The sequence below is a fragment of the Apodemus sylvaticus genome, chromosome 10, assembly GCF_947179515.1.
Source record: "Apodemus sylvaticus chromosome 10, mApoSyl1.1, whole genome shotgun sequence".
In the NCBI taxonomy this organism is placed as follows: Eukaryota; Metazoa; Chordata; class Mammalia; order Rodentia; family Muridae; genus Apodemus; species Apodemus sylvaticus.
Window position 1 is genome coordinate 5,980,469 of NC_067481.1, and position 113,027 is coordinate 6,093,495.

At 50.6% G+C, this 113,027-nt stretch overlaps 3 protein-coding genes and 1 pseudogene across 4 annotated transcripts; 2 read left to right on the plus strand and 2 right to left on the minus strand.

The window, feature by feature from the left end:
- Positions 1-23,001: 23,001 nt before the first annotated feature.
- On the minus strand, positions 23,002-23,294 carry LOC127695068 (60S ribosomal protein L36-like; annotated as a pseudogene).
- Positions 23,295-38,648: 15,354 nt separating this feature from the next.
- Prpsap1 (phosphoribosyl pyrophosphate synthetase associated protein 1) lies at positions 38,649-62,395 on the plus strand. Its single transcript, XM_052195115.1, has 10 exons — positions 38,649-39,001; positions 41,107-41,159; positions 45,665-45,731; positions 54,766-54,938; positions 55,851-55,966; positions 56,383-56,438; positions 57,199-57,344; positions 60,210-60,280; positions 60,973-61,119; positions 61,675-62,395. Exons 1-10 carry the CDS (start codon positions 38,832-38,834, stop codon positions 61,831-61,833), a joined length of 1,158 nt encoding a protein of 385 aa, XP_052051075.1. The 5' UTR covers positions 38,649-38,831; the 3' UTR covers positions 61,834-62,395.
- A 2,817-nt stretch (positions 62,396-65,212) lies between these two features.
- On the plus strand, positions 65,213-92,178 carry Qrich2 (glutamine rich 2). The gene is made up of 25 exons (XM_052194442.1): positions 65,213-65,803; positions 65,939-66,004; positions 69,703-69,762; positions 70,413-70,523; positions 73,339-73,752; positions 73,963-74,131; positions 74,276-74,403; positions 74,617-76,522; positions 77,051-77,320; positions 77,874-77,959; positions 78,155-78,246; positions 78,684-78,798; positions 85,035-85,289; positions 86,244-86,366; positions 86,496-86,570; positions 86,759-86,923; positions 87,080-87,201; positions 87,621-87,686; positions 87,930-88,031; positions 88,510-88,710; positions 88,925-89,060; positions 89,733-89,820; positions 90,304-90,314; positions 90,564-90,672; positions 91,993-92,178. Exons 1-25 carry the CDS (start codon positions 65,213-65,215, stop codon positions 92,175-92,177), a joined length of 5,646 nt encoding a protein of 1,881 aa, XP_052050402.1. The 3' UTR covers position 92,178.
- A 1,618-nt stretch (positions 92,179-93,796) lies between these two features.
- Positions 93,797-98,621, minus strand: Ubald2 (UBA like domain containing 2). 2 transcript variants are annotated; one of them, XM_052195535.1, is made up of 3 exons: positions 98,273-98,617; positions 98,079-98,141; positions 93,797-94,885 (listed from the first exon to the last, which is right to left on the minus strand). In XM_052195535.1, the coding sequence occupies exons 1-3, from the start codon at positions 98,390-98,392 to the stop codon at positions 94,580-94,582; spliced, it is 489 nt and encodes a 162-aa protein (XP_052051495.1). In that variant the 5' UTR covers positions 98,393-98,617; the 3' UTR covers positions 93,797-94,579. The 2 variants fall into 2 exon arrangements, with proteins under 2 accessions (XP_052051495.1, XP_052051496.1); XM_052195536.1 differs by lacking the exon at positions 98,079-98,141 and having other exon boundaries at positions 98,273-98,621.
- Between the last annotated feature and the right edge of the window lie 14,406 nt (positions 98,622-113,027).

Sequence of the window (113,027 nt, forward strand, 5' to 3'; positions counted from 1 at the left end):
TACACCTGGCTTCCCCGGTAAGCTCAACTGCCCCAGTGCGGGAACAAAATTCCTTGTTTTACAGTAAATCACAGCCTGGGGAGTGGTAAGAGAAAGGAAATGTTTACATCTGCAAAATGTTACAATTCACATTACAAGCCAGGGCAGGGTTGTGCTGCCTCTAATCCCAGTACTCAGGAGGCAGAGACAGGCAAATCTCCGAGTTCAAGGCCAGTTTGGTCTAGAAAGCAAGTTCCAGAACAACCAGTATTAACACAGAGAAACCAACCATGGAGGCGGATGGGGGGGGCGGACAGTGGGGGGGGGGAGTGCTCCCTGATCCGGTGCTTCCAGCCACCCACCCAGGAACTCTTTGGATCCACACATACATTAGCTTGTTTTTGAAATGCCTTGGCTACTCAAAGGCTGCACACTTCTCCCTCTCTCTCCCACTCTCTCTCTCTCTCTCTCTCTCTCTCTCTCAGATTTATTTATTTAATGTATGAAAGCATACTGTTGCTCTCTTCAGACACACCAGAAGAGAGCATCGGATCCCATTACAGATGGTTGTGAGCCACCACGTGGTTGCTGGGAATTGAACTCAGGATCTCTGGAAGAGCAGAGGAGCTCTTAACCACTAAGCCATCTCTCCAACCTGGCTGGGCACTTCTAACCCTTCCCCTGCTACCCCAGGCCTGATAGGGGAAGTGGCCACCCACCCAAATTCTCCCATGGCTGGTTAGCTTTCTCTCCTGCAGCCTCTTTAACTCATCCTCCTCCCCTGAGCCTCAGAGCGATTCTCTTTCTCCTTTTGCCCAGTTCCTAGTCCACAAGAAAATCTAAATGCCCTGCCCTGTCTCCCAGGGGATCAATCAAAACCAATTGGGGACAGGGACTTTAACATTTGGACATTCAGATTCCTGATTAGATCAACTCATTAGAACCAGTCCCCAACAGAGACCCTCCTGTTCCCAGACTGTCCAAGATGTGGGTTTCAATGCAACATAAATGCAAGCTGGGCAGTGGTGGTGCACGCCTTTAATCCCAGCACTTGGGAGGCAGAGGCAGGCAGATTTCTGAGTTTGAGGCCAGCCTGGTCTACAGAGTGAGTTCCAGGACAGCCAGGGCTACACAGAGAAACCCTGTCTCAAAAAAAAAAAAAAAAGGAGGTGTGGCCTTGTTGGGGTGGTGGGCTTTGAGGTTTCAAAAGCACAAGCCAAGGCCAGGCGGTGGTGGCGCACGCCTGTAATCCCAGCACTCTGGGAGGCAGAGGCAGGTGGATTTCTGAGTTCGAGGCCAGCCTGGTCTACAGAGTGAGCTCCAGGGTCAGTTCTGGTGTTCTCTCTTCCTGCTGCCTGAGAATCCAGAGATAGCATTCTCTCCAGCACCATGCCTGTCTGTGCCACAGTGCTTCCCCCCATGCTGCCGATGGACTAAGCCTCCGGAACTGTCAGTCTGGCCCAGTTAAATGCTTCTGTTTATTTATTTTTTGAAGATTTATTTATTATTACATGTAAGTACACTGTAGCTGTCTTTAGACACCAGAAGAGGGCATCAGATCCCATTAGGGATGGTTGTGAGCTACCATGTGGTCGCTGGGATTTGAACTCAGGACCTTCAGAAGAGCAGTCAGTGCTCTTACCCGTTGAGCCATCTCTCCAGTCCAATGCCCAATGCTTCTCTTTTTAAGAGTTGCTTTGGTCATGGCGTCTCTTCATGGCCATAGAACACTAAGACAATCTCTTAGGTACTTTGCTTGTTCTCCTGGGCCACTTTACTGAGGCCACAGTCTCTGTCTCCACACAACTCTTACCTTTGGGTCTTTTGACCTTGACTACAGCCCAGGATCTTTAGGATTCCAGAGTGCTGACTATGAACACCCACAGCCGTGCGGCTTTGCTGATCCCAGCCACTTCTCTGACATCCTGCATTAGTTTCCAGGTGTGTTCTGAGGGGGGGAGGAGAGCTCTGAGGACTCCTGGCTTCCATTGCTTGGCCTACAGTCTTTGGTGTTCCTTGACCTGTTTGTGATCACGGCAACCTCTTCTTTTCACCAGGTGTCATCTCTGTTGTGTGGCGTTTGTTCACATCTCTGTACCCATGAACCATAGGTTCGAGAACAATGCTTTTGAGGTTAGACGTGCTCACCTAGCCTGGCGGTGGTGGTGGCACACGCCTGTAATCCCAGCACCCTGGGAAGCAGAGGCAGGCGGATTTCTGAGTTTGAGGCCAGCCTGGAGTGAGTTCCAAGACAGACAGCCAGGGCTATACAGAGAAACCCTGTCTTGAAAAAACCAAATCCAAAAAAAAAAAAAAGAAAAAGAAAAAGAAAAGAAAAGAAGAAGTGTTCACCTGTGCACTGTATGTGAAGGCCAGAGGTCAACTCTGGTGCCATCTACCGATATCCATTTGTTTTGTTTTTGAGACAGTCTCGCTGTGTAGCCCTGACTGGCTTAGAACTTGCTATGTAGACCAGGCTGGCCTTGAACTCATAGATATTCACCTTTCCCTGCTCTCTAAGCACTGGAGTTTAGGATACGCACTGCCACTGTATCTTGCCTTACTTATTTTTGAGACATCTCTCCTTGACCCTAGAGCTTGCTGTTTTAGCTAGATGGCGGGCCAGCACGCCTCCACTCCAGTGCTGGGGCCTCAGGCATGTGCCCTCATCCCCAATTTTTAACGTGGATGCTGAGGACTGAATGCAGGACTCCGTGCATACACAGCCAGCAATGAACCCACTGAGCCCAACACCCAAATAATATCTTATGAAATAAAATGTCTTCATGTGGTATTGGGGCTTAAATTCTGCCCCTGTGAATACCTCTGAGCTATGCTTCCAGCTCACTGCACCCAACACCCGAATAATATCCTATACAATAAAGTATATATGTGGTACTAGAGCTTCAGTGTTGGCTCCTGTGAATACTCTGCCTCGGAGCTACACTCCTATACATAGTGTGTTGGTTACACGTGGATGCATCCTCCTCCCTGTATAGAAATGTTTCTCAAGCTTCAAGGATTGAAAGGGGGAACCAATAAGCTATTAGGACTGTTATGAAGTGACATTTTACACCTTCAGTGTAAAGTTATAACAACACCGGGCATCTTGAACAAGGGAACCAGTATGAATAATTCCTGCAGGTTCAGGAGAAAGGACGTTTCTGGGAGGCTAGCACTGCCCAGCACAGTCTCTTCCTTGTATCTGTGGACAGCCAGGCTCCCTTGCTATTTTGGTTACCTGACCTTCAGATCCTGGCTTTGACCTTGGTTTATGGCATCTTCCGCTTCCTGAGCAGATGGGTTTGTTCCCAGCGCCTGGAGGAGCAAGGCAGAGTGTCCTGGGGTGTTTCATTTAAGTGTCTTCACTTCTGATCAGATTTCACACAAACTCATCCTCATGGTTCTGGAAGCCAAAGCCCAGAGTGGGCTAGGGTAGGTGCCACTGGGCCTTTTAGCTTTTAGAAATCACCTGCATTCCTTGGTCTGAGGACTCTTCACGTCCAAAACCACCAATCCAATCAATGCATCTTCAGATTTGATTTCAATAGTCATGGCTCCCGCTTCCTTCTTCCTCTCCAAAGGTCCCTGAGACCATTGGCGCCAGCCAGGTGCCCCTAGATAAATTTCCATCTCTAGGATCTTCTCCTCTCTCTCTTCTTCTTCCTTCTCCTTCTCTTCTTCCTCCTCTTCCTTCTCCTTCTTTTCTATCCCAAACCAGTCTCAAGGATGTCCCTGCATTCTAGATGCTCCTGCACCCATCCACTCTTCTCAAGTTCAGGGGCACAGGCATGTGACATCACACCCAGTTTGTGGAATATTAGGGATAGAACCCAGGGTTTCTCTCAACTCAACTACATCCTTAGATTCTTTTTGTTGTTGTTTTTTTCTTTTTATTTATTTATTTATTTATTTATTTATTTATTTTCTGAGACAGGGTTTCGCTGTGTAGCCCTGGCTGTCCTGGAACTCACTCTGTAGACCAGGCTGGCCTTGAACTCAGAGATCCGCCTGCCTCTGCCTCCCAAGTGCTGGGATTAAAGGCGTGCGCCACCACCGCCCGGCTTGTTGTTGTTTTATTTTTGTGACACAGGGTGTATCTTTATCTGTCCTAGAATTTGCTGTGTAGACCAGACTGGCCTTGAACTCACTCACAAAGATACTCTTTTTTTTTGTAAAAGATTATTTATTTGTTATATGTAAGTACACTTGTATCTGTCTTCAGACACCCCAGAAGAGGGCATCAGATATCATTAAAGATGGTTGTGAGCCACCATGTGGTTGCTGGGATTTGAACTCAGGACCTTTGGAAGAGCAGTCAGTGCTCCCAACCGCTCAGCCATCTCTCCAGCCCCATGGAGATACTCTTGTTTCTACCTCCCAAGTGCTGATCTTCACTTCCTAGAGAGAGGCATGGAAGAGAAATTCTCCTGGCATCCCTGCTGGCCTTGGTCACTCCTGCTGACTTGTGCAGAAGCCTTGGCTGTTTCCTCTGGGTTGTACCACTGTGGCTGAATTGTGTTCGCTATCCTGACACTACTGAACTGGACTGCTGGTGTCCTGACAATGGGAGACTGAAAGCGCTCCAAAGAACAATCTCTAAACAGGTCCACTTCCCCGTATCCTAATAACCTTTCTTTTCCACTGCCTCAGGTGGGTGGTGGGCTAGCAGGGAGGCTAAAGCACCTAGGAACCATCAGTAAAGGTGGGTTTTGAAAAAAATCAAAACAACCAGGGCTCCTTCTAATCTGTTCACCCATTCACAAGTCTCTGACTGGGGCCACCAAGAGCTCCTTAGTGAGAGCCGCCCACAGTAATCTCCCCTGTCTCAGACCTCCAGCACGTACTGATGGCATCCCGTACTGATAGGAGCATCCCGTACTGATGGGAGCATCCCGTACTGATGGGAGCATCCCGTACTGATGGGAGCATCCCGTACTGATGGGAGCATCCCGTACTGATGGGAGCATCCCGTACTGATAGGAGCATCCCGTACTGATGGGAGCATCCCATACTGATGGGAGCATCCCATACTGATGGGAGCATCCCGTACTGATGGGAGCATCCCGTACTGATGGGAGCATCCCGTACTGATGGGAGCATCCCATACTCATGGGAGCATTTCATACTGATGGGAGAATCCCGTACTGATGGGAGCATTTCATACTGATGGGAGCATCCCGTACTGATGGGAGCATCCCATACTCATGGGAGCATCCCGTACTGATGGGAGCATCCCGTACTGATGGGAGCATCCCGTACTGATAGGAGCATCCCGTACTGATGGGAGCATCCCATACTGATGGGAGCATCCCGTACTGATGGGAGCATCCCGTACTGATGGGAGCATCCTGTACTGATGGGAGCATCCCGTACTGATGGGAGCATCCCATACTCATGGGAGCATTTCATACTGATGGGAGAATCCCGTACTGATGGGAGCATTTCATACTGATGGGAGCATCCCGTACTGATGGGAGCATCCCATACTCATGGGAGCATCCCGTACTGATGGGAGCATCCCATACTGATGGGAGCATCCCGTACTGATGGGAGCATTTCATACTGATGGGAGCATCCCGTACTGATGGGAGCATCCCATACTCATGGGAGCATCCAGTAAGTAATTAGTTCTGTAGGCCTCTGTGTCTTCCTCTTCCTTCTCCTCCTCCTCCTTCCTCAAGGGAGGGGGGGAGTTGAGAGTGGCCTATGTGACTGAGGATGATCTTGAACTCTGATCCTCCTGCCTCTGTATCCCAAGTGCTGCGACTGCAGGCCTGCATCACCACACCCAGGGTATGCTAGGCTGAGGATCGACTCCAGGGCTTGGTGTGTACCAAGCAAACACTCTCACTTCCCAGTCACATCTGCAAGGACCCTTCTGGACACAGTGTTCATTCACAGGCTCCAGAGACTGGGGTGAGGCCATTGTTTTGCTAACCACAGAGGGAAATAATGTCAATCTGCCATCACTTGGCTCCGGAACCTTCTTTCCCAAGTTCTCCCTTCTCTGGTTTTACCCAGGCAAACACACCAGGCCCTTGCTTTTCCACAGAATAAGCATTTGTAGTGAGTGGGGCTGGAATCAGGCTTGCTGGGCCTGAGGCGTGAGCCTACAGACTGTGTGTGTCTTCGGGCTCATCCAGCACCTAAAGAAAAATTGGTTTCCATTTCTGAAAATTACCTAAGAGGGGGAAACTAGCATCGTTGCTAACTATAGTACTGACAGGCTTGCAAAACCCCATCCTTTCGCCTGAGGAAGGGATTGGAAGCAGCCCAGCCCGTCCATTCTTAGCCTGGCACAATTTCTGCTCTGCAGAAAGGGCTCACCCATGGGCGCTGTCACTCCCTTCCCTCCCCGGACACCAGTGGAGCTCTGTGGCTTTGCCTGGAAGCCCAGTTGCTTTTATTCTTTTGTGACAAGGCTAGACCAGGCTAACCATGCCGCTAGCCACAGACACGGGAAAGAGTCACTCAGTGGAAACATTCCTTAGGCTGCCTCTGAAGTCATCTTCCATTTGGGCCTGCAGTGGGCTGTGGCCTGGCCTTTGCCCAGCCCTACATCCTGGATACTAGCAGGATAGATGTTTCCTGGTTTGCTCAGGAATCCTAGTCTGACGACTTTACCTCCTGATCGGCAGGTCCTAGAGAGAAGAGGGGCTGCAGGAAGCAGGAGCGGCACCCCTGCAATCGGGAGCAGGAAAGCAAGGCTCCCTCTGCGTCTCAGGAAAGCGTGGTTTTCCCCGTGCTTTTTTGTTTTGAAGTGTTTTCTACTTTCACGGTTCTCAAAATGTGTGTCCTTAGGTGTTTCCCAAAGCAGACAGACAGACAGACAGACAGTGGGTTGGCCCTGGTCCTGAGCCAAACAGCGACTTCGAACTAATGATCTGGGCCCGCGTCCGCCTACCTGCGGGTGTCCCTGGACAAGCACAGGAGACTTCCGGAATGCTGCCCTTAGGGGCGTGCGTCTCTTTTGTGCAAATGTGCACCTATCAGGCTGCTGCAGTTGTAGCCAAATTATTGAGGGCTCGGGGCAATAGAGGGAGAGGGAGGCAGATGCCCTGATTGACCAAGCTGGAAAAGACACCACAAAGCCAGGAGCGAGGCTCGCCTGCTCCGCTCTCTCATTATCCACATCCCAAAAATAGAACTTCCCCTTCCCTGGAGGCTCGGTCCTGAAGGTCAAAGCCTTGAATTCTTTGCAGACACGAGCCTAGTCATTTAAGTAATGATTACACGGGGTGCACCGGACAGCGGGGCCTCGGGACAAGGGCTTCGGCCCACGGAGGCTGGATGAGGAGGCTTCGTGCAGCAGAGCGTGCGCTGCACCTATGAGTCGAGAAAGCCAGTTTCCAGAAGTGGCATGTCCCTCCGTGCCTCCTCTCAGTGCCCTGAAGTCCTGACCACAGCAACCGTGACTGGCATCTGAGCGTGAGTTGCGATGTCATATCTCCTTCAAGGCACTGTCAGAAGATCCCAGCTGCTTCCTCTTCCGGTTCAGAATGGAGTGCGGTCACCAAGGGATCACCTGTCAAGGTGCTGGGCTGTGTGGCTTTCTTCTTCCTGCTTTTTCTCATCTCTCCTCTCCCCTCCCCTCCCCTCCTCTCCCCTCCCCCTCCCCTCCCTTCCCTTCCCCTCCCTTCCCCTCCCCTCCCCTCCCCTCCCTTCCCCTCCCCTCCCTTCCCCTCCCTTCCCCTCTGCTCCTCCTCCCTTCTCCTCTCCTCCCCTCCTCTCCCCTCCCCTCCTCTCTCCTCCCCTCCCCTCCTCTCTCCTCCCCTCCCTTCCCCTCCTCTCTCCTCCCCTCTCCTCTCCCCTCCCCTCCCCTCCTCTCCCCTCCTCTCCCCTCCCCTCCTCTCTCCTCTCCTCTCCTCTCCTCTCCTCTACTCCTCTCCTCTCCTCTCCTTTCTTTGTTTTTCTTTATTTTGCTTTCTTTCTTTTTGTTTCTCCCTCCTTTAAAAGCAGTATCTTTTCTTTTTAAGACAAGGTCACAGCCGGACACACGCCTGTAATCCCAGCACTCTGGGAGGCAGAGGCAGGTGGATTTCTGAGTTCGAGGCCAGCCTAGTCTACAGAGTGAGTTCCAGGACAGCCAGGGCTACACAGAGAAACTCTGTCTCGAAAAAAAAAAATCCAAAAAAACAAACACACACAAAAAACCAACAACAAAAAAACAAAACAAAAACAAAAAGACAAGGTCACATATAGCCCAGGATGACCTTGAATTCCTGAACCTCCTCAACCTTTACCTCCTTCTGCTAGGACCCCAAGCATGTGACCCCCATGGCTGGTCCTTGTTTTATCGTGTGTGTGTGTGTGTGTGTGTGTGTGTGTGTGTGTGTGTTATGCATGGGATGTCTATTGTTTATGGCTAGATGCGATTATGAGGCAATGAGCCAGAGGTTGATACCTTATTTTCTGAGACAGGGTCCACACCTGATCCTGGAATTCACTATTTTTGGTTAAACTGGCTGGCTGGTGATGCTCTGCCTGGCTCTGGGTTGGAGGCATGCCGCTGCACCCAGCCTTTCTGTGGTATCCAAACTCAGGTGCTCGTGTTTGCAAAGCAAGCACTCTACCCACTGACTCATCCCTCCAGCCCGTGGTTTTGAAGCAAGGTATAATGTAGCTCAGTCTGGCCTCAAATTCACTAAGGATGACTTACCTTCCTTACCTTCCTATCTCTACCCCCGAGTGCTGGGGTCGAGAATGTACCACCACAGCCAACTGGAATATTCATTTATGCATTTATTTATTTATTTAGAAAGGATCCCGCTAAGTAGCCTTGGCTTGCTAGAACTCACTATGTAAACCAGACTGACCTCAAATTCATAGCTGTCTGCCTGGCTGTGTCTTCTGAGTGCTAAGATTAAAGACATGTGACATCATACCTGGCTGGGATTTTGATTTTTGCTGTCTCTTATTTCAAGGCTTGTAGATTGATTGGTTAGCGACATCTCTTTAAAAGAAAAATACGAGTTTGTTTGTTTGTTTGTTTTTTCTCCCCATGCTGGGGATTGGTCTCAGAGCTTAGTGAGTGCTAGGTAAGCGCTCTACCACTGAATATAAAATATGTATATTTTAAATATACATATATATAAATGTAGAGGGTGCTTGGAAAAGCAGAGGAGCTTAGAGGCTGTGTTAATTGTCAACTTGACAAAATCTAGAATTACCAGAGAGATGAGCCTCTGAATATGCCTGTGTGGATTATCAGAATAGCCTCATTTCAAGTAGGAAGGCCAGCTGCCCACTGTGGGTGGAGTCCATGTCCTGGACTGTGTGAGGAGCTGGAGGAGCTGAGACGCATACATTCCGACCTCTGCTCTCTGTCCCTTCACTGTGCACTGTATGAGGTAGCTGACTGGAGCTCTGGCCACAGCAGCTTCTCTCTGGGTGACAGTCTGGAACCTTGAACTGTGAACTGAAAACCCAGTTCTCCTACAGTTGCTTTTAGCAAAGGGTTTTATCACAGCAACAGGAAACAAGACCTAGGCAGGCAGACCGAGACTGCCTAGTTTCTCTTGGATCCCTCCTCACACACACCCCAGCCCCATTTCATGCATGTATGTCTGTGTGAGGGTGTCTGATCCTCTAGAATTGGAGTTACAGACAGTTGTGAGCTGCCATGTGGGTGCTGGGAATTGAACCTGGTTCCTCTGGAAGAGCAGCCCATGAGTTTAACAACTGAGACATCTCTCCAGCACACCTCCGAATCTTTATTTATTTATTTATTTATTTATTTTGGTTTTTTTCGAGACAGGATTTCTCTGTGTAGCCCTGGCTGTCCTGGAACTCACTCTGTAGACCAGGCTGGCCTTGAACTCAGAAATCTGCCTGCCTCTGCCTCCCCAGTGCTGGGATCAAAGGTGTGTGCTACCGGATTTAGTTTTTTCCTTTTTGTTTCTTCCTTAAAACTCCTCGGCAAGGTTGTTCAAACAGCAAACAAGAGGACTGACACATCTGGAATCCAAGTTCCCTGTAGATATGTGGGCACTCGGGAGTGACAGTTTCCCACCTGATGCCTCCCTCTGCCTGGGCTTCTCAGGCTGAGGTCCCAGAGGGGCAGATGATCCTGGTGCACACTTAAAAAGACAAACCAGGGGCTGGAGAGATGTTTCAGCGGTCAGGAGCACTGACTGCTCTTCCAGAGGCCCTGAGTTCAAATCCCAACAACCACATGGTGGCTTACAACCATCCATAATGAGATCTGACACCTTCTTCTGGGGTGCCTAAAGACAGCTACAGTGTACTTACAAATAATAAATAAATAAGTCTACAAACCAGTCTTCCTGACTTCATGGCTAGAAAAATCCCCACATCAGAACTTGGCACTTGCAAATAAGCACTTTAGGCTGAGTTCCAAATGTAGTGGCATTGCAGATTGAGAATTAAGCTCTAAACTCTAGGTATCATGGCTCACACCTTTAATCCCAGCACTTGAAAGGCAGAGGTCGGCACATCCAGGACTACACAAAAAAATGCCGGGCGGTGGTGGCGCACACCTGTAATCCCAGCACTTGGGAGGCAGAGGCAGGCAGATTTCTGAGTTCGAGACCAGCCTGGTCTACAGAGTGAGTTCCAGGACAGCCAGGGCTACACAGAGAAACCCTGTCTCGAAAAAACTAAAAACAAAAAACAAACAAAGAAAAGAAAACCCAAGAGGAATGGAGGTAAGGAGAGAGGGAGAAGAGGGGGTGGAGAATGACGGGATGCTTCCTGACCACCACAGAGCAGGATGCTCCTGGCCCTGGCGGGCATCAACATTATTTTTTGGGGGGAGGGCATGCTGAGCCCTCACCAGGAAATCTGTCTGCCCCCTTCAAAACCTGCAAAGCCCTGGGAAAAGATGGAGCAGAGTCAGGAGCCTCGGCAAAGTGAACCTCGGATGTTGAGGGTGCCTGGTCTCGCTTTCTAGAATGTTTACTGCACGCCCTTGGGTAAGTAAGTGAGGAGCAGGGGTCTCTGCCCCAGTGCTCACTGGGACCCTGCATTTGTGTGCCCGACAAAGGCTGGCATCCACCATAACAATGCTGAGAACCTGGCTCAGAGAGTAAGCCATGTTACAGGGCAGATCCTGGAGCTCGCTGGTCAGCCTAGCCAAGACTGAGAGGTCAGCTTCAGTCAGAAATCCTGCTTCAAGGGACATCCACCCGATGTCCCCAACCCCAGCCTATGTGGACAAGTACATCCCTGCACATGCATACCAACAATAAAAGGAAAAAAAAATGGGTGTGGAGGTAACACCTACTTGAGGAAAGGTTTTTTTTTTCTGTTTTATTTTGCCTCGCTTACCCTCCTTCCCCAGCAGCCCCAGCAGCCCACCACTGTGCTAAATCCCCAGTCCCTTGCCTTGCGTTAGGACAAAGTCACACCCAGGCTGGTCCGGAGCTCTTCCCTCAACTTCCTAAGAGCCAGAGTTACAAACACTTCCTGTCATGTCCCACTTGAGAAAAAAAAGATGTTCGAGGGAATCCATCCTCTGTGAGTTCAAGGCCCTCCTGGGCTGTATGAAAAATTCTTAAGGCAGCCAGAGTTCCACAAAGAGACCTGTCTCAAAAAAAAAAATGCAGGGTTCCTGGAAACAGTTGGTTGGAAAGGAACAGGGTGGGGAACATAGGATGGACTTGGCAAGATTCTGGTAATTACCTTTCAAGCTAAAATATTAGGAAAGCAAAACTTTCCATATTAGGTGGGTTGTGGCTAGTCAATAAAAGCAGGAGATGAAGCAATCAGAAAAAGACAGACAGACAGACAAACAGACAAACAGACAGAAGGAAAGGAAGGAAGGAAGGAAGGAAGGAAGGAAGGAAGGAAGGAAGACCCGAGGCGCCTTTAGAGTTCACCAGAGGGCTGGAGAATGGCTGTGTGGTAATAGTTGCCTAACACACCACATCGATGGTAAATCCCAGAACTGTGCTCCGCCGCTGCCGCCGGCACCAGTGATTTGACCTGACTAAGGGCACTGTAGGGATGAAGAAACCACAGCCACGCATTGGCACACGCTGCCGCTCTGATTGGGGTGGGAAGTCCCCTGACTTCTCCAGCTGCTTTTCCTCTTACTAATTCCTCAGAGGCCAGCGGCTTGCTTCCCGCAGCACTTAGCACAACCGTATCCTTCACGTCAGTGGTGGGAGGCTGCGGCAGGCCCTGTGGCAAGCACAGTTAGGAAGGCCTTAGCTTTGTCTACGAGGTAGTGTAGCCTGATGTGTTTATAAGAAGATAAATTCAGGAGGGGTATGTTCTATGGATGTGTGGTGAGGCGTGGGGGAAGGGGGTGCCTCAGCCAGCCCGTGCTGAGGGACTGGCCACAGGACGGTATAGTATGGAATAGAATGTATTCAGGGCATGGGGAGGGTAGCTGAGAGGGTAGGAGAGGACAGAGAAAGGCAGGGAGAGACAGAGATAACAGAGAGAGACAGAGACAGAGAAGAAAAGAGAAGAGAAATGGAGGCCAGTCATGAACACGTGGCGGGGGGTGGGGGGGTGGGGGGGTGGGGGGGTGTGAGGGAAACAGGGAGGGAGCAGGAGCAAGAAAGAGCAAGAGAGCGAGGAGGGGGAGCAGCCCCTTTTATAGTGAGTCAGGTATATCTGGCTGTTGCCAGGTAATCGTGCAACAGAGCTTAGACAGGATGCTAACAGAGCCCATGCTGGCCTCAAATTTGCTATGTAGCTGAAGATGACCTTGAACCACGGTCTTCCTGTGTCCATGTCCCAGGGCTTACATGTGTGTGTCCACCGTGCTTGGTTTCCATAGTGTTGGTAATGGAACCCCAAGTTCCGTACGTGCCAGGTAAGCTCGCTGCCAAGGAACAAGAGCCCCGCCCCCAGTCATAAACTTGACAAACTTATTTATATTTCATTTTATGAGACAAAATTTCACACTGTAGCCCAGGACAGCCTCATATCTTTCCCGCCTCTGTCTCTCAAATACTGGGATTAGGGCATGGGGCTCCACATCTGTCTCTTTCTCTCTCTCTCCCCCCCTCTCTCTCTGTCTTTTTGAGACAGGGTTTCTTTGTGTGCTCTTGGTTATCCTGGAACAACTTGCTCTATAGACAAGGGCTGGGCTTGACTCACAGAGATCTGGACTGAAGGCTTGTGACACCAAAGTCTGGCCTTAATTTTTTATTCTTTAAAAATGTATTAGCAGGGCCGGAGAGATGGTTCAGCATTTAAGAGCACTGGCCGTTCTTCTGGGGACCAGGGTTTGATTCCCAGCACCTGCATGTCGGTGCACAGTCACACTCTGGTTCTTAGTAACCGGAGCCCAATTCCCAGGATTCACAGGGCAGGAGAGGGCAGCTCCCAGAGGTTGTCCTCTGACCTCCACACATGTGCTGTGTGCTGTGGTACGCACATGCCCCCCACACACACACCCAGAATACTTAAGTAAAAATACAATTTAAGTAAATAACTACTGTATCATCATCAGCGAGCATACATGACCTGGTATGGAGGGCAGCGTCTATGTCGTGCCTCAGGAGGAAGTCAGGGACCACTCTCTGGAGTTGGTGTCCTTCCCCCTGTGTCTGGGTTCTGTTAACAGCTCCGGTTGCCAAACTTGTGTGGCAATTCAGTCACTGGATGGCATTGCTAGTTCCCATGTCCATCTTTTAGCTTTAGGGATTTATAAATAAACTCTAGTAGTAACAAAATAACACTTTCTAGAAACTCCCTGTGCTCTCGGCTTGCTATCCTTGTTGCCTCTACCAGTAGCCATACACTTGAGGAGAAACTTTTATTTATGTATTTTTATTTATTTATTTGAGACAGGGCTTCTCTGTGTGCTGTTAGACTAGGCTAGCCCACATCAGACAGCTTATGTATAACACCAACTGGAGGGGAGGCAACGGTAAATTAAAATAAATAATAAGCCGGGCGGTGGTGGCACACGCCTTTAATCCCAGCACTTGGGAGGGATTCTGAGTTCGAGGCCAGCCTGATCTACAAAGTGAGAGTTCCAGGACAGCCAGGGCTGCACAGAGAAACCCCCGTCTCAAAAAAACCAACCAACCAAATAAATAAAATAAAATAAATAATAATAAGATTAATTCTAAAAAAGGGGGGACTATGAATCTAATCTTGGGCTGGGCAGTAGCGCGACGGCAGAGCAGGTGCCTAGACGGCCCAATGCTGGCTTCTGTCTCCGTGTTTTGTCCTTCCGTGCCTGCTACTAATAGTGGCGGGAGTCCGGTGAAGGGGAAGGGAAGATGGTGGGTGAGTCAGGGCTTCTTTATTTGAGGAGGTCTTACCCAAAGGCTCAGTCATCCAAGCACAGGAGTGTTTGGCCTGTGCCACGCCCTCAGGGAAGAGCTGTTCCGGGAGAGGCGGTGGGAGGCTCGGTCCGCCCAGATGGCCGCTGAGGACCCTGCACCTGGCTCCTGCAGGAGGCAAACAAACAAACTAACCAGAGCTGTCCTAAATGTAACGGTGGGGGATGGGAGGATGAGTGAGCCGGTGGGACCACCAGTCACGTGTGAGGCCGGTCCGAGCCCACTGCCCGCCTGGGGCGGCTGCTGATCTGGCTGTGGCCCTTGGATCACAGGAGCTAATCCGCCTTCTCCTCCCGGTCTCTCCTGCCTCAAGGCGCTCGCACTTGGCCTAATCCCCTCTTCATTGCCAGCACAAAGGCAAGGAGACAAGGCTCTCCACTCCCTGGTTCTTGTGAAAGTGCCCTCAGCTCTCAGCCAGCAGGCAGCGGTGTCCCCGCTAGCCCTGCTTGCAGGAACTGGGCGAGGCCTGATCCTTTTACCCTTTTACCGGCTACCATTTTTAACTAGCTGATTGTAGTTATGCACGATGACAGATTTCATTATGTTGTTTTCATGCAGGAATATAATGTATGTGGGTTAGAGTCACCCCTATTATCCCTTCATATCCCTTCCTTCCTCTTCCCAACTGGTTCCCTAAGTTCTCTTTCTACCCTCCACACCTATCCCACTGTGTGAGTGTGTGTGTGTGTGTGTGTGTGTGTTTCCGTGCTTGTGAAAGTCAGAAGACAATTTCAGAGTGTTAGTTCTCTTCTCCAACTACGTGGGTCCTGAGGCTTGAACCAGGTTGCCAGACTTAGCAGCAAGCACCACTAAGCCATCTTGCTGGACCCTGGATCTCTGTTCATTTCTTTTAAACTTTACTTTCTATTTTATCTTATGTATGTGGGTGTTTTGCCTGTGTGTCCATGGGTACCACATTTATGTCTAGTGCTTATGGAGTCCAGAGGGTGCCAGATCCTCTGGACCCGGCTATGGGCCACCACATGAGTCCTGGGAGTTGAACCTCAGTCCTCTGGAAGAACAGCCAGTGTTTTTAACCACTGAGCTGTCTGTCTAGCCCTGGCTAGCAATTTGGTTTTGTTTTTATTTCTTTATCTTTTTTTTAAGACAGTGTTTCTTTGTGTAGCCCTCACTCGCCTGCAATTTGACCAGGCTAGTTTTGAACTCAGAGATCCACCTGCCTCTGCCTCCCAAGTGCTGGGATTAAAGGCGTGCGCCACCACCGCCTGGCTACTGGCTAGCTAGCACTTTTAACAACACCATAAGTCATTTTCCTTCAGTGGTCCCTCAGTCTCAAGAGCAGGGTTTTCATGCTAGATTCCAGCGTGAACACCGGCACAGCACCAACGCAGTTACATACCATACCGTAACCCTCTCATGTACGTACCGTAAGTGTATCTAAGTGTATCGTAACTGTACCCAGCCCTGGAAGGGAACCAGGCCCAGGACAGAAAGGACACATGCTATTACAGTCCCTCCCGCTTCTTCCCAGACACCAGCACGGGAACACAGCCACGGTGACAGAGCTGGCTGTCACCCATGCTCCAAGAAAAGGGTGTGTGTGCCTGCCCTGCCCCAAGAAAATAGGGCGCTGCCACCCACACTCTAGGGAAAGGGACAGCCCGGTCCTGGTTCTGAAATCCTTAACATTCCCTCATTCTGACTAGATGCTGTCAGCCCCAGAAGCTTTCGTCAATTAATAAAGCTAAATTACCCCTATTTCCCTGTTGAACAGTGAGATGATTTGGAACGGGCTTTTTCTTAATGTCTAATTGGTATTTAATTACTAGGGGATCCAGCTTGCCCTTGTGTGTGAAATGAAACTGCCTTCCACCGTGAAGCCCTTACCCCGCCGGCTGGCTAAGATGCCAGCCTTGCATGATCTGTTTTGTTTCTCTTCATCAGCACGCTGTGTTTGCAATAGGGTCAGATTTCCTCAAGTGCCCACATAACGGGCGCGGGTATGTGGAGATTTTTTTTTTTTTCGAGACAGGGTTTCTCTGCATAGCCCTAGCTTTTCTGGAACTCGCTCTGTAGACCAGGCTGGCCTCAAACTCAGAAATCCGCCGGCCTCTGCCTCCCAGAGTGCTGGGATTACAGGTGTGCGCCACCACCGCCCGGCTAGATTGTTTTTTATTTGAGACAGACTCACTGGCCTGGAATTTTACTACCGGAGCCAGCTGCAAGCTTCCAAGGGTTTGCCTGGCTCCACCTCCCATCTCGCCATCTCGCCATCACTGGGATTACAAGCGCCTGCCATCACATTTGGCTTTTTAATTGAGTTCTGGATACTCAAAGGCAGGTCCTCATCTTGTGAAACAAACACTTTTCCCTGGGGTCTTATGTAGCTCAGGCTGCCCTGAAACTCATGGTGTACCTGAGGATAACCTTGGATTTTCTGTTCTGATCCTCCTGCCTCCATATCCTGAGTTCGGGAGTCACAGTCATGCTAAGTAAGCACCTGGGCTAGGCCACCGCCCTCTGTCAGACCTTTAAGAATCTGGCTGTACTTCCCACACAGGTTACTTTGATAGCAGAGAGGAGTTGCAGGAAGAGGAGGGTGGGGAGGAAGAAGCAACGGGCAGGCAGGGAAGTGGAGGACTCACAGGGTGCTCTTATGTGAGCCAATGAGAGTCGGTACTGTGCTCACATTAGAATTTTTTTAAATATTTATTTATTATTATATGTAAGTACACTATAGCTGTCTCCAGAAGAGGGTGTCAGACCTCATTAAGGATGGTTGTGAGCCACCATGTGGTTGCTGGGATTTGAACTCAGGACCTCTGGAAGAACAGACGGTGCTCTTAACCGCTGAGCCATCTCTCCAGCCCCTCACATTAGAATTTGAACCGAGAGCCAGGTGTGGCACATGCCTTTAATCCTAGCTCTCTGGAGGCAGAGGCAGGTGGATCTCAGAATTCAAGGCCAACCTGGTCTACAGAGCGAGTTCCAGGACAACCAGGCTATACAGAGAAACCCTGTCTTGAAAAAAAAAAAAGTCAAAACACAAAACAATTTGAACCTGTATTGGTGCTTGATTTGACCTTCGCCCAGCAGCCTCGATAGCTCACGGCGGGGACCTGTAACAGCTAATCTGGGCTGTCCGGTTGACACACCCGTGATAAGGGGCTTGCCTCTGAGACATTGCCTCCATCAGATTGGCCTGTGGGGCATCTCCTTGATTGCTAATTGACTTAGGAGGGCCTAGCCCGCTGGGGGCACACCATCTGGAGGCAGGTGGGCCTGGGCTGTACAAGAAGACTAAACCTATGTTGGGGAGCAAGCCAGTAAGCTCTGTACCGGGTTGCTGCCTTGGAGATGGACTATTAAGTACAATTGTGTACTGGCTAGTTTTGTGTGTCAACTTGACACAGGCTGGAGTTATCACAGAGAAAGGAGCTTCAGTTGGGGAAGTGCCTCCATGAGATCCAGCTGTGGGGCATTTTCTCAATTAGTGATCAAGGAGGGAGGGCCCCTTGTGGGTGGTTCCACCTTTGGCTGGTGCTCTTGGGTTCTATAAGAGAGCAGGCTGAGTAAGCCAAGGGAAGCAAGCCAGTAAGAAACATCCCTCCATGGCCTCTGCATCAGCTCCTGCTTCCTGACCTGCCTGAGTTCCAGTCCTGACTTCCTTTACTGATGAACTGCAACGTGGAAATGTAAGCTCAATAAACCCTTTCCTCCCCAGCTTGCTTCTTGGTCATGATGTTTGTGCAGAAATAGAAACCCTGACTAAGACAAATTGTACGCTGAAATAAACCCTTTCCTCCCCAAGCTGCTTTTGGACAAGATGTTCCAGAAAGAACACTACAAGGGTGACTGCCCACAGCAGAGAGGAGCACGTGCTTCTGAAGGTGCTTGGCTCCCCAGGGGACTGTTCCGATGATCTGTAAGAAACCACCCTAAGTGTGGTTAAAGCAATGGCGATTGGTCATCTCTCTGTGGGCTGTGAGTCGGCAGGGCACAGCTGGGTGCTCCTACTTCCAGGTGTCCTGTGATTGCCCTGTCACTAGGACTGAACATCTCGTATGGCTCCTGACATTTTCATAGCAGACTCTGACTGTTAGTTGGGGTTTCAGGCAGTGTGGTCCTTCCAGGGGATGCTGGGTCCTGGGACAGAATGCTGAGTGACCCAGTCGGAAGTGACGTGACTTCCATTTCAGCCTCACCTCCCAGAATGTCACTTCTTAGTCAAGGAACTAAGGTCATCAGCCCAGGTTCTAGTGGGGACAGAACAATGGGCTCTCCTATTCCTGAGGAGCTGAGTGGGAGGCAGGGAAAGAAGGGATTGGTGGTGGCCATCTTTGGAGACCGTCCAAAGAACTGGGGATCTGTAGGGATGGGTTTGTAGATCATGAATTGATTCCTGCCAGTGTATACACCGCCAGTGTATCCCGGCCCTCTTGGTTTTGATGCTACAGCTGTGATCCTCCTCACAGGGCAGTGTTTATCTATAACCCTAGATCTGTTTACCTATAGCCTTATCTCTCCACTGGACGTGGCCCATTTTCCATTTACCTGTTTGCTTTGTTTGAGACAGGTCTTACTGTGCAGCTGGTTAGTTAGTTTTTCTATGCAAGCTGTAGTCATCATGGAAGAAGGAACTGCTGGGTTTTGTGTGTGTGTGTGTGTTGTGTATGTTTTTTGTTTTTTCAGACAGGGTCTTTCTGTGTCCTGGCTGTCCTGGAACTCACTCCATAGATCAGGATGGCCTCAAACTCAGAAATCCGCCTGCCTCTACCTCCCAAATGCTGGGATTAAAAGAGTGCTCCTGCCATCAGATTGGCCTGTAAACTCACTTGTGGGAGTCCCCGCCCACTGTGGGCATTGCCCTCCCTTTTGCACCTCCATTTTGCACCTCCCCTCCGAGGTGTAAAAAAAAGGTAGCCTGACAGCAAGCCAGTAAGCAGCCTAATGGTTAGTTAGCAGGCAGTAAGGAACCTGTCTGGTTCCCTCTGGGTGCCAGCTCTGAGATCCTTTCAGTGATGGACTGTGGTGTGGAAATGTAAGTCAAATAAAACCTCAGGAAGCAAATTAAAACTCCCAGCATGCACCTCTCCTCTCCCTTACCTGTGTGTGTGTGTTTGTGTGTGTGTGTGTGTGTATATGTGTGTGCTGAGGGCAACATTGATCATCTTGCTCAGTCACTCTCCACCCTAGCTTTGAGGCAGGGTCCCTCACTGAACCCAGAGACCCAGAGCTCTCTGCTCTGGCTGAGGTGGGCTCACTGGCCAAGCAGGTTCCCAGGATCCTCCCCTCTGCCTCCCCAGCACTGAGATAGGGATTATAGACCAGCTCAGTCTCTCTGTCTCCCTGTGTCTCTCTGCCTGTCTCTCTGTCTCTGTCTCTCTCAAACATGAGTTGTAAGAGAATCAGGTTCAGGTCTTCACACTGGCCTGAGAAGCACTACAGTGACTGAGTGTCTCTCCCAGGCCTCATTCCCCTCTCATTATTAATAACGGCAGGGTTTTTTTTTTTTTTTAAAGAGTTACTTATTTATTATATCTAAGTACACTGTATCTGTCTTCAGACACACCAGAAGAAGGCGCCAGATCTCATTGCGGATGGTTGTGAGTCACCATGTGGTTGCTGGGATTTGAACTCAGGACCTTTGGAAGAGCAGTCTGTGCTCTTAACCGCTGAGTGGTCTCTCCAGCCCCATATAATGGCGTGTTTTTGAGCTCTGGTTTTGTGCCTGACTCTGTGCTCACACACACACACACACACACACACACACACACACAGAGATGCTTTCTTTCTTTCCTTTTCTTTCTTGATTCTTATACTCTTCCTTCCTTCTTCCCTCCATCCCCCCTCTTCTTTTTTTCTTTTCTTTTCTTTTCTTTCTTCCTTTCTCTTCCCAGTAACTCCCACCAGATGTGCTTGCTCAAAACCGCTTTCCCAGCAGGCCCAGGCCTCCTTGGATGCCCCTCAAGTCTGAGTCAACACTTTAGGCCTGTTTCAAATTTCACAGGCATTGTGAGACCCAGAGCCCAGAGCAGGGAACTCCTGCCGTTCACTCTTTTCCCTTGCCCTGCCCCCACCCCATCCCCACCCTGATCTCTACTCCCCCTTCTACAGGATTGAGGCAGGAAGAAGAGAAATGGAACCACATAGCTTCCGGTGGGTGGCGCTTGGTTGGTGGTCAACACATTGCTGTTCCCATGTGGGTGAGGTAAAGACTCTTTGCTGAACTAATTCATTCCGGTCGGACACGTGCTTTGTGCTAAGAACATCACTCTTGGAGTATTCAGCAATGTCCTTGACCTCTACAACTAGACACTGGGAGCTGTCACCCAGTGTGACAATCAAAACTATCTCCAGGTTATTTCCAGTGTCCTGTTTGAGACCCTACTCTATAGACTTGTCGGGAGCAAGTGTGGGTCTTCACAGTCCTCCTAAGGGCCACCTCCCATTCCTCCTAATTCTAGGAGGCGACCTTGCACCCTGTTGCTCTGGGAAGGACTCCAACCCCCAATCCTGGAAGCCACACTTCTATTCAGTACTAGACCCTAACCCTGGGGCCTGCGGACATCCATCCCCTGAGGGGCTGGATTGTCCCTGCACTTAAGTCCCTCTGCTCAGTACTCACTATGTTATCTTTGGGCACTTTGCAAACATGCTTTAGCCTCAGGAAGGATCAGCTAGTATTTGACCATGATGACGGCCAACTGGAACACAAGGACTTCCTTCTTCTCTCATATTTCTTACAATGATTGCCCTGTATCCCCAACTCTTCAAACCCCTCACCTGGTTTCAAGAAAAAAAAAAAAAAAAGAAAGAGCCAAGAAGTCCTCATGAAGGAGGAGACCTTTTCTCTTCCCAAAAGTTACCTCGCCTTAGGAACACGGGCTCCCTCAGGTCAGGCCAAAAAGAATGACCAAAGACATCCATGGTAAAGACTGAAGTTATTTGTGTCTGACAACTGTGCTGTCCTTCCCCTACAGGACTTGAAGGATTTAAATGATCGACAATTTATTATTAATAATAAACTCACTCACGTGGCTTCCCTGCAGCTTGTATTAAAACTCTTTTCTATAGCATAGTCGAGGATCAAGCATTCACTGGATGAATGATTGTCCTCAGGGGATGGGGCCTCCTCAGGCTGCTGCTGGCTATCTGGGTTTATAAGGTCCTGGTCCTGCCCTGGGGCCACCACCAGATGGCTCAGAGATCATTGACATTTGTGGTGTTTGGAGGTTTTCACTGCCATGGGCCTGTAGCTCCTTGAACCTGACCCATTTGGCACCCTTGCCCCAGGAGCCTTGTGACTTCCTGTATTGCTTGCTTTGGGGTTTATCTCAGCTAATCTCCTGTATCTTTGTCTATATCCTGTATCCAGGCCTTGGCGAGCCTGGACCCTCCTTCCTCTGTGGCACACTTTTATCTAACCGGTGGTGCCCCATGTGTAGCCATATGTTATGGAAACTGGTCTTGTTTGACAGGAGTGTCCCCAAGCACAGAGAAGGCACTAAACCGTGTCTACTGAACCAGATCTTCAAGGGTGCACAGGTACTTGGAGCCCACTGGAACGCCTGCAAAGCCCCCCACTAGGAGCCATCAAAACCTCGCCCGCACCAGAAGTCTCTGTCCACCCAAGGGCCCTGGACTCTCAAGTCCATCTCAGCTTTTCCAGCGGCTGCTGCAGCAGCATCTGCTCCCTACCACTGTCCTTGCTGAGCTGGGAGGGTCACCCCTAGCGTGCTTGGCTCTGCCGCCCAGTGTTCGGCCCTCATCCCCGGCAGGGTTCTTGGAATCCTATAGAGAGAATCAGCTTAGAGATCCAAGTTAGTGTTATTTTTAGAAATAAAGATCATCAGACCTCAGCTTTCAGAGACATGTTCAGAGGATGAATAGGGGCAAGGCATCCTGTTTTTCTAACGTTCAAGTTGGAGCGAGGCAAAAAAAATCCTGAATGTTTTGGGCTGGTGAGATGGCGCAGAGGCTTGGACCCAGCATGTGTGAGGCCCTGGGCACCAGCCCAGCACTGCAGTGCAGTGCAGTGTGATCGCAGCCTGAAAGGGTCTCCTTTGTTACAGGCAGATCTTGTCTTCCCAGCAGCCCCCTCGGCGGCCGGATGAGACCCAAGCACACCTTCTTTGCTCCCTCTATCAGGTCCTGGCTGGTATCGCAGGCCGCTTGGAATGCATCCATCTTTTATCTTCTGGCTATTAAAACAGAAAAACAACGGCTTCCCATAATCAACCTGCTGCCTAGTTCACAACAGGACCAATTTTTTTTCCTCTTAAAACTGCAAAAAAGCTGTCGGTGGAAAATGTCACCTTGTGGTGGGCAGAGCTGTGGGAGAAAGCCAGCAAGTCTGGAGCCCTGAGGAACAGTATTTACTTGCTATGCTTTGTATGCACGTGTGGGTGTGTGTTTACAGGGGTGCACATGTGGGTGTGTGTTTACAGGGGTGCACGTGTTGGGCACAGATGTGTGAGTGTGTACACCAAGGTTAACCTTGGGTGTCATTGCTCAGGTATCAATCACTTTGTCTTGTTTTCTTGTATGTGTGTCTGTGTGGAGGCATTCCTGCATGGATGTCTGTGTAACACATCTATGCCTAGTGCCCACAGAGGCCAGAAGAAGGGTTACCATATCCCCTAGATCTAGAATTAAAGATGGCTATGAGCCACCATGTAGGTGCTGGGAATTGAACCTGGGTCCTCTGGAAGGGCAGCCAGTGTTTCCCCCTCCCAACTCCCTTCCCCCCCCACACACACTTATTGGGGGAGGCTGCATCAGTCCTTCAGGCCTTCCTCATGGCTGACAGCACACTGCTCAGCTCCTCCCACTTTCTCTTGGCGCTGATGCGCATGCCCACCCTCTTCCTGATGGACTTCAGTGTGCGCATGTCCTTGGACACTGAGCAACTCCGTGACGCTCGCTCATAGGGCACGAAGCCACACACCTCCCGGGTCGTGTCCCGCACGAACTTGGTGTGCTTGGTGAGGTGCCCGCAGCTGTGTCTCAGCTTGCTGACATTCTTGGTCACCTGTGGCCCTTGTTGAGTCCCACGGCCATTGGCTAAGGCAGGGCCATGGCGGCAGCCCTTGATGGCGGCCGGGACCCATCCAGTGCGCTTAAGCAAGGAGCCATGTCTTCAGCCCATCTTGTGTTTTGAGACTGGATCTCCCATTGACTTAGAACTTGCTGAGGAGGTTAAACAGGCTGGCTAGTGAGCCCTTATCTCTGCTCCTCCAGTGCTGGAGTTACAGTCACAGGGCACCACATGTGGGCTCCGGGGATCCAGCTAAGGTCTTCATATTTGCACCACAAGCACTTTACTGACTGAACCACTTGTCTGTCCTCAACCTGGTTTTGTAAAGACCATTAAAATCCAAACAGGAGCTGGGCTGTGGTGGTGCACGCTTTTAATCCCAGCACTTGGGAGGCAGAGGCAGGCGGATTCCTGAGTTCGAGGCCAGCCTGGTCTACAGAGTGAGTTCTAGGACAGCCAGGGCTACACAGAGAAACCCTGTCTTGAAAAACAGAAAATGGGGCGGGGTGCGGGGGGAGACAAAAACAACAACAAAAAACAGGAGCTGGAGAGATGGCTCATTGGCTAAGAGAGCTAGCTGTTCTTCCAGAGGACCCAGGTTCAATTCCCACACGCATACGGCAGTTCACAACTGTCTGTAATTCCCAGTTCCAGAGACACCCTCATATAGACAGACTTGCAGGCAAAACACCAATGCTCATAAAATAGACATAATCATTAAAAATAAACAAAAACAGCCCGGGTAGTGGTGGTGAACACCTTTAATCCCAGCTCTCTGGAGGCAGAGAGAGGCAGAGTTCTAAGAGTTCAACCGGCAGTGGTGGTGCAAGCCTTTAATCCCAGCATTTGAGAGGCAGGCGGATTTCTGAGTTCGAGGCCAGCCTGGTCTACAGAGTGAGCTCCAAGTCAGCCAGGGCTACACAGAGAAACCCTGTCTCGAAAAACAAATTGAAACAAAACAAAAAAAAGTGTTCAAAGTCAGCCTGATCTACAAAACAAGTTCCAGGACAGCCAGGACTGTTACACAGAGAACCCCAGTCTCAAAAAACCAAAACAAAAATCAAATAAACAAAAACAAAAAAACCCCAAAAATTTAACTGGGAAATTAAAATCTCAAAAAAAAGTTTGTTGTTGTTTCAAAACAGACAGAAGTATCTTTCTAAAGGTTCCAGACAAACCCTGTATTGAAGGTCAGACAAAAACCAGAAAGGATTTCAGGGAAGGGGCTCCGCACTTGACTGTTGCAGAATTCCTTGTGCTCCCCAGGACCTGCAGTTTCTTCTATTCAGATGCTTAACCAGCTAGGTGAGGCCCAACCACATTATGGCTTTATTTAAAGTACACTGGTTTAAATGTTAAAATATTCAAGAAAGCACCACCACAGAAACATCTAGAATAATGTTTAACCAAATATCTGAACAACATGACCCAACTAATTTGACATATAAAATTAACCCTCAAAGACCCTAGTAAGTTACACAAGGAAGACCAGGTGTGGTGCCACATGCCTGTGACTCTCACACCCGGGAGGCTAAGGCTTAAACTCACTCATGAGCTACCCAGTAAGTTCAAAGTCAACCAGGCTGACCTAATGAAACCTTGTCTTAAAAAAAGAAAGAAAAAGCTGGGAGGTGGCAGCATATGCCCTTAATCCCAGCACTCGGGAGGCAGAGGCAGGCAGATCTCTGTGAGTTTGAGACCAACCTGGTCTACACAGTTCCAGGACAGCCAAGGATGTTACACAGAGAAGCTCTATCTTGAAAAACGGAAGGAAGGAAGGAAGGAAGGAAGGAAGGAAGGAAGGAAGGAAGGAAGGAAGGAAGGAAAGGAAGGAAGGAAAGGAAGGAAGGAAGGAACCATACCTGACAGTGCAGGCCTGTAATCCTAGTTACTCAGGAAACTGAAGCAGGAGAATGATAAAGCCAGGGTCTACACACACACACTTGCAGGCTGTGGTCCACGTAGTCTAATAATTGCTGTCTCCTAAAGGAAAGGTCCAGGAGCTGAAGTTGTTCCGTCCATGTGACTGATGTCTCTGGTGCTCAAGTCCTAGAGAGCCGCTAGTCTTTAGCCTTTGTTGGAATTCTGAAGAAGTAGGTCGGTCCTAATCCCTCACAGGTGTACCCAGACACTTGGTTTTTAGTTGATTCCAGACACAGCTGGCAATCAATGAGTCACTACACTGGCTTGAAATTAAAAGTTAAAAGGAACAGGGTGGTGGTGGTGCACCCCTTTAATCCCAGCACTTGGGAGGCAGAGGCAGGCAGATTTCTGAGTTGGAGGCCAGCCTGGTCTACAGAGTGAGTTCCAGGACAGCCAGGACTATACAGAGAAACCCTGTCTCGAAAACAACAACAACAACAAAAAAAACAACAACAAAACAAAACAAAAGTTAAAAGGATACTAAAAGATATAGCTCGGTACCTCACATACATGAAGCCATAGGGGTGTGTGTGTGTGTGTGTGTGTGTGTGTGTGTGTGTGTGAGAGAGAGAGAGAGAGAGAGAGAGAGAGAGAGAGATTATGTTAGGAATGCTAAATCAGCAAAAACCATCCAGGCAAAGCCTCCTCTCTGACTGCATCCCCCCAGAAGCAGACGCCCTGGCAAAATGTTGTAGTCATTTATTTAGGAAGTGAAACTGGGTCTGCTGAGAGTGCTCGCTGCTGTTTCAGAGAACCCGGGTTCAGTCCCCAGTACTCCATGGCGGCTCCCAACCATCTGTAACTCCAGCCCAGGGGATAAGACACCCTCTTTTGGATTCTGAGGCACTGCAAGCATGAGATACACACATGTGGACAGAACGCCTTGCCCAGAGCACTGCAGCCAAGATGTCCCCTTTTGGGTGCCAACCAGACTGTCCTGATGCCAGTTCCAGTTGCCTTTAATGCTCCACAGGAGCCTGGAGGAAGCTGCGCTGAAACCACAGCTGTTTGCAGCTGAAGCACAATCTGGCGAAGGCACTGCAGCCACTGCTGGTTCTAAGCCTGGGCTGCCCCTTTTGCAATCAGGAACCTTAGTGAGCGCTGTGCAGGAGCTCTCTTCTGCTGACTCAGCACTTCCCCGAAAGCCCCTCCCCCCAACATAAATCCTTTGTCCGTGCAGGCACACCCTTTACTTGCTGGAGGGACTTTATTGTGAATGCTGCGGTTACACTCTCTAAAAAACGCCTTCTAGCTACACAAGCAGAAGTTCGATTCATTTCCTGAGCCAGGCAGAGATTCGTCCTGTACTGCCCCCTAGTGTTGCAACATTTTAAGATATCATTTAGTTATCTTTATTTATGTAGAAACAGTGTCACACTATTAGTGATGGCATAGGAGGAGGAGCATTAGGCAAAGGTTGTTTAGCCCAGGCTGGCCTCAAAGTCACAGCATTCCTACTGCGGCAGCCTCCCGAGTGCAGGAGTTACAGGCATAAGCTACCACACCTGTATTTTGTTACCCACTTCTCATGTCTACCGACACAGGCTGAACTGGTAACACGGAGGCCGAGAAGGGATGCCAGTGGTAGCAGAGGCAGCAACAGTGGGTGAAGGAGAGCTGGTGGGCTGGAGAACGGCCTGGGGAGAAATGGCAGGCAGCAAATGTATCAGAGGAGAGAGACCAGGCTGGGAAGATGGCTCGGTAGATAAGAGAATATACCATATGCTGCACTGTGTGCTTCAGACCTGGTTCCCAGTCCACAGGATCCATTTAAAATGCTGGATGTGCGGGCTGGTGAGATGGCTCAGCGGGTTAAGAGCACTGACTGCTCTTCCAAAGGTCCTGAGTTCAAATCCCAGCAACCACATGGTGGCTCACAACCATCCTAACAAGATCTGATGCCCTCTTCTGGAGTGTCTGAAGACAGCAACAGTGTACTTACATATAATAATAAATAAATCTTTAAAAAAAAAATGCTGGATGTGGCCACACACTCACCTGTAGCCCCATTTCTGCGGGAGAGGTGGAGGCAGGAGGATTGCCCACGTGAGCCTCCAGACTGCACTCGGAGCCGTCAAACATCTGGAACCTTGTGCCCAGCGGCGGAGTTTGGGCTCTAGCCTCGGAGCTTGCCCCATGGGCATTCAAGGGTCTGGGAAGGGCCACAAAGGAAGAGCTCTGCCTAGGCCACTTGTAATGTCTATCCAGAAGGACCCCAGCCAGGGCTCTGGTAATTCGAGTAACAGAATGAAACTGTGAGCAGCCAGACTCTAGGGGACGCATGCACAGCTGTTTACTAAAGGTTCCTCTGCCTTTGGGTTTGCTGATGCTGATGGCAGAGTTGTGGAAGAAGAAATTGGAATTGGGGCCAGGTGTGTTGATGGATGGACCAGGTGTGTTGGTGGATTGACCAGGTGTGTTGGTGGATGGACCAGGTGTGTTGGTAGATGGGTAGAGGTGGAGGCAGGAGGATTGCCCACGTGAGCCTCCAGACTGCACTCGGAGCCGCCAAACATCTGGATGGTTGGTGGATTGTTGGTGGATGGGCCAGGCGTGTTGGTGGATTGACCAGGTGTGTTGGTGGATTGACTAGGTGTGTTGGTGGATTGACCAGGTGTGTTGATAGATGGACTGGGTGTGATGATGGATATAGGCCAGGTGTGTTGGTAGATGGGCCAGGTGTGTTGGTAGATGGGCCAGGTGTGTTGGTGGATGGGCCAGGTGTGTTAGTGGATGGGCCAGGTGTGTTAGTGGATGGGCCAGGTGTATTAGTGGATGGGTCAGCTGTGTTGGTAGATGGGCCAGGTGTGTTGGTGGATGGGCCAGATGTGTTAGTGGATGGGCCAGATGTGTTAGTGGATAGGCCAGGCATGTTGATAGATGGGCCAGGCATGTTGATAGATGGGCCAGGTGTGTTAGTGGATGGGCCAGGTGTGTTGTGGATGGGTCAGATGTGTTAGTGGATGGGTCAGATGTGTTAGTGGATGGGTCAGGTGTGTTGGTAGATGGGCCAGGTGTGTTAGTGGATGGGCCAGGTGTGTTAGTGGATGGGCCAGATGTGTTAGTAGATAGGCCAGGCGTGTTGGTAGATGGGCCAGGCGTGTTGGTAGATGGGCCAGGTGTGTTAGTGGATGGGCCAGGTGTGTTAGTGGATGGGCCAGGTGTGTTGGTGGATGGGCCAGATGTGTTAGTGGATGGGTCAGATGTGTTAGTGGATAGGTCAGGTGTGTTGGTAGATGGGCCAGGTGTGTTAGTGGATGGGTCAGCTGTGTTGGTAGATGGGCTAGGTGTGTTGGTAGATGGGCCAAGTGTGTTAGTGGATGGGCCAGGTGTGTTGGTGGATGGGCCAGATGTGTTGGTGGATGGGCCAGATGTGTTGGTGGATGGGCCAGGTGTGTTAGTGGATGGGCCAGGTGTGTTAGTGGATGGGTCAGCTGTGTTGGTAGATGGGCCAGGTGTGTTGGTAGATGGGCGAGGTGTGTTAGTGGATGGGGCAGCTGTGTTGATGGATGGACCAGGTGTGCTGGTAGGCACTGTAATTTAAGTACTTGGGGAGGGAGATGGAAAGAGGAGGAGGATCAGGAGTTTAAAGTCATTCTCTGACACAGAGTGAGTTTGAGGCCATCTGAAGCTACATGAGACCCCCCCCCACACACACACACAGAGAGAGAGAGAGAGAGAGAGAGGAGGTAGGGAGACTCACATACCTGCCACAGCATCTAAAGAACTGGGATCTGCTCCCAGCACCACTGGGCCAAGGAACAGTCTTTTGCTCCAGGGTCCAACATCCCTGCTGAGACTTAAATGCCAGAATCAGGACCGTTGCATATATAACTGAATAGCTGTGCTGTGTGGCAAACCAAACTGCTCACAAGACTGGGGAAGAGATGGGGAGTCAGCCAGTGGGAGGAGGGCAATGAGCACATGGTCCCTAGAGAAAATAGAAAGGGGTGGAGGGTGGAGGTGGGGTGGGGGGAAGGTATCACGGCTTCCTGAGAGATGGCTCAGTCCTTAAGAAGGACCTGGACTCAGTTACCAGCACCCACATGATGGCTTACAACTACCTGTTAACTCCAGTTCCAGGGGATCTGATGCCCCTACTTGGGCTTTAGTGGGCACCAGGCCTATACACAGTACACAGGCACACACGAACAACTTTTATTTTGTTTTTGTTTTTTTAGACAGGGCTTCTCTGTGTGATCCTGGCTGTCCTGGAACTCGCTCTGTAGAACGGGCTGGCCTCGAACTCGGAGATCGGCCCCGTCTCTGCCTCATGAGTGCTGGAATTAAAGGTGTGCACCACCACTGCCCGGCTCTAACTTTTTTTTTTTTAACCCCAGAAACCGAAAAGACTAATTCTGCGTGGAGATAAGCTGTCACACTGTCCTAGTTTCTTTCCCTCCTGTTTTGCTACAATTTATTTCAGCTCAGCATTCAAGGTTCTTCCCCTTGTTGCAGAAGCCTGAGGTGGCTTTGTGTGACTAGACTTCGGCTACTTTGTGGGTTCTTTTTGCTTCCACCCTCTGCACCCCTAACACTAGGTAGAGGAAAAAAAAGGATAAGGGGGCAGCGTTAACATTAGACTACTTCGTGCTGATCAGGGGCGTTGAGTTCCTTGGTGCGGTGCGAGTTTGATCTTTGCAGTTTTGTTTCTTCTTGTCTCTTCTCTGCACTCAGACACTTGACAAACTCCGATCAACAGCAACCAACCCCCAACCCATCTCCCAGGGTCCCTAGCATCAATACACCCTCTAAAAAGAGGCCAGAAGCCGGCGGCGGTGGCACACCCTGTCTCGAAAAAAACAAACAAAAATTCCCAGAATTCCTAATGTTGCGCAATCGCAGAATCTGCCGCTAACAAAATCCCGCCCTCGAGCACAGGACAGATGGAGTGGCTGCCGAGGACAGTCTGAAGCGGCCTCATATCCTACACCTGGGATCAAAACAATAACCGTATTCTTATATTTATGTGTTTTTAAAAGAAACCAAAATTCCCAAATTGTCGCTACAGCTTTATATTGCATCTGCAGTAAAGAAGCGCTGTCAACGGAGGAACTCGAACCCAGTTAACTCTTCACTTTTTTTGGTCCAGCGTCCCCTGCCTAGGGAATGGCCCCGCCCACAGTTTAACCGGATATTCTGACCTATGTCATGGCTCAGTGAATAAAGCTACTCCTCTGGGAGTGGAGAGGGCTTGGAGGTTAAGAAAATTGGCTCAGCCGGGTGGTGGTGGCTCACGCCTTTAATCCTAGCACTTGGGAGGCAGAGGCAGGCAGATTTCTGACTTCGAGGCTTACAGAGTGAGTTCCAGAACAGCCATGGCTACACAGAGAAATCCTGTCTTGAAAAACCAAAACAAAAACAAACAAACAAAAAAAAAAAAAAAAAAAAAAAAAAAAAAAGAAAAGAAAGAAAAGAAAGAAAGGGGGAGTCTTAACAGAGGAGTAGGGTTCAATTCCTGGGGCGTCTGGCACCCTCTTCCAGTTTCCTCGGGCATCAGGTATGTGGTGCACAGACATACATGGGTGCAAAACACCCACATACGTACAAAGTATAAAATAATTTTTAAAATGAAAGTTGTCCTCTGATACCTTCCCCCCACCCTGCCATGTACCATGGCACATGGGTACAACACACACTCACTTAAAAAGAAAGGTGAGCCTTTCTACATTAATTAATGTAATCAAGACAATGTGCCCCGGGCCTGCTCAGGAGCACATCTCTTGGCAATATAACAATTAACACTAACTGTTGCAAGGTAGTTCCTATCCATTCACACTGAGGCAGTAAGAGGCCAGTGATTGGAGGGGAGAGAGGAGGAGGAGCTAAGGAGGGAGGGACCTCACGAGCAGAGCAGAGAGGGAGACACGGATATCCAGAAGGCTTCAGACGTATTTCTGGTGTTTTGGAGAGGTTAGAAATATTGGGATAAGACTTTATCATTGTAAATTGGCATTATGAAATTGGGAGTTTCTTATATATAAATATATTTGGTTAACTATTCAAGTTTAAGAGTCATGCTTTACCGGAGTGGGTGCTGGGCGGAAGTGTGGGACTCGCACCGTTTACATAGCCGATGATGGAGAGGAAACACAGCTGGGAAGCTGTGCGCGCTGGCTCCAAGAGATTGGCTCTTGGTGACAGTGAGAGCCGTCCTGAGCGAGACCCGCCGGGACTTGGTGCAGAGGCCTGGCGCGGTGGTACTCTTTCTTAATTATTATCCACTACAACTAACCATATACAGACTTTGTATATTTGAGACTGACTGTCTAAATCAGGAGTCAACAAAGCTTTTCTATAGAGAATCAGAAAGAAGCGGGTGTTGTATTGCCGATCCTGGCACTTGGGAGGCAAAGGGAGAAAGATTTCTATGAGTTGGAGGCCAGCCTGGTCTACATAAAATTTCCAGGCTAGTCAGAGCTACATAGGGAAACCATGTCTCAAAAACAAAGAAAAGCACTGGATTACTAGGAACTGGAGAAATGGCCCAGTGATTAAGGCTGCTCTTCCAGAGGACCAAGGTTCAATTCCCAGCAGCCCCTGGAGGGTCACAACTGTTGCAAGTTTAGTTTCAGGAGCCCAGCGAATGCCCCCTTCTGTGAATGGGTGAAGGATGACCCTAGAGGCCGCAGGTGGGAGGCAGGGCGCTTGTGTGAACTGTTCTGGGGCCTGGGTTCCATACCCCACACGGTCCCTTGCTTCACAGAAAACGATCTTGTAACCGTCAGTCATACTATTCCCCCAGGACATGTCATTGGAGGACATAACTTATTAGCCCATGTGTTGAATTCAAATTGCCAAAGAACAGCATTTCTCTCTATGTTCTGTTCAAAGCCGAACTGGCTGTAATCAGTGACTCACAATTTGGGAGCATTCCGTCTATGAAATAGAAAGTTCTTGTCTGGATGGGATAACTGCCCACTGCCCACCTGCCTGTAATCGGCATTTATGGAGGATGAGAAGGAGGACTGCTGTGATTTCAGCCAGGATTCTCTCAGAAAAACAAGAACGAGAGAGAGAGAGAGAGAGAGAGAGAGAGAGAGAGAGAACAGATTATACTGAGCAGCGAGTGTTTTATGGACAGAAAAAGACCATAGGAGGGCTGGAGAGATGCTCAGTGGTTAAGAGCACTGACTGCTCTTCTGAAGGTCCTGAGTTCAAATCCCAGCAACCACATGGTGGCTCACAACCATCCGTAATGAGATCTGACTCCTTCTTCTGGAGTGTCTGAAGACAGCTACAGTGTACTTAGATATAACAATAAATAAATCTTAAAAAAAAAAAGAAAAAAGAAAAGAAAAAAGACCAAAGGAGGCAGACCAAGTCGCGTTTTGTTTGTTTCAAGGCAGGGTTTCTCTGTGTAGCCCAGGCTGTCCCAGAACTCATTCTGTAGACCAGGCTGGCCTTGAACTCAGAAATCCGCCTGCCTCTGCCTCTAGGCCTGGGCCATCCTGCCTTTAAAACGAGTCATTTCAAAGCTGCTGATCTTATAGATTCAAAGCAGGCGAGGCTGAACAGCACCTCCTCCTGTTCATTGCCCGGTTATATTTTAATCTGGCCTCTTTCGAAGCTCCTTTTCCTACCAAGGTCCCTAGCACCTTTTCCTACCAAGGTCCCTAGCACCATTTCTCCAGCAGGAGGTGGAGGTGGGTGGGGTGGGCTTGGAGGGTGGGGTTGGGGGGTGTTCCGATGCAGCAGCTCAGGTCAGACAGTGACTCCCATACATGTTACTGAAGATAAAATCGGACTTTAAGTCCCCACAAGCCAGGATTTGTGCATAAATTCTGCGGGAGAGATGGCTCAGCCGTGAACAGCCAGACTCACAACCAAAGAGATTCCCAAGGCTTCCCTATTTCCGGAGCCTCAGGCACTGTCTCTGGGCCTCTGTGTATTTGAGAGGCCCCAGGCCCTGAGTGGCTGTACAACTCACTTGCCAGATTGCATCATCCTTACAGCTAGAAAAGACTCCCCCTCGCCAGAGCTGGGCACTCAGGGACATTCCAGTTTCTCGTCTTTGTGAAGTTAGGCCTTGATTCAATAACAAAAACCTCTTAAGGGATTCTCAGGTCCCCAGGACGTGTCCCCATGTGCCCTCTCTGTCTTGAGACGACATGCAGGAAAGTAAGACTCAGCTTCCTTCTAAATAAGGTCATTTCGCCCTCTGTTTCTGCTGCATTATACTACACTCAAGTCTTCCAGTCTCCCATGATACTTTAAAAAGGAAATGTTGATGGCTGCCAAGTGTCCCGGGGGCTGAGCTGATCATTATTTATTTATGTAGCCAATCCTGTTCTCTTGGGGCGTTCAGGGATGCGGCTAAATTCTTCAATGGCTGAACCGAGCAGCTGTCCCCTGGCCCGAGAGCCTATCTGGAGATTACCACACAAGCTGTTCAGTTACTTCTCTTCCCAGGGAAGACCTTGTAATGGCGCCAAGTGAGTGGGTGGTGCGTGGTGCTGGGGGAACGGCAGGGCACGACTATCAAAGAGTTGAGATGACACAGCTGCTCAAACCGCTCTCTGCCAAGCCACACTACCAGAGTTCAGTCCCCGGGACTCACAGGGCAGAAGAAAAGAATGGACTCTTGTAAGTTTTCCTCTGACCTCCATTTTTGGGGGGGAGGGAGGGGAGGTCTCACTGTGTTGTCCAGGGTAGCCTCGAACTCCTAGAGATCTGTCTGCCTATGTCTCCTGAGCCTGGGATTAAAGATGTGCACCACTACCATTCACAGCCATCTTACCTGGTTTTTGAAGTGGTTGGTTCTGGTGAAGGGGTTTCTCCTTCTCAGCGGCAGGCAGCTGCCTAGTTACCAAGTCCTCACATTGGGAAGAAATAGGACATTCTGGCCAGGCGTCTTTTCCTCTTTTCAGTGACACGCCCTTGTTGGGACTCCTCTTTCATCTGTTCTCAGCTCCTCCTCAAAGCCTAAAGCTTCAACCCTGAACTTGAAGCCCATCCTGGTGCTTAGAGACCCCTAGGGCGCGTTCCTAGGTGACTGGCTTCAGGGGATTGAGCAGCTAACCAGAGACCTGGTATTTCCTCCTTTGAGTCTAGGCTGACCCTGGGATGGAGTTTTGTGTTTTGTGTTTTGGTTTTGGTTTGCTTGGTTTAGTTTTTCGAGACAGTGTTTCTGTGTGTACCTCTGGCTGTCCTGGAACGTGCTCTGTGGAGTGGGCTGGTCACTAACTCAGAGATCCTCCTGCCTCTGCTGGGATTAAAGGAGTTTCTTGCCGCCGCCCATCGAGACGGAGTTTGGTTAAGGGGATGTCAAGGGTCTCGTCTCCCCTTTCTCCTTGTGGAAGGGGAAGGGAGAATGGTAAGGGTACTTTCCAGTCAGGAGCTGAAATGATGAGGCATCTACTCACTGGGAGTAGACTCACCTGGGAGTCTGCTTCCCTGCTCCCCAAGTCAAAAAAAAAAAAAAAGGCCGTTCATACACTCTGAAACCCTCTCTTGTATTATGGGCCTTTCTGCTGCAGTTTGTCCTTGGCCTTCTTTGATAAGACTCAGGTTTCCAAATTACTTTATTACAACGGGGTAAGAGGAGAGTGGGTGGGGAGATCCGGGACTTGGCTCTGCTGGTAGAATGTTTGTAGATACACGCCAAGCCCTGGAGTCAATCCTCAGCCTAGCATACCCTGGGTGTGGCGATGCAGGCCTGCAGTCGCAGCACTTGGGATAAAGAGGCAGGAGGATCAGAGTTCAAGATCATCCTCAGTCACATAGGCTACTCTCAACCCCCCCCCCCTTGAGGAAGGAGGAGGAGGAGGAGGAGCACGGAGACCTATAGAACTAATTACTTCCTGGTGAGTAGAGAGCCTCACACCCTTTGAGGTCACAGAAATCTATACAGATTTTTGGCATGAGACTAAAGGCAAATTGGTTTACTTTTTCTGTAGGAAAGTTAGTTTTTATTTCAAAAGTAGTGGAGAGCCACAGGGTTATTGGGGAGGGGGCGACCTGGGAGGGTCTGATGAGTCCTGAATAGGCAGAGCTCAGGCTGGCTGATGTGTGGAGACTGGATGGCATGGTTCACACCTGCTTATGTGTCACAGTCAGCAGCACAGATTTGAGTCCCCATGGGATGCTCCCATTAGTACAGGATGCCCCTATCAGTACAGGATGCTCCCATCAGTACAGGATGCTCCCATCAGTACGGGATGCTCCCATCAGTACGGGATGCTCCCATCAGTATGGGATGCTCCCATCAGTACGGGATGCTCCCATCAGTACAGGATGCTCCCATCAGTACCGGATGCTCCCATCAGTACGGGATGCTCCCATCAGTACGGGATTCTCCCATCAGTACGTGCTGGAGGTCTGAGACGGGAGATTACTGTGGGCGGCTCTCACTAAGGAGCTCTTGGTGGCCCTAGTCAGAGACTTGTGAATGGGTGAACAGATTGGAAGGAGCCCTCAGTTTTTTTTTCTCCAAAACCTACCTTTAATGATGGTTCCTAAGTGCTTTAGCCTCCCTTGAAAGGTTATAGGGGCAGGGCAGTGGTGGCGCACGCCTGTAATCCCAGCACTCTGGGAGGCAGAGGCAGGCGAATTTCTGAGTTCAAGGCCAGCCTGGTCTACAGGGTGAGTTCCAGGATAGCCAGGGCTATACAGAGAAACCCTGTCTTGAAAAAACCAAATCCAAAAAAAAAAAAAAAGGTTATTAGGACACAAGGAAGTGGGCCTGTTTAGAAATTGTTCTATGGATTGATTTCAATCTCCCATTGTCAGGACACCAGCAGTCCAGTTCAGTAGTGTCAGGATGGCGAACACAATTCAGCCACAGTGGTACAACCCAGAGGAAACAGCCAAGGCTTCTGCACAAGTCAGCAGGAGTGACCAAGGCCAGCAGGGATGCCAGGGGATTTTCTCTTCTGTGTCTCTGTCTAGGAAGTGAAGATCAGCAAAGATGATGAGAGACCGATGAAGCATCACAAAGCAAGCGATTCAAGCCCTGCCCTTGGCCTCACCACATGAGCCATCTTAGCCAAACTCCACCTGACTCTATCGGTTGGCAGCACTCTGCCAATGGGCCAGAGTCCACGGAAGCCACAGGAACCTCACAAGAAGTTTGTTAACAAGTTTCTCTCCATGGGGTCACTACAAGCCGAGCTCAAGAATGCAATGTAAGACGCACCAATACACGTGTGTCCTTAGCGAAGAATCCTACCACGTGTCCTTTCACGGGATTACTTTAGCAAGATATCCTTCCACCTGTTTCCGCTTCAGGAAAACACTCCTTCACAAGTCTCCCCCAGCAAAACACCATCCCACACAACGTACTTTCCAAAGAAAACTGAAGTTTCCACTTCAAGCCCTCACCACAACGTCCGATATTAACATATTCCATTTTGCCTCAGACTCAAGCAATAGATCTAGTCAATTTTGGATTAAAACTGGCGAAACCAGGAATTTAAATACATACTTTCCCATTTTATATTTCCTCAGGTATGTATCATAGAATAAGACCAAACATGCTGGGGGCCAGGAATTGCCTCACAAACTCTGATCCCAGTCAGGCAGGGAGAGTTGATTGAGCAAATGTCCCAGGACCGGTTGACCAGGGTCATGGTCCAGATTCAGGTTGCCGGGGTCATGAATGTGTAAGTCCCTTCCTCGCATAAGGCATGTATCAGCAATCGGTGATCCTTGCAAGACACTGGAGCTTCACCCTTGGGCTACTGTACTCTTTATGTAAAGAATGGGAAGGGGGGCTGCAGAGATGGCTCAGTAACTAAGAGCACTGACTGCTCTTCCAAAGGTCCTGAGTTCAAATCCCAGCAACCATATGGTGGCTCACAAGTATCTGTAATGAGATTTGACTCCCTCTTCTGGAGTGTCTGAAGACAGCTACAGTGTTCTTACATATAATAAATAAATAAATCCTTAAAAAAAAAAAAAAGAAGAAGAGTGGGAAGGGAAACAGACCAGTACGGTGCCTTATCAGGAAACAGGTTATGAGGTGAGGCCAGAGAGCATATCTGTCCTTCTGCACTGGTGGTCCCTGACCAGGGCTAATGTAATCAACCTTGAGGGTCGTCAAAATCTGTGCCCAAGTCAGGTCTGGCCACCTTCCTCAATATGTCAATTAAAATTGCTAACTTGGGCACTGGAGAGATGACTCAGCAGTTATGAGCACTGGCTGCTGTTCCTGACGACCCAAGTTTGGTTCCCAGCACCCAGCAGCCCACGACTGACTCCAAACTACAGTTCCAGAGACTCTGAGACCCTCTTCTGGCCTTCGCAGGCACTGCATATGCACGCTGTACAGACAGACTCAAGGCTCATGGGCATTTAAAGAAAATTAAAAGCCGAACAGAAAAGGGAGATTTATTCAACGTGGCAATATCGGGTAAGAGGAACAAAGGAATCCAAAGAAGCCCACAAGTCTGTCCTCTGGGTCAGAAGTCAGATTAAAATCTACTAAGGCCGTCCCTGTCCCTTCCAGGACGTGGTCTCGACTACCACTGAGACTCCCTTGTGTGGGAGTCAGCCTCGGCCTGTAAGGTGATCTGAGAAGTGGTTGGAGCTGTGTGAAAGCTGTTTCTGGGAGTCCTGTTCCCTGTCCTGTTGGTGCTTTTTCCTTTCTCCAGGGATGACATTCCTGGAGCGGGGGTGGGGAGGAGGAATGCTTATTTCTTCGGGGTCCGTTTTCTTGTTTGTTTGGTTTGTTGGTTGGTTTTTTTGGTTTGGTTTGGTTTGATTTTGAGACAGGGTTTGTCTGTGTAGCCCAGGCTGTTCTGGAACTTACTCTTGTAGGCCAGGCTGGCCTCCAACTCAGAAATCCGCCTGCTTCTCCCGGGTCTGTTTTTCAACAAGTCTGATACAGATCGAGAGATTCAAAAGTCTTTTTAGAACGGCTTCATTTCTGCCAGGCCTATTTACACAAAAGTAAATGAAAACTCGCGCTACCTGTATTTTCACAAGGCCTATTACCCCTGCGGGCAGAGCGGCTGGCTGCGGTGGAGGTGGACGGGTGGGAGCGAGGGCGCCGCTGTGATGGAGAACTGAGAACAAGAACTGGCAGGAATGCAACCTTGCTTCACGTGCACACACAGGGATGACGCCTAGGGAAGGCCTTCATGTCTAGACTCAGGATCTGCCTGCAACAAGCGCCAAAGGAACGTCCAACTCTTTTCAAATAAATCCCGGCCGGCGCAAGCGTAGAGGGGAGCGCCGGAGGCTTGTTCATCATAGAGACGCGAGGCTAGATTGTCTCCCGTCCCTGAGTGGCCATCTTGGCTCCTGGCGGTAAATTCGAAAACGTCTAGAAGCACCTCTAAGCGTGGCTTCACCTCCCAGAATAATGAACTTTAAAAGGCCTGTCTTGGGAGACTCAAAATCAAGCAAGCAGACTGGTCGGTGGTGCATGTGTCAGAACAGGCTCTCGAGGCGATGCCCACCTCCCTGCCCTTTTCCGAGATGGCGGCGGTGCGGACGCTCTAGCCGCGCGACTCGCTGTCGCGGAGGGGCGCGGCCTGCAGCGGGGTCCCGAGGAGGTTGCGGCAGCGCTCGGCTGCAGCTTCGGTGCTGCTCGGGATCCGGACGCGTCGGCGGCGCGCCTCGTCCCTCTGCGCCCCGGTCGGCGTCACAGCCGCGCCCGCGCCCGCGCCCGGCCCCGCGCGGACCGCCGTAGCCGCGCCTCGGGCCGGAGGATGCCCAGGAAGCTGCTGCTGCTGCCCCCGCTCTCCGCGTGCTCCGCTCTGCGCGTCCCGCGGGCTCGGCCCGCCGTCTCGCCGGCCATGAACGCCGCCCGCACCGGCTACCGAGTCTTCTCGGCCAACTCCACGGCCGCCTGCACGGAGCTGGCCAAGCGCATCACCGAGTAAGCAGGGTGGTCCCCGGGGTGGCCCTGACCGCTCTCCCCGCCACCTCCACCTTTGCACCGGGGAGCAGAAGCTTCGGGCCGACTCCCCAGCCCCGTCCCAGGGCCGCGGCGCACTCTTAACCCCCGAGAGGTTTCCTGCGCTAGCCCTGTATCTGACCATCGCCATTTCCAGGCGTCCCTAACGCGACAGACGTAGTGGGTCTTTCTTAGCCCGAACGGGTGGGACGGTCAGAGAGAAGGAAACTCAGAAGTACTTCGGGCTGGGCGGGGGCGAGCCACGATTACAAGTGTGTAGGATCAGTTGTACAAAAAAGTCTTTGCTTAGGGGTGTGTGCGTGTGCAGCGTAGTGTTAGCCACCGACCTCGGGGGACCGTGGGGCCCTGAGATGTCTTTCCAGGCTTGTCTGTTGTTATCGAGTCTCTGACGCTGGATGAGGGACGTGATTTTTTTTTTAACCTTATTTGTAAAATGTGGGTGGTTCTATGGGAGAGGGATGGGAGCATGAACCTGAACTTGGTGAGATCACGGAGATGAATCAGTCCTGCAAAGCAGGGCCTCCCGGTGCCCCGCTGATAATACCTGTCTGCTAAAAGGCCTCTTTTCTCTTTTGGAGAAAACTAGAGCCCTGGTATAAAGAGCCTTAAGGACCCTTTATAAAATAAGCTTTTTAGTAATATGTAACAAAGTGCATCATTTGCCCTCTCCTTTATGAGACAGGGCTTTATTGTAGCCCCTGCTAGCCTGGAATTTACTAAACAGATAAGGCTTGAATTCCTGAGATCTGCCTGACTCTGCCGCGGGGAACACCACGTCCCTCATTGGCTTTGGTTTTCTGAGATAAGATCTTATGACCCTGGTCAGACTCTAAATGGTGTGAGTCTCTGGCCTTAGCCTTTCTGATGCCGGCTGTCCTGGTGCGCACCTGGACTCCCAGCATAGATGACTTGACTTTGAACATTTAAGGTCGTTTTCATATTTCAAAAGTTTTTAGCTCCACCTGTTTTATTATCAGTTGGACTTTGAAGTGGGTTTAGGAGAGTATAGGGAACGGTCAGCTTCTGCTGTCTGGTTTCTATTTCTTTTTGATTTATTTCTTGTGTATACTATGTCCTGTCTGCATGTATGCCTGAAGGCCAGAAGAGGGCACCAGATCCCATCACAGATGGTTGTGAGCCACCATTTGGTTGCTGGGAATTGGACTCCAGACCTCTGGAGGAGCAGCCAGTGTCCCTAACTGCTGAGTCATCTCTCTAGCTCTGATTTCTATTTCTAACCCTGATTATTTGTTTTTCTTGTCCAGGCCAAGGATCCCTTTAAACATGAAAGTTGAGCTTGTTTATATTGGGGTCAGACTTATCACACGTGACCTTGCCTTGAGAAAGCTCCAGCTGAGGAAGGCATTTTAAAAATTAGTGGGTTTAGCCGGGCGGTGGTGGCGCACGACTGTAATCCCAGCACTCTGGGAGGCAGAGGTAGGCGGATTTCTGGGTTCGAGGCCAGCCTGGTCTACAAAGTGAGTTACAGGACAGCTAAGCTATACAGAGAAACCCTGTCTCAAAAAAAAAAAAATTAGTGGGTTTTGGGCTGGAGAGATGGCTCAGCAGTTAAGAGTTACTGACTACTCTTCCAGAGGTCCTGAGTTCAATTCCTAGCACCCACATGGTGGCTCACAACCATTCTTAATGGGATCTGATGCCCTCTTCTGGTGTGTCTGAAGACAGCTATAGTGTACTCACATGTAAATAAAATAAAGAAAAAAATAGTGGTTTTGCCTTTTTGTTATGCTGATTTTTCAGTAAGCTTTGTAGACCAGGATAGCCTCACAAAAACCTCCCAAGTGTTGGGATTAAGGGTATGATCCGCCACACCTGGTTTACTGGTTTCCTCCCTCCCTCCCTCCCTCCCTCCCTCCCTCCCTCCCTCCCTCCCTCCCTCCCTCCCTCCGAGTTTGATTTTGCTGTGTAGTCCTGGCTGCCCTGCTACTTACTATGTATCCCACACTGGTCTTCACCTTACAGCAATCCTCCTGCCTCAGCTTCTAGAATGCTGGGTTAATTAGTTGTATGTTCTTAGCACCTTTTCTTTGTTTCTTGTGTAACAGGCGTCTTGGTGCTGAATTGGGGAAATCTGTTGTATATCAGGAGACCAATGGAGGTAAGTTAAAAGTTGATTTTTTTATTTTATTTTATTTAGGATTTGTTGTTGTTGTTGTTGTTGCTGCTGCTGCTATAGTATCTTATGCAGCCTGGGCGGCTTGAGCTCTGAATCCTCCTGCTTCATCACTAGTGCTGGGATTACAAGCATACTGCACCATTTCCATTGATTGATTGATTGATTGATTGATTTCTAGATAGACATTCAGTATATAATCCATCCAGGCCTCAAACTCTTGATCAGGTAGGTCATCCAGCTTCTGCTTCTGCCGTTATACCACTTGAGAGCTGGGTCTCCTTCTACCCTGCGGGCTTCAAAGGGTCAAATGCAGGTCATAAGGCTTCATCCTCTGTGCCGTCTTACTGGACCTGCCCTGGGGTGGTGGGCATGGACTATCATGCCCAGCTCGATGGCCTTGCTTTTTTTGGTTTGTTGAGACAGAGTTGCCCTGTGTAGCTGGCCTCAAACTCAGAAATCCGCGTGCCTCTGCCTCCCCAGTGCTGGGATTAAAGGCGTGCGCCACCACTGCAGGCATTTTTTTTAAAGCATGCTTTTGCTTTGTTTCCTTGGATACACTAGAACTTGTCCTGCCTTAGAGCCAGGAGGACCATTGTGCCTCCAAAGCTGGCATGCTTTCACAAGCAGGTAGAACTCTACTTCTGTTGTCTTACTTGTGCAACGGGTGTGCATTGTGTGCATGCACGTGTGGAGCTCAGAGGACAGCCTTGGGGGAGGGGTCAGTTGTGTTTTATTGAAGCAGGGTCTCATTGTTTCTGCTTCTGTGCACGTAACATACAGCAGGAGGGCTGGGTGGGGTTGTAGATGTGAGGCTGTGTGATTGTGTGTGTGTGTACATGTGTGTGTGAGCATATGTGTAGGTCTGTGTGTATCTGTGTGCATGTGTGTGAATTTAACACAGAAGTGTTTTCTTCCAGCATTAGAGGTCTGTGCCCTTCGTTCTTTCCTTTCTTTAGATTCTGAGTCTTGGTTTCTGTCCGGATGCACACGTGTGATCAGAGTAAAGGAGAGATTGGTAGAACATTTATCTTTTCTTCTGTTGGGTGAATATGTCTTATGTTACCGTGTCATCAAATGAGAACTCGAACAGTTTGGCACCGGAGATAATGACTAAAAATCCTCTTTGTTGGGGACGGAGATAGGGAGATGGCTCAGTCACAGTCCTTGCTCTGCCTCTGTAATCTCAGCGATGGAGGGGCGGATACGGGGCATCCATGGGTCTAACATGTCAACACCCCAAGAAGTTTGAGCTGAGTGAGAACCTGTCTCAGAGCATGAGGTGCTCTGCCAGAGACGTACACCTACGCCTGCATGTCTACCTGTGTACACGCGGCATGCAAGGACGCATGCTTGCACACAAACACAAACTCACAGATTTCCTTCAGATTCTCTTCTTTGTTCTGTCTGTTGGGGTTTTGTTGTTCCTTTTTTTTTTTGTTTTTGGTTTTGTTTTCATACTGGGTTAGTATCATACTGGGTTATGTGGAAAACTAAATATAGCCTGAACCCTTTTTTTTTTTGTTTGTTTGTTTGTTTGTTTGGGTTGTTTTGTTTTTTGTTTTTGACAGGGTTTCTCTGTGTAGCCCTGGCTGTCCTGGAACTCACTTTGTGGACCAGGCTGGCCTCGAACTCAGAAAACCACCTGCCAGAAAGTGCTGGGATTAAAGGCGCGCGCCACCACCGCCCGGCTTAGCCTGAACTCTTGAAGTGCCTGCCTATCCTACTAATACCATATCATAGTCTAGGAAAGCCTTCTACCGCAGGGCATCCGCTCCTTTTAGTTGTTGCAGAAAGACACTGAAGAACCAGGTGTGGTGGACCATGCCTGAGATCTCTGCACTCGGAAGGCTGAGGCAGGAAGACTGGGTTACACAGGGAGGAACAGATCAGCCAGGCTTATGTAGCAGGACCTTGCCTCACAAACCGAAATAAGTGACCCCCTGGTCACAAGGATGTTTGAGAGCTAAAAAGACACTGACCCAAGGACGGGACAGTAGATAGTTGTATGGATAGTTGAATGAATGCACACTAACCGGGTGTGTGAGAATCACGTTTTAATTAGCATTCCATTCCCTTTAGCTTCCAACCTGTACTGGCTGGTTTTGTGTCAACTTGATACAAGCTAGAGTCATCAGAGAGGAAGGAGCCTCGGTTGGGGAAATGCCTCCATGAGCTCCAGTTGTAAGGCTTTTTCTCAATTAGTGATCAGTGAGGGAGGGAGGGCCCAATGTTTGTGGGTGGGGCAATCCCTGGGCTGGAGGTCCTGGGTTCTATAAGAAAGCAGGCAGAGCAGGCCCTCCATCCTCCATGGCCTCTGCATCAACTCCAGCCTCCCGGTTCCTGCCTAGCTTCCTTCAGTGACGGACAGTGATGTGGAAGTGTGAGCTGAATGAACCCTTTCCTCTCCAACTTGTTTTTTGGTCATGGTTTTTCATTGCAGCAATAGAAACCCTACGACTTATCCTTAGCAACTTTTTCTTTTAAGATTTATTTTTCATTTATTTGTTTATGTGAATGTGTGTCACATGTGTAGGGCACCCAGAGAGGCCAGGAGAGGGCATCAGATGTCAGTGAGGGTGCTGCTCTCCTCTCCATCACTGCGGCAGGGCACAGCATCCCTGGAGCTGAGGCACTGAAAACGTCCAAATAATGGCCTCCCGCATGTCAGACAATGCTGAGCATTTCATCTGAAGTATTTGCTTAAGTATAGTAAGTATGGGGCTGGAGAGATGGCTCAGCGGGTAAGAGCACCGACTGCTCTTCCAAAGGTCATGAGTTCAAATCCCAGCATCCACATGGTGGCTCACAACCATCTGTAAAGAGATCTGACACCCTATTCTGGTGTCTGAAGACAGCTACAGTGTACTTATATATAATAAATAAAAAAAAAGTATAGTAAGTAATACTAGTAGCTTAGTGTATGTGTTTGTTTATATCCAAAAATGTATAAACATGCTTGCTTACTTAGCAAGGGAGATCGGAAGTTGTATACAGAGTTCATATTGATATTCAAGTAGAGTTGAAGAACTATCTTGGATTATCTGGGAAATCCAAGTGCAACCGTGGAAGTCTCATAAGTGGGGAACAGGGAAGTGGGAAGAGGAGCCACAAGCCAAGGATTAGAGAGCCCGGTAGAAGCTGACATTGAAGACATTAAAGTAGACATTTGAGGCCTAGCTCACACCAAGAATTTATTTATTCATTTGTTTGTTTGTTTGTTTGTTTACTTATTTATTACATCCTTCCCCTCCCCCTCCTCACAGAGCCTCTTCCCCTATGCCCCATCCCTTTCTGCTCTGAAAAGATGGGGTGCCTGGGTGCCCCCCAATCCTGGCACATCAAGTCTTTATAGAGTTAGGGAATTCTCTCCCACTGAGACCAGACAGCAGCCTTGTTGGCGAACAGGTTCCACAGACAGATAACAGCTTTAGGGATACCCGCCCCCCAGTTGTTGGGGGATCCACATGCAGACTGAACTGCACCTGTACATGTGTCGGGGCCTCGGTCCAACCTACATATGCTCTTTGGTTGGTGGCTCAGTCTCGGAGCTCTCAGGGTCCAGGTCAGTTGACTTTGTTGCTCTTCTGTGGAGTTCTTATCCCCTTCAGGGACCTCAGTCCCTCCACCACCTTTCAGAGTCTCTGGTCTCCATCCAGTTTGGCTGTGGGTCTCTACCTCTGTTTCAGTCAGTTGCTGGGCGGAGCCTCTCCACAGACAGTTATGCTAGGCTCCTGTCTGCAAACTTAAGAGAGTGTCATTGACGGTGTCAGGAATTTGGCGCTTGCCATGGGAGTGGTCTCCAGGTCGGCTGGTTACTAGGTAGCCATTCCTTCAGTTTCTGCTCCATCTTTGTCCCTGCATTTCTTTCCCAGCGAAACCTAGTTCAGACTTCTGACCTATAGAAACACAAGATCACGCTTTTGTTAAGTCCTCAAATGTGATAATTCACTAGAGCTGCAGTGGAAAGCCTTCTGCTGGCTTACGTCATCCTGAACAGAAGCCCATGGCTTGCCGCTGCGCGTACTTGGTGTGAGACTGAGCAATGGCGCGCAGAGCTGCCCCAGGCCCAAGTCGTCCGCTCAGTGCTGTGCCGCACTTCTTACGTGGCTTGACCTGTCCAGAAACTCAGCGCTCCCACTCCTCACCGTGTATTTATTTTAATAAAAGCTTCTACCAAATCCAAAAAGAAAAGTCCAGGTGCCAGCAGCCTCCTGCCTGGCCATCCCAACACGGGTGTTAGGCTCCAAGTTCTCTTCGCTGCAGGCCCTGCCTTCCGTGTCTGTAACATCTTCATCTTGCTGACAGAGCTTTTGGAAATTTTTGACAACATTTGTTGGTTTTATCTTTTACCCCAGCCTAAGCATTCTGTGTTTTAGTCATGACGACTCCAGGTGAAACTGTTTATCCCTCCTTATCCCAGCTGTTGCATATTTCCTGCACCATGAACTGTTTTCTTAAAAATTAACACTTTTTTTTCTTTTCTTCAGAAACAAGAGTTGAAATCAAAGAATCTGTTCGCGGCCAAGATATTTTTATTATACAGACAATACCCAGGTAAGACCTGGCACCACTGTGGGTGTCTATTTTCCTCTGGGAAATTTCCTGATGTAAGACTGTCTTTTCATGTGACCTGTAATCCAGGGTTGATTCTGTTGTTTTGCTCAAGGTCTGCTTGGGGTACAGACTCAGTTGAAGGCCAGACTGGGCAGAGTAATGAGACTTGCCTCAGGAAGTCAAGAAATGCCAAGCAGGGTGCACACTCTGTTAATCCTAACACTGAGTTGGAGGCCTGCCCAGACTACATAGCAAGTCCCAGGCCAGCCAAGGCTACATAAAGAGACTCTTTGTCTTGGAAACAAACAAAAAAAACCCTTGTTTTTCTTTCACATTTATTTACTTATTGAAGGTGGATTTTCATGTGTTGTGCACATGAGAGAACAGTTTCGAGGGGTTAGTGCTCTCTTGCCGTTTTTACCAGGAGCCTTCGGAGTGGTTCTAACCTTCAGTCACCAGAATTGGCTGCAAGTGTCTGTACTCACTGAGCCAGCTCACTGGCCCTGTTGAACGGTTCTGACATGCACTGTGAAAGTAAGAGAGGGTTGGAAAGATGGCTCCACAGTTATGAACCTGACTGCTTCTCCTGGGAAGACCCAGGTTCAATTCCTAGCACCCACATGGCGGCCCACAACTGTGGGCATGCAATTTTTTGCAACCTACATTTCTTAAGGGTTCAACCTGTCCTCTCAGCAGAGGCAGTGGAAGAGAAATGTTATTAGGCTATGGGGGAAGTGGACCTGTTCAGTAATAGTGCTTTGGAGGCGAGCTTGATCTTCTTGGGCAGAAGCTCAGTCCTGTAGCAAATACCAAATCTGACTTAGCAGCTACAGTCCAGTCCTTTCAGCAAGCACCGTAAAGACACCACCAGGCTCACCAACGAGGCCGCGGAAGCAGCAAGCTGCCGCAGGAACCCCACGAGCAGTTCCTGGGTGAGTTTCTCTCCATGGCGTAGTTGTCACAAGTTGAACTCAACAACACTATGTAAGGCGAACATGCCTGTCCTTAGGGAAGAATAGCAAGGCTGAGCAAACCAAACCAAGGCTCAGGGCTGGTCCCCCTCTGTCTGGAGTCATGTTTATACACCTTTGTCAAGCATCCTTTCATGTGTGTACCCTGGCAGACCATGATTTGGCATAACTAACTTTCCAAAGAACTACAAGTTTCCACTTCACACAACTCTAGTGTTTAGTTTTAGAACTGCTCTCACCTTTGCCCACTGTCGCTGCGCTCTGGCCCAGCCCGGTTTCCCTTTTGATTACCCGCCTTTAACCTGGGATCTGAGGATGAAAGACTTAACGCACAGCTTGTTGCTTTACAATTTGCCTTCTTGGCTCAATTGCTGAGTGCCGGTATCTACTGCTGGAAAAGCCAGCCCTGACCAGTTTATTGTCTCCGGCTCGCCTCCTGCCCTAAATTTAGTGGCTAGTCCCCCCAGCCCCTGCCAAACATCCTTGGCCACCGCCTTAGTGGAGGCCAAAGGCCCCAGCTCCTTGTACTCTCTAGGCTGTATGTGATTGTGACTGTGAAACTAACTCAAAATGTGAGCCCCCAACTCGGTGTTTTTAGACTTCTAGCAACTACATTCTTCCTCCAAAGTGAGGCAAAAAGCCCTCTCTCCCTCTCTGTGTCTTCTACCTAGTATTCGAACAGGAGGGTGTGGGTGTGTATGCACCCACACACCCACACCCACCATTGCCTTCTTTATTGACAAATCAAGAATTGAGAACCTCCCCTTACACACAACTGTCTATAATGTTGAGATCTGACACCTTCACACAGATGTAGGCAAAACACCAATGCATATAAAGAAAATAAGAAAAAACTACTTTTTTTGTTTGCTTGCTTGTTTGTTTTTTGGATTTGTTTTTTTTGAGACAGGGTTTCTCTGTATAGCCCTGGTTGTCCTGGAACTCACTCTGTAGACCAGGCTGGCCTCAAACTCAGAAATCCGCCTGCCTCTGCCTCCCAGGGTGCTGGGAATTACAGGCATGCACTACCACCGCCCGGCTAACTACTTTTTTTGAAAGTGAGAAAGAAGATGATAGCTCAGAGTGGAACACTTACCCAGAATGGGCACTGTCCCTAGTCCTGTCCAAAATAGAAGAGAAGACCTGCAGGGCTTGCTGAGAAGCTGTGGGAAGTGACCTGTGCAGGCCTTTCTTTTTCTCCTCTAGCCCTGCAGACACCTTCACGTTGGAAGCGTGGGAAGCACTTAGCTGTCTCACTGGACATGTGTGGGTCCGATAAGTCCCTTTCTGCAAGCAGAGCCTTGTGTTATTTTCTGACTGCTGGGATTTGATGCATTTTAAGGGAAGTCTCTTACTGTGTGTGTTTGTATATGGACCTAATGTTGTCTGGTGTTCCAACTCCCTTGCCAGTCCCCACCCGGCTGCTGACTTTGAACCTTACAGAGTTAGTAACAGCCCACCCGGAAGTGTTTCCTTCCCCTTCCCTACTTTGCTTGTGCTTCCCTCAGAAGGTCAGCATCTTGCTCAGTCAGGCCTTTGTTCAAACAGCATGTGATGATGGAGGCTTTGATTTCCCTGGCGTCGGCATAGCTGCTTTGGGGCCTCCTCGCTTTTCCTTTGGCAGTGAGCATTGCCATCTCTTCTCTCAGTGCTAGAGTTCCTTGGGAGATAAGAGCGATTTGTAGAAAACGCAAGGACCTTAGGTCACCTGATTCTGTGGCCCTTGTCTGCGGGTGGAGAGGACAGTCTCTGGCATTTTAGTCCCAGGGGGACCAGCTTTCTTACTAATCCTCCTCCAAATACAGAGGTCTAAGTCCAAAGACAGGAGCAGGTGGCAGTCTTTTGGCTGGCCTGGAGATCGTGTCCTAGAAAGAGCCTAGGGAATCTTGGTGCTATCAAGGCTTTGGTAGAAGCTGGAGTTTGAACTTCCACTTCAGTTTTCCTTCTCAGGATAAGCCTGCTGCCTGCTGTGGGGGTGACCTTGTGGGCCTCACCAACTCCTCTGGGTACCTTTGTTATGTCTATTAATTTTCAGAATCGACCTTGGGGCCTGAGGGGAGGAGCTAAGATTGGAGACCCTGTTTATTTTGGCATGGCAGGGGAGCTTAGAGCAGCCTGCCTCCTGATTAGAGACTGGTCAAGCATGGCCATCAGAACAGGGAACTAGGGTCTTGTTTTCATGATGTGTTGGGAGGGTTGAGGCTGACTTCTGCACAAAATATCTTCTCATTTATTTTAATGGTAAGGATGGAATTCAGGACTTGCATGTTAGGCAGGTGAACTACAGACTACTCCAGTACATTCTTTTTTTATTTTTCAAGACAATGTCTCTCTGTGTAGCCTGGGCTGTCCTAAAATTCACTCTGTAGACCAGGCAAGCTAGCCTTGAACTCAGAGATCCACCTGCCTCTGCCTCCTGGGTGCTGGATTAAAGGCCTGCGCCAACACTGCCCAGTCAGGAGAGTTTTTTGCTTTTTTTTTTTTTTTTTTTTTTTTTTGGATTTGTCTTTTTTGAGACAGGGTTTCTCTGTGTAGCCCTGGCTGTCCTGGAACTCACTCTGTAGACCAGGCTGGCCTCAAACTCTGAAATCTGCCTGCCTCTGCCTCCCAGAGTGCTGGGATTACAGGGTGTGCCACCACCACCCGGTTGCTTTTTGCTTTTTAAGCACAGGGTCTCTGTGTGTAGCAGGGTCACTCTGCATTCTCCTGGGCGCTTTTCTTTTCTTGCACTCTCTCGCTCATACACACTTCTGTGTGTTCCCTTGTCACTCACACACACACCACATGCACTCTCCTGTCACTCACACACACATCTCACACACACCTCACATTCTCTCTCCACTCACTCTTCACCAGCTCGTCTCATGCTCCCCCGCACTCTTCTTGCCCCAGTCTTTTATTGATACTCCAAAAGCAGATAAAGGGACATTGTATAATCGTTGCCAAATCAAATTCAAAAGAATAACTATGTTCCACAAAAAATCAAGGATTACAATTGTTCCCCAAAGTTTTAAGCATCCCTATTCCCAGGCCTATAGCCATAATAATAATAATTACAAATTTTATTTAAACTTTAACTATTATACTTCAGAGCTCAGAACTCTCAGGCCAGCTACTTGCATTTTCTTGTGAAGCTCTAATGATAAATGACATGGGCAAAGCTGCCAGGCAGTGGCCAGAAAGAATCAAGTTAACCCTTAACTCGGTAGTTCCCCTAGCTTTCCGCTTCTGCATATTGCACACAGTGACTCTCCTAAGAGTCCCAGTGTTTTGACTTAGTTTTACTAATTTAAGATTTAACATTCTATACTTGCTTATCCAGGAACCACTCCCAAATGTTGTACAGAACTTATTTCATAACTTTAATAGTTTTTTCTTTCTTTGGGGTTTTGTTTGTTTGTTTGTTTGTTTGTTTGTTTCAAGACAGGGTTTCCCTGTGTAGCCCTGGCTGTCCTGGAACTCACTCTGTAGACCAGGCTGGCCTCAAACTCAGAAATATGCCTGCCTCTGCCTCCCAAGTGCTGGGATTAAAGGCGTGTGCCACCACCGCCCAGCTGCAAAGAAAGTTTGATTAAATTATTAGAAAAATTAATTAATTAGAAAGCCAGGCTACACAGAGAAACCCTGTCTCGAAAAACACAAAACAAACAAAAAAAAAAAAAACCTTTGACTTTAATGTTGACTTTGCAAGTCAAGCATTAATCTGAACTACCATTGTGCAGTTATTGCATTGTTTCTAAGATGAGAACACACAGCATGCACCTGGGCCTTTAGGACTGTGCTGTTCTGTGCCCCATGCCTCAAGTTTTAATTGTTTAAGAATCATTACATCAGGGAACATCTAGTTTCACAGAATTCGTCAGAGCAGAAAAAGAAAGAAGTAAAGTCAGATATAATAGAATAATTATGCACACCAAGGCCAATTGAAAAACAGTCACACACAAATGAAGTCTATACAGCCGTTGTCCAGGGCTAAGAAATGGGACCAACTGTTACAAAGAGCTGCATGAACTACTGAGATGTCTCCACCCTGGCCTACTGCAGGCAGCCCTTTATTTCAGATGGCGGGTCCCCTGAGGGATGTGTGTCCTACCTCTCGGTCCCAGACACCATCCTTTTCTACAAGGAGCTGCTGCGGGCCTCTGTGATGTCTCCATCCCCGCCTGCTGCAGGCAGTTCCCGTCATTGTTTGCTGTCCCCCAAGAACCTAAGCTTTCCAAGGATTTCCTTACATCCCCCCCCCATGTCTTCTTAAAGTGCATTTTAAGATTTGTGTGCACACATACACCACAGCGTGTGTGTGAGTTTAGAGAATAACTTTGGGAAGTTGGGACTTTGTTTTCTGTCACGTGGGTCTGGGGACTGAGCTCAGGTCCTTAGGCACTTTACCCACGTGGCTCCATTTCCTATGGCTTTTAAGATGACAGATGGAGGGGGGCGTAGGTGTGTGTCATTGTTAGCATGTCCTGCAGACGGGTTGGGCCTGGTAATCCCATGTGTACTGTATGGAGGGAAGCAGACAGTGACTCTGAGGCTGCCCTGCCTCTGTACATGGAGAGAGCTCAAGGACTGAGTCAGGTCCCACCCATACCCGCAACTCCAGTTCTAGGGGACCTGACACCCTCCGTGGTCACCAGGTACACATGTGATATACATACATACATACATACATACATACATGCAAGCAAAACACTCTTACACATAAACAAGTAATAGATGGTCTGTTAAAAAATACCATGTAGGGGACAGGATGGCTCAGCGAGAAAAGCTCCGCTTCACCAAGCCTGACAGAGTCTCTAGGGCCAGCATAGGGACCTCTACATGTGTGTTACAGTGTGTGTGAGTCTACATACACATGCACACACAAAATAAAGATTTAAAACACTGAGTGGAACCCACACAGATCATGAGTTGTTGGGGTAGGATGGGTTAAATCCCACTGCGTTGCTGTGTCCCGGTGCTCTGCAGGTACGAGCAGATTAATATGTATATTATGTCGTGGTCCCTGTCCCACATTAAGTTTTGTTTATTGAAAATGATAGGGCAGTCAGCTGAGTCTAATGCAGAGTATAATTACCCTAAAGAGAAAAAACACTGGTGAAAAAGTTCAGCTTGTTCTGCTATGCAATGATTACAGAAGCCAGTGTGAGGAACCTGGAGTTTCTTGACAGACAGACAAAGCAGAGGTCAGGTGCTCTAAGCCCTGCTAGCCACAGAACAGCTGCCTGAGTTCAGTCCCCTGCCCCCTCAGCAGAGGGTACATCAGCAGGACAAGGGCTCCATTCTCTCTACTGACCAAGCTGAGGGCTGGAGGATGCTGAATTCTTTTTGTTTTTTGTCTTTGAGACAGGTCTCCATAGCCCTGGCTACCTGGAGTTCTATGTAGACTAGACTGCCCTCAAACTCAAAGAATCGCCTCGCCTTTGCCTCCTGAGAGCTAGGATTAGAACTGCATCACCGTGCTTGCCCGTGGGTGTTGAGTTCTTTGGCATAGAAATCTCTGTGTAGGGAATCAGTAAATGCTGAACTCAGGATCTGTCCGAGGTCACTTCTTGTTGTCTAGCCTTCCCTCTGTGTGCTCGCGGAGCCTGTGCGCTAGGCAGTTGTGTGATGCCCGCCAGGTCAAGCCTCTCGGTGTTGAGGTCTTCTGTGAGGCCATGAGGTGTCATCAAGTGGGGTGTACTTAATGCCTGTTTCCCCCAAGGCCGACCACGTTAGAGCTGCGGGTGATGTCTGCTGCGGAGCCTGGGTGTCACTTGGTGTCACTTACTGCTGTCCGTCAGGTGCTGTGTGTGCATCCAACTTAACATTCAAAGTCACAGTGTGCACCAGCATGGCAGGCCAGCATTGTTACTATGGAAATAGAAGAAGACAAATACTCCCGCTTACCTCAGAGCAAAGAAGTAACTGTCAAGGAAGGGACTCATCCAGGGTCCAGGGGGAGCACTGCGGTTGTTGTGAAGATAAGACCCTCAAGCCTGCCGTCCATGCCCTCTGAGGGACGGGTTTGTTTTGGATTTCAGATTCATTCTTGTATGTGTGCAGGTGCCCTCAGACCACACAGGCAGTGAGTGGGTCTTCTGTGAGAACAGAAACACTTACTGCTCAGCCAGGGAGATGGGTTGGTTGGTTTGTCTTGGATTTTGGGTTTTTTGGAAACAGAGTAGACCATGATGGCCTCTAACTTACAGAGATTTGCCTGCCTCTGCCTCCTGAGTGCTGGGATTAAAGACATGCACCACCACATCTGGCTTCCAGGGAGATGTTTTGCGTTTTTTTGTTTGTTTGTTTGTTTGGATTTGGTTTTTCTGAGACAGGGTTTCTCTGTATAGCCCTGGCTGTCCTGGAACTCACTCTGTAGACCAGGCTGGCCTCGAACTCAGAAATCAGCCTGCCTCTGCCTCCCAAAGTGCTGGGATTACAGGCGTATGCCACCACCGCCCGGCTACTTTTCTTATAATTTATTTTTGTTTTGTATACATTGCTGTTTTGCCTGTAGTTGTAAGCTGTCATGTGAATGCTGGGAGTCGAACCTGGGTCCTCTGGGAGAGCAGCCAGTGCTCTTACCATTGAACCATTTTTCCAGCCCCTGCCTATATCCCTTTCTGTCCTCACCTCTAAGAACGTTTTCTTAGAGTGGTTGGGTGAGTGGGTGAGTGGATGGAGGAGCACCAAAGGGAGGGGAAACTGGAAAGAGGGATATCCTTTGAAATATAAATGAATGAAATGATAATTTAAAAATGTTAAAAAGATATATGCAAAGCCAAACAAAGTTTGCTTTTTTTTCTTTCCATTCTATTTATTTGTTTATTTATTTACTTGTTTGTTTTGGGATTTTTTTTTTCTCTTTTTGGAAACAGGGTCTTTTTGGTCTACAGAACTCATGTAGACCAGACTGGCCTTGAATTCACAAAGATCACGTGCCTATGCCTCCCAGTGCTGGAATTAAAGTGCATACATACCATGCCTGGCTCATGTACAGAGCTGTGTGTTAAAAATGGCAGTGGTGGCGCACACCTTTAATCCCAGCACTTGGGAGGCAGAGGCAGGCGGACTTCTGAGTTCGAGGCCAGCCTGGTCTACAGAGTGAGTTCCAGGACAGCCAAGGCTACACAGAGAAACCCTGTCTCAAACAAAACAAAACAAAAACAAAAACAAAACTGGCTTTGCTTTCACTAGTCTCTTGAATTTGTGATTATCCCATTTCTAATACAGGTATTAGATAGAGAACTTGGAGGTTGGGAGGTTCGTGAGTTTAATGTTGAAGAACAAAGCTGTCCGTAAGAGGAAGTCCTTGCAGCTGCTCCATTCCAGATACAGAGCCTTCAAGAGAGGCAGGCAGGCAGCCTGGTCCACACAGTGGGCTCCAGGTCTGCTGGCGATGTACAAAGACCCCATCTCAGGCCGCGGAGGGGATGGGGGGATGGGATGACAAACTAAATGGCCTCATTTGCTCCCGCTGGGTGATGGTGGTTTGCACTTTTTCTGTAGTGTGGGTGGCCTCACTCCCGCTTGTCTGCTCTAGAGCTGCCTCTGGAAAGCCTGGTGGCCCCAGAGGAGAGGGTGTGTGAGAACGAGGGGCATCTGCCAGAGAGGTGGGAGCAGGAGCTTGAGATCTTCCAGAAAGATCCATCCCATCGCCTCTGCAGAGAAGCATCTGTTCCCACAGGAAGCACCTTCTCAGACATCTTTCAGGGTCTTGTTTCCTTCTCTTGTCTCTGTCAGGAATGTTTCAGGCAAAGAAGGGATGAGGGGACTATGCGATGTTCCAAGACCTCCCCACTCCTTTCTACCTCCTCCCCCAGGAAGACAAAATGCTTTCTCTTAATGACAGCTATGGCCTGCATCTGCACCCCTGGCTGCGTGCCAGCAAGTGTCAATTTACCGGTTGCTGAGGGGTCACTGCTAGGGTGTGAGGGGCCACATCTGAAAACTATAGCTAACCCAGCCAAGAGAGGAGGGGCTGTACTTTCCCCGCTGAGTGGCCGAAGCTGGGGCCTGGCGGTGGTTAGTGTTGTGAGTATGTAGATTTCACTCCAGGATACAAGTTTTTACTGTTTTAGAGATGTGAACACGGCTGTGATGGAGCTGCTGATCATGGCGTATGCACTGAAGACGGCCTGCGCCAGGAACATCATTGGCGTCATTCCCTACTTCCCCTACAGCAAGCAAAGCAAGATGAGGAAGAGGGGCTCCATTGTGTGCAAGCTCCTGGCATCCATGCTGGCAAAAGCCGGTGAGTGTGACCAGAGGCCCTGGCTCCCAGCGCCATGGCGTCTCTCCCCGCGCCGGTCAGGTTCCTCCTTGATGTCTGCTTGGGGACCTGTTTCTTTACGTGCTGTTCACTAAGGACATCTTGTTTCCTTCTTCATTGTTGGAAGGGGTATCTGGGCTGAGGTGTGGCATTCTCAGTGTCCCCGACTCACTGAGTTAGGTGCATTGTTCAGAGTGTGAATTGATCTGCTTCTAGCAGTTCACGCTTTAGTCTCTGTGTAGAGTGGTGCGAGCGTCCTGGCCTGTGAAATAGACAGCAAGTTAGCATCAGCAGCAGCTGACATCTGTAAAAAGAGTGCTGGTTCTCTGCTCTGCCAGATTGGTGACCTTTGAATCCCTGCAGTGTTTCTAGTGTCCCTGTGAGGCGCTGTCACACATCTCTCCAGTGTCCCTGTGAGACGCTGTCACACGTCTCTCCAGTGGACGCTTCAGTGCCTTGCACTTGTGCTGTGAGCCCCTCTCCTCTCCAGGTTACTTTGCTGCTCTTCCTTTTTGAGGTAGCCATGGTCTCTAGCGATTGACTTTATATTCTTTGACGAAGGCTCTCCTGTTTTATCCCTACCTCCGCTTCACTCCCTGTCCCTATTTCGGTTTCTGTCTGGCTTTTCACTTTACTGTGCAGATGGCAGTGCGGAAGGCACGCCCTGTCGGCTGTGCTTCTTCATCCCTGGCTCCTTGGCATTGGGCTGGGCATTGGGCTGGACACTGCGCTCCGTGCTGTGCCGTGAAGATGAGCAGTAGCATCTGTGCCCCTCGTTCATGGTGCCCTGCCTCCGGTCCCCCGAGAGGAGCAGGGGTTGAGCGTCTAGCTTGCGTCCACTGCGGTCGTTACCTTGTGGGGAGAACCTTGTAATGTTTTGTTTTGCACTTTCAGGTCTAACCCACATTATCACTATGGATCTCCACCAAAAGGAAATACAAGGCTTTTTCAGCTTCCCCGTGGACAACCTTAGAGCCTCACCTTTCCTGCTTCAGTATATCCAGGAAGAAGTGAGGAGCCGCCAGCCACCTCCCTTGTCCTCAAAGACATGCTATTTAGGTTTTCCCTGGCATCAGATTTCAGTATCGGAAGGCCCAAGAGCTCTCCCGGAGGCTGTGCCCACCACAGCCAGATAAGCTCAGCATTAGTTATGGAGGGCCATGTTTGCGGAGACGTTAAAAATTGAGAAGTACATTTCCTTCCAAGCACTCTTACGCTCGTGGTTTCTAGAATGAAGCGTGTGACATTTCTGTTATCCTGATGTAGCACTGCCTCTCATCAATGAACTGATAAGGGACAGGAATGTCCTCAGGAACTCCAGCACATTGCTAGAAGAAAAGTCTTAGGCCTGTATCCAGATTTAGGTGGTTTTTTTATTTTTATTTTTAATAATGCTTCAGTATTTTTATTTTTCCTCCAAATCTAGATTCCAAATTACAGAAATGCAGTCATTGTAGCTAAGTCTCCTGATGCTGCAAAAAGGTAAATATGGCAGGCATTTCTGATCCGGCTGCGGCTGCGGCCACAGGCAGAATTAGTTTGGGAATCCAGGGCTGTCATAGTGTGGCCAGTGAGAGCTCACGGGCCCTGCTTTCCCCATTGTCAGATCCACTCTGCAGCTTCTTCTTTACGCTCCAGACACAGGCACCTCCCACACCGTGTTACTCAGTTTGGAATTCTTCACGTTTGCAGGGAGACAGTGACTGTGAACACTGAGCAGTGATCTTGTTTGGGTTTTAGTAGACAGCGCTAAACAGTACTTGTTTGGGTTTTAGCAGACAGTGCATCCTTTGTATGCACCAGGCTGTTTTCAGACTCCATAGCTGAGGATGCTGGAAATTCTGATTCTTTTGCCTCTGCCTCTGGAATGCGGCAATTAAGAGAGTCACTATCCCCTGTTTATGTAGTGCTGGAATCAAACCCTCAAACCCACAACCCCACGCATGCCAAATGAGCACTCTACCAACCAAGCCACATCTCCAACCTGCCATTGATTTTGAAACATTGTTTGAACAAAGTTCTAGAAATAGCTTTAAGGAATTCTGGGGAGAGAAACCCCAAATTATCTAGAATCCAACAGGAGCCCTTGAGGCCTCTATCTTCCTGCCTGGTTTATAGAAATAGCTCTTTGTGCCCGTCAAAGGCTGAATGCGGGTTTTGTCTTGGGATCTGCAGAGTGGGGCCGTGGGCTGGGCGCTCTTCCCATCCATGTCACCGAGGCTGAGCACTGTCTTCTCCTCAGGGCTCAGTCCTATGCTGAGAGACTCCGCCTGGGGCTGGCTGTGATCCACGGAGAGGCTCAGTGCACGGAGCTGGACATGGACGACGGCCGCCACTCACCCCCCATGGTCAAGAACGCCACTGTGCACCCAGGCCTGGAGCTGCCCTGTAAGAGTCGCTGTGCCTTTATGTGTAAAGGGAAGACAATTCTGAGATTCTGAGTGTGTGGATGGCTAAGAATTGCCACCTCTGTGTACGGAATAGGCTCTTAGATCTGTTCAGCTATTTCTGAATAATCGGGCAGTGATGCCCTGGCATCCGCATACATAAAAGAAGAGTTGGGTGTGTCCCAGCATACCACACCACACAGCACGGCTGGGTAGGGCAGCTTGTCAGTGTGAGCGAGTGGCCTTATGCACAGTATGCTGTGGTGTGCAGTCCGGGGCCCTTGGCTGGACTTGGGCAGGCAGCGTAGGTTTTGGGTTTTGGCCATCGGGCACCTTTACCATTGGTTTAGTAGGGCAGCTCTTGGACCCAATGTCTGACTCAATTGCTGCTCTTATTCCAAATGGCAAGCAGCTCACTTCCACAGACACACTGGCACTGACCAAGGCTGAGCACCACACAGAGAGGCTTGCAGGGCGTACAGAAGAGAGTAAATCTGCTCCAGAAATGGTCAGAGCTTAGTGGGGAGAAGAATGCGGGGCCCTGGCTCAGGTGTAGGTCTCTCCGCGGTAGCTCTGTTGATTCACTCTCATTCCTAGTGTCCTGGGTTTCTATATGAAAGTGTGTAAAATGCTTTCAGATTCACTTGGTTTTTGCTTTTTGCGGATTTTACATTTTTTGGTGCTGAACACTGAATTTAGCTGTAAAGTACCGGTGTGCCTGCTCTCTCCACAGATTCAGCAGATAGAACACAGGGGCGTGGGTCTGAGGCCTCTCCCTTTATTCCCAAGTATCTGAGTGTGCAAATGAAACGGTGGGTTCTCACCCAGGACTCCCCCAAGGCCTGGTACCTAATCTACAGGCTTGATCACTCACTCCCCAGTGTCCCCTTGTCCCAGAGCAAGAGGAAAACCTCTGTTCTTTTGGTTTTAGTTTTGTTTTTTTAGCCCAGGGCCTGTTCTGTGACCTTACATTGCACGCAGTTGTTGCGTCTGAAACCTTATTTAATCCAGAGTGGCTTTTCCATTCTTAGTCTCTGATGGCCTTGATGCCGAGGAGCAGCACAAGCCAGTCATCTCGTACACCATCCCTCAATTGGGACTCGTTTATATCCTCATGCCTAGATGCAGATTTGAGGATGCGGCACGAGTGCCACAGGAAACACATGGTGTGCCCATTGCTGGAGCGGCTGATTTGGGCGTCTTGGCTAAAATGGTGTCCGGCAGTCTTCTTATTAGGGAAGTGACTTTTCCCCCCTTTTCAGAAGTGTAACATGAAGACCCACCGCACTTCAGACAGCCTCTGTGGATCGTTCGCACTGGACTCAGAAGTCCTGAGTCAGATGGTCTCTTTTCTGTTGCTACTGGATTTAAGACAGTCTTGCTTTGCAGCCTGGGATGGGCTTGAGAGTCTCCTGCTTCAGAGTCCCTATCCAGTGGCAGGATTACTAGCATACAACGCAGAGACAGACACACACACACACACACACACACACACACACACACACACACACACAAGCGCGATCTCATCATTAAATTGGGTGCTCACACTGTCCAGCAGAAACCAGGGGAGCCAGGCGTGAGCTTGCGTTCAGATTGCGCTTTCTCTCCATAGTGGCTTCCTGCGTCCCTTTCCCACTGCGCGTGTTTTTATACTGTGGGTAAATGTGACCTCTGCAGATGGTCACAGCCAGCCACTCTGTTCTTGAGCTGGTTCTGTTGTTGGGGTTTTCTTTGGGGGTGGGGTCTCCCTCCCTGCCACACAGGTGAATGGAGTGGCTCATCCCCAGGCCTTGGAGACCTCGTGGATACAAACAGTCTAGAATCTGAAGTGGGGTAAGGGGGGGACAGCTATGCTTCCAGAGCTTGCCTCTCAGTGAGCTCAGACGGCACACGACAATTTCCCAATGTGATATCCATTACAGTTGATTTGTTGTACTTGAAATGGACCCCAGACTTGTGGTGTGCTAGGCATGCGCTCTGTCCCTGAATTACACTGCTGCCGCCTTGGTGTGCATTTCTGCTTGGTTAGTCTGCTTTAGGATGAATGAGAAAACGGTACTCTGCTAGTTACATCTTCCAGTCCTGATTTCCAGGGAAATGTGTAGAACTGTCTAAGTCGGGTTCTGAGAAAGGGAGGCTAGTGCCCCTCGATTGGGATGTCTGTCATGGGCTTAGTCAGGCAGCTTGTCTACAATTGTCAACCTGGCCAGGACACACTGACAAGGTCTCCTCTCAGGTTGTGGCTCCTCCCTGCTCTCTTGTATGATTTTCCCACCTGTGCTGTGGCAGCCCTGACACAGATCGTCGCAGTTGTTCAAATGTGGCCCGTGTCTCCTGGGAGAAGAGGCGGGTGTTCGGAGTTCAGATGCACATTGTGATGGCTGCCATGCAGACAGAATACCTCATCCGTGCAGCTGACACTGGCTACAGAGCGAGAAGACACAGTTTTAATCTTTTAGTTTTGTGTGCATGAATGCTTGCCATATGTCTGTATGTGCACCACATGTGTGCCTGGTGCCCTTGGAGGTCAGAAGAGTGACTAGAATCTCCCCCCCCCCCCCCAGCTGGAGTTAGAGGTGTTTGGACCCACAGTGTGGGTGCTGGGAATGGGACCCAGGTCCTCCGCACAGCTGCTCCCCTCCTGGTAATCCCACTTTTATTCTTCCGTACAGTAGCTACTAGAATATTTAAATTACTTTTCTGTCTTACCTTGTTTCTGTGAGCAGCTGGCTCCAACCAGCTCCGACTCCTGGGAATCAGTCTTGGAGGGGTCTGTGTGTCGGTCCGTGCTGTCGCATGCTGCAGGGGTGGGGGTCACATTTATCCAGTTAACTGACTAACTCAGTCTTGTGATGTGTTTTGCTAGTGATGATGGCCAAAGAGAAGCCGCCAATAACAGTGGTTGGAGACGTCGGGGGACGCATTGCGATCATAGTGGTATGGCCAGGCATGTTCGCGTTCATGCTCTGAGATGGCCCTGCTGCCTGTCAGTGTGGGTCTCAGCATGACGGTGGGGTTCAGTGCAGCCACCTGCCTTCCCCTTACTCCGTCTCCTTTACGAGAGTAGCAGATTTACTTAACACATAAATGGACATTATAATTAAAATGTAGTCTACAAATGTAGAAGCCTGGTACCTCCTGCAGCAAGATTCAATCCCCATGGCCTTTCACCATAGGGGTTCTGGGTCCCCTCAGACCAGTGCCCTCTATCATCAGTACATTTCAGGACCATAACAAGCCTTTCCCATTGTCGGGTGGGGACAGGTTTCCCAGTGTAGCCTGGCTTTGCACTGGGATGCTGGTCGCCCTCGCTGGCCTGGTCAGAGGGTCACAGCAGAGCAGCTCCCTTGGGACAAAGGAAGTGGCATGCTGGCTCTCTAGAACAAGTGAGGAGTTTAAGGGAGGGAAGCTGCCCTGACAGTCATCAGTGTGTGTGACAGGCTCCAGCTGCCGTGTCACAGGTACTGGACAAGAGAGGCCCATGCTCCAGCGACACACCTCTCACACAGTGTGCCTCGCTCGCTGTCCCGGAGTGCTCAGTCCCCGGCCATGGTTTCTGATTCGAGTGAGAGTGCAGAGACGTCTTTCTCAGCTGGGGAGAGGGTGGCTGAATCTGCCCCTCCTTGCAGGATGACATCATTGATGACGTGGAGAGCTTTGTTGCGGCTGCAGAGATCCTGAAAGAGAGAGGTGCTTACAAGATCTATGTCATGGCCACGCACGGCATCCTGTCTGCTGAAGCCCCCCGTCTGATCGAGGAGTCCCCCATCGATGAGGTTTGTCTCTCTTAAGGGCTCTGCTGCTGTGGCGACTCAGCATGAGGTGACTAATCTCTGGCTGGGGTGTGCACCTGCCTAACTTGCTTGCAGCCTTGCTCGGGCAGACGGATGTGTAGGAATTGGGGTTTTCATGAAGGTTTGTTTCAGATCTTCATGTCAGCATTACAGTCAATTCTTCCTTGACAATAGTTATGTGTCAGATGGGCCTGGGCAGTCCTAGGCCGTAAGTTTTGAGCCATGGATGCTGTTTGTAAAATCTGTACTTTACCTTGTAATCCCTGCAAATGAGAGGTGAATTACAGCTAAGCCCTATGCTCAGTTACATATCAAAACCCTGCCTCAAAATGAAAGCCAAGACTGGGGTATAGCTCAGAGGTAGTGCGCTCACCTCATCTGTGTGAGGTGGCCCGACCCCAGCGCCACTACAGAAACCCCTCTGGAGCAAAAGTTTGGTTTTGGGGCTTGGGCTGTGGGCATTAAATTGAATGTTAGACATGCTTTTCTGCACGCCACTTCCTGGCTCACCTGAGTGACCGTGTGCTTTGTCACTAGGTGGTGGTGACGAACACTGTCCCTCACGAGCTTCAGAAACTACAATGTCCCAAGATAAAGACTGTGGACATCAGCTTGATCCTTTCTGAGGCGATTCGGAGAATCCACAACGGCGAGTCCATGGCTTACCTCTTCCGGAACATCACAGTGGATGACTAGCTTGGAGCTGCCTGCCCTGCAGAGGCGGGCGTGCACAGCAGCGTGTCAGCCTGCAAGTAGGCTGCAGTTAGGGAGTCTGCCAGGCTGCTGAGTCCCTCCTCCCCATCTGCAGAAGGCAGCACCTATGTGGAATATGTTCTACTAAATAAGCGGGCATCCAGTTGTAGACTGTTAACACTGTGACCGGGTGCATACACGGCCCTCCTGTCCTTGTCTGTCGTCAGCCTTGCTCTGCCTCCTGAGCAGACACTGACACAAAAGTCAGTCTCCTTGCCAGTTTGTTCACTGGTCTGCTCTGGGACAGCAGGTGAGGCACTGAGCTCGGTCAGGGAGCTGAGTGGCCCTGGCTGATGTGCGCAGTTGTCCTCTCCCTGGGCAAGGTCAACTAAGTCTGCTATGAAGAATCACTTTCCTTTTAGAAACTGCTGTGTCTGCTGCCATGGGACAGCAAAGCTCCCTGCCTGCTCTCACTGAGCTAGTCACATGAGAGAGTAGCACCCCGCCCTCAGAACTGCGTTGCTCAGAAGCTGCGAATAAAGTTTCTTGTCTCCCTGTGTCTTCAGTTGACTGTTCAGCTCCCTGCTCCCTCTGAGACCGGGACAGACCTGTCAGTGTGCACAAGAAACAGTGGGTTCAAAACGGGGGTCAGGGTCCGCGGCTGCAGGGGGCCACACATGTGGCTCCCACAGACTCCATCCCTTCCTAAGCACTGAGGGCACGGCGCATCTGTGTGCATGGCTTGTGTGATTTGGGCAGATCTGGAGATTGGCCCTAGAACTTCCTGCATGCTGGGTAAGTGTCCACCACCAAGCCTTGTCTTCAGTCCCTGAAGAGGTGAACGGAATGGCCGTCTTGTGAGCAGTGATGCTGTTAGCCGCATTGCTGAAGAGACTGCCCTTGCCACCGCAACCCTAGTCTGCACTGTCAGGAGCCGTCTGCAAACAGCAGAGCTCCTTGGATCACTGAGCCTACTCCAGTTTGGAGCCAGGTATCAGAGAGAGGAGGGCCAGCTCAGGAAAGGAAGTGGCCTTGCTAATGGGCTCTGCCGGACAGGAAGGAGTCTTTTATTTGTCTAATTGTGTTTCACATCAGGGAAGTTCCCTCCATTCTTTTATCCCTTAATGATGAGGAAGGTTCCCAGCCCACAATTAGGACTTGGTGTGCGCTACAGCCTTTTCAAGCACACAAAGAATTCGCCTTCTGTTAATGGGCCACATAGGGGAAAACCTAGCAAAGAACTCGGTCATTAAGATAATTGGCTTGGAGGCAGAGGAAAAGCTGTAACCCAGTAGGCAGAAGAGAAGTGCCACACACAGGAGAGTGAGGGCTGGGTTGTGTGCTTCTTGGCATCCGGTGCTTTGACCTCTAAGATGTGAACCGGGGCTCGCTGGCTGGCAGGCCACCATGTGATTGCTGGGATTTGAACTCAGGACTTTCAGAAGAGCAGTCAGTGCCCTTAACCGCTGAGCCATCTCTCCAGCCCCACAATACTAATATTTTAAAAAACAAAAAAAGATAAAGCAAAGTAGGTCTCTGAATTCAATGCCACCAGCCTGGTCTACAGAGAAAGTTCCAGGACAGCCTGGGCTACACAGAGAAACCTCTAAACAAAAATAATAATAATAATAAAACGAGCAATGCTACTTACTGGTCTGGCTTTGTGTGCCCAATGCTCGAGCCTACAGCTTACCTGCAGCCTGGCTGTTCAAAGACAGTTGTCCTCAACCTTCCTGGCTTTGACCCTTTAACACAATTCTTCATATGATGATCCCTAACCAACTAGAAAATTATTTTGTGACTACCTCATGACTAATTTTGCTACTGGTTTCCCCCCCTCCACACACACACAGGGTTTCTCTGTGTAGCCCTGGCTGTCCTGGAACTCACTCTGTAGACCAGGCTGACCTCGGACTCAGAAATCCACCTGCCTCTGCCTCCTAAGTGCTGGGATTACAGGTGTGTGCCACCAGTGCTAGGCTAATTTTGCTACTGTTATAAATCATTGTATAAAAATCTGATAGATGTCTGACATGTGGCCCCAAAGGGGTCTCGACCTACAGATAGAGAGCTGTTGTTCTAAAGTCAGAGAACAAATGCCCAGAGGTTTAGGATGTTTACCTTTTGGCCTGCTGTTGCCAGGTAATGGAAATACAGTAGCAGAAATTCCCTTTTAAAACTGTCCATTGGGCAGGAGAGATGGCTCAGTGGTTAAGAGCACTGACTGCTCTTGCAGAGGTCCTGAGTTCAATTCCCAGCAACGACAGGGTGGCTCACAACCATCCGTAATGAGATCTGATGCCCTCTTCTGTTAAGTCTGAAGGCAGCTACAGTCTTGTATAAATAAAGTAAAATTTAAAAATCTTAAAAACGCCGGGCGGTGGTGGCGCACGCCTGTAATCCCAGCACTCTGGGAGGCAGAGGCAGGCGAATTTCTGAGTTCGAGGCCAGCCTGGTCTACAGAGTGAGTTCCAGGACAGCCAGGGCTATACAGAGAAACCCTGTCTTGAAAAAAACCAAATCCAAAAACCAAAACAAAAAACAAAAAACAAAAACAAACAAACAAAAACAAAAAAAATCTTAAAAACAACAAAAACAGCCCTGTGTCCATTCAGATTAAACTACAGCTCTTAACTCTATAGCCCTGGTAGGATCCTTTTGACAACTTTTAGTATTTTCTTCAAAAATGTCTCAGCTGCTGAGAGCTCCAGAGTCCTGAACTGAGCTAAATGAGGTTGCAAAAGCCTTCTCCACCTCTTGAGTAAACAAAATGATGTAGAAACTGCCTCTGAGGGGCACCAGTGGGGACCCACCGCCACCCCCACTGGCCGCAGGCACCGCACTCCCTAGACTTGCTTGCCTAAATGCAGGTCGCCACGACTCCCGGTGAATCATGATGTCTCTGGTGGCCTACAAGAGCTAGCGGATCTGGCTTTCTGTGTTGAGGGATTGGAGTGGGGTGGACCCACAGGAGCCACCGCAGCCTCTCCTAACTGACCCGTTCATAATCCAAACGCTCTGGCCCTGCCTGCTCATCCCTTTCGTTAAGCACATTGCTGACAAACTGGTGGCACTTTGGGGTGTGGTCAAAGCCTCTCCCGTAGTTATTTTTTTAGTCCTAATAAGAGCTGACCCAAGCGCATGTTCTTAGAATCTCGGGAGTCCCGCGCCTCAGCAACCCTGCGCAAACCGTGCGCCCTCGTTCCAAACGTCCACCGGCCGAGAGCCGGGCTGGCCAGGAGAGCGGAGCCCCTGGCGGGCTCCAGCCTGGAAGCCACAAACCCACAAGCAGGACCACCTGCTGAGACCCCTGCTGGCCCCATAAGCCTTCGGAAAGCCAGGCGCTTGGTCTCGGCTCCATTCTTCCCTGGTTCCGCACACGATGCCGCCCTCACTGATGGCCAACAGGGTCTCTCTCCTGGAGCTGGCCGACCTGGCAATTGGCACTCCAGAAGTGGGCGCGGTGAACTTTACGGCTTTGCACACACTGATAGTGTCCATTCTCAAGAGTCTCAACCTCCAAGAGGTACTTATCGATTTCCACTACCCGTCGTCGGCTGAGCCTGGCCGCGGAGCTGAGTTGACGCGCGGCTCCTTCAGCGCCCCGCATGTGTCAACCAGCAAAGAGAGGCGCCGGAGTCTGCCTAGGCTGTCACAGACTCCGCAGGAGCTGGAAAACCAGGTGAAGGACCTGGGTACCCAGGTACAGGACCTCACCAAACAGCTTAAAACTATGGACAACAAAATGCAGGGCATTGCCACACAAATAGATCACATCTCCACACCCCCTGAACTGCGGCAGGAGTTCTCCAGGTCGGAAGAGGAGGTAGCCCTGGTGGCCCAACAGATATCCCTAACAAAGTTCTCCAAGATCTATGAATCTGAGGATATGCTGGAGAAAACTGAGCCCACAGTCGAGATGCCCACCCCGGCGGCACAGCTAAAGCCCTCAAGGACTCCCAGCCTGACCAAGGTGGGTACATTGACCCTACATAGCCTAGGCTCCTCTGGGCTACCTTTCAGGCCCTAAGCTATCGCCCCCCGCCCCCCGCCCCCAGAACAAGGGGTACCAGGTCTGGCTTCACACAGCTCCTGCTCTACCTTACAGTCCGCGGGCGTGCTCCAAGAACTCATAGAAGATGTGAAAATTCTGAAGCAGGCTCCCGAGCTGCAGGTGAGGACACTCTAGGGACCACGCCTTGCAAGTGGGTTGATCCTTGCCTCATTTAAAAAAAAATTTGTATGATTTTGTGTATGTGTTTGCGTGTATGTGTGTATGAACACCCACATGCATGCAGTGCTTGAACAGTCCAGCAGAGGGCATCAGATCCCCAGAACAGGAGTTAGAGATAGGTGTAAGGTGCTAGGTAGGTGCAAGTACCAGGATCCTCCGCAAGAGCAGCCAGTGCTCTTACCTGCTGAGTGATCTCTCCAGCCCCATTCCCTTTCCTAAAGCCATTAATAACATATCAAGATAATGATAACCTAAATTGATTTAGATAGTAGCTGACAACATTGCAGAATATTCTTTTTTTTAAAAGATTTATTTATTTATTTATTGTTTTGTTTTTTTGTTTTTTTTTGAGACAGGGTTTCTCTGTATACCCCTGGCTGTCCCGGAACGCACTCTGTAGACCAGGCTGGCCTCGAACTCGATTTATTTATTTATTATTTATTATGTGTAAATACACTGTAGCTGTCTTCAGACTCTCCAGAAGAGGGTGTCAGATCTCATTACAGATAGTTGTGAGCCACCATGAGTTTGCTGGGATTTGAACTCAGGACCTTCAGAAGAGCAGTCAGTGCTCTGAACTGCTGAGCCATCTCTCCAGCTCCCCCACCCCCCCTTTTTTTTTTAAGATTTGCAGAATATTCTTAAAGTGAATTACCTTAAAAATTGAGACTATCCTGCTGTGGTGGCTCCTTTAGCCCCAACACTTGGGAGGCAGAGGCAGGAGGATCTCGGTGAGTCTGATGTCAACCTGGTCTACTAATAGCCAGTGCTACACAGTGAGACCTTGTCTCAAAGCAAACAAAGTACACAGTTTCTGTCCTATGCCTATGAGCAGACACCATGACCAAGGCAACTCATAAAAGAAATTGGGGCTTGCTTACAGTTTCAGAGGTTTAGTCTGCCATCTTGGCCGTGCATGGTGGCAGCACACGGGCAGACACGATGCAGGAGAAATAGCCAAGAGCAACCAGATCAGCAGGAAGTAGGAGAGCGTCCCTGGGCCTGGCTTGAACCTCAGTGACACATTTTCTCTGAAACCATGCCTCCTAATGTTTCAAATAGCGCCTCTCCCTAAACATTTAAATGAGTCTATGGGAGCCATTCTTTATTATTATTATATTCAACTCTGTATAGTGTATATATTATATATACACTATATACACTATAGTATATATGCATATATATACTATATACACTATATATACTATATATACATATATATAGTATACCAATCATAAAAATGATGGACATGTTATTAAATGAACATAAAAAAGAGAAAGTCTTTTTTGTTTGTTTTGTTTTTAGTAGAGTTTAAAATCTTGGCTCTTAATGTGATACAAACCCCAAAATAAGAACAATTTTTAGACATTGGAGTTCATTGTGATAAGGCTGTACTTCAATGTCCCTCGCATCCCCAAAGGATTTTACCTCCATAGTAGCTAAGCTAAGAGCTGACAGTTCTGTTACGCCAAGGAATGAATTGTAGGCACAATTATTTGGATACAGATTTCCTGCTATTGTCAAAGCTATTTGACTTGAATTATTGTCATCTTGTCATCATTCTCCGCCCACAGGGAACAGGTTACAGTCATCTAAGAAATGGTGTGTGTGTTAAGATGGTCTACCCATGAAGTCATTCCTAATCATTTCAAATAGCACCCCTCCCTAAACATTTAAATATATGAACCTACAGGGGCCATTCTTATTCACATCACAACACAAAGCAAATTAATAAAGAAGGGTGGTTACTGCCTGTAATCCCAGTAACACTTGGGAGACTGAAAAGGAGAATACGGCAAGTCCCAGGTCAACTCAGTCAGCTACAAGTTTTGGGCCAGTCTGGCAACTGGAGAAGTGCTGGGTCTCTGCTCAGCCTCCAGGGGGCAGCAGAGGTCTGAGGAAAACACCCCACATATACACAGAAGAGGGTGGGAGGTGGACGAGGGAGTAGGGGTAGGGGTAGGGGTGGAGGAGAAATTTGGGATTGAATGGTCCAGACTCTCAGATCGAGAAATTTCCACACCCCAGAAGCTCAGTATTACTTAGTCGAGCAGGGAGGTAGGGTTACTGCATACAGAGGAGCAAGGAGACAGGTGTAGCTCATCTCTGCAGGAGCAGAGTCTGGAAATATTTAGGGATGAGATATGGCTGTTTTCTGTCAACATCTACACACAGACTGGGAGAAGGTTTTGCCACGAGCCATGGTTTCCCCTGAGCCTTATGGGTATGTATGTGAGTGTATGTTGGGGGTGATTTACCATCCCTCTATGGTTCTGAGGACGTGGGATTCCCGACTCAGCCGTACTCATGCCAACAGTACACGTTCACACAAGACTCCATTCAGGGCTTCCTCCACACATGACAAGGGAGAGTAAAGAAATCGGGTAGCGTACCTGTATATCAATGGCCCAAGGACTGGTCCTCATGGGAGCAGCAGAGATGGAAAGCCGGATTCCAGTACCTTGTCGGGATTACAGATACAGATACAACCAGCTGGGGACACTTTGGTCTTGCCTTGGATTTTTTCCTGAGGTCTTGGGAAGTTAGTCCCAGTGGTTCTTCATGGACTGTGCTGTGAGCACAAGGGAACACAAGGCAAGGCTTCTTACACAGATTAGGCCAAGAGGTCACAGGGAGCCCGTACAGGAAGGAGGGGTGGTCAGAAAGGATGGAGAGAGGCCCAAGAGAGAAAAGGATACAAGACAGGCCAAAGGAGGCCCAGCCCTGGGTGTCCTCTGGCTTTTGACCAAGCCTGAGCCTCACGCAGGCCTGGGGAGCCTTTGTATCTCCCCAGGAAGTGGACCTCACTTTCTTGTTTGTTGTTGTTGCTGTTGTTTCCTTTGTTCAGTTTTTTTATTTTTTTTTAAACAGGGTATCCTGGTAGTTCAGCTGGCCTTGAACCTAACAGCAGTCAGGGCTGACCTTTGACCTCTTGATCCTTCTAGCCACCTCCCAAGGGCTGTGGTAATCAGCATGCCCACAACACCATGCCTGGATGTTTCCAAACTTTGGCGTTTGAAGGATCTGTTTAGGATCCGGTCCCAGATCCTGGAGGTCAGCACAAGTTGTAAAGAACAGTTGAAGCCCTGATCACTTGCTAGGGCCCATTGAAGGCTTGCCTCCTTCCATGACTCAGGCCAGCAGGTGCTGATGACACACTTGCTTTTGGAGAGACAAGGTGGGCCTCGAGCCGTAGAGCTGGAAGCTTTTGGTAATGAGTACCATGCCATGAAAGCAGGGCAAGCATTCTCCCCCACATGAACACCGATGGTCACACTAGACCAGATTACTACCGGTACTACTTCCTTCCTGCCTGTTGACCAGGAAAAGACCTGAGAACCTGGCTTTCTATGCCACGTAAAGCTAGGTAGAAACTGGGAACCAGAAACTATCCCTTCACTAAAACTCATAGGCTTCTCATTTCTTCTTCTCCTTTACACCAAGGCAGTGCATGTGCATGTGTGTGTGTGTGTGTGTGCGCGCGTGCATGTGTGTGTGCATGTGTATGTGTGTGCATGTGTGTTTGCATGTGCATGGGTGGGTGTGGGTGCATGTGTGTGTGGGTGCATGTGCATGTGTGGGTGCATGTGCACACGGGAGGGCTGAGGTGATGGTTCATTTCCAAATTCTGTTTCCAGGATCTCCTTCAGCGTTTTAATGAACTGGAGAAGCTAGTTAAAGGCCGAGAAGAATACCTGGTAATATGAGCAAGCTCTGGGGAAAGGGTCCTGAGGGTCAGAGAGGACTTCAGCCTGGCTTCTCTTAGGCCTGGTCCCAACTCCCGCCCCTGCATATCTGTGTCCTTTGGGGATAGGGGATATATGCACCCTGCCACCAAGCAGCACAAGTTCTGAGTAGAAGGGCAAGTCCTTGCCATCTTTGCTCAGGGCTCTATCCAGAATCCATGTGCGACAAAGCACCCAATAGTCAATTCTGTACCTCTGGCTGGTCACCGAAAGCCAGTGAATCTTCCTGAGGCACTGGTGTTGGTAGCACCCAATCCTGTTGGTCCCAAACAGCAGGGTGTGGATGTGCATTCATGCTTATACATGTGTGTGTGCATTCACACTTACACATGTGTGTCTGTGCATTCACACTTATACATATGTGTCTGTGCATTCATGCTTGCATGTGTGCACTCATACTTATACACATCTGTACATTCATGTTTACACATGTGTGCGTGCATTCACACTTAGACATGTGTGTCTGTGCATTCACACTTAGACATGTGTGTCTGTGCATTCACACTTAGACATGTGTGTCTGTGCATTCACACTTAGACATGTGTGTCTGTACATTCATGCTTATACACCTTTGTGTCTGTATCATGATCTCTTATTCACAGGATCAATTAAGTCGAAGGCTGAACCTTGTTCCGGGTGGTGAAGAAATCACCATGGTGACCTGGGAAGAGCTAGAACAAGTGATTGGTGACGGCTGGAGGGCCTCCAAAGGGGTAAAACAAACAGGCCTGGGCAGCGGCATTGGGTGGCACTCCAGAGGGCATCTCTTACACACACCACTGTCCTGTATTCTGGTATTTGAACCTTCACCTCTTCTTTGTGGATATTTAAAATATTTTCCCAGGATGACATTGGCGTGAGTAACCAGGATAAACTCCTGGGTTTGGGAATGACGACTTTATGCTTTGCCTACCTGCTGGTATTTTGTGTGGCCCCAGCTTAGAGTTCAAACAGCAGTGTGGAGAGAGGGCATTTCTTCTTTCAAGCTCCTCCTGCCTAGACCTGAGCTTTGCCGGTGTGCTGGGTGACAAATGCCCTAGGCTGGTTTCCTTTGCTTCTGTAGCTTTTCAACTTCCTTTTTACAGTCTATCCCTACATCCATGGCAAAACCCTGGTGATCTTCACATGACCCTTGTAGGCAGGATTTACCAGTCTATAGGAAGAGTTCCAGGATAGCCATGACTATACAGTGAGACCCTGTCTCAAAACTAAATAATAAAACATTAATTTCAAAAAATACCTAAGATACATCAAGCTTTGGTGGCCTGGCAGGCTAGATAAATGTAAAGCAAAAGCAAAAGACAAAAGTCTTATTTTTATTTTATTTTTTTCCAAGACAGGGTTTCTCTGTGTAGCCCTGGCTGTCCTGGAACTCTGTAGACGAGGCTGGTCTCAAATTGACAAGAAATCTGCCTGCCTCTGCCTCCCAAGTGCTGGGATTAATGGCGTGCGCAGCCACCGCCCGGCTCAGAAGTCTTATTGTGCTGATCCCCATTATGAGCCAGGAAGAGGAAAACGAGAAGAATCCAGGGCGACAGGAGACAGTGCAGCGTGAATATCTGAGTTCAGTCCCTAGCATCCATGTAAAACTAGTCACAGAGGTGTGTGCAGTAATCCAAGTTCAGAGGAAGGATCTTGGGCATGTGCTGGCCGTCCACCCATGACGAGTTTGTGAGCTCACAGTTCCCCGAGAAACCCTGCCTCAAACAGACCAAGGAGGAAGACTGAGAAAGACTCATCATGATAACCACCTCTGGCCTCCACACGTGGACACACACACGCGCACACACACACACAGGAAATAGCCAGTAAATGATTTTGTGCCTCATAATCATAGGCATCCAAATTCCAAATCTCCACAGAATGTTGAAGTCAAAACTGGAGGAAGACCTTGAGGAGCCTGTGGGTGCGGTGTCAGCCTGCTCAGGCTGCAGGATGTCTTGCTGTCTGGGATAGCTAACCTGAAGATCAAGAGCTATAGGTTATAAAAAATTAATTCCCACATCAACTGTTTCAAAATCTTTTTTAAAAAAGATTATATATATATGCTGGGAATTGAACTCAGGACCTCTGCTCAGCATCAGATCTTATTACGAATGGTTGTGAGCCACCATGTGGTTGCTGGGATTTGAACTCAGAACCTCCAGAATTGCAGTCAGTGCTCTTAACCACTGAGCCATCTCTCCAGCCCTGCTTCAAAATCTTGGGCTATGTGCTATGTATTTTGAGACTGTTAGAGACACTGGATTCTTTGAACTATTATGGTTGGGGTTACAATGTATACTTCCATTACACTTAAATTTACTCTGTGTGTCTGTACATGGCTCTGTGCATTCTAGGATATCTGTGTAGCAGTCAGAGGACAACCCTGAAGAGGTGGCCCCTCCTTCCACCACACGGGTGCCAGGGGCTGTACTCAGGGGAGGCTTGGCAACAGAAGATTTTACAAACTGAGCCATCTCAGCACTCCCTCGAGGAATATATTCTGAATCACGTTACATTTTTTCCTAGAACCTGGCTGTATTCACCCATTAGTAAAAAGCAATGCCCTCTCCTCTAGGACTCTATTTCCGCACAACTTCATAGCCGCTGTGTCCATTTTTCTAGGATTTCATCCAGTGTGCCTGTGCTCACTGCAATGAGTCAGCAGCCCAGGGAATAGCTACATCACTATGCTAGCCCCACCCCCCATTCTTACCTTTCAGTGACAAAAGGAACTTTGTAGGTCTGATAAAGTTGAGGATCTTGAGGGAGAGTCCCCTGAATCTTGCAGAAAGCCTTCATCACAGAGGCCTTTGTAAGAGGCAATGGAACAGAGAGCCCATATATGCAAGGACACAGTAGGTATAGCAGGAAGGTTGTAAGTTCAAGGCTGACCTTGGGGGTTGTCCTATCAAGCGAATTCAGGGGTTGAGGCTCTGGCTTAGCAGGTAGGATACCTGCTGTGCATGCACAAAATGCTGAGATCAATCCCCAAGCCTGACCAATAAATTGTTGTAATCTGAGCACTCCAGAGGTGGAGGCAGGAGGATCAGAAGCCTGTTATTGTCAGCGACATAGGGAATCCAAGTCTCTCTCTGTCTTAAAACAAACAACAACAACAACAACAAATCTAGCAGGTCTGTAATCCCAACTATTAAAGCAGAGGGATCGAAAATTGAAGGCCGACCTTGACTACAGAGTGAGTTCAAGGCCAGCCTGGACAATTTATGGAGACCCTACCTTGATATAAAGAATAAAACAAAGGGCTCTGAATATGGCTTAGTAGTAGAGGAGCTAACATTTGCAAGGCCCAGATTTATCCCCAACATCTATCTCTCCCTCTCCCTTTATCTCTCTCTTACATACACATAGACACACACTCACTCACACACAAACATAACAAGATCATACACAAACACACATGCACACACTCACACGGGGTTTCTTTACTGCAAGGGTCTTAAATCATCCCAGTCAAGTACCCGAGACAGCCTCCGTGCAGCTTATCAGTGCTTGTAACGAATCTCCCTCTTTCTCTTCACCCAGAGCTCAGATTCGTCAACGACAATATTTGGCAAGCACAAATTTGCCTCAAGTGACCACTTTCCAAGTGGAATGTTTCCCAGGGCTGCCGACCAGGCCCCAGATTCCACTGAAGGGGTCTCCAGCAGAGATCAGAGCAGATCTACTATTGCATTTCGGGATATGGCCCGTGAGCCATCCCAGGTCATATCTATGACAGATCGCCAGACGCGACAGGACAGAGATCAACGTGGTGGGGTACCCGGGTCTGAACCACTTGGCGTGGATCAGCCTGGACTGATATACCCTGTGATGCCCCTTACTACGGGTCAGCTTGGTGTAATGCCCCCAGAAATGCATGGCCAGGGACCGGTACCTCCCGATACAGATCAGAGTGGTGTGCTCCCACCATCAGGACCTGACAGGGAACCGGGAAAAGTGAGTGCAGCACAGCTTGGAACAGTTAGCACGGATCAGCAAGACGTGGCGCTTCCTAGACCGGACCAAGAGGGCATGGAACGGGCAGCTACGTATGACAGTGGTCAGGGACCATGGGATCAGCAAGGGTTGATACCAGGTGGTATAGATCAGCATGGATTGCAGATACCAGGTCAGCTAGGGCCGACCTCCCGTCGTGTGGATCAGCAGGGATTGGTAATGCCTGGCGTAGATCAGCGTGCATTCCCTCCGTCTCTCTCAGATCAACGTGGCTTGGTGTCACTTGGTCTGATGCAAGTTACAGATCAACAAGGTTTTAGACAGTCCAGCTTATCTCGATTTATACAACCTGGTACGGACCAGGCCGGGGCAGAGCAGCGTGATGTGGCGAGGCCTGGTTTAGATCGTCGCAGTTCAGTGCCCGTGGGGACAGAACGGCGGACTTCGCTGCAGGCTGTTGCAGACAGACGTAGTTCAGTGCCCATTGAGGCAGAACGGCAGAGTCTGGCACAGTCTAGGGCAGGCCAGCAAGTACAGCCTGAGGCAGGTAGGCGGGGTTTAGTACAGCCAGGGGTTGATCAGAGGAGTGTCCCACAACCCGGGGCAGATCAACGCGGTTTGGGACAACCTAGCACAGATTGGAGTGGTTTGGTACAGCCTGGTACAGACCAGCCTTTGGGGCCTCCTGGTGCAGGTCAGCCTAGCTTGATTCAACCTGGGGCATTTCCACCTAGTTTGGCACAACTTAGTGCAGGTCAGCAAGGTCTGATACAGCCAGACACAGGGCAGCCTGGCTGGGTTCAACCGAGCACAGATCAGCAGGGCTGGGTACAGCCTGGTGCATATCTGCCTGGTTGGGTACAGCCTAGTGCAGATCAGCAAGGTTTGGTACCAGCTGGAATGGATCAGCAGGAGCTGGGACAGCCTGGTGTGGTTCAGCACAGGCTGGTACAGCCAGGTGCCTATGCACCTGGGTTGGTGCAAGTTGGTGCAGGTCAGGATGGTTTGGTTCAACCTGGAATGGATCAGCGTGGCCTGGTACAGCCTGGTACAGACTGGAGTTCAGTGCAGCCTGGTGTAGATCAGCCTGGCATGGTCCCACCTGGTGCAATTCAGCCTGGCATGGTCCCACCTGGTGCAGTTCAGCCTGGCATGGCCCCACCTGGTGCAGTTCAGCCTGGCATGGCCCCACCGGGTGCAGTTCAGCCTGGCATGGCCCCACCTGGTGCAGTTCAGCCTGGCATGGCCCCACCGGGTGCAGTTCAGCCTGGCATGGCCCCACCGGGTGCAGTTCAGCCTGGCATGGCCCCACCGGGTGCAGTTCAGCCTGGCATGGCCCCACCGGGTGCAGTTCAGCCTGGCATGCTTCCGCCAAGTGCAGTTCAGCCTGGCATGGTCCCACCGGGTGCAGTTCAGCCTGGCATGGCCCCACCGGGTGCAGTTCAGCCTGGCATGGTCCCACCTGGTACAGTTCAGCCTGGCATGGCCCCACCGGGTGCAGTTCAGCCTGGCATGCTCCCGCCTGGTGCAGTTCAGCCTGGCATGCTCCCGCCTGGTGCAGTTCAGCCTGGCATGCTCCCGCTGGGTGCAGTTCAGCCTGGCATGCTCCCGCCTGGTACAGTTCAGCCTGGTATGTTTCAACCAGGTATAGGTCAGCGTGGCCTGGTCCAGCCTGGTGCTCTTCCTAGTGGTTGGGGCCAGCCTGATGCATACACACCTGGCTTGGTCCAACCTAGTATAGGTCAGTATGGTTTGGTTCAGCCAAGAGCTGATCAATATGGTTTTGTGCAGCCTGGTGTAGCACAGGGTTTAGTCCAACCTAGTGACAGTCAGCGTGCTTTGATGCAAGCCGGAGTGGGTCAAGTTGAGTGGGTACAATCTGGCTCGGATGAGAGTGGTTTATCCCAACGTGGAATGGCCCGGCAGGGCGTGGCACGATCTGGCATGGCCCGGCAGGGCGTGGCACAGCCTGGCACGGCACGGCAGGGTGTGGCCCGGCATGGTGTGGCACAACCTGGCGTGGCACGGCAGGGTGTGGCCCAAGCTGGCAAGGCCCGGCAGGGTGTGGCACAACCTGGCATGGCTCGGCAGGGTGTGGCACAACCTGGAGAGTTTGGCTTGGCACAGCCTATAGTGGACCAGAGTGGTTTTGTGCAGCCTGGCATGGACCAACGTGGCTTGGTACAACCTAGGATGTACCAGTATGGTTTTGTGGAGCCTTCTGAACTTCAGCGTAACTTCATGCAACCCAGAGCAGTCCCGCCTAGGCTGATGCAACCTGGCATGGATCAGCGTGGCCTGCTGCAGGCTGGACTAGCTCAGTCTAGGATGGTACAGCCAGTGATGGATCAGCGCAGCCTGGTGCAGCCTATCATGGATCAGAGTGGCTTAATGCAGCCTGGAACTGTTCAGCCTAGTCAGATGCAGCCGGGTATAGGTCAGCGTGGCCTGCTGCAGTCTATCATGTCTCAGTATGGCCTGATGCAGCCGGATGCAGTTCAGCCTGGTTTGGTGCAGCCTGGCCTGGATCAACATGACTCCCTGCAGCAGCTCGGGGAAGAAAAGCAGGAGTTACGGCAGGCTGGCCTGGATCAGCGCCGCTCACCAAAACCTGGGGAAGAAAAGCCTGGCTTACTGCAGCCTGGGGTGGATCGGCCTGACTTGTTGCAGCCTGGGGCAGATCAGCCTGGTTTGCTACAACCTAGGGCAGCTGGGTTTGACATGATTCAGCCGGGGATGGTTGAGCCTGGTGCAGGCCCTCCGGGTTTGGGTCAGCCTGGTGCAGGCCCTCAGGGTTTGGGTCAGCCTGGTGCAGGCCCTCAGGGTTTGGGTCAGCCTGGTGCATATGCGCCTGGCTTGGCCCCACCTGGTGGATATCCGCCTGCTTTTATTCAACCTGGTATATTTCCTTCTGGTATATTTCAACCTGCTACACTTCCACGTAGTTACAGACAACCCACTCCAACTCAGCCAGACTTTGTAACACCAAGCATAGACTTTCGCTTCCCGACTCTGGAGGACGAGGCTCAGCAGCCTCAGTTGCCCCGGTTTTATCAGCTTCCTGAGCTACCCCCTATACAAGACCAAGCCAGGCAAGATCTACTCCACGAAGCAGACCGCCAGATACCAGTTAAAAAAGTCGAGACAGTCACAGTCGAAGTTCAGTATGATGCAGAACAGGCTGGCCTGGGTTACCCTGAAAGAGTACAAAGAGTTGAGGTGGATACCCAGGTCTCTTGGGATCTAAGTAAACGTGAATCAGTCACTCAGTTTGGACCGGCTGCCCAAACTGCCCCAGAACAAGTTATCTTTGACTCGGGGACTCAAGAATCCTGGAGCTATCTCCAGCAACTCTCATCAGCGAGTGAGACTCGGCAGCGAGAACGAGAGCGACAGGAGTCCCTGGAGAAACTGGCGCCAAGCTTCCCCATGGCGGTGGAGACATTCCGCCTGATAGGCGAGCTCATTTCACTTTATATGGAACTGAAGGAGAAGTTGAAAGGCCTGGACGAGGAACAGGTCGGCATGACTGACTTCGAGAAAATCCAGTACCTGATCACAACGATAGGTGAGCATCCTTTGCTGCAGAGGGACAGTCGCCTCACTCACCCTCTCCCTTGGGCAGAGCACACTCCTACCCAGACCCCACGCCACACGCAGCAGCAGCAGCAGCAGCAGCTGCAGCCTGTGGGAAGGCCAGATGTATCGATGGCGGACAGTGAGACCAAGCCCGCAGGATTGGGGTAGACCTGAGAGAGGCATGAAGCAGGCTTTCGGGTCTTTGTCTGGGCAGCAGGGGTGCGGGCATACGAGGTGAGGTAGAGCATGGGGGCAGGGGAGGGGGCAGGGAAGGGGAGAACCGCAGAAGGAAGCTCATCGGCTATCCAGTCACAGCTCAGTCGTAGGCAGAGATGGTAGAGGCAGCGGGAGCTAGATCCCTCGCAGTCAAACCATGTGGACAGATAGCGGCCCTCTCCTCTTCTACCTCCTTGCCCAGTCACTTGGGAGAAAAGGACCAAGTCATCTGTTGACTTGACCTCTGGGCTCAAGTTGTTATTGAGGGACTGTAAAACACTGGTCAAGGAAATCCTACTCCCTGATGGTAGCCTCATATTCCATAGTCAAAAAGAGCGTGCCGCAGGACCTGCAGGAGCAGCTGAAGAGCCTCAGGACTCTGAGCAAAGAGGTGCGGCAGGACAAGGCGAAGGTGCGTCTGGGAGGCCGGCTCCCTCAGCTCTACGGTAACAGTCTGCAGCCCTGGGAGGGACTCTCTCGATGGAGGCCATTGTAAGAGGCTGCTGGGTACCCACTGCCTCACCCGTGAGACAGGAGAGGGTTGAATAGCCAGACGAGAAGCTGGCACGCCGGCCTGTGTGACACCTGGTTCTCTCTGTGCTTGTAGCTGGAGAAGATACAAAGGTTTCTGGACACCGACATCTCTGTAGGGAAGGAAGTGAAGCCAAGCCATCTGAGCTTGCAGCTGGGCATCCTCAGGTGACACTCCCTGTCCTCAGCGGGGGAGCCTGTGCGGCATCATGGTTAAGCCCCCCACCCTCACCCTCCCACCCCCACCCCCAGCAGTAGGGCCAGCCTTCCACCTCCCCACATCCTTCAGTGGTCACTGTCTCTCATCCGGATTTTACTGGCTCATCAGGTTGTCCTAGTCTTTACCAGATCTCGTAGAAGACTCCCAACATTCCTAAAATGGCAGCACCAGGTCTGGGAGGGATACCGGGGTCCCTTCTTAGACTACGACCCACCACAGCACCACACACACACATACACACACACACACACACACACACATTTGGGATCCCTAGACAGAGGCTCCTGAGGGCCTTATTGCGCTGTGTGTCCACAGCCAGGCCTCTGCTCTTCTGAGCAAAGGGTTTCGGGCAGTGGCGGGACCAGCTGTTCCTTAAACATTGCAGAGTCACCGTGTCTGACATCGAGAAGGAGCTGATCGAGCTGAGAGAGAGCCAGGATCGAGGCAAGGCTGCCATGGAGAATTCTGTCTCTGAGGCCTCTCTTTACCTGCAGGATCAGGTGAACAGTCTGTGACCAAGGTCCGGGCCCTCCCAGGGTCGGGGCAAGAGGGCTGGCAGGCTAGCCTTCATCAGCCTGGAGACCATCATGGGATGCGCGCGTGCGTGCGTGCGTGCGTGCGTGCGTGCGTGTGTGTGTGTGTGTGTGTGTGTGTGTGTGTGTTCCTTTTCTTTTTCTTTTTTTTTTCTTTTTTTCTTTTTTCCAAGACAGGGTTTCTCTGTGTAGCCCTGGCTGTCCTGGAACTCACTCTGTAGACCAGGCTGGTCTTGAACTCAGAAATCCACCTGCCTCTGCCTCCCAAGTGCTGGGATTAAAGGTGAGCGCCACCACCACACCCCGCCCACCCCCACCCCCACCCCGCCCCCCTTCTTCTTCCTCTTCTTTTTTTTTTAAAGATTTATTTATTTATTATATGTAAGCTCACTATAGCTGTCTTCAGACATTCCAGAAGAGGGCATCAGCTCTCATTACGGAAGACTGTGAAGCACCATGGGTTGCTGGGATTTGAACTCAGGACCTTCGGAAGAGCAGTCAGTGCTCTCAACCACTGAACTATCTCTCCAGACCTTGGAGTCACTTTTCTGTTGCTGTGATAAAATACCACGACCAAAAGGGACTTAGAGAGGCGTGGTAGCGCACGCCTTTAATCCCAGCACTTGGGAGGTAGAGGCAGGTGGATTTCTGAGTTCGAGGCCAGCCTGGTCTAGAAGATTAGTGCTTTGTGGCAAGGAAGGCCAGGTAACAGGCAAGGTAAGTGTGGCTGCCAGAGCCCGAGCCTGACAGACTACATTTCCACACACAAAAAGGAAGCAACAGCTGTGGACCAAGTGTTCAAATGCATAGGCCTCAGGGGAGGACACGTTTCACTCAGAGCAATGCAGACTAGGGGAGCCGTTGGCTGCTGCTGCTCAGCTGGGTCCAGGGTCACAAGTTCAAAGCCAAGGGCACCAGTGCCGGATTCTAAGACACAGGTTCCTCCACTGCCTGTTTCCTATTGTGCATTTCCTTTAATTCATACATCAGAAAACATACCTTTAGTTCCAGCACTCGGGAGACAGAGCAGGAGGATCTCTGAGTTCAAGGCCAGCCTGGACTACAGAGTGACTTCTAGGACAGCCAGGGCTACACAGAGAAACCATGTTCTAAAAAACAAAAAAAGTGCAAAACAAACAAACAAAAACACCTTTTGTTTTGTTTTGTTTTGAGACAGGGTTTCTCTGTGTAGCCCTGGCTGTCCTGGAACTCACTCTGCAGACCATGCTGGCCTCGAACTCAGAAATCTGCCTGCCTCTGCCTCCCTAGTGCTGGGATTACAGGTGTGCGCCACCACGTCCAGATACAAAAACACCTTTTAATCATATTTTGTTATTTTTAATCATTTAACATTTTTTACATCATTTCCTCCTTCCCTTTCTTCCCTCCTATATACCTTACCTTGTTCTCTCTCAAATCCATGACCTCTCTTTCCTTCCACTGTGTGTGTGTGCGCACGTGTGTGTGTTTGTAAATACAAAAGTGCAACCTGCTTGTCCCATGTAGTGTCCCTTGTCCATATGTACGTATGTTTTCAGGACTGGCCATTTGAATTGGCGAGGTTCCCCTTGAGAAGACGCTCTTGTTCTGATCTCAGTATTCCTGGGTTGCCAGTAGTTCTTTGTCTGAGGCCGAGGTTGAGGCCGAGGCCCTGGGAGCTCTTCCTGTCCCTCAGAAGTTGCTCTATGGTGTTAATCTTGTTCTACAAGTATTTTTAGTAAGGTATGAGAGTGTGTCACGTGTGAGAGGAGGAGTGCTGCTCGGGGAGTACTAAGTCACAGCACCCAGGGAGCTGGAGTTACACATCCCCCCCCCCCCCCATGTAGGCGCTGGGAACTGAGCTCAGGTCCGTTAGACGAGTGATACGTGCTCTTAATCACCGGGCCAGCTCTTTAGGCCTTTTTTTTTTTTTTAAATACATTTATTTTATTGTATGTTTTGGGTCTTTTGCCCTCATGTATGTACACCACATGTATGGAGTCCCTCAGAGTCCCAGAAAAGGGCATCAGGCCCCCTGGAACTGGAGTCATAGATGGTTGTGAGTCATCATGCGGGTGCTGAACCCAGGTCCCCTCAGGGAGCAGGAAGTGCTCTTAGCCACTGAGCCGGCTAACAACCCTGGCGTCCACTTTCACTGTGACTCAGAATAAGCCATTCTGTTAGAGTAGAAGGGTCTATCTCCATCCACCCAGTGGACAGCAGGGCCGCTCCCCTCTTCTAGCTGCTAGGATTCATACTGCTGTGAACATTCGTGTGCACGTGTCTGAGTACGTTCCCTTTCTTCTTGGGCACTGATCTTGGAGTAGAGGTTCTTCATGGCGTAGTGACTGAACACTCAAGGAACTCCCTGCTGCTTTCCCAGATGAAAACCCGGCCAGCAGGGGATGAGTGCCGGTTTCCATGTCTTCGCCAACACTACCCTTCTCTCTTTTAAGATTTATTCTATTCTCTTTTTTTTTTTTTTTTTGAGGCAGGGTTTCTCTGTGTAGCCCTGGCTGTCCTGGAACTCACTCTGTAGACCAGGCTGGCCTCAAACACAGAAATCCACCTGCCTCTGCCTCTGCCTCCCAAGTGCTGGGATTACAGGTGTGCGCCACCACGCCTGACTTCTATTTGTTCTTAATTATCGGAGCAGGCGTGTGTGAGTGTGTGTGCATTGTGTGTATATGTGTTTATTTGTATATACATGTGTACATGTGTGTATTATGTATGTGTTTGTGTATGTATTAAGTATATATGCACTTGGGAGGCAGAGGCAGGCAGATTTCTGAGTTGGAGGCCAGCCTGGTCTACAGAGTGAGTTCCAGGACAGCCAGGGCTACATAGAGAAACCCTGTCTCGAAAAACCAAAAAAAAAAAAAAGTGTATATGCATGTGTATTTTTGTATGTTTGTGTATGTACATGCCTGTGTTTTTTGTTTTGTATGTGTATGTGTGTGCTGTGTGTTTGTGTTGTGCATATGTATGTATATGTTTGTGAGTGCACATGTGTGTTGTATATATGTGTGTTTGTGTATATATGTATGTGTATGCATGTATATATTTATGTTTATGTATGTACATGTGTGTGGTTTTTTGCATGTGTATGCATGTGTGTGTGTGGTGTGTGCTTATGTGTGTACATGTGTGTGGGTTTTGTTTTGCATGTATATGCATGTGCTGTGTGTCTTTGTGTTGTGTGTGTGTGCACGCACGTGTGTTGTTGTTGGTGTGTGCACATATGAGTACAGGAGTTTGGAAGGAGGTGTCAGATCTTTCGGGGCTGGAGTTAAGGTAACTGGGAGCCATCATGTGGGTGCTGAGAACCAAACCTGAGTCCCTGTAAGAGCAGCAGCCAGTGCTCTTAGCAGCTCAGCCATTTTTCCAGCCCCTCTTCTCTCCATTTTGAAAGTGACAGGGTGTGAAGTGTTACTGTGGTTTGGATTTCCCCAGTAACTAGTGATGCTTAGACCTTCTCCTGTGTCTATTGGCTATCAGGTGCTTTCTGTGTGCTGAAACACATGGTGCTGGAGAGATCAAACTCAGCGCCTTCCATGACAGACAATCTTTTCACCACGCTACACTCAACCTCCCCCTTACCCACGTTCCTTCAAGGCTCCAAGCTGACTGTCCTGTAAGGCAGCTGTAAATGTTGGGTTTCTCTCCTCGGATGAAGGCTTGAGACAAGAGCCATGCACAAGCTGTGCAAATACACAGTGCAGGCTGAGCCTTCCCAGCATCCCCTCTGTTCTGACTGTTCCTGAGCTCTGTACAAGCTCATCTTCCAAGCTGACTGATTCAATCCAGCTCCTCTTGGGTTCTGACTGAATCGCTGTGCCTGGTCTCATACTAACTTTGGCAATCTGTTGTAATCTTCTAGCTCCCTCTTCTCTGGCTAGTTCTGTCTTCACCTGTGTCCTGAAACTGTCCCAGTAAAACTGCCACACACACACACACACACACACCCACCACCCACCACATACCACATACTACCTCTGTAGTGTGTAGTTTTTGCTACCCTGCTTTAAGCTCTTGGGAACAGGCCATGCTACCAACCCTAGCCCAGAGAACAGACACACACACACACACAGGCACACTTTGTTCAATTGTAACCTTCCTTGGCTAGTGGGCCCTCCCCTATACTCATAGCACAGCACTCTAACCTCCTACCTGGAGGAGCGGCCTGTGGCCATTCTGCCTGAGATCTCACATGCTGTTCATCTTGTGACCCTCTGAACCGTGGTAGAAAAGCCCCTTTCCTCCTCTGCATCTCTTCGCCTTCCCTCTGGGGAACTGGAAGTCCTGCCTCTTTCTTTCTACCCAGCAATCACCCCTGACATCTTTATTGATAGATCAAGAACCAATTGGGAGGGAAACAGACCTTAGCATCAGATCCACCCCTACACACCTCTGTCTCCCATGCCCTGTGCGCTTCAGTAGCCTCTCTTTCCTGTGCTGTTTTCAGGTGAGTCGGGCATATCCTATCTCTGACTCATTCTGTCAAATCTTTCTCTGATTTATCACTCTGTCTGCCTCTCAATTAGATTTCACTTTCAAACGTGGGTGTTACCATCTACAAGCTAACCTTACCTTCATTGTTAGGGATTAAATGTGTAGAGTAAGGGCACGTCTGTATTCTCGCCAGGGCATGTCTGCATTCTGTCTGGATCACATCTTTGGATGTGATTCCCGTCAGAGCAGCCATGTTGCTGGATTAAAATTCCTCTACAGGCAGGAGGAGGTTCAGAGAGTCAAAGGTCACCAATCGGCTTAACTGTCAGCCCAAGTACACATCAGAGTTTGGCAGCCTTTGGGGACCTCCCAGGATCACAACAAACTTTTCAGGAAACCCTATGCCCCCCCCCCCAATCTCTTTTGCTCTCTTCTCTTCTCCTCTCTTCTCTCTCTCTCTCTCTCTCTCCCTCCCCTCTCTCTCTCTCTCAGGCTGTCACACACATTCCCCATACCCAGTCCCCTAGCATCCTTTCCAGCAGGTCCCACCATCTGCACCACCACCACCTGCACATTCTGGCTCCTGGATCCTCGGCCTTCTGTCTTTCTCCCAGCACACACACACACACACACACACACACACACACACACACGTACACGTACACGTATGCCTTCTTAGCCTGTTCTTTCTGAAATGTCCTCCTGGTCCTGATTCTCCCAGAGACCTGCTTTTTACTCATGAAGGTTCTACTGAGACACCTATCTTTTCTGAGGATTGTTTTAACTCAGGGAGTGGTATGCCTTTGTCAACCCTGGCAGCCATCTGCCTCACAGGCCTTCACTCAGGACCCTTCCTCGGCAAGCGGCTGACCATGTGAGCTCAGAACACAGGGAAATGTGTTGAGTGTGGGGTTGCGGCTGGGGAGCAAACTCCTAGTTTGGGGCTGTGTGAGGTAGGCCATTCCTCTGACTACTTGGGTCTAACTTTGTTTACGCGTGCCTTTCCTCCTCTCCCCTCCTGGCTGCACACACCTCTTTTCTGTTTCTGTCCTCTAGCAACTTGGGTGTCTCTCACACGGTCTTAAATCCCTACCCTAAGCTCTAGAAAGACTATCTGGTAGCACTGACCACTAGGAAGGGGATGTGAGGCATGATCACGACCCTTTTGGAAGCTGGGCAGCATCCTTAGGTCTCAGTAGGTCATTCTTGAATCCAGCTGACCACCAGGACCAACAATCATTGGTGGTAACCAAGTGAGATCATAGGGAGAAGAGGGAACCAGGAGGGCCAGGCTGAGCCCCCCTCCTGGAAGCCAGACCCAGAGATAGATCTGGGTCTGCCCCTCCAGACCCAGAGATAGATCCCTGTGGCTTCGCCTGTACCTCTCAGGTTCCTTTGCTGTTAGAATTTACATCCTGGGTGAGACAGATGCGCAAAGACCCCATGCTGCCAGAGCCTTGTGCCATCAGAGCGCTGGGAGAGCAACCCTATAGGATTTAAGCTACAGATGCTGTGTGCACTAGCCAGTGTATCGGCAGGAGAAAGCCTCCCTCCCTTCCACAGGGACTTTGTCACTGATGCCGCCTGCTGACTGCAATGGTTCTTGAAAAAAAAAACAAAACCAAAACGATGTGCAACTGGGTACTGTGTGTAGCACTCTCTGTGAAATTCTGAGGAAGCAGAGAGCAGGGGGCAGGGGGAATATGCCACAGCATTGGCTAGACATGACCTTAATGTGCCTCCCCGCCCCCCTTCATCTGTCCTGCACGCAGTTGGACAAGCTCAGAACCATCATCGAGAGCATGCTGAGCTCCTCCTCCACGCTGCTCTCCATGAGCATAACCCCGCACAAGTCCACCGCAGGCCTCGTGCCCGGCCAGATCGACCCCGAGGCCACCTGTCCAGCCTGCAGTCTGGATGTGAGTCACCAAGTCAGCCTGCTGGTACAGCGCTACGAGCAGCTACAGGACATGGTCAGTGGCCTCGCTGCCTCCAGGCCCTCCAAGAAGGCCAAGCTTCAGAGCCAGGTGAGTCTCTGCCCAACTCCCTCGAGGCAGCTGGATGCAGGGATAGGAGTGTATGCGGAGGGTGGGCTTAGTGGGTGGGACGGCACCGGCCGCCCAAGGGTGGCACGGTGCCTATTATGGCATGTAAGGGACACAGGCACAGCTGTGGGTACACAGTGTTCCGATACTTTGCAGATGTCCTCTGGAGGGAGGGAGGCTTGCTGCCAGGCTGAGGGTCGCTACCAGGTCTTGCTCTTGAATGCAAGAATTTAGAATTTGGTTCAAACTGTTCCCCACACCTCACCTCTCGGGGGTCGTGGGACAGCATAGGACATGTGAGCCTCAGTCACCTCTCTGATGACTCCAAAGACCACTGATGCCAGTCTACCAATATGTGGGGGGATTGAGACTACATCCAGAGGAGGGACACGGCTGTCTTGGATGCCTCTGAAGAAAGCCAGGATGGGTTCAAAGTGAACATAGGTGTAGGGTGGTCGTCTTGATTTTAACATGCATGTGTTTATTTGTGTGTGTGCATACGAAGTCAGGTCACCAGGCATAGCAACAAGTACCGAGTATCTTCACGTGTGAAACTTCTTCCTGACTTTGTCTTATTACAGTCTTGTGTAGTCACCCAGATTTTCTTTTCTTCTGCTCCTTCTCTTCTCCTTCTTCTTTTTGTTTTTTCGAGACAGGGTTTCTCTGTGTAGCCCTGGCTGTCCTAGAACTCACTCTGTAGACCCGGCTGGCCTCAAGAAATCTGCCTGCCTCTGCCTCCCAAGTGCTGGGATCAAAGGCGTGCGCCACCACTGCCCAGCTCCAGATTTTCACTAGAAAGTCTCACCTTGGCTTCCTGAGCCTGGAGGTTTCCTTGTCTTGGGTCCTGTTCTAAATTCCAAAGGCAGCCTCCCCCGCCCCTCCCGCCCCCCCCCCGCCCCCCCGCAGCCTCCAAAAGCTCCCCTGTCGCTGCTGCAGGACGAGGAGCTGCTGGGCCACGTGCAGAGCGCCATCCTGCAGGTCCAGGGCGACTGTGAGAAACTCAACATCACTACGAGCAACCTCATCGAGGACCATCGGCAGAAGCAGAAAGACATTGATGTGAGCAGCCGCAGGGCACCTGGGGCGAAGACAGAGGAGGAAGAGAGGGAGGGAGGCTCGCCCGCCCCACCCACCCCTGCCACCCCGCATGGCCAACTCTTCACCTTCTCTGTCCCGGGGGGCCTCCAGGTGCTGTATCAGGGGATAGAAAGGCTGGAGAAGGAAAAGGCGGACAGAGAGCACCTGGAGATGGAGATTGACGTGGTGAGCCTCTGGCCCCTCCCCAGCCAGTGCGGGGGGGGGGGGGGGTAAGGGCGGGAGGGGGGTAAGGGCGGGGGGGGGGAGGGCGGGGGGAGGCGGGAGGGCAGGGGATGTTAAGCCAGCCGGACATGGAGAGGCGCAGGACAGACTGCTGGAGGCACATTCCCACCCCGTGCTGGTCTCTCTCTCAGAAAGCGGACAAGAGCGCTCTGGCATCCAAAGTGAGCCGGATCCAATTTGATGCCACTACAGAGCAGCTGAACCACATGATGCAGGAACTAGTGGCCAAGATGAGTGGGCAGGAGCAAGACTGGCAGAAACTTCTGGATAAGCTCCTGGCAGAGATGGACAGCAAGGTGAGGGTGGGAGAAGGCGCAGGACTGGGTGGGCTGCTCTCCATTCCTTGCCCTGCCATCGGGCACCGCCCCTCCCTCCAAGCGTAGATCCCCGCCCCCGCCCTCCTTCCCCCAGCTACCTGCTGCCTCAAGCTCACCTGGTGGCCCATCCCCCAGCTGGACCGCCTGGAGCTGGACCCGTTGAAGCAGATGCTGGAGGATCGCTGGAAATCACTGCGGCAGCAGCTCAAGGAGCGCTCTCCACTCTACCAGGCCGATGAGGCAGCGGCCATGCGGAGGTGAGGCCCGGAAGGCAGTGGGTGACACTGGGCTGCCCCAGAGGCCTATTCTGCACAGAGCTGTCAATCAGGGGGAGGGACTGCATTTTAGAGTTGAGTAACTTGGCCAAATCCTTCAAATAATGGTGGGGAAAGGCGGAAAGGAAGTGCAACTCTAACTCCTTAGGGTTAGAGTGTGGTACACTGGATTTCTGGGGCAGAGGGACCTCCAAGGTGTCCCTTGGGAACCTGGCTAGGGAAATCCCACTCGTGTCCACCAGGGGACACCAGAAGTACACACAAGATACTGAGTTGGCTAGCTGGTCCAGAAGGTGAGCCTGCAAGGGATGGTTAGGGCCAGGTGAATTCCCAGGAAGTAGGGCAGGATCTGCGGCCAGCCAAGCCTCTGGGTCTCACTGCCCGTGTCCCACTCCTGACAGGCAACTCTTGGCTCATTTCCACTGCTTGTCCTGTGACCGTCCCTTGGAGACAACTGTGACTGGACAGTAAGTGGCTGCACCTCAACCAGAGAAAGCATCTGGTGGCGGGGAGACGGCATTGAAGCAGGGGTGTATCCCCCCGCAAACGGAACTACTCATCTTGCCTCTTGTCCTGGGTCCATCTCTGTCCCTGGGCCTTCCTATGGGGACCATATCGTGAAGGCCGTCCCGTAGAACACAGCAGTGGGTGGCTGAGTGGTAGGATTTCTCTCTCATACACTCCTCCCCCTTCTCTTTGTCCCTGCCCAGAGTCATCTCAATGACCCCCATAATCCCGAGCATGCCAGGGCACCGTTCCATCCGGCCTTACACTGTGTTTGAACTAGAGCAGATCCGACAGCAGAGCAGAAAGTATGGGACCAGGGGATCCTGGGCAGGGGAGGGGTGGGAGGGGGCAGAGATGACTCCAGAGTGGGGTCCTGGGCAGGGGAGGGGGCAGAGACGACACCAGAGTGCTCACTGGGAGTAGCCCAAAGCATCTCTGACCAGGATGAGGATGTTTGTATCGTTTGTTTTGTGGGTTTTGTTGTTGTTGTTACATTTTAAGCATTTATTTTGTTGGGGAAGGGGGCTTTTGTGTTAGGGAAAACCTAACTTTTTTTGTTAGACTCAGCAAGTCTGGTCCCTCAATGGTCTTTTAGAGGTGCTGAGCTGCACAACGACCCAAAGCCCTCAGTCGGGGATTCTGGGGCTCCAACAGTCAGTGGAGTACCAGCTGAGTTCACACCGACTCCTGTACAACAGGGACCTGCAGCTAAAGTCGGTGTGAACAGAACCGGCTCTGTCTGGTACTGAGCTGACCTCTCTCCTCACACCTGGGTCTCAACAGCCTGAAGCTGGGCAGCAGCTTCCCTCGGGGCGATCTGTCTCAGATGGAGAGGAGCGTGGGGCGCCTGCGCAGCATGCACTCCAAGATGCTGATGGACATCGAGAAGGTGCAGATCCACTTCGGAGGGTCCGTGAAGGCCAGCAGCCAGATGATCCGGGAGCTGCTACATGCTCAGTGCCTCAGCCAACCATGCTACAAACGGTAGGAGGACAGAGGCCAAGGTCACATGGGCCAGTGACGACCAGGCTTGGCTTCTGCTTCCCCGGGAGGGGGGCGGGGGGTGGGGAGGGGGCGGGGCCTGGGAAGGAGGCCCAGAGCGGATGTGTGATGCACATCTCGAGCTTACTTACCTGCCTGTCCCAGGTAACACTCCCGGGTGGCTTAAAGTGACTCCCTGTGTCTGCCTACATCTCAGGGGAGCAGATACAGCAGATTATACCTACTCAACGGTGCCCCGTCGCTGTGGGGGCAGCCACACCCTCACCTACCCCTACCGGCGAAACCGCCCGCAGCACCTGTCTCCACTGGAGGAAATCCAGATTGCCATGAAGGTCTGACAGGAGCTTTGGAGAAGATAGCCCTGCCAAGCCCCTCTGGAAAACCACCTAAAGTCCCATCAGTTGGCCCTCTCTGCCTTGAGGTCCCTCTTTCTCCTCTCCCTCCCTTGCTGTCCCAGGGGTTGCTAGGCAACCTCATTACTGCTGAGTCACTGCCCCAAAGTAGCTCAGGCAGGCCTTGAACTCATGATCCTTCCTCCTCGGCCTCCCAAAGTAGCTCGGATATACAGGTCTGGCTCTCGGCTGGGTAGACCGCCATCCTTCCATCCACCTGATTCCCAGGCACTATGCGACCACCTTCCATCACAGGCCTCAGAACTCCACGGGTCCCTCCTCCCATCTTGCACTCAGACCAGACTCCAGGCAGGGGCTTCTCATTTTGGGGAGTGAGTCTTGCTCTTTACAGTCCTGGCTGGACTGGTGGCACTAGCTATACCTCCCAGACTGGCCTTGAAGTCAGCGGGATGCCTGCTGCCAGTCTCCTCTAAGAGTCAGGATTACAGGAATGTGCCCTCAGGCCTCATTTCGGGGGTGGGGGTGAGGCAGGGGAAGGCAGGGCGGTTCTGAGCACTGCTTGCTGACAGTGTCTGCAGTCCAGGCCTCCCTGGAGGACACTGAGGATGTTGCAATGATAATGGACATGCGTATCCCTCTATCCCTCTCTAGCACGATGAGGTTGATATCTTGGGCCTCGATGGACACATCTACAAGGGACGCATGGATACACGGTTGCCAGGCATCCTAGGGAAAGACGGTGAGTGTCCAGACAGCCTTGAGTTCCTGCCGGGTTCTTGCTTGGGTGACAAGGGACAAGCTATCTATCTCCTGGTATGGGCCTGTCTTGGACCACTGGGCCCTAAGCGCTTTCTCCTCCCGAAGCCAGGTGGCTGCTTTCTAGTGGAGAGCAGCCACCAGACCTTGGCCGGTCACCCGGTATTGGCCCCATCCTTTCTTGCTGTCCTTCACATAGCTGAGCTGTCCCACGTCCACCTCCGTTCCCTGTAACAAGCCCCGACGGACTTCTTGAAACTCAGGAAAGGGCATCTGATTCTAATACCAAGCCATCAACCGGGCTCCTGAAGGCCCACTTCCAGTTCATACCAGAAGTGGGTGGCTGATTACTTCCCATCATGCCTTGTGCCTTCCTTGTTGTCTCTTCCCTGACACACAAGTCCAGGCCAGAACTCACTCAGCCCCTACACAAGGCTGATGTGTACAGTTCCTTAGTGAATCTGAGCAAGTGGGAGGGTGAGCGGGTGGGTAGACATTAGATAAATGTAGTTTCTGAGGGCACAGCCACACACTCAGCATGTGGAGGACCCCACCTCGGTGGCTGCCGTCCTCCAAGGGCTCCCCACGGCTCTCACTGGTGGTCACCCTCCTTACACCCTTCCAGCCCCAGGAATGGCAAAACACAACAAGGCCAAGCTGCAGCAGCTGCAGCAGCTTCAACAGCTCCAGCAGCTCCAGCAGCTGCAGCAGCTCCAACAGCTCCAGCAGGCCCAGCACGCCCGGCCCCACATGCACAGGCAGCCAAACATGGGCAACATGGGCACGCCACCCTCTCGGCCGCAGAGTGCACAGATGTTAGCGGACAGCAATGCAGGTGGGTTTCTTTTAGACAGCCTGGACGCTGGCCCCAAGCCTTCCCTTCCTTCCTGACTGCCCTCCAGCTTTCCCCCTGCCCAGGCTAGAGACAGCAAGGGCCGGGGAGCTCATGGATGGGACGGGAGGGAGAACGGAGAAAATGCAGTTCCTGAATGTTTGGTGTGTGCTAGGTCTGTGAGATGAACACTTTTGCTGTCCAACTCCGCATAAGAGGACATGGGGACAGAGATGCACCCAGCTTTCTGGCTCCAGGCCCAAGGTCTATCCTGCTCAAACACAAACTCTTTTAAGAGCAAGGCTACAAGCCCAGGACATGTGCAAACCCCCTTACCCACCACCACCACCACCACCCCATCCTCCTCTCCTGCCCCTGTAGGTATCCCTTTCTGCCTCTATGCCTGGAAAGCCCCTGATGTTCCAGGTCTTGCCTGAGAAGCTAGATCAGACAAAAGGCAAAGGGGCCTCTGGGTTCCACTGCCCAAGGCCTATGGTCCTTGCTAGAATGTGAGGCTAGGACCTGCACTACCAAGTGACTGAACCAATCTCTCCCCTCGTTGGTCACGGTTGTGTCTGCAAGCAGGACCAGCAATCCCAAGGGGCAGACTGCTTGGTAACAGCCCCACACGGTGTTTTGCAAAAGCTTGCAGGAGACCCAAAGATTACAGCACATTTGTACATTACCGTCTCCCCAAGCCCCAAGCTTTGTACGTCAGACTTCCAAGCTCTGTAACATATTTCCATTCCAACCCTGGGTTTGTAAGATCCTGTGGTACGATGTGTGTGTGGGACCCGTGGCACTGTACTGCTAACGTACATCCAGGGCTTCTTCCCAGACTGTTTAGTTTGCATCTATGCAAAAGCCTAATCTACACCGATAGGTAGAGATCAATATTAGCTCCAGGAAAAACTAAGGAAACGGGCACCGAGAGGTTGAACAGGAAGAAGCCAAGCTGGAATTCAAGGGTCATCGCTGGTAACCAAGGATCAGGCTTTCCGATTTCTACCTAGAACTACTCAGCGTATGGAAGCGGGAGACACTGGTGTGGAAAGCTTTCTGGCTGTGTATAAGCCTCTAAAAGGACAGGAGGCATCAATGAGGCAGGCAGGTGCTTTCTGCGCTCCTGCAGAGGAGGTCTGTGACTAAACGGGCCTGGAGCGGTAGCTCAGGAATGCTCACGAATGCTCAGAACTGTGTGGCCCAGCCTGACAGCCAGGCTAATGGGATTCACAACTTGCTTGGGCCTTGAGCAAGCTAGGGTGAACCCAAGTGGGTATGGGGAGACCAGACAGAGCGAGCTGAGCCCCTCCTGTCTTACAGCTCCCTCAGGGCAAAAGAAAGACAGACCAGTCTCCTCTGAGGGGCGTCTCCTGCAGTCGACCATGCCCACAGACATGGCAAGTTTGCAGGGTGGCCAACCCGGGCTGAATATGCGCATGGATGTGCCTCCCGGGGATGGGCTAGAAGAGCCCACCCGGGGACCACGGTCCACCACTGCTCACTAAACAGAGACATAAATAAACAGTTTAAAAAAGGAGCTGGGTGCCAAGGGCTCTCTCTGATGCCCTGTGTCAAGAAGAGGGTAAGTACCTGCTGTTGGCTGCTCAGCTCTGGGCTTCTAGGCCTCCCCATTTTGAAGGGCAGTACTACTGCTACCTAGGTCCCATCTTAAGCGAAGGCCTCCAGACAGATCTTGGGGGTCCACAAGAGAGCCTGACCCAACTTGGGGTTCAAGAAACCCTGAATTGCACTATTCAAGGCCAGCCTAGGCTACGCAGCCAGAAGTTGTCTCAAAATAAAACAAGTTTCTATTCCCACCTCAGATTGAGGTGTGCAGAGTGGGAGATGGGGCAACCCCCTACACCCAGTTTCCACCACTCCCTCTCACACGGGAAAGCATCTGGGGCAAGATGTTCACCTTGAGGTGTGAGAAAGGGGGCGACAAAAATCACACAGGAAAGTGCGACAGGAAGCAGCCAAGAAACAGGTTTCTCACTGTAGGCGAAGGGCTCGGCCAGGGGTGCCCCAGGTGGAGGCTGCCTGCCCGCCCCTAGAGAATGTTCCTCTTCCTCTTCTCAGTCTTACACGGTCATACTTGTGACAGGATGGGAGTGGCCTGGCTGAAGCCCCCTGGAGGCTTCCCTAGACTCCTGAGCTTTCCTCTGAATCTAAGGTGGAGTCAGGGCCTGCCCCGCCCTGCCCCTCAGTGCCTGTGTCTCCCACACTGTCCTTCCCCCGCAGTGAAATGTCAGGTCAGCTCAGTCTCCCTGGTCTAGAAGTTGGCCTCACAGGCAGTCACAACAAGCGCTCCTAGCTTAGGACCCACATCCCCTCAGTTATGGGCCAGCCTCCACCATCCGCACCTGGGCAGTTGCCCCCTCCTCCCCGAAGCTGGTACTTCTAAATGGACCCTCACCCAGGCCCAGCAGCCCCCACTGCCTGGCCGCCCACATACCTGCCAGGGATTTCCCCTTCCAGCCTGGGAAAGCACAAGTGGGCAGGGGCAGGGGAGTCTGGGAGGAAACAAAACCGAAAGGACAGACCCAGCTCCCAAGTCCAGCCTTGTGTCACATGTAACAGGGTAGCCAGGCCCACTGCTGTGTGTGTGTGTGTGTGTGTGTGTGTGTCTCACACTGGCCAGGCCTCGTTCATGTCACTTTGGCTCCCTTGCTCCCCATTCATTCAGATGCTCTGGACTCCTCAGAGTTGAGGGGCAGAAGGGTCTAAATCCCCCAGAGCCGAGTCAGGAAGGCTCCAGGAACAGCTCACTACTGATGGGTCACCCACTTAACATCCTGCAGGAGGCTAAGAGGTGTAGACTCCGAAACTGCCACCACTACCAAGGCCCCTTCAGGAATCCAGTCCTAGTGGCTTCCAGGCAGAGTTTTGTTTTGTTGAGGGGGGAGGGTTTCTCTGTGCAGCCTGGCTGTCCTGGAACTCACTCTGTAGACCGTTAAGAGGGAACTGAACCTGGTCAGGGCCTGCCCCTGCCTGCACCACCTAACATACTGGGCAATGCATGCTCCCTAGGAAATGCCACAGCCAAATGACAATGCCCTGCCTGCAGCTGGAGACCCCACTGTCCTTCCCCACCAAAGCAAAAACAAAAGCACCACAAACCAGGGAAGTTAGAAAAGTCTTTTAAGTTTTTAAATTAAAATTGCATCCTGGTGCCATGATTTTAATTTGGGAACTCAATCCAACAGCAGTCTCCCCCGAGTGGTGGTCCTCTGGCCCTGGACACACCCACACACAGACTGGGAGCCTGTCGGACAATCAGAACAGCAAGGGATGGGACAGATAAGTATCCACTCATCAGAGGGCGGCCAAGTCTTCACACCTAGCTGGTGACAGGGTGACAAGTTTCAGAGTCAACAAGAGGCCACCATCAGTAGAGATGAAAATTGTCTACCAGTAATGGGGTAGAAAAGTCCATGGTTCCGAGGACCCTTCTGGGACCACCTCCCATGGTGGTGGGGTGTCCTAATGGCTGGCATGCCTTCTCACAGAGCAGCAGTCACCCAGGCTGCACGCTTGCTTGGTCTATGAGCACCCTTTTGTTCCCCTCAATTGGGCAGAAAAAGAGGTGCTAACAAGGATTGTAAGCCTAACCTCTGATTGGAACACGTGTGCAGGCCCCACTCTCCCAAACATTAGCTAAATTTATATTCATATATATTATAGTTATATATTAAAAAGAGAAAAAAACCTTCCCCTCAGAGAACTCCTGAAGAACCCAAGTGGCTCAGGATGTTTACTGTCCCCCCAACCCACAAAAATTCTCTTATAAAATCTTCCAGTGCGATCTTGAAGAACCCCCCCCCTCTTGCGTTTTCCCCCTCCCAGCCCTCTTCTGTGTCCCCACAACCCTGGACTGCCCCCTGCTCCAGCCCAGTGGCGTCCAGTCTCATCTCTGGCCATCCATGGCTGTCATGGCTTTCTGAGGGGCGCTCCCCTGTGATGCCCCAGGGGGCCACGTGGGTTGTGGGCAGTGGAGATGGAAGGTGTTGGGGGAAGAGGGTGGGATCCAGGGCACCTGGTGATTGGGTGGGGATGCGGCCCAGAAAGGGCTGAAGTTTGCAGGGGGGGAGCAGGCCACGGCCGTCATGGGGCTGCTGCTCTGCAGGCCCTCGGAGGTTCGGAGCTTGGAGAACATGGCCAGCGCATCGGGGAAGTTGGGCGGTGTAGCGGGGGTGTTGCTGGGGGTACACATCTGCAGGAAGAGAAGAGAGGGCATCGGTGAGGCTGCAGGCAGGATCCCGGTGCCCTAGCCCACAGGTCAACCTCAATGGGTCTCAAACACTTATCCTCCCCAGAGCCACTGAAGGATTAGGAAGAGCAAACCACAAGAGTGCTGCTGCCCAGGCCTTGGAAACAACGCCCAGCGAGGGGCATGAGATGTCAATAGTTAATTCCAACTCAAAGCTAGGGTGTCATCGTAAAAGGACAAGGGGCAGCCCAGGACACTGCTGCCCAGCTCCTTTCCTGGCTTGGGGGAGCCAGCTGGCTTTCTCCACAATCTACCCTTAAATGTCCCCAGGGTGTTAGGCGCAGGGGAGCAGGCCAGGGGGAGGGTCTCCTCCATGCACAAGTCAAAGACAAGCTGTGCTATCTTAGAGCTCCCATTCATTCCCCGGGTTTCAGCCACAGGCCTTGGGCCCTGGCTCCCCACTCATTATTTCCAATGCGCAGGTTTGGTTAGCTCAATTATTCTTAGTGTAACGCAAACGATGAAACTGATGTCCAAGGGTCACATCACAATGGAACATGCACCCTACTGTAGGTGCAAACTACAGTTACGGCTGCGTGCGTGATTCCAGGTGCATAGGCCCAGGCACTGAAGCCCATGCCCAGTGCAGTCAGGGTTAAGTGCCTTCTCAGGTCTGGGCTTCCAAGCCAAGCACACAGCAGCACACTCCTAGAACAGGTGGGTCAGGGCCCAGGACCTACAGGAACTAGCTCTGACCTCAAAGCCTCTTCTCCCTCAGGAGGCCAGGGAGTCCTTTCAGCTTCTCCTAATTTTAGCAGCACTGGCTCCTCCCCAAGGCACAGGGCGGGGGGAGGGGGGGGAGTGCTGAGACACACAACAGGGTGCTAAAGCTTTATCACTTTAGTTAAAGCAAAGCCAGAACCTGGGGCAGGGACCCCCCTCACCCTGAGGCTGGGCCACAGCTCTTAGGGGACTCAGATCATTGTAGGCTCTAAGGCCCTGAAGGGAAGGCCTTTGGCCTTAAGCAGGTCTGGCCCCACCCAGACACTTCCCTCCTCCCCTCGATTCCCTGCCCACCCCCATGACTTCTCGGCAGCAGGAAACAATGAATGGGGGGTTGCGGGCTGGGCAGGCTGGGTTGCATCACAACAACGTGACTGACTTCCCCAGTCAGAGCCAGAGGCCAGGTCTCTTCTCCAGGGAAGGGCCTGGAGGGTTAAAGGGGCCTGTGCCCACCTGCCTGGGTGAGCTCGGACAGGCTTCTCTCATCTTTGGTGAAAGCAGGGTTGGAACTCCATTTCCTAAAGCCCTTCTTATAATCTCAAGTAATTCTGGGTCCTGCCATGGCCCTTTCCCCTCCCCTCATACATCTGAGGACCCTTATCATCTGTGACAGCCGTCCAACTGTGGCTGGCAATCTTCAGGACAATCGTTTACCAGTTAGGACCACTTTGTGCTGACTTGTCTTCATATAAAGTATTTATCTGAGACAGGCTGCAGCTAGATAGCCCGGGCTGACCCGGAGTTCACAGCAATCCTACTGCCTCAACCTCCCAAGTGCTGGGTTCCAATGTTTTTACTTAAGTTTTCTAATTATTTTGTCTTTAAAAACTGGACTGACTCTTAGAACAGGGCTGGTGTTCCCGCCTGTGCTGGCGAAGCATCCAGCACAAGTCCCTCACGGGTGCACTGATTATAATGTCTGAGTTACAAACCAGCTATCTCCCCAAGGGAAGCAAGCTCCCAAGGAGTGTACACATGTTCACACACACACACACACACACACACACACAGGAACCCACAGACAGACGGGGCCACACACACACAGGAACCCACAGACAGATGGACACACACACACATACACACAGGAACCCACAGATACAGACAGACACAGACACACACACACAAAGATGGGGGAGGAACTCCAGTTCAGGCTGGGGCCTGCTGGCTTCCTTGTGAGGCCCTTCAGCATGGCCTTGCTTTTCTGAGTGTCTTGTGCACAGGGAGACACTGACCAGGGATGGGAGAATGCTCCCAGGGCTAGGAAGCTAGACGTCTGGCCAGCTGGATGCAGGAGATGGGTCTTAGGTATGACGAATCCTTCCTGAATCCCCTAAGAGTTTGGCCGCAGTGAACTGGGCCTACCGCCAGCACCATTCATTTTCCCATCCTACTCCAAATGTTGAGAGCTAGTTTTAAATTGAGGCAGACTCCACCCCCTTTCCCCCTCGTTTTGGTCAGAAGAAAACAGCGCTAAGAACAAGACACAGCAGAAGACCCATGTGTATTCTGTCCCCTGGGGGGAACCAGGGACAAGGACACCCAAGTTAAAAAAAAAAGCCAAAAATGTCCAACAGCAGATCTCCGAGGGAATAATGTTTACCACCCCTCTCCTGGGCTCAGGCCCTCCTACATGTTTGGAGCTAATAGCTAACTAGGAGTCGGGGCGGAGAGGGGATGTCCCTGGCCTCAGGAAAGCCGGTACCCACTGGCCAGAGGGCAAAGGCTCTAGCCTGGAGCCAAGTTGGAAGAAGACAGATCCAGGCTTGAGGAACTGTTTCCCGGACTGTTTGTTTCTTAACACACTAAGATTAAAAGAAATTCTTGGCCTTAACTTAGGTATATAAATCTGTATATCCCCCATAAAGGTTATGTTCCCTAGAGGCTTTGGAAGGGCCAGCCTACCTTTGTGGGTAGAGCTGGACTTCCGGAGCCAGGGTGGTTATATCCCTTCCCTGCTTCCTGCAGCACTGGGTGGGTGGGTGACTGTGCAGCGCTGTGTGTGTGTGCGTGTGTGTGTTTTGCATCAAGTCACAAATCCCGCAGTCCCCCTCCCCCAGCTTCCCAAAGGTCTAGTTGTCCTCCAGCCCCTTCCCCATCCTCTGCTATCAGAATCCCAACATCCAGCTGGGAGCCGGCTTCCCTTCCTTCCACCCCCACCTCCCCAACACCAGGGCTCTTACACCCAGGGCACAGCGCCCGGCGCAGGGCCTCAGGCCCCGATCCAGGAGCCTGGAGGCGGGTCCCAAAGTTGGGCGAGCCAGCGCCGGCCTGGGAGCGCTCTTTCCTGGAAGACATTTTGGCTCTTTGTTTACATTCGCGGCGCGCCGCTCCCCGGCAACATGGCTGTCACCGGCGCGGCTGACAGCGACCCTGCCGCACCGAGCGCCCCCTCCGCGGCACTGGGGACACTTACCATCTGCGGGTGGTGGTGGCTGTTGGGAATGTTGCTTTCTTGAAAGAACGTGCTTAGGGCGGTCTGCGGACAAACACGGGACGCAGCGGCGTGAGCGAGGCCTGGCCGCCCCGGCCTCCCCGCCGCGGCCCCCGCGCCCTCCCCCGGCGCCCCCCGGCTCCCACGCGCGCTCCCGGCCCCGGCCCGGTGCACACCTCGAACTGCCAGTGCGCCGCTTGCAGCAGCTGCTGCGCCTGGTCGGCCGCGCAGCCCGCGGCCAGCACGAACTGGTTGATCATGACCTGGTGCCGCAGCTCGTCCGTGTTCACCGACATGGTGCTGGGCGGCCGCCCCAGGCTCGCGCTCCCAGCTCCGCCGCCGCCGCCCGGCGAATGTTGTGGTTCGGCTCGAGCGGCCGCGCCGACGCCGCAAACAACAGCGCGGGGCGGGGCCGCCGGGCCCAACGTTCGGGAGCCGCGAGCCGACGCCGCTGATTGGCCTACGCGCAGCCCGGCCGGCCGCAGGCTCCCACACGGACGTTCGATTCGAATCCTGCGGCGGGCCCAGCCGCTCTGTTTCTCTTCTCGTCTGGCCGCGCCCATTGGCGGAGTCGCCGCCGCGGCGGCGCCCCGCCATTGGCCAGACTCCGTGTTTTGGCTCTTGCGGGCTGGTGGTTGGCTAGGACCGGCGCCGGGAGGCGGGGCCTGACGCGCTGATTGGCCTACCGTAGGCCTGTTTGAACTCAACTCGAAAACCCTGAGTGCGCTCTGATTGGTGGAGGTCGTCTGTGTTTGCTGTTGTAGGCGTGGGGGTGGTGCTGGCCAAGTTCATTCATTACTTCATTGAAACTGAACATGCTCAGCTGGAAAAGCAAGACGGAGTGGCTTTGACTCATTTCCTCTGAAAGATGTGGTCATCTCGAGAAACAGAACGATCAAAATAGAAAACACACAGAACCGTCGCAGCTACTCGACTCTCAAGAGTATTTAAATTTTAAATAGCTTCTAAACAGTCTCTCTTTAAAAAAAGAAAACTTTGAAACACAGCGCAGAGTCAGATTCTGGGTTCAGTTCTTAACACCAAGAAAGGAAATACAAAACCAAAACAAACAAATAGCAACAACAAAAGAACCAGGCATAGTGATGGGGTTTTTTTGTTGTTTGTTTGTTTGTTTTGGTTTTTTTCCAGACAGGGTTTCTCTGTGTAGCCCTGGCTGTCCTGGAACTCACTCTGTAGACCAGGCTGGCCTCGAACTCAGAAATCCGCCTGCCTCTGCTTCCCAAGTGCTGGGATTACAGGTGTCTGCCACCACTGCCCAGGCGTGACGCGTGTTTTTAAATTTAGGTAGAGGCATTGGGAATGCTCCGGGTTCGAGGCAAGCCTTGCCTACATAGTGAGTTAGTTCAAGGACAGCCAGCCAGGGCTACATAGAGAAACTCTGTCTCCAAAAAGCCAGACACACACACACACACACACACACTCAGGCATGCAGGCACAGGAAGGGAGGGGATGGCCAGTGCCAGGGCATGCTTTGCATAATCCAGCCTCCGGGTTTAAAAACCGTATGCTTAAAGAAAATGTATCTGGTTTCAGCATGAAGACGTTTTCTTTGACCAACAGTATATTGATATGTCTATTCACAGAAAACTTACATTGTACTGGGTATTAAAGTGATCTAAAGATAACTTTAAGGTAGACAAAATGATGAACTTGGCTGGTAGGAAAATTTATTACACGTTGTTAATAAAGAACCTCACATATCCAAGGATTTCTGTACTGTGGAGAGGGGCCAGGAGCTGTTGCACCCTGATCTGGAGGACTGGATTGGGGATTTACTGTGAAGGCTTCTGTTTCAGGAAGACACATACTGTTTTTCATCAGAACTAATTACAGAGTAGGTTTTAACTAGTTAGGGGTGTGCAGAGCAGAAGGGCGAGAAGAAGAAACAAGCCTCATTTCTATTTGCCGGTGGAGGCCAAGCAGTGAGAGTTTCTCTCCGTGCTGTGGGTCTGCAAAGCTAGCCTCTGCTGGACAGGCTTGGCAGCAAGTTCTTTTCCTCGCTGAACGACCTTGTCAGCCCTGTTTTATTTTACCTAAAAGGACTAAATTTTCCCTTTAAGAGAACTTGTCAGGATAAGGTTACCGCTGATGTTGGCCTACCAATGAAAGCACGGCTGACTGGGGAGAGCTAGCCTAGCCCACCGGAAGAAGCTTGCCTAGCCCACCGGAAGCTTGCCTTGCCTATGGGAGGCCCTGGCTAGCTCTCCAGCTCCAGAAGAGGACAAAAAGCTTTGGGCTCTAGGATGAGTTAATCTTGTTTCTTTTGTCTTTTGTTTTGTTTGTTTTGAAGGGGTAGGAGTACTATAATTATCTTGGGACACCCCCAAAATGCCCACGGGCTGAGGTCATATGTGTGGCCAGGAAGTCAGGTATAGTTATCCCTCCACAGCCGTGTTCCAGGGTCCCCTAAAGCTGTTGACACTCGACTCCTTTTGTGTAGTACAGCATAACATAGCATAGCATGTGTACATAACCCCTACACATCCTCTCATATATTGTAAATAATCTCTAAAATACCTTATAATACCTAATAGAGTGTAAGCACTAATAGTTGTACTGTATTGTTCAAGAAATAAGTCTGTGCATGTTTTAAAAAAAGAAAAAGATAAAAGTCTGCACAGACACAATTTTCTGTCCTAACTTTGTTTTATCACAGGTTGCTTGACTGCAGAGATGTAGTTGTTTAGGCTAGACAGCCCCTGTAGAGTTTCCAGATCTTTCCCCACCTTCCCCAAGGTAATTGCAAGGTGAAAATACGAAGGCACAGCCAGCAGCCTGCAATTCCAGGGATCTCAGGCCAAGAGCTGCCCTAAAACAAGGAAGCACTGTGTCATTGTGGGCTGCAGGTTTTCACAAGTATGCACAGGTGTTCAGCGTGCCGGGGCGGTGAGTAGCAAGGGCTACTTTGGGCACAGGCATTTTAAGAGAACGTGCCTATAGCCTCCAGGTCTTTGTTAAAAAGTTCTCACACCTGCCACCGTGGTGTTCCAAGAAGGCCTGTAATTCCTAGCATTTGGGAGGCTGAGGCAGGAGGATCAGGAGTTGTAGGCTAGCCTGGGCTACGTAGAGAAATATCCAGCTCTCAAGGAAGATAAAAGCTGTGAAATCTGCTGTTTCCTGGACTTCAAGGCAACTAATCCCTACGGATCAGCTAATGTTTACCCGGTGCAGCACACAGCTGTGGATGGCTGGGACCAGCAGGCAAGCCTCCCAAGCCAGAGGGGCTGGAGCTCAGGTGATCTTCTGTGGGCAAAGGTCATCCCAAGAGGAAGCAGAAAGAGCTCCAGAAACGTGCGTGTGATCTGCGGTCCTGGCAGGTGGGAGCACTTCATCCATACTTCGGTTTCTGAGAATCTGGTTGAAGATGAGTGGCTGGGAGTGGAAGGAGTGCCGGGCTCCGGGGCTCCCAGGCTCCAGGGCTCAGGGGCTCCCGGGAGGGTGCGGGGAAGAATGGATGAGGTCATGTTTGCCGAGGACTTTGAGCTGTGGAGATGAAAGCGAATCAAGTGCAAGGTATTATTAACTGAAGGTGTTATTATCTTAATCTGAGAGGACAATACAAGGCCAGTGAAACACTGCAATAAAAACATGACATTAATAACAAATGAAACACAGTGGTAGCCTCAGAGAGAACAAAATCCTTGCTGCATCAATGGCAGGGCCACAGAGTGTGGTGCATGCATAACAAGATCTGAGTGAGACCGTGGGCAGCCTCGCGTCTCCCTTCACAGCAGTGGACAGTGGACCATACATTCGGTAGCCCTGCACTAAGCACTTCCGGGCCGGGCACCTCTTATTTTTGTCTGCGGACCATCCGGCTGGCAGCTAAGGAACAGGGAAGGGAAGGATTCTACCCATTACCATGAAGCAGCAAGTGGGGTCTCTCCCTGCTACCTCTTGCTATGAGTTATCTCCTCTGGGGCTCAAAGAGGGCCTCTTTATTTTTTAAAGATGTATTTATCGATTATATGTAAGTACACTGTAGCTGTCTTCAGACACTCCAGAAGAGGGAGTCAGATCTCCTTACGGATGATTGTGAGCCACTGTGTGGTTGCTGGGATTTGAACTCAGGACCTTCAGAAGAGCTTGGTTTTTTTTTTGTTTTTTGTTTAGGTTTTGAGACAGGGTTTCTCTGTGTAGCCCTGGCTGGTCTGGAACTCACTCTGTAGACCAGGCTGGCCTGGAACTCAGAAATTCACCTGCCTCTGCCTCCCAAGTGTTGGGACTAAAGGCGTGTGCCACCACCACCCAGCTAAGAGGGCCTCTTCTATACATGCGTTTTCAGAGGCTCTGCAACATCTTATAAGGGAGGCAGTGAAGGTCCCACAGGCACAGGGGTAGAGCGCCAGCACCCCCACTTTTACCACATCCTCAATTTCCAGGCTAATCCTCTTTTCTTCCCTTCCACTTCTTTTTGTTTGTTTGTTTTTTGGAGCTGCTAGGGTCGGGGTGTAGAAAGGAGGAAGAACTTTTCTTTCTTTCTTTTTTTTTTTTGTCTGTTTGTTTGTTTTATTTTTTTCGAGACAGGGTTTCTCAGTATAGCCCTGGCTGTCCTGGAACTCACTCTGTAGACCAGGCTGGCCTCAAACTCAGAAATCTGCCTGCCTCTGCCTCCCAGAGTGCTGGGATTACAGGTATGCGCCACCACCACCAGGTGAGGAAGAACTTTTAAAGCCAGTGTAGGCTTCTAATTCCAGGGCGGCAATATGGTGTTCAAGGTCTTGGCTACCTAGTGATTTCCAAACCAGCCTGGGCTACTTGAAGACCCTGTCTCAATAAGCAAAGTAAAATAATAATAAAAATTAATTTTTTATTCCTTATAAGCTTACCTAAGGCTTGGAGAATGCTCAGAGCCCACCCAGGTCGGATAACACCCCCTTTACTGTAGCAATGAACAAGATCAAGGTTGGGCAGACAGAAGTTCCTTTTGACCCCACCGTCCCCGGCCCGCCCATCTTCCCCTAATACCTCCCAATTTTATTTATTTATTCATTCATGTATGCATTTATTTATTTGGTAGGGTCTTCCTATGTAGCCCTGCTAGGCCCTGAACTTCCTAACTTCAAAGGCAGAGCTGAGAGCTGACTCCACACAGTACTGTCTTCAAACCAGGGGCTCCTTTGCCTGTTTGCTGTGCGTAAACTCCAACTATAGCCCAGGCTGGCCTCAAACACACGAATCTCTTGTTAGCCTGTCGAGTTCTGAAAGCACAAAAGTGTTTTTTTGTTTGTTTTTTTGTTTTTTGAGACATGGTCTCTCTACCTGGCCCTGGCTGTTCTAGAACTTATCCTGTAGACAGCTGTGCATACTCTTCAAATATTACATTCTACTTTCCAGTCCAGCCGGCCCCCTGGAATCTCCTTAGAATCTAGGGCCTAGATAGTACAGACAAAAGAGGAAACACCTTTCATCTGTGTGGCTGGAGACAGAAAAGCCAAGGCTGATCCCCCCCCCCCCTCGGGATGAGTCCATACTGGTTTATACCAGATTATGTTTTCCACAAACTGTCACAAGCCACACAAAGGACAAAGGCCAGACCACTCCCGGCATAGTTAGAGGCTTTCCCCCAGAGAGGCACCTCGGTCTGGACGCTCTGTGCCTTACCTGGCAGCCTGGTGATAAGGTAACCCCACCTTTGGTTGCTAGGTGTGTCTTAGCAATCTACGGGGCAGGGAGACAAAAGGAGGATTGAGGAACAGCCTGCAGAGCAGTCTCCGCCTTCTGGGGTGGGTGGGAATGCTGGCTTCCTGCTCAGGCGAACACTCTCCTTGGGAAAGGAATGGAGAGGTCAAGAGGTAGCCATTTCGCCTCCCCAGTGAGAACATCTGTTTACTGGGAACAGACTACAGACCGACCCACTACTAGCGCCTTAGCTGAATCTCCTCACTTAGTAGAGAAATATACACTGGGGGAGAAAAGGCCTAAAGCCTGTGCCTGCCTCTCCTCTCTCTCTCTCTCTCTCTCTCACACACACACACACACACACACAACCACTACCACACAAACCAAATGCAAACCCTGAGAACTCCTCTGAGAGAGCTGGCTTCTCCTCTTTTCCGTGACTCCATGAGGCAATTCTCATCAAGCTGGCAGTTACAGCTCAGGAGGAAATAGTCTGAGGAGGAGGCTCCTTAGAGCGTAGAGGACTAGAACTGGGAGGCTTCAGGTAAACAAAGGAGTGGGTTGTGAGGCGGGACAAACCAAAACAAGGCCAAAGGAAGACCTGCTTAGGAGCTGGACATGGTGGAACACACCTGTAGTTTTAGTACTCAAGAGTCTGAGGCAGGAGGACCACTGTGAATTTAGAGGCTAGCCAAGGGGGCATAGCTAGAGCCCATGTCAAATCCCAGTCAACTGCTATTGGTCATTTACATCACAGACTCCTCTACATCCATGTTGGATGCTGCGTGTGTGGTCTCTTATTCTCAGTCCCTAGATTTTTATACAGTACCCAAAATTGCATACGTGGATGTAGAAGTGAAATTGCCCCTGGGGGAACCAAGCGGCTTGACAGGAAGAGGGGTGAGAGGAGGAGGGGTGAGAAACGGGAGGGGGATGGGAGAAGTGAGGTAATAGTGTGAGAGGACTGAATAGACATAGGCATGGAAATTGGGGGATGGCTCACTAGGTAGAGTTCTTGACTTGCAAGCTGGAGGCTGGGAGTTTTAGCCCAGCCCTCACATAAACAAAACAAAACAAATGGGTGGTGGCCCATGCCTTTAATTCTAGCTCTTGAGAGGAAGAGGCACTGGGACCCCTGTGAGTTCAAGTCTGGCCTGGTATACAGAGTGAGTTCTAGGATAGCCAGGGCTACATAGAGACCCCCTCCCCCACCTCAAAAAAATCACAAAAAGCAAATGAACAACCCTCACACCCCCCACACCCCTCAAAAGCCCAAATGGGGCTGGTGCTCAAGATATACGCATTTGAAGCACATGCTGGTGTAAGACCCCCAAAAAATGAGGGTGCCCCAGCACCCCACGCCTCGGAAGGTGACACCCAAACCACTCTCGAGAAACGGTCTCGATGCAATAACATTAGGATTTCTTTATTTCAGAATTCTGGGTTCCACAGCCATACACCACGCAGGGTTAGAAGACTATGGACCCCGAGTGCCAAATTGCGACAGCATTTATAAGTTTAAAACAAAGCCCACGAATCACAAACCAATCATTTCTTAGCATGGAGAGTCCGCAAAGTGCGAGCCAATCGATTTGTACCACTCCATAGGTTTTAGGCCAATCAGTTTGAATTATTGGAGCCCGCGCTCAGTTGGACCAATTAGTTTCCTATTTTCTTGGATGTCTATAGCTGCGTGAACTCCTGCATAGGGGTAATGGCGTAAGCAGTTTACAGAAGCAAGATAAGCTTAGCTCATTTCCAGTTACCTTATGGGGCCAGGATCACCTATTCAAGGCCTTTCTCCCTAACTCTTAAAGGGCGGGCTCTGGACTGTGACCTTTTACCTAGTTTCTAACAAAGAGCACAAAGAGCGGGCTCTGGAATGTGAAGTGCTTGGGGCTCCTTAGAAGGCCAGAGTTAGGTTGTATTTTCTATTCTTTCCCTGAGAAGGCGGTGAGGTTGGAGTAGGACTGAGCTGGAAGAGACCAAGGCTGACAGGTCTGGTCTGCGGTGGAAGGGCAAACCTTCCTTTCTCTGGGGAAAACCCGCCAGTGCTGTCAGACAGGCCCTAAGAGTCCTCAGGCTCACCAGGTTAGACCAGGCTAGACTGCGCTAGGTGACAGTAACTCAGTCCTGCAGGTTTACCTCTCACCCAGGCTAAGTTCAGTGGGTCAAGAAAAGCTACCCTCAGGGCAGTGACATCATTCTCCTGACTCTGGAATCTTCCATTATAAGTGGAGGCTTCTAAGCTGGCAAGCTACACCCCGGGGCCTGTTTTTGTAAATAAAGTTTTATTCAAATGCAGCTGGCCTTGTTGTTTGTCCTCCTCCCACCCCCACCCCTTGGTGTTCAGGTTGATTAAACAGTTGTTCCACAGACCACAAAAGCCCAGGCTGAGGAAGAAAGGAACACATTAGCAAAATCTGCCACCAACTTCACAGACAGTCAGGCTATTGGACAATGGGCTAAAACCATGCTTGCCCAATTATCTCTGAATCTGGGTGTTTATCACTTACTTACTTAGCTAGCTAGCTAGTTAATTTATTTTAAGACAATTTCTTATGTTGTCTAGGCCTGGTGCGAACTTCACTGTGTAGCTGTGGATGTTTTCAATCCTTTTGTTTCTGCCTCCCAAGGGCTGGGATTGCTGGCATCTGCCGCTGTGACCAGCTACAAATTCATTTATCTTTATTTATTCAGGTTCATTTGAGAAAGAGTCTTGGTCTTTAGACCAGTCTGTGTTGGAACTCATGTAGGCCTTGAACTTTTGGCAATTCTCCTGCCCCAGTATCCTGAGTTCGGGGATTATTATCATAAGGTTTATTGTTTTGTTTTGGTTTTGGTTTTTTTTCCCGTATAGCCTTGGCTGTCCTGGAATTCACGCTGTAAACCAGGCTGGCCTCAAACTCCGAAATCTACCTGCTTCTGCCTCCCAGAGTGCTGGGATTATAGGCATGCACCACCACTGCCTGGCAAGGTTTGTTTATTTATTTATTTATTTATTTATTTATTTATAATGGTCTATGTTACTTAGTTACTGGTCTATGTCTGTGAAGAGACACCATGACCAAGGCAGCTTGTAAAAGAACGCATTTAGTTGGGGGTTTGCTTATAGTTTCATCATTGTCGTGCATATAGCACAACAGGCAGGCAGCAGGCAGGCAGGCAGGCAGCAGGCAGGACAGCAGGCTGGACAGCAGGCAGCAGGCAGGACAGCATGCCAGACAGCAGGCAGCAGGCAGGACAGCAGGCAGGCAGGCAGGCAGCAAGCAGGACAGCAGGCAGGCAGGACAGCAGGCAGGCAGGACAGCAGGCAGCAGGCAGGACAGCAGGCAGCAGGCAGGACAGCAGGCAGGCAGGCAGGACAGCAGGCAGGCAGGCAGGCAGCAGGCAGGACAGTAGGCAGCAGGCAGGCAGGCAGCAGGCAGGCAGGCAGGCAGGCAGCAGGCAGGACAGCAGGCAGGCAGGCAGGCAGCAGGCAGGACAGTAGGCAGCAGGCAGGCAGGCAGTAGGCAGCAGGCAGGCAGGCAGGCAGACAGCAGGCAGGACAGCAGGCAGGCAGGCAGGCAGCAGGCAGGACAGCAGGCAGGACAGCAGGCAGGACAGCAGGCAGCAGGCAGGATAGTAGGCAGCAGGCAGGCAGGCAGTAGGCAGCAGGCAGGCAGGCAGCAGGCAGGCAGGCAGGCAGCAGGCAGGACAGCAGGCAGGCAGGCAGCAGGCAGGACAGCAGGCAGGACAGCAGGCAGCAGGCAGGATAGTAGGCAGCAGGCAGGCAGGCAGTAGGCAGCAGGCAGGCAGGCAGCAGGCAGGCAGCAGGCAGGCAGGCAGGCAGCAGGCAGGACAGCAGGCAGGCAGGCAGCAGGCAGGACAGCAGGCCGGACAGCAGGCCGGACAGCAGGCAGCAGGCAGAACAGTAGGCAGCAGGCAGGCAGGCAGTAGGCAGCAGGCAGGCAGGCAGGCAGCAGGCAGTCACAGTGCTGGAGCAGTAGCTGAGAGTTTCTACAACTAGGAACCAAGGATTCAAACACCTGAGCCTGTGGGGACATTCTCATTCAGAACACCACACAAGGGTGTAAACTGCAGGCCAGTTCATGGTAGATAACCACTCTATCACTGAGCTATGTTCCAGCCCCATGGAGGGACTCTTAAAAAATTATTACTTGCCAGGCAGTGGTGACACATGTCTTTAATCCCAGCACTTGGGAGGCAGAGAGGCAGGCAAATTTCTGAGTTCAAGGCCAGCCTGGACTACAGAGTGAGTTCCAGGACAGCCAAGGCTACAGAGAAACTCTGTCTCAAACAAAACAAAATAAAATTATTACTTGTTTTATTATTTTATGAGTGTGTCTGTACATATTCATGTGTAGGCTTGTGAGTACACATGCTTCTGGAGGTCAACGGTTCTTGTTTTGTTTTCAAAGTCTCTCTGTGTAGTCCTGGCTGTCCTAGTATTTACAATAAGGACATGATTTTCCTGCCATTGTCTCCCGAGTACTACTGTGAGTGATGTCACCCCTAGGCAAGTGGTCTGGAGTACAGATCAGCCAATCCACTAAGGGAATTTAAGCTGAACAGGACTCTGCAGACAAGTCAGAAATGTTGGAAGAGATATAAAGTCTCTCATAAGACAAGGTTTCTGTAACTTTCAAGGACATAGGAAGTAATTGTGAAGTAGAGAGGGGAACATGGGAGGAGAGAGAGGGAGGGAGAGAAAGAGAAAAAGAGGGAGAGACACACACAGAGAGACAGAGAGACACACAGAGAGAGATAGAGAGACAGAAAGAGACAGAGAGACAGAGATTGGTTTTGGAAAACTCAGGCATCGCATCTGTAGTCCTAGCACTCAGGAGAATGAAGCAGGAGAATTCCCAGTAGTAATTCAAGGCTACCTGGGGTCTAAATGTTCTAGTACAGCCCAGACTACAGAGTAAACTCTGTCTCAGAGGGAGAGAGAGAGAGAGAGAGAGAGAGATCATCCCTGGAGCCCTGGACCAGAAGCTTGTTTAAAATAAAGCCCCCACCCCCATCATTTCATAGATTGAGTGACAGATCTTCCTTGTCTTTATGAACCAGGAACCTCCAAGGTGACTAACAGTAGAGTGTTGTTTCCTGATTCCAAGAGTGCAGGCCACGCTGATCCTTCTCTGGACCCAGCCACAGTGGGGTTGGTAATGAACACAGGGCCAGAGTTTGAGTGAAAGAGGAAGGAAGTACTTACTGTGCACAAGCACACTGGGTGTGCACATCAGAACTGGGAAAGCCCCGGATGTGCCTTGTCTACTTGTGTGCCAGGCCAGGTCTGCCACACTCTGAAGCCTGCATGCAGCTAGAGAAAATCCTGTGTCCTGCCTTCCGGTCGCTTCTAGTTCCGAACAGAGCCACCGATAGTGCTGTTTGGAGCTGTCAGAAGGACCAGAGCAAAACCAACCCCAAACCCCAAACAAAACCGAAATGGGAAGAATGAACAATTCAATAGGATGCCTGCTAGGCCTGGCACACAAGTGGTTTCAAAAAGCACTGGGTTCAAAATAGCATTTCTCGGTGTTTCCACTGTGTCTCTGCCAGAGCTCTTGAAGAAAGATGTAGACTAGAGGAGTCTATGGTGCTGTAGACCTGTAATCCTACCAGAGGAGTCTGTGGTGCTGTAGACCTGTAATCCTACCACTTGGTTGGACTGAGACAAGAGGATTTTGAGTTCCAGGCAAAATGACACTCTGTCACAAACAAAACAACCAACAGTTGTGGCACAAGCCTTTAATCCCAGCACTTGGGAGGCAGAGGCAGGCAGATTTCTGAGTTCGAGGCCAGCATGGTCTACAAAGTGAGTTCCAGGACAGCCAGGGCTACACAGAGAAACCTTGTGTCTAAAAAAAAAAACCAAAACCAAAACCAAAACAAAACAAAGACAAAAACAAAAAACAAAAAACAACCACCAAAGCCTTCCATTAAGCCAGGCCAGGTGATGCTTTACCGAGATCCCAGCACCTGGGACCTTCCATGAAGCCATGAACCTGGGAGGTAGAGGCAGAAAGGCCACAGGTTCAAGGCCAACTCTACCAAATAGCCAAGTAGAGGCTAGCCTTGGTGTGTTGGTTAGTTTTTCTGTAGACTTGACACAAGCTAGAATAGAATCATCTGAAAGAGGACCCGACTGAGAAAATGTTCCTATCAGATCACCTGGTAGGAAGCCTGTGGGCCCTTTCTTGATTGATTTGTTTTGTTTTATTTGTTTGCTTTTTGAGACAGGGTTTCTTTGTGTAGCCCTGGCTATCCTGGAACTCACTCTGTAGATCAGGCTGGCCTCGGCCTGCTTCTGCCTCCCAAGTGCTGGGATTAAAAGTGTGTGCCACCACTGCCCGGCTTGATTGATGGTTTATGTGAGAGTGTCCAGACCACTGAGTGACGTCACCCATGGGTTGTATAAGAAAGCAGACCAGACCGTGTAAGCCAGCTTGAGCAAGCCAGTAAGCAGCGTTCCTTCGTGGTTTTTCACGGTTCCTGCCTCCAGCTTCAGTTTCTTCAGTTCCTGCCTCCAGCTCCTGCCCTGGCTTCCCTTAATGACAGACTGTAAGCCAAACAGAAACAGATCTCTTCCTCTTCAAGCTGCTTTTAGTCAGCAACAGAAACCAAACACGGACACTGGGCTGCATGAGGCCTTGCCTCAAAACAAAACCAGAAAGGAAACCCAAGTGGGGTGGTGTGTGCCCCCTTGATTCTCAGCACTCAGAAGGCAGAGGCAGAGCTCTGTGAGTTGGAGGCTAGCCTGGTCTACATGAAAGCCCTCTCTTAAAACAACAACAACAATGGAGCTGGAGAGATGGCTCAGAGGTTAAGAGCACTGACTGTTCTTCCAGAGGTCCTGAATTCAAATCCCAGCAACCACATGGTGGCTCACAACCATCTGAAATGGGCTCTGATGCCCTCTTCTGGGTATTTGAAGAAAGTGACAGTGTACTCACATAAAACAAGCAAATAAATAACTCTTTAAACAAAAAAAACGATAACAGAAACCAGGACTAAGTTTCCAGAGCTTGTTTCTGTCATTGTCTCCTGGTTTGTGTCTGTGTGGTGTTGTGACTGTTATTTTTGTGCCCTGGGTCAGACTGAAACTCACCATGTATCTCCATTGGTCTCAAACCCACACTCTTTATCCTAACTCAGCTTCTGCCATCTAGGATTTCAGGTGTGACACAATATGCTTGATCCAGGGTCTGTTAAGTGTGGGGGGGGGTGGGGCGCGGCAGGTATCTAAATTCAAATACAGAAACAAGATAGCCACACGCGAAGGGGCGGGGCTATTGAGGGGCGGGGCTATTGAGGGGCGGGGCGAGAGGAAAGCAAAGAGCAGGGTGTGTACAGCTTATGATCCCAGCACTTGGGAGGCTGATGCCAGAGCATTGTGAGTTCTGGGTCAGCCTGAGCTACAGCATGAGACTCTGAAAGCCAAACAAAGAAAATAAAACAATCAGCAAATTCCCCAGGGACTAGCCTGGTGTAGCCTACCTACTGATGCACGTCTACCTACTGAGGAAACTGAGAAGGAAGGATCACTTGAGCCAGAAGCTTGAAGCCTGCCTAAGCTATCTAGAAAGAGCCAATCTCAGGAGCTGGAGAGACTGCTAAGCGGTTAAGAGCACTGGCTGCTCTTCCAGAGGTCCTGAGTTCAATTTCCAGCAACCACATGGTGGCTCACAACCATCTGTAATGGGATCTGATCACCTCTTCTGGTGTGTCTGAAGACAGCTACAGTGTACTCACATAAAATAAATGAAAAAAAAATCTTGAGAGAGAGAGAGAGAGAGAGAGAGAGAAAGAGAAAGAGAGAGCTTGCTACTCTTCCAGAAGAGCCAAATTTCAGTTCCAAGGCCCTGTGTTGGACAGCGCACAACCACGCGTAACTTCAGTTCCAGGGGATCCTCTGTAGGCCCTGTATTCATGGACACATACTCATGCATTAAAAGAAAAGAAAAGAAAAGAAAAGAAAAGAAAAGAAAGAAAAGAAAAGACATCTTTAAAAAAAAAAGATTTATTTATCGTTATATGTAAGTACACTGTTGCTGTTTTCAGATACTCCAGAAGAGGGCGTCAGATCTCATTAAGGATGGTTGTGAGCCACCATGTGGGTGCTGGGACCTGAACTCATTACCTTGGAAGAGCAGTTGGTGCTTTTATCCACTGAGCCATCTCTCCAGCCCCAATATAAGCGGACCTTAATAGTCAGCCTCAGGAGGAGACATTGACCAAATAAGGGAATAGACCTTGGGGACTAGCTTTAGGAATGTAATCTAAGGGCTTTTAGCAAGGTAGAGGAAATGCGGGGAGAAGGACAAGGCTTGCCTGAGCCAGGCCTGCCCTGCTAGAGCTGGCCAGAATCCCTTCTGGTCCTGTCTCAGGAAGGAGGAAGAACAGTGGAGAGGGCAAGGAAACGGTTACAAGGTCAGCGAGGCAGCAGTGAGGTGGCCTGAGTCACTGGTGGGCCACCAGAGAGAGGCGCTCAGCAGCCAGCATGCCATATGCTACAACGGGCTTTCCCTCTGAGCACGGTCTGACTGGCCATGAGTGAGAGGGCCTGGCTGTGGGCTCCCATGAACCTCAGCGGGTTCCTGCTTCCTGTACCCGGGCGAGCTACTGTGTCCTCCTATGGGAACTGGGAACAGCAGGTGCACATTATCTGTCCCTTTTGTTTTTGGAGACTTGGGAGCGCCTACGTGTAAGTATCGCGTGAGTTATACAGACCAGAATCCCTATGCTAGGGTAAAGATGCGGGTTGTATGGTAAAACCAATGAAGACCATTTTTTAAAGATTTATTTATTATATGTAAGTACACTGTAGCTGTCTTCAGACACCCCAGAAGAGGGCATCCGATCTCATTACAGATGGTTGTGAGCCACCATGTGGTTGCTGGGATTTGAACTCAGGACCTTTGGAAGAGCAGTCAGTGCTCTTAACCTCTGAGCGTCTCTCCAGCCCCTAAGAAGACCATTTTAAAACATTTTTAAATTATGTTTTAATCTACTCTGTATGAGGGTGCACCCTGGGATTGAAGCATGTGTCATATGCCTGACTTTGGGGGCATCCTTTCTTGAGAAAGGGTCGCACACAGCTCACGCAGGATTGGGGCTCTCCACGTAGCCGAGGGTGACCTCGAATTCTCCCCCAGAAAGGCTCAGCCTCCCACACATAACAGGTGTGGGCTATGTCTTGCTCAGACCTCTTTGTTCATACACAGACTTCATCTTGACTATAAAAGATAACCGCAGATGACTAAGCAAATAATAAATATACAC

Coding starts and splice junctions, on each gene's coding strand:
- Prpsap1 (XM_052195115.1), top strand. CDS start 38,832: ATGCCCAGGAAGCTGCTGCTGCTGCCCCCGCTCTCCGCGTGCTCCGCT. Junction 55,967..56,382: donor TTCAGTATATCCAGGAAGAA/GTGAGGAGCCGC, acceptor CTCCAAATCTAG/ATTCCAAATTACAGAAATGC. Junction 57,345..60,209: donor CCCAGGCCTGGAGCTGCCCT/GTAAGAGTCGCT, acceptor GTGTTTTGCTAG/TGATGATGGCCAAAGAGAAG.
- Qrich2 (XM_052194442.1), top strand. CDS start 65,213: ATGCCGCCCTCACTGATGGCCAACAGGGTCTCTCTCCTGGAGCTGGCC. Junction 74,132..74,275: donor CCAGGCCGGGGCAGAGCAGC/GTGATGTGGCGA, acceptor AGTCTAGGGCAG/GCCAGCAAGTACAGCCTGAG. Junction 88,032..88,509: donor ATCCGACAGCAGAGCAGAAA/GTATGGGACCAG, acceptor GGGTCTCAACAG/CCTGAAGCTGGGCAGCAGCT.
- Ubald2 (XM_052195535.1), bottom strand. CDS start 98,392: ATGTCGGTGAACACGGACGAGCTGCGGCACCAGGTCATGATCAACCAG. Junction 98,142..98,272: donor CGGCGCACTGGCAGTTCGAG/GTGTGCACCGGG, acceptor GTTTGTCCGCAG/ACCGCCCTAAGCACGTTCTT. Junction 94,886..98,078: donor GCCACCACCACCCGCAGATG/GTAAGTGTCCCC, acceptor CTCTTCCTGCAG/ATGTGTACCCCCAGCAACAC.